Source organism: Nyctereutes procyonoides, unplaced genomic scaffold, assembly GCF_905146905.1.
Source record: "Nyctereutes procyonoides isolate TBG_1078 unplaced genomic scaffold, NYPRO_anot_genome, whole genome shotgun sequence".
In the NCBI taxonomy this organism is placed as follows: domain Eukaryota; kingdom Metazoa; phylum Chordata; class Mammalia; order Carnivora; family Canidae; genus Nyctereutes; species Nyctereutes procyonoides.
In genome coordinates this window covers 9,262,067-9,406,245 of record NW_026575151.1, presented here as the reverse complement: position 1 = coordinate 9,406,245, position 144,179 = coordinate 9,262,067, and the positions used below count along the sequence as shown (strand labels likewise).

The following is a 144,179-nucleotide window of genomic DNA, read 5'->3' as shown; positions in this document are numbered from 1 at the left end:
ATATTCATAAATGCTGATTTTAGTGTACAGTTGTATAAAATTGTTAGTGAGTCTTCACAAAATTCAAGGCATTATATTATGAAATTAAATGTATACCGTAGCGTGAAATCCATGTTATTTATGCCTTACCATTATGCCTGGAAGTACAATATAAGGCACAATTCCTAATATATGTAGATGATAATGGCATTTCTCCCCTTTGAGCATAATTACCAGAAATTAGGTTATCAGTATACTCCCAGTTTTTTGGGAAAGAGGTACAAAGAAAACCATGGGGCTCATTCATGGGAACTCTTTCTCTTGGCTTCTCTTGCCTTGCTGGCATGTTACTATGCTGCTGTCTCTCCTCCTTTTCATAGATTTCCACTATTGGATAGATACAACATTTCTTTACTTACAGCCACTGCTGAAATTCCCAGTGTGGCTTCAGGGAGATGATACTACGTTTTCCTTATATATTCTTTCTAAAATATGGTGCAGGCACATTTTAATTTCCCTATGACACAGAAGAGACGAGGCTGTAACTTTAAATAAGACTCAGGGATGATGACTTTGAAGTATAACAGAAAATTTCTTCACATATTGAAAGTGGCCACATTTAAACAACTTTTCTCTGCTGAGGAAGTACTTACTAGATAGATGTTGATACTACAGGAAAACTTTGCTACGGTCCCACAAAGTCCCACAATACACTTTTCAAAGTTTGCATTACTTATTTTTAACTAACTGCTATAAGTAGCATACCAGTACTACGCGTGACTCACCGATGATTCACTCCAGGTTGCACTGCATGGAGCCTTGTCTCGTTCCTTGCCAGAGTCTGTGGACCCTTCCGCAGTAACTTCTGTCTGAGCCTTGCACCTTGGAAAGATCTGCTCACAACACATTCCACTCTGCAATAACATCCTATTATTTATGGAGAAAGAGCAGGCTAAATTTAGATTTCAAAGAGAAATACTTCTTTAATACAGAGATTATAAATCTTGGTTCATGGACCATACCTCCTCTGTGGACGTGTTTTATTTAACTTATATAATGTTTTGTAAAAATTTGAATTACTTACCAACATTTAAACAATTGGAACTTCAAATAAAAATCTAGAATATTAGCTTCTTTTGAAAAATTAAAACACATAACCCTAAAGTTGTATTTTCTTCAGGGTCATAATCTATCAAAGCAGAGTAAAAGATACACCTTTGACATGAACATGAATTCTTGGGTTACTCCAGGCACTACTTGTCCTGTTTTACTCATTTACTTATTCACCTGCTCTCTGAAGGCATTTGAGATTATGACCCCTGCTTCAACATCTGCAATGGTGTAAGTACACTTAAATATACATAATTTATACTGTTATTGAGATCACTATGCTTATTGATCTGGAATGGTGTCTTTTGGTTACTTCAAAATTACTACTTGTAGGTCTTTTCCAAAAGCTAAGGATAAGCATTTGATTTCAGTTCACATTTAACAATTTATGACCAAGATTATTTTCTCCTAAAGTATAATTTGTTCTGAAGTTAAATTCCAGTCTCCATCCCAAAGTTTATAAATGTTTGTAAATTCTAAATGGCGTTTTTCCCAGTGTTAACAAATCTCAAGCTTAAGTCTTCAATCAGGTAACAATATGTAACCCATTGGAAGATTAAACACATATTTACTTAAAATGTGATGGTAGACAGGCCTGCGTGTGCCATATTGTCACTGATCAGGACAAGTGGAAACTGGAACAAACCATGAGACAGCCTGTATTGTGGTAAAGAAATGGGCTGACCTTAAACAAAGGAAACTTTGATGTAACAGTACAAGGAGCATCAATTTAACTCAGTTTCAGCCTCAAAAATAAGTTGTGTTATGTGTTTCAAAACAATGTTCTACACCAAATTTGTAGACACAAGTTTTGATATTCCCATACCCTCTCTTTTCTGGTTCTTTTGAAGCGGCCAGAATTCATTGAAAAGAAAGTATGTAAGAACGTTCAAAATGTTCATTCTCAATGCGGCTTCATCACTTTCAGCATTTAAAACTTATTTATTTACTTACTCAGTTACATGTTCATTCATGCAGTCAACGAGTATCTATTAAGCTGTCATCTGAGTTAGTAATTAACCCTACAAGGGTAATCTTACCTCCAGGTAAGATATACCTCCTCAATTTTTCCATTTGGAGGACTTCCCATACTAAAACTGTAATACTTAAATGTAAAAATCTTTAAAGCTAGTGGAGGAGGGAGCTATACAAAAACCTAAACTGGGATGGTTAGTTATGGGGCATAGTATTTATAGTGATAATTAAAGCATGGATGTGAACTTTCTAGTCTGACAATAGTTTTGGGGTTGAGGGTAGTGGTGAGATGGTTACCAAGCATAAGAAAATGGAAAAGCAATGAGACCTCCACCAAAAGCATAGCTGGTTCTAAGGATTACATTCAATTTTTCAGTTTTATGTACAAAGAAAGTATGGAAAATGAGGTTAGACAAGAGTTTGCTAAAATGTTCAGTAAAACTTAAAATTGGGCTGAGGGAAGGCTGTGTAAATTTCATTCAATTCCCATGCAGCTGTCCCTTTTTCACTAGTTTAAATTGCAAACAAAAACTTTCCAAATAAAGGTCTTGCTAGACAGGCAGGCTACTTTAATATACAGATAGCATCCATTACTTTATGAAAAATTAATTTCTTACATATTAAAAAGAGTTGGCTTTCCTCAATTGGTTAAGGATGCCCTCTTTAGAATGTAGGGCATAAGTTGTAGGCCAAAAGTATCAGTACAACCCAGGTCAAGTGATTACCAATCCCAAATTAATTGCAGCCTAGCTAATGAGGCTTCACTAACTTTGTAGTGGACTAGACAGGAATTCAGAAGTAAGCTGATAATAGAGAAAAGTTGGAATCCATTTAGAAAATTCTTGCAAAAGAGTTTAGAGCAGTTTTTTTCAAACTTTTGTATGCATATGAATTGCCTGAGAGTTTGTTAATACTGCAGATTTTGACACAGTACGTTTATGGTTAGTATTATGAACCTTTGGCAAGCTTCCAGGTGATGTTGATATAGTTGGTTCTTGGTCCATACTCCCTGTAAGAAGGGTAGAATGTTTCCTGACCAGAAATCCTTCTTTGTTCTATAGAAGTAAGAGAAATAAGAAAACTCCTATATCAATGCCATGTTTCCCTATGGAATCATGCTTCATCTACTTAGAATCATCTTTCATTTACTTGTAATGAGAGAGAAGTATACTTAAGTCTTTAGGAGTAAATCACAACATTTTACAAATCAGCTTCTCAATGCTTAAGTTTATTCCTAAAGCCAAATAGTTTGCACATATAGGGTAAGCAAACAAGGGATGACCTGTTTTTAGTACTGAATGACCCATGCCCCAAAAAGCCTCTTACTCTTGGCCAAACTGATGATTGGTTCCCATTCAGAAAACACACATGGCATTATGAGAATTGATATGGTCTGTTCAAAGTGTCACCTTATTATCTATGAAAATATCATTTAAAAATTTAAAATGCCTTATTTGGAAATAATTTATTTTGTAATTTGGAGAATGAAAGAAAGAAATTGAATCTCTTTTATGACAATGTGACCTAAACTTACTTGCTGTGATAAGCTGTTAACTCTGACTTTTCTTACTCTTTCGGTTCTTAAAAACTTGGGCTAAAGAGAAAATATTTGAATTTAGCAGAGAAAGTAGACTCTGTTTTTGACTCTTTATTTATCTTTGCTTTACTCTGTCTACCTTCTGAGTTTCCCACATTGTTTTCTGATATATTATTACAATTATTCAAAATATTAATGGAACAGAATATCTTCTTTTAAGTTATGAATGCAATCAATTTTGAGGCTTTAATTGTAATTTTTTTTCCATAAAATTCTTTTAATTTAGCCTAATATAATGGCACATCAACCAGTAATAGGTACATTAAATTGAATCATGATGCTCATATACACATTTTATGACACAATCAAATATCCTAATGCATTAATTCATATCAATCAGTTAATAAAATCAAATAGGAAACATTTCTCTATTGCTGCTAACTGTACTTATTCCATTTACTAGATGAGAAGTCTAAAAGATCTCGACAACTTGACTTTCAGGACTTTTTTTTTGCTTAGATGTCTGGGATTTGACTATTACTCTAGGTTTTACTAAGTTGATTGGTTGGTGGGTAAACTAAGAACATGTCCAAAATTCCACATTATGCTTTAGGTTTTCTTGAAGTGAAACCACTTTTGCCAAATTAGTAACACATGAAATCATACCAACATTGTGCCCCATCTGATGTAAAAAGTAGTAATGAGTCCCCAGAGGTACTTTATATCTTGTCTATCATTTGTACATTATTATAAGTCATTACCTTGAGTGTAACTCAAGTGGTAACTTAGAGACCTGAAAAGGTTAAAAGTGAAAGGTCAAAGGCAGGTTATTTGATCAATTAACCAGTAAATACATTTGGGGTTACTATTTTTAACCTGGAACCATAGCAGATATTGTTAGAGATGCTGGTATATACAATATATATTACCTTACCTCAAAGGGTCAGAAAGTCTTTAGAACGCACGACTAATACACCTGAAACAATTGAAAGGCAATTAAGCTTTTTCTCCCTACCTTTTTTGTTTTGAAAACCTACTGTGTGGTTAATGCTAAGCCAAGTGCATTACATTCTGCTTTGGTCAGAGACATGGTTCAAACTAGCATAAGTCAAGAAAGGAATTTGTTGGAAGAAAATTGAAGTGTGTGATGACGTTGAAAGAATAGTTGGCTAAATATATACTGCAGGTAGAGCAAGGATTCAGGTGGTTCTCAGGAACAATGAAATCAGAGACCTGAATGCCATCAAGAACTTTCTCTCTTCTCTGTGTGCCAGTTCTTTTTTGTCCTGTTGCAGACCAACTTCCATCACATGGCAGGGAACATGGCCACTGACAGATCTTAGCTTCACATGTCATGGGTACCACACCAGATGCTACTGTCTTTTCCTATTTGCATGCAAAACATTATAAAAAAGAACTCAAACAGGCCTAGCAGGGCAGGTAGTTCCCATACTTAGACTAATAAAATATGGTTAAGTTATCTGAGTCATATATGAGTATGACACTGTCCAGCAGAATTATAGTATGGAGTGGAAAGAGAACAGTTCTCATAAAAAGGGAATACCATTCTCAAAGAAGGGTAAGATCTGGGCATAGAAGTCCAACACCTACACAATTCTCACATAAAACATAAAACCTTCTTAAAAGTAAAATGTTTTTACTTTATTATAAAGTTATTTCCATTGTATATGCTGGAAAAGTGGTTATACTCTTCCCTCTACGCATTATGCTTATGCCATACAATAGGGTATATATCTGGTAATGTTATTAGTTTGGCTTTATCTTTGATGCTACTGGAGCTATGAGGTTCCCCCACCCCCTGGATGGCCAACTTCTGACATCAACTGAATAACAGACTGTTTATAGACCGTTGCCTCACCTGAATTCCAAAACCTGTCTTCTATTTGGTCCTTACTCTGTATTTGACTTTGATGTGTCCCTGAGATGTCATGCTAAACACATGTATCTGTTCTGTATAAAGTATGCCTCTCTCCCAAATTGTCATCTCTAGTTGGGTCCCGCATATGTAGCTGTGCAGGCTGTCAACTGCCCAACTCCTGGTAGTGCCATTCTCCCAGGGAGTGGAGCCTTCTGGAATTGTGTAATACAGAGGCTCTAGTTAAGATCTGTACCTTATTCTAACCATTTCTGCTTGGTCCAACTTCTGGTAGTGTCCTTTCTAGCCCACTACATTCTTTCATACTTTCAAAGGTGAGTTTTTTCTGGTCCTTCTCAGAATGATATCTTATACAATGAGGTAATTAGATTTAAAGACATAATGGAGGGATCCCTGGGTGGCGCAGCGGTTTGGCGCCTGCCTTTGGCCCAGGGCGCGATCCTGGAGACCCGGGATCGAGTCCCGCGTCGGGCTCCCGGTGCATGGAGCCTGCTTCTCCATCTGCCTGTGTCTCTGCCTCTCTCTCCTTCTCTCTCTGTGACTGTCATAAATAAAAAAAAAAAAAAAAAAAAAAAAAAAAAAAATAAAGACATAATGGATTTCTTGTCCATTATACTGTCAAGTCAGAAAGCCAAAATGGTAGCTTCTAATACAACCTTCCCAATTATTCAAATGCATCATCTAATTGCAGCCACCTGGTTAACCTGGCATCTCTTCGTGCCTTTGGACAACCATGGCTCAGCTGTGTAGACCATGTGTTATCACTCAGGGCTTCCCATAAATTCTATCCCCAAGCTCCAGCTAAGGGACTAGTGAATTATTATGTGTGTGGAAGAGCCTAGCCCATACACATTAATGACTGTAATGACATTTAGAAATGGGTCATTTTTCCCTTTCTCAATAAAGATAGGCTTTGTGGATTTAAATCACTAATACTCGTTGGGTTTTTTTTTTCCTCGGCATTATGTTACCATAAAAATATTGAAGTGTAACAAATGGTTTGCTTATCTATCATTACTAATGAAATAGTTGGAAACAGCTTAGAAACAGTTTTCTGCTTTTATTTAGCTGAAAAAATACCAGTTTCTATGGCTTCCTTTTTATGCAGATGAAGATGCTACTCTCTTTGCAGACATTATTATGGAGGGATATCATTGATCATGTCCTCAGGGTAATAAATAATTACTTTACTAACGTATTGCTCTGAAAGAAACTGACATGAAGTAGTTTCAAATTAACTACCGCTAATTGCATACATTGTTTCATACTTATTACTGCAATCTGATTAACATGCTACTGAATAGAACTGGCAGGAAAGGATCTTTCTCCTTTATTTTAACTTGTTTTAGTTAAAAACTTGACTAAATGTAGAATTTACTTTGACTTAGGCACTTAGAAATCTAGTGCTGAGGTAAGAAAGATCACTGTGGCATAATGAACTAGACTACTGCCAGAATTTTTTTCTTTTCATGAGTTTATATTTGGAAAATGGAAGGCTTTTAGATTTCTAATAGAAAAAAGTGCCCTTTATTATATTCATGATATATTTTAGATTTGAATGCTATGTTTCTGATATCATGAAGTTCAGTAATATGTTTAACATAAAAAGGAATTCCAAGACACAACCTAAAATGGAGTTTGTTTGTAGGAATAAAAACTAAATAAATTCGGGCTTTGTTACTAAATTTGCCATAAAATTCTAAGTAACTATAAAAGAACTTCAAAAACTTGTGTATGTTTGTTATTAGAATTATTATTCCCAGTTATCTTCCCAAGTTATTGGGATAATATAAACGTGCAAATGAGGTTATGTTTATGAATGTGAATTAATCAGTTTCCCCAATGAGGATTTTTTTAAAATATATCATTTATTTATTCATGAGAGAACACAGAGAGAGAGGCAGAGACATAGGCAGACGGAGAAGAAGGCTCCTCGCAGGGAGACTGATGTGGGACTCGATACCAGGACTTTGGGATCACGACCTGAGCCAAAGGCAGACATTAACCACCGAGCCACCCAGGGATCCCTTCAATGAGCATTTTTTCATGGCTATCCTGTTACTCTGTCGTAAATTGAAAGGCAAGTTATATACTGATAATGGTGTTTCAAAAAAAGTTTCAAAACTTCATTTTATGTACCTTTATTTTATAAACACTTAAACAGTATTCTTCATGCACCAGATAACAGATACTATTCTATATACTTTATGATTACTAATTTAATCTTAAATATGATCCCCATAGAATAGGTACTATTAATATCCTATCTTAAAAGATAGGGGAAACTGAGGCATAAAATGGCTAAGTTACTTTCTCAACATTGGAGAGTTGATATAAGGCATAACTAGGATTCATCTCCAAGGAGTCTGGCTCCAGAAGCCATTTACTTTACTGATACACTATGCTGCTTTAGCATATGGCTCTGGGACATTTAAACATCAAGTCAATTGAAAAGGTACAATGTATTTTTGTGAAGGAATGCACTGAAACTGATTCTCATGTTGTCATACTCCACAGTGTTGGGTTGTGCTCTGATTTATAATTGATTCTGCTGCCCATTTATAGATACCTGATTACCTGTGGACTCCTGGCCTTTCTCTGAGTCCTTGTTCCTTCCCTCTGTTCTATGCTGTTATTTACTCAGCATCCTCAACCCTAGAAGTCTGTCTACAATCAGTGGCATGCTGAAGCCTCTCATACTAGCTTGAATTGTACACACTCCTTCCCAGTTCTCAGTTTAATGGCTTCACATTGGTAACTTGCAATCAGTTGTGGCAGACATACTTACACCATATTTACAGAAAAGCAAACACCTTCTCCCCTACTCCCTGCCCCACTATTTGGAGATCTGGTTTATTTCCACAACACTGCCAGCAATCTACTACCATTATGTCCCAGTCTGAGCATATTCCAAAACACTGAGGATTTTATACATGGTCTCCAATTGAATCATGAAGTCAACATCAATGAGAATGAAACTTTAGAAGAACCCAAAATAACAAAATCTCACCAATGGAATCTAAGTGGGTCCTTTTATATAAAGGAGAGAACCATATGGCACATGTGCTCTCCCTTACAATTCCTCATTTATGGCAGACATTACCAATTGATCGTGATATGATGGAACCTGGCTCCAGCCCCCAAATCCTCCTCAACTTACTGCTTTAGAGTCTAGACAGCTACTGCCAACCATTCAGATTTGGTAAGAGATAACATTATTTACCACTCCTTTTAGAATCAGAAATTCTTATTCCTCCCATATTTCCACTCGGTATGATTTATGACTCTTCTCTAAGATATAGAATGATTTTTAAAATGATGACTATAAAGGAAAACTTGTTATTCTGAAATTTTAAATATGTATCACCAAAGATCCAGCTGCTATTCTTGCTGATATAATCAATTATATAATACTCTACACAATATTTTAACATAATTTTACTAAAGACTTCATATTCATGGATTGATATTTACCCATGATTAAATAATTATATATATATAATGTTAATATTCCCTGCTAGTCAATGGAAATGTGTTCTTTGTTAGCTTGTATCACCCCAATCTTAATGTTCTTCATCTTAATAAAAACAATTTTATCTTGCCACATATATCAAAATCTTTCTAAAACATTTTCTGAAGATAGAAAACTCAAAAAAATGTTTAAATATTACCTATTTTCTCCTCATCTTCCTCTTTTCCATCCTAAGATCGTATGTTTAGGAGAAAAAGCCCTTAACTTTTTATTTAAAAAAGAAAATGGCACGAATATATGATACATTGTTTCTAGATAAATGATTTCTAAAGCTTCAGTAGTTTTGAGTGGGAAAAAGTGATTTACCTGTCAATAAGGTGAAAACCATCTGCAAATGATGAGATATGCCACCTGTATCTAATATGAATAACCTTACTTAATAGCTACAAATATAGTAAAGACCATTAATGATCTTCAGAAATTACTATCCAGACATGTGAAAATGGCATATGCATCTGCAAAACTCTGAAACAATATGAGAGTACATATAAATGCAAAATGTGAATAGCAACATGAACTGTTCAAGGAAAATAGAGAAAGTCCAAGGTAAGCGGAGAAAGTCTTCAGGACTAATATCCTAAAGTATGGGCAAGAATGAGATGCAGGGGAGAAATGAGAATAAAGGGAACCATTGACAGGACTAGCATGAGGAAAGGTTCAGAGGAAGGGCTGGAAATGCCTATTGAGTGGACAAGCATATATCAGAATACAGGTATCTGCAGTGAGGAGTCATGAAGCATGGGTAACTCTGAATGCCAAAGGGGTTGGGCTTTGTTTAGAATGATATATTGAGACTGGCCTCATCTCAGTCTATGAAGCCATTGTCTTTTCGCCTCATGTTTTGTAGGCAGAGGTCTAATAATCTGGATATGAGCCCTTGCTATGCGAGTGTAAGCATCTTATCTAATGTCACAGGGGCTGTGAAACAAGCATGGGATTCTGGAATTGGAAGAGCTGGGTTTGAATACTGGGTCTTCACTTACTAACCAATGATTTTTTAAAAAGATTTTATTTATTTATCCATGAGAGACACAGAAAGAGGGAGAAGTAGGCTCCCCACAAGGAACATGATGTGGGCCTCGATCCCAGACCCCAGGATCATTCCCTGAGCCAAAAGCAGACACTCAATCACTGAGCCACCCAGGCATCTCACTAACTGATGATTTTTATATGTTGCTTAATCCCTCTGAACTTTAGTTTCTCCAGGAGGATAATATTGCACAGTTGCTGTGGCTGGGGAGGGGTGGTGGTTATAATTGAACGTATTTCTTCCACTCCAATTTTATAACCAATTGAGAGAATAACGCAGGATTTGGGGAAGAGATCAAAATACCAGCTTTGCTGGCAGTAGCTTTGGATTGCCAAACAAGGTTCAGACCCGTGGCGTAGACAGGCTTCCTTGTCCTGAACCAAAGGGGCGATGTATTCAATAGCTACTATCCTTAATGAAATGAGGGTAGGAAGGGTTTCACAGGTCCAATGGTTTAAGAAGTAAGGAAAAAACACAGGTTCTTCCTCTTCTATCTCTAAGAGCATCCAAATGAATTCTTGGATTTGGCTGCTGAGCAAATATCTGAGTAATAACCTAGGATCAGCTGGATATAAGTGGGTTCCATCAGTGGCCATGCAAACTGATGTTTTTAAGCTTCTGTTGGGCCACCACAACAAACAATCAGCAAGATGTTTACACAGTTGATTCTGTTGGCAGCCCAGCTAGTTTTTAACTATATCATGAAAACTGGCCTGGGGGTACAGCCTGAGATTATTCCAGCCCTGCTTTGCATGGCCAGAAATTCCCTTTCTGTTACAAATTTCTGCCCCAGTGGGGTTTTCATAGTTTTGGCATTTTCATTATGGATCAGTGAGTCAGTTAGCCCACAGGCCAAGGAGAGGGGGAAAAAAAGCCTCCCAAATAAAAGTCATCCCAGTTAGGATGTCTTCATCAATTTTTCAACAGGAGAAAAATACAGCTGGGTTCAGTGACTTTTATCAAAAGCAAACATAACTAGTTGAGATTTTTTTTTTTTTTTTTGTACTCTTAAGTTTTGGAGGGCATAAAAGACTCAGCCTCAGCCGCAGCATTTAGAAGATTTAGTTACTTTGCAAAGCTTGGGTAGTGACACTTCTGCAAAATGCACAAGCACATAAGCAAACATAGAGATGTGTGAATTCAGGAAAGCAGCCAAATGCACATCAGAGCTGAGGAATGTCACAGTGAAATGAAGGAAACTTGTAAACACCTATCAGTATTTTTAGGTAGAAAATGTTCTAACATATTGCCAGTGGGTGTTGTCTATGCATTCATTTCCCTAAGCTTTAAAATCAACTGATATTAAAGGTGATTTGAAAACAATGAAAAATGACAGCTTTATTAATCTAGAGATGGTGTGTGTAACAGAGTGTATGTGTGCATGTATGTGCACAGTGTGTGACTGGCTACATGTACAGACTCTGCATTTGTAATGTGGGTCTTGTACAGACGAGGGAGCCCTCTACTGATTAGAAATTGTACTAGATGTAAACTGTAGAGGGTTGCTTTTCGCCCATTGCTTGTGAATCCTCTAAAAGCCAGACATTTTGCTTATTTCTTTTACAAATCGTAAGAGCAGTTGTTCTTTTTTTAAGGAACTGTAGATTTCAGCTATCATATGCGTGCAAGTACATATAATTCTTTCTATTTAAGGTAAAATCCTTCCATTTATTTAAAAAGTCTACATCTACTCTTCAACCCTTTAATATAAAAGTCTATGGCTATTAACACAATTAAACCACAAATGTCTACCTGACTGTAATTAAAACCCTGACAGAAATCACAAAAGCATTTGTCTATTACGTCGGTTGACTATATATTATTTTTCCCTGATGGATGTATTTTTTAATACATTTTTCTCAAACAGAGAAAAAGGACAATTTTAAGATTCACAAATTAATTCACATGAACATATTTAAATGAATATATTTTAATATGCATATTTAAATAACTTTATTTAGCCCATATATACTAAGACCTATAGTATTTTTGTGTTTAGATAACTTTTTTATATTTAGATGCCTGAGTTTTAACAGAATAATTATAGTTCAGCCCTTCAATCATTTAAATCAGTGGAAGAAAGTAAAATATAATCAGAAATACCTTTCAGTTATTTGCAACATGGCTAGCCTAACAATGTCATGGGATAGTCTTCCTTATCCCCAAAATGTGATAACTAGATTTTTCTTTTATCGTTGGAATGCTAATCATCTGCCCTTTAACAAAGAATTGACATTTTTCTGGGAAATTGGCTTGAAATTTCATTTACTTTTTATATGAACTGAAAAAGAAGCCTGTATGAAATCAAGATTTTTCTTAGACATAAACTCTCAGCTTGGCACTATGTGTTGTTGAAGAGCTACATCTGGAGTTGACATGGCAAGAGTACGGAGTAAGTTGTAAGAGTGATACAGCTTTAGTATCTGTCACCTTTTGACCACCGGCATTGATTTTGCTTCTACAGGGATGCTCCCTTCCTCTCCCATCGATCCATCATTCCTTCCATGGTTCCAACATTAAATGGCCTTTGCCTTTCTTTCACTGAGCCTAAAATATAAAAAGATAAACCAGATAAATCTAAGACAGTCAATTTACCCTGTTAATAATGGCCACCATCTATGGATTGCCTACTGTATGCCAGTCTCTTTTCAAAAAATAACCCAAACCGTATTAGAACCTGCAAGGTAAATGCCATTATGCCAGTTTGCTAGCTGGTATTCTTTTGTTTGCAAATGACAAACCTTATTCAAACAAAGTTAAGCAGAAGAAGGGAACTTCATTAGGAATACACCAGGGGGTGGGAGGGGGGTGGTGTCGTACGGAATCCAAAGATCAGGTAGTGCTGCTTGTGTTGGTTCATTTTAAGTTAACTATGGTCTTAAAAAAAATTACACTCTTTACTTCTGGGTTTTAATCTATGAGTGGGTTCAGATACTCTTAACTTCTGACCTTGATTTTTATTTTCATTAAGACAGAAAACCTGTTCCTGCTGACTTTTTTTCTCATATTTTACACATACCTGAATATTTCACATTCCATACACCTGAATAAAAACCAATGTCAAGTCAGTTTATAAGCCAGCTAAATAATTTTCATAAACCTGCTATATAGCTTGTAATGCTTTCAACCTAGAGGAGCGCACAAGAGTCATCCCTAACAAGTGCCACAGATTTTCACATTTGGTTTCTACTTGCCCCTTGTCTGATTCCTCGGCAAAGCCCTGGCCGTGCTCCCGGGCACCCCCAGCCCCTTCCCCATGTGGCCTAGGGGTAGTCTGCATGGTGACCAGCGAAATGGCCATATATAAGCAGGATTGGCAAGGCTGCAGCAGCAGAGGCTACTGTGCCCTCCTAATTGTTGAAGCATATCTCCATCTTGCTGTTGGAGCAAATGGTGATGCTGAATTTAAATGCTTCTGATCTTGCTGAATTTGCCTTCTTCCTGGAACCTACCTTTCTATTGAGTTTGTTTACTGGACTCTGCTTTGGAATTCCACTCCAGTCTCCCACTCCATGTGGGAATTTGATATATACCAAGTCTGACCAGTGCAAGGTATTGTGCTCAGTAAGGTGGTTCTGCGTTCACTTACAACAAAGACTTACCTCAGTTAGACAGCTCTTTTATCATTAGATGAGGACAAGATCCTGTTGTACAATTTTTGGAAGTGGGCATGTTCACATAACCTATGTATACTGTGTCCCTTAGAGCACAATCACCAACATGGTGCATGTGTATAGTATCTCTTGGTACAGTTCCCTGGGAGGAAAAGAAAACTGCTGTTTCCTTGAGTTCATCAAATACTAGGGATAGATCATGCAGGGTCTGCGCTCTGTTCAATGATCAGAAATGGATACATAACATTTAGGCACAGATATAAAATTTGTACAGAGGGGCAGAGGGAATTTAATCAAGCCCGAAAAAGAAATGATTGCATATTACTTCTTAGAAGGAATCATTTAGTATGCTACATTTCCAACACATTAATTTAACTGTCTGGAGAAAAAATTCCATGGGATGTGATGCTCATGTACACTCACCAAAAGAACAGTCTTAATTTAGAAGCGGTTACTCCTCCTCATATATAACCAGTAGGTGAGCAAACTGATTCTTTCCTAAATGCAGTTGTCTACCGAATAAAAATAGATGGTTACTCTGTAACCGTTCTGTTACTCTGTACTTTTTGACTACTTTATGTCTTTAATGTTTTCTCCCTGTTCTGCATAATGGCACTGTTTTGTGATACTTTTCAAATATGGAAGATTCTTCAAGCCTTATAGCTGACTACCCTGAAAGCGCACTATCTCAGGGGTGCACTGGACTGAAAATGTAGTTCTGGTTCAAGAGCACAGCCAGCGCAGGGATAAAATGCATCCTGTCCAGGAAAGGGTTGCACTGAGCCGTTCCGCAGGCCTCTCACAGTGCTGGTCACCTTCCCCGACCAGGAGTGGTAAGAGCACATTTTCATCGTGCAGCACTCTGATTTCCGTAAGGCTCTGTTAGAAAACCCACTGAGTGCTTCTGGATAGTTCTTAGACATTTTTGTTGTTGTTGTTGTGCTTAAACATTTTATTGACACTTTGACGCTCTATTTCATTTCCTGGACATTGGGCCCCTTGAAAACTTGATATCTCTTGAAATTCAAATATATAGAATATAAACTTATAATGTAATACCAAGGGATGTTTAAGACTAAATATTGTAATATTTTTAAATAACGTAGCTCAGTGTCTGGAACATAGGAAGCACTCGGTAGACATTATCATATTGCCAACAATTTTCTAGGTTTAATATTCACGTGAGATTCTGCCAACTGTTCTTGACTTACACAGAGTCTATGTCAGTGTTCAGTTGAATTGAATGTAGATTAGAAAATTCAACAAACAACAAACGCATACAAAAAGGGACTCAAGTAAGCCAGATGTAGTGGCTGAAATTAAAATTAGCATCCTCTTATCTCTTGTCTGATCCTTACAAAGAATATTTCCTAAGAATCTATCCTTAAATCTCTTCTCTTTGCAATAACATTCTTCAAGAGATTATGTCCACTCCTTTTACTTTATGTTTTACTCTTACTGCCAGTGACTTTCCATTTTTTGCCTTTCTTTTCAAGTTCATATCTGTATTTCCACGTGTCCATAGAAAATTCTACCAGGGTGTCCTATATGACCCTACATGAACTATTTGCTCCACTCTTTTCCATATATCCATCCTATATTATTAAATGCCATATCACCTACCTAAACCTCCAGAGTAAAAACCTAAGATTATAAACTTTTCTTTTTTCACCTATATCCACATCTCAGCATCTCACAGTATTGTCTCTCCCATTGTCTAAATCACTGTTTTAGTCAAGTTTCTCCCCATTCCTTTTGTATTGCATATTATCTCTGCCTTTACTCTCCCTCTCTTTCAACGTAACCAAATTTGTCAAATTCAGGTTTCTAGAATAATCATGTACTCATGTTCCATGCTTAAAATCCTTCAGTGGGCCCCTGCCACCCTGTTAAAATCCAAATCCTTATGCCCCAAACAAGAGCTTTCAGAATCAAGCTTCACTCTGTCTTTATAGATGTGGGCTTACGATTGTCGTGTCCATTTTTATTCTATGTGATGCTTTTTTTCAGTATTTCCTTCTTACTTTTGATAATAAGGTGACAGATTCTTATTGATTCTCTAGTAATCTGTACAAATAGTTCTGGAAAGCTTTTCTTAACATCTCTTTTCTTCATTCCCCTCTGGAGTTGTACAGTGCCACAGCCCTGTTGCGTGTCCTTGTTGGGTGCATGTGTTTATAATTGTAACTGTTCCCTTATAGTTTTGTCTCTGTTACTAAATTGGCTATAAGCTCCTTGAGGAATTTTGCCACTTATGATTTGGAATTCCTATACTTGGCTGGTTACACAGTATCTGTTTTGAAGGGACAGATGTGTGAATGAAATAATGGGAGATGAATCAGGCCATTGACCTCAAGCTAGATGAATCCTCTTCTATGGTTCACTATGTCTACACTTAGAATAAACTTTTTTGAATGTTAGAGAGTACAAAAATTAAGGCAGGCATTTCTTGTCTAAACTGTTTCCTCACAAATTGCTTCTCCATGTGGTCGTTATTGTATTAAATACATCAATCAAATGTAGTCAGATTCATTGTTTTTGTAGTTGGCAGGGATAGAGTTTAAATTTTCTCCTCAGAATAGTATTTTACATCCAGGAATTATGATCTCTGAGAATAAAGTTTCTTACATCATTTAGGGTTGATTCTCTCTCATTTAAATTGTTGGCTGAGTTTGGTTTCCAAGAAAGGAACTTTTATTCAAAGCTAGAGGGAACACTCAGTTCAAACTATAAAATAAATAAAAATGTACATCCTGATGATCCACATATTAACAGGGCTCATAAAAATATCCTGTACAGCATCTTTTTTGGACCAAACAGTATTTTATTGTCTCTGCCTGAAAATTATGAAAAATTGTCTCTTTTGCACATGAATACAGGATGTGATAAATCAGTTTGGGTTACTGTTACTTAGTTACTTCTGGTAATTCCCCTATCCCTAAAATATTCAATTCAAGCCCAAAGCTATTGCTCCTGGTACTTGACTATAGATATGTATATCACAAAGACAAGAGATGTTACCCGCAAGGCTTTAAAAACATAGATTCTCAATTTTAACACTTGTCAGAAGTATTAGCACTTATCACATTGTATTTTGCTATTGAAATAAGGCACTTATGTCTGTGTCCATGGAAGACAAATGTTACTTGACCCAGAAAACTATTCCTCCTGGAAAATGTGTGCAATATCTGCCCAAAAGGCACTTGGATACTTTGTTGTGACAAGACTTATTTTTCCTCTTGGGCAAGATTTGAAACCAGAGCCATGAGCGTTTGCACTGGTCAATAATTCTCAGACACAGCTTGGGATAAGACACAGAGAATTACCTTTAACCTCAGCCCATTTCCATTTGGCTAGTTTTCCTGCACCTGTTAAAATTGTTCTGCATGCTGAACGGTCTCCCTCCTCTCCAGATACTTTGTCTCAGGCTGCAGGATCAAGTCTCTGGGCATGGCTAAATTTTTTTTTTAAGATTTTATTTATTTATTCATGAGAGACATAGAGATAGAGATAGAGAGATAGAGAGAGAGAGAGAGAGAGAGGCAGAGACACAGGCAGAGGGAGAAGCAGGCTCCATGCAGGGAGACTGATGTGGGACTCGATCCCAGGACTCCAGGGTCACACCCTGGGCTGAAGGCGGCGCTAAACTGCTGAGCCACCCAGGCGTCCCTAAAATACTGGTATGTCTCGCCAGAGTGCTTGGCTTTATTTTTCAGGGCACGTGATGCAAAAGCTATGAACTAGCCTAAATGCTTAGACGTGAAAGGTATTGTGTTATAGATGGGCATTGCTCTGATAAAACAAAACTCGGAATCTTTAGTATAACTTTCTTTTATTCTTTTAATGGTTTCTATAACACAAATGAGTTCAGCCACAAATTACAGGAAAATCTGACTAACAGTGGTTTAAAAAGAGGTTTTTATTTTTCTTACACAGTTAGAAATCTAGGGGTAGGCAGTCCAGACTGGTACAACAGGGACCCAGAGTCTTTTATCACTAAGTTATCTGAACATATTGTCCTTTGTCCTCATACTTTTCAGATCATGGTCACCAGATGGCTTCTAGTTCCTTTGTTCCTGGCATGAGGAAGGGGAAAAGGAAAAAGGCAAAATGTCTTTCTCCTACTGTAGCTTTGTGTTTTTGATTAGGAAAACAGATTTTCCCCTTAGATTTCTTCCTACATCTCATTGGTCTGAACTGGGGTACATAGCCAACGCTAGCTTTGAGGGATATTGGGAAATTTAGCAGTTTTTACTCTCGAAGTCAGGATCTGTTAGTAAGAAGGACTGGGATGATGTATTTTGGATGAGCACAGAGCAGTGTCTCCTACAGATGCCTAATATTCCAGTCTCCCATTAGCAAATCTTTGGGGTTAGTCTCCACCCTTCTTCACTCTGTTCCCTATTCCAGGGGTTGATCTTTATGGCTACATTCAACACGTCCCTGTTCTTTCTTATGTCAGGTTTCCTAGAAGCACACAGTAAGATGGGGATTGGAGCATACACGATACATCAAGAGAGTGCTCTCAAGACAAACCAGCAGGGGAGTGAGGGAGGCAGATAGTAGGTGGAAAAAAACTACAGAAGAATGTGATTTCAAGTGAAAAGTAGCTTTGGAATGATCCCATGGAGAGCTCTGGAATATAAATTGTGACAGTCTTTTCCAACTTGAGACAATGGAGCAGAGGTTTTTGTAGCATCCTCCCCATCAGTCACAGAGGATGTGTAACTCACAGCACCTCCAGGTAAGGTAACTCAATCTCCCAATGATAGTCCTCTTGAGAAGATTAAAGGCAGGTGTAAGTCTTTAACAGAAGTACCTACAGCTACTGGAGAATGGGCACACCAAAGACTTGGGAGGGACTGCAGTGCTCTGGTTTGCAACTGACAGCTTCTGTGTAGGCTTTCTGACTTCCCTTGGGTTTGGGGAATGGGAGCCAGAGCAGGTGATCAGCAAGAAGGAAGAGCGTGAGGTCAAGGTGTTTGTTCCTTTGTCTCCCTCCCTGCTGATTTCTTCATAAGAATTTTCAGGTATATAAGGGAATGTTAACTCAAGACTGAAAGCAACTAGAATCCCTTTAGAAAGGGATATGAGGTACATCAGAGAATTGAGCTAAAAAACAAAAAATCCTCACAAAGAATCATGGACTTTCACAGATAATAAAATTAATTTTGAATTTGTTTTATTCACAATTAATGGTTACAAAAAATTTTTCAATTTTAAAGAGGATTTAGTTTTTTAATTTGGAAAAAAGTTTTTCCCTAAGTTTTGGAAACTACAAATAAAATATGCAACAAGAATGACATTTCTTTAAAATGTATAGAAGGAAGAAGGGCATGGAAATCTTCATATGATTATGAAGGGAAAGATTCACATATACAAATAATACCCAAACTAATTTCTATAGGGACTGTTTTCCAGATGTTTATAGATCAAGTACAGTGTTGACTGAAGAGAGATCTGGAAAGAAAGTAACAGAATATCACATTAAAATTTTTTTAATGTCATTCCAGTACTGAAAAAAATTAAACCAGAACTTAAATAGTGTATGAACTAAGTTATTGCTTTAAGAAGATGTGAAATTGTTATATAGGGCTAATGATTTATATGCTACATTTAAAATATTTTGCAGTAATTTCTGTGGTAGTAATTTATCATATCTGACCTCATTACAATATTTTGGAATGGTTTGTAAAATTCATGGTTAATTTCCAAATATAAGAAATGCTTTAAAAATGTCATTAAAAATTCCAAGTGCTGCTTCTTCAGAAAAATGAAGATTCTCTAGATGGAAGTTAATTAAAATGAACCATCAAAGAGCTACAGTGTCCTGAGAAAGAATGGCTAATCTGTCATTGTTGTCAATAGAACCTAAATTATGTGAAAATGTTGATTATAACAACCTAATAGGTGATTTTTCTGAAATGAAGGCAATAAAAAATAAATTTCATCAAAAGACATATAATCCATAGTGAATTATGTATCTTTTTATTTATTTGTTTGAATATCACAGACCTGAAAAGAACATGCAGACAAGCACAATCATAATTTAATTAAGCTTTTTTGATATTTTGCCGATTTGCAGTCATATAAAACCATAGAAATACACATATATAACTACTGATACCATTTGTTAAAGTATACTTATCAAAATAGGACAGAACATGTTTTACTTATGAATTATTAACTTGATCCATAACTTTTAAATATTAGACATATATTATATTCTCCTCCATTTGTTCTTTTGCTCCTGGCCCACAAATTTTAGAGGCGGGCACTTGCGTCTCTCCAGCTATTCAAGACAAGTTTAAACATTTGATCTCTACCAGCACTCTATAAGCTTTATGTTTAGTTGACAGCGATTTAAGGATCTTTGATTTAGGGCTTAGTTAACAAAGTGGCTAAGTTTTCTCCATTTCAACAGTTTGTATAATTGAGGTAATACTATAAAGATTCAAAGCAAAAGGCCAATCTGAGTTTAAAATCTGACCCCATCAATTATTATCTAAGTAGATGAGGACAAGTTCATTAGCCTCTTTTGTCTTCAATTTCCACCTCTAAAATGAAGATAATTTTATTACTTCTTTGGGCTGTTGTGAAGGCTAATAGTCTTTAGCCCAGTAAATAGCTATTATACAGTAGCTGTTATTATTGTCCCTGTTGTCATGGAAACAGCGCATAGCTAGACAGCACACACACCAGACCTGCCAGAGCAGGTTTTTTTCTAGGGAAAAAACTTGGAGATGGAACAGCAGCAAGTGTGTGGGATCCTGGTTGTCCATGAATTCTTGGGCAGACCCAGAAGTCTAGCCATGCCAGACTTCTGACTCTGGAAGAGAGGCTCTGTCCCTCAAGTCATGGGGGCTCTTAAGCCATAATTATATCATAATTATGGAAGCATCCATCTATTGCTTGGCTTGAGGGCGGTGGGATGTGATAGCAGTAGGGCATGGGGGAACCGGGGCTTCAGCCTTCCTGTACCAGCAAGTAGTACACCTGTGTGGAGGCAGAGTGCCAACCCCAGCCTTGGTGACATCAGGGGACTGGGTCTCAGGTACACAGTGGAGCTGAATGACAAGGCAGGATTGCTGTAGGGAGTGCCACATCAACACTTCTGTTCGGGGAAACTCTATCCATTTTCTGATGTGTTGAAGGGTGGCCTTAAAGACAGAGCAGGAACCAGTTGCCTAGGAGATTTTTAGAGGATCACCTCCTTTTCTTGGAGACAGGCTGCTGGGACTGGTCTTAGGCAAGTCACCCTTTATCCCTCAAATGTTACTTAATACATGTATCTAATTCATTTATAATAAAATGAGTTTATATTTGTACTGGCTACCAATTCCATATTAGACTGTCCCTAAATTTGAATAATAATTCTCATAAATAGAGTTTAGTATATAAGTGTGTGAGAGAGAGACTTATTTAATATAGGGATACATTTTATTTCAGTCCTTAAGTGATCTTTGAAAGAAAAGTCCAGTTTGTGAGTGTATGTATTTTTAACGACAAGAGAAAAGAGTTCACAAATAATTATAAGAAAACCTATCATTACAGTGATGCCTGGGTGGCGCAGTGGTGAGTGACCTTTGACTCAGGGTGTGACCCTGTTCTGCGGATGGAGTCACGCATCAGCCTCCCCACAGGGAGCCTGCTTCTCCCTCTGCCTGTGTCTCTGCCTCTTTCTGTGTCTCTCATGAATAAATAATAAAAATCTTTAAGGAAAAAAAGAAAATATATCAGTATGAAGAAAGGAAGATAATAAGATCTCTAGTTATGAATTTATGCCAGGATAAAGAATTATCCTAAGATGCCATATTTTGAGATAGAAAAAATGATCTGATTATGGATTTTGCTCTTTTATTCTCTTTATGTGAGAACTCTGTACAACTAATTCACTATACATACAAACACGCACAAAATCATTTAAGGAGCTGATGTTCCATGTGCCAAAATTTCACCCCAAATTGCAGATACAAATCCTTGCCAACAAGAGTTTATTTTTAAGACTCAGATAGCGTGTTCACTATGGCAATTCTAGGAGTCACCATCAAGCCAATAATGGTATAGAAGGGAAATGAGAAAAAAATCAATTTGGAATAACTTAATGATACTACATTGCAAAATGATGACAAGCATGTGTACCCTCAGATATTAACAAATTTGGTTGAATAGTATATTTACTCAGGTTCTACAAGACTCCAGATCAGAAGTTTTGTGCTCATTTTTTCTTTAAACGTGAAATTGTTAGCATGCTTTTTTTAAAGACATAAGCTAAATTTTTATTGTAGGATCCTCAGTTATCTTTATGTGAAAAATTCTAACTTCGTTTTAGTGCTTCAGGCAATATGGGGCTAAGGTTGGACTATTTGCTCCTTAATGAAACTTGGACATGTGGTCTCAGGGTACCTTTCAGGTCGAGGGAATTCTCTTATCCCTGCTTTGAATGACTGTTTTTCCTGAAGCCAACAGTCTAATCCTTGTCCAAGGCAGAACTGATAGGATGGTGTCTGGGAGGACCTATTTTATACATCCAAGCATAGATTTGTTCCCATACTGTTGCAGAAGTTGTTTGGGGGTGCTGCCAGTCTTGGGTTGGTGAATGTAAGCAGTTTGATCTGCTGTCAGGCAGCAGAACCAGGGCTAGAACATAACCTGATCCACTTGTCCTGATTCAACATGTCCCCCTTCCAGCTTCTACACAGTAGCTCCTAACTGACTCCTGCTTGTTTCATCCTACGCTCGCTGAAGAACAGAGACTTTTTTTTTTTTTTACTGTTCTATCAATTTAGAGTATCTGATCCTGGCCAGTCCCTATCCCTGTTTCTCCTTAGGAGTTACATTTTGCCCTCCCAGTCCTCACTTCAAGTCCTGGCTCTGAACTGGACCTGATTACCCCAGTCCTGGCACTGCTTACTTGCACTGCTGTGCAACGCCTTGGGTCTGGCTCTTATTATTTCACATATTTGAGTCTCCATTCAGAGCAAAGTTTTTAAAAATTATAAAATACACGGTGCCTGGGTGGCTCAGTTGGTTAAATGTCTGCCTTTGGCTCCAGTCAGTGATCCCAGCATCCTGGGATCGAGCCCCATGTCAGCCTCTGCTCAGTGGGGAGTCTCCTTCTCTCTCTCCCTGTGTTCTCTCTCAAATAACTAAATAAAATATTTTTAAAAATTATAAAATGCTTATGAGAGTTAAATAAATATACAAGTAGGGATGAAATGAAGCCCAAGGATTTTCTTTTTCTCCACAACTGTCCTTATCCTATTTGGAATAGAATAGGTTTAAGATCCAGAAAGCAATCCTAGACACCCCTAAACATAGTATTTGGTAGAAAAATAAATATTAGGAATTTTATTTTTTTATAATTATTGTTTAATAAGAATAGAGTTTTAAAGTGTGGGCAATTATACAGTTACTTCCTCTTCATGACAATTAACCATTAAGAATACTTTGTCATTGAACAAGAGATCATTTTAAAAAGTAAATGTGAGGTGCCCGAGTAACTCAGTTGGTTAAGCGTCAACTTTTGACTTTTGGCTCAGGTCGTGATCTCAGGGCTGTGAGATCAAGCCCCACATTGGCTCTGTGCTGGAGGCAAAACTTATTTAGGATTCCCTCTCTCCCTCTCCCTCTGCTCCTCCCTTCCCTTCCCCACCCCACGACCTCCCTCACACCCTCCCCTAGTGTGTGCTCTCTCTCTCTTGAAAAAGAAAAAAAGTGTGTGAGGAAAAAATAAGTCAAAATAGCACAGGACACAGCTACTTATTTATATCTATAGGTTGGTGGAGAGTTATAGGTCCAGAGAAAGGGTTTTGAAAAAAACAACTACTGCAAACATTTAAATGAAGTTTGAGGTATTCTGGAAGGGGACACTCATATTGCATTTCTGTTTGAGATAGTTAGTGAAGGAGAAAAAATGGTTGAGGAAAATATGAAGGCTTAGGATTATATCATGAAAACAGACTAGATCACTTTAGGATGGATGAAGTTCCTAATAAAGCTCAGTTTAAAGGATACTTCTGGATGCATTACTGTACCCATCTCACATATAAGGTGCCACTATACGATGGTCAGTATATTGCAGTTTATAAAGTGTCTTTATTCTTAAATTCTCAATTAATTTTGATAGTGACTGTAAAGTGCATATTTTTGTCCTCATTTTCTTTTTTGGTTAAATAAACTGAGGCCCAGATAGGTAAATTAACCCTCAGACAGGCTTAGAGTAAAAGGCAAGACTCAAACCCATGACCACCAATTCTGTGACTTGTGATTTTAATTTTACTATTTTTACCTCACCATGACTACCTTATGAAGTAATAGCCAAAATTGGAAAGGCTCTTACAGATCTAAGTTATCTAAACTTTCACTCAACATAGGATAGCTCAGTAACTCTGCCAGTGACCCTGTCCTTGCCTGAGAATTATTTTCATCCTATTATGGAAGATCATTAATCATTAGAAAGCTCTTTCATGTATAAAACAAAAATTTGGGGCACCTGGGTGGCTTAGTCGGTTAAGTGTCTGGCTTCAGCTCATTTAATGATCTCTGGGTCCTAGGACTGAGCCCAGGATGGGGCTCTGGCTCTGTGGGGAGCCTGCTTGTCAGTCCTCCTCTGCCCCTCCCCCTCACTCATGCTTTCTCTGTTTCTCAAATAAAATCTTGGCAAAAAAAATTTTGACTTAGAGCATATACTGGTTGTCAGATAATAGGCAATGGGATCTAAAATGATGCTTCGGGGGATCCCTGGGTGGCTCAGCGGTTTCGCGCCTGCCTTTGGCCCAGGGTGCAATCCTGGAGTCCCAGGATCAAGTCCGGGTCGGGCTCTTGGCATGGAGCCTGCTTCTCCCTCTCCTCTGCCTGTGTCTCTGCCTCTCTCTCTCTCTATGTCTATCATAAATAAATAAAAATAAGTTTAAAAAAATAAAATAAAATGATGCTTCAATAACCTTAAGGTTAAATTTAAGACTCACCTAATTATATTCTAGAGCATATAGAGGTACAGCAACATTTCACACCTGGAGTGGATGGAGTAGGGACAGAATTTGCTCTTTAGAGACAGGGAGACCCAAATTCAAATCTTGGCTTTTCCATATTGGTTCTCTGAATGTATTTACTCATCTAAAATGAGAATGATAACAACAATTTTCAGGGTTCTTGTGAATGATGATTTCTAGTTTATATGCACACTTGGCATTTTGTGAAATGTAATTATTATTAGTCATGGATAAGAGCTTTTACTTGTTGGGCAGCCCGGGTGGCTCAGTGGTTTAGTGCCACCTTCAGCTCCGGGTGTGATCCTGGAGACTTGGGATTGAGTCCCACATCAGGCTCCCTGCATGGAACCTGCTTCTTCTCTCTCTGCCTCTCTCTCTCTCTGTGTGTGTGTGTCTCTCATGAATAAATAAGTAAAATCTTTTTTTTAAAAAAAAGAGCTTTTACTTGCCTCATACAAGAAAATATGAATTTTGTAAATAATACATTTCATCCTTGAAACCAGTCTTTTGATGAACTGCCTTATAACCTCTTAGAACTCCAACAATTCTTTTTTGTTTCTTAGAAAAATTCAGAAAAAATACTTAAAGTTAATGAAAAAAAAAAGAATACAGAGAAAGCTACAGATTTACTTGTCATATAAAGAGATTTTCATTTAGTATATGCAGAAATAAGTTTTTCCATCCTAAATATTGTCGTGCTGGCATCCAAGAAAGGAAACATTGGAGATTTGGTAGGGTTACCTTTTGTTTCAGACTATTCATTTCCTTATTGTCTGTTTTCCTTCTATATTCTAAGACCTCTGTACATCTCTATAAACAAGTGAAATTACTTACAAGTTAGTAAATTTTGTGCCTTGAATGATTCTAAATTGATAATCCTGGTAATTAGATCTTGTGCAGAAGAGGGCATTTACACATCACGACCATATCTTATTAGTACTACATGTTTGGTTTTATTTTGTTCCCTTAAGTCTGTTTTTTTTTCCTAAAATAATAATTTTAGTTGAGTTTCTTTATGATGTCTAATTATAATCTGTGCAAAAAAGGCACATCTATGATGACCTCACAATAAAAAAGTGTTCATTTTAAGCAAAGAAATGAATTCTAATTGCTACAGTGTGTCCCCAGTTTATTAGTGTCATTGACTACAGGACTAACCAAAATGGTCCAATTTATACATTTGCGTGGCCTCATTAAAATCATGGAAAACACTAATTTGTATAAATGGTGAATATTCCCAAATCTAAAACTATGCTAAATATCCAAATGCAGTCAAATATGTGCAGATTGGGGCTATGACATATACTTTTATGACTCTGGAGATCTAATTTATTAACCTTGTTACAAGGCTTTTAATGGAGTGAAAATGAAATCAGATTAAACTTCTTCCTGATGACATTAAAGCTCTAATCACAACACATAGACTAATAAATGTTACTTTTTAAGTAATGGATGTCCCATCAACTCTCTTTTAATTTGAATGAAATTGTATTTGGGAGTGTTGTGGACACTGAAAAAAAGCATAGTATCCCAGCACTGTATAAAACACGTAAATTTTGAGCATCTAGTTTCTGCAAGACATTGCACTGATCCCTGAAGGATATAGAGAGAGGAATGAGGCAAAATCTCTAAACTCGGGGGGCTCACAAACTACTAAGATGCTGGTAAGTTGCAAGGTGTAGCATCAATTTATATAATTCAAAGAGGTATAAAAACAAAACCCCACCGGGATCCCTGGGTGGTGCAGCGGTTTGGCGCCTGCCTTTGGCCCCGCACGCGATCCTGGAGACCCGGGATCGAATCCCACGTCGGGCTCCCGGTGCATGGAGCCTGCTTCTCCCTCCGCCTGTGTCTCTGCCTCTCTCTCTCTCTCTGTGTGACTATCATAAGTAAATAAAAATTTAAAAAAATATTAAAAAAAAACCCCACCAAGCAATTGTAAGATGTCATTGCATTGATTGTAAGATGCATGCCTATTTTAGAGATGTTTAAATGTGAACATCTATGTATCCTAGATCTGAAATATTGTAGTTTGGAAGTCTAATGCAAGCTATGCTATATAATATGAGCTGTAATAAAGGTGCCATTGCCCTGAGAACACAGAGGGAAATATTCATTTTGACCAGCAGATCAGAGATTGCTTTAGAAAGAGGAAACAGTTGTGTGAACCCCTGAAAATAGACCAGAACTTAGCCTTACGCACAAAGGTTGTATAGGGGCAGCCTGGGTGGCTCAGCAGTTTGGTGCTGCTTTCAGCGTGATCCTGGAGACCCGGGATCGAGTTCCACATCGGGCTCCCTGCGTGGAGCCTGCTTCTCTCTCTCTCTCTCTCTCTCTCTCTCTCTCTCTCTCTTTCTCTGTCTCTCATGAATAAATAAATAAAATCTTAAAAAAAAAAAAGAAAAGTTGCATACGAAAGCTTCATTAGAAGGGAGAACAGATGCTTGAGAGTTCAGAGAACACAAGCATCCTGTGAGTGAACAACAGGCCACTTGGGAAATAATGAACAAGTGAAGCAGATGACAATTTGGAAATTTTGACCAGGGCATTAAGATACCAGAGAGATGCTGAACCACATGAAAAATTTCAAACTATCTGGCTGACAGCCAGTGATTTGACTCTTGAACTTTTCAGCATATCACAGTGTAAAAAGAGTTAAGAAAATGAAAAAAGGAAGATTACGGAGGAGAATTTCTTTGGAGACACCTGCTCTGGGGGGCACTTTCTCTCTGCCATGTTCTTTTCCCACATCAAATTTAGCAAGGGGACTTTTTTTTAAAGTTCCCCCCCCAGGCAGGAAGCCCGACGTGGGGCTCAATCCCAGGACCTGGAGATCATGACCTGAGCTGAAGGCAGACACTTAACCAACGGAGCAACCTAGGTGCCCCACACAACTCACAGGGCTTGTTATGTGCCTGTTGGGGCTCTGGACTCTGCTAATAGTTTATACAGCAAAGTAGTCACATCTGGAATGAAGCTGTCCTCCTTAAGCCAGTTAGATGCTTGTAAATTTGAAGGACCAGGCATGGAAGATAAGATTGGGCTGTTACTTTAAAAAGAATCCTGCCAGATAGTGGCCCTACGAAACAAGTGGACCGGGGTTGTAAGAGCCTGTGGGGGAACACTGGAAGCTGAAAGAAATTTGGGATAGTCAGCTGAAGGAGAAACCCTGCTTACACACGGGAATATGCATTCAAAAGAAGAGGCAGTTTTAAACATTCACCAACATCAAAAGCATGAGATGTCTTATTTTATTTTATTATTTATTCTTTAATTTCTATTATTGAAGTATAGTTGACACACAGTGGTATGTTAGTTTCAGGTCCACAACTTAATGACTTGACAATTCTATACATTATTCACTGCTCACCATGATAGGTATAATAACCATCTGTTACCATACGACATTATTACTCTATTATTGATTATATTCCCTCTGGAGTACTTTTCATCTCTGTGACTTGTTTATACTATAGCTGGAAATTTGTACGTCTTAATCCCCTTCACCTATTTCACCCATCCCCCTACTAAGCCCCTGCTCCCAGCAGCCAGCAGTTTATTCTTTGTAGGTAGATATAGATAGATAGATAGATGATAGATAGATCTCACATCTTCTTCATCTATTCATCTATCAGTGGACACTGAGGTTGCATCCATATCTTGGCTATTATAAATAACACTGCAATAAATGTAGGGGTGCATATCTTTTCAAGTTAGTGTTTTCGTTTTCTTTGGATAAATACCCAGAAGTAGGATCAATGGCTCAAATGGTATTTCTAGTTTCAATTTTTTGGGAAACACCATATTGTTTTCCACAGTCACTGTACCAATTTACATCCCCATCAGCAGTGCACTAGGGTTCCTTTTTCTTTGCATCCTCACTAACATTTGTTATTTCTTGGCTTTTTGATACTAGCAATTCTGACAGGTGTGAGGTGAAATCTCATTACAGTTTGGTTTGCTTTTCCCTGATGATGTTAAGCATTTTTTCATGTGTCTGTTGGCCACCTGTGTGTCTTCTTTGGAAAAATGTCTATTTAGGTCCTCTATTTTTAAATGAGATTTTTTTTTGCTTTCTTGGTGTTGAGTTGCATAAATTCTTTATATATTTAGGCTATTAACCCCTTGTTGCATATATCATTTGTAAATACCTTCTCCCATTCGATAGGTTGCCTTTTCATTTTGTTGATGGTTTCTTTTGCTATGCAAAAAATTAAAGAATAAAACTGACCACTTTCTTACACCATACACAAAAATAAATTCAAAATGGATTTAAGACCTAAATGTGAAGCCATTGAAATCCTAAAAGAAAGCAGAGGCAGTAATCCCTTGGATGTGGCCCTTAGCAACATATTTATGGATATGTCTGCTCAGGAAATGGGGAACAAAAGCAGAGATAAACAACTGGGACTACAAGAATAAAAAGCTTTTGCACAGTGAGGGAAACCACCAACAGAGCCATCTCAAGTCAGTATTGGATAAGTTCTTTCCGTTCCCCATACCTCATTTTCTACTCCACGCTCTACCTTAGCAAGCTCATAAACAGCCGCGTAGGAGGGAGGAAATGAATGAGACAAAAGGGGAATCTTCTCTTTTCTCCCACAACCTGTAGTTTATCTCAGGACTCAGTTTAGGGGAAAGAAAGAAATTTAGCATTACTTTAACATTAGAGCTCTGATTGACATATTCACCTGGCAAATTTAGTCATTGAATTTAGATGATGTTAAAGGGAGTGTAAGAAAGGGAAAAAAAAATCTAAGAGAAAAAAAATGGTCATGAGATTGGCTAAGTTTGCATTTGAGGTAGGAGAAAGAATATTTATATTGAACTGTTTTAAAGGGATGGTGAAAGATAAAAAGCAAGTTACTTTTATAATTACAACCCATTAATTCTATTGTTTAACTTATAGGTTACACAAGGCAAAAAGAGGAGTTAGACCAGATGGTGTAGAGCCTAGCTATCAGACTAAGAATTCTGGATTTTATTCTGTAAACTGGTGGGGAGACATCAAAGGGTTTTGGGCAGGGACCACCAGAATCCCCTCTGTGTGTATAGAGTTTCCGTCCTTTGCATTAAAGTATTGTGTTTCCTTATATTGTACACTTAACAGAGCCGTGTGATTTTAACTTGTCACCTGTAACTTTGAGTACTGCAAGTGTGCATTACATTCTTTTGATAAGGTTGATATTACACCTAAGTAAAATATCTGTGCTTTCATAATAATTCAGGGTGTCTTCACACAACAGACGAGAGGACAAAGTAGTTTTGGAAAATCTGCAACAAATGAACATGTACAGCAGATAAAAAAAGGTCCATATAAACAAAATGGATGATGTAATGGTTAACTATGAGCACAAAGGCACTGCATAACTGAACTAAGTCCTCAGAGTCATGCAATGATAAGCTTTCACTTAGTTAACGAGGATGTGGGTTGGCTGAGGGCGGCTCATTCAGGCTGAGCTCACCTGGGGTAACTCTGCTTTGCTTCATGAGCTGCTCATCTTCCCATGGACTTAGCAGGATATTCCAGATGTACTACTTCAGAGTCACGGCAGAGATGCAAGAGCATGGGGGAGAAGCACCAAAAAGCTTGTTAAGCCTGAGGTCATGACGTGCCTGCTAACACTAACACTCCAAAGATCAAAGCAAGTCACATAGCCAGGGCTAAGTTGAAGACTGAGGAAATAGCACATATTTTTTGTGGGAGTAATAGCAAAGTCACGTAGTGTGATGGTTGATTTTTTTTTTTTCGGTGTCAACTTGACTGGATCACAGAGTGCTCAGACATCTAGTCAAACATTATTCTCGTGTGTCTGAGGGTGGTTTCTGGATGAGATTAATATTTTAATTGGACTTTGACATATGGCAAAGGGCTTGAAAATAGGGAGGGATGAAGAATCAGGGCCATTAATGCAGCCTACCCATGTGGTTGCCTAAACCAGTACCATTTAGAAAAGTAAATAAAGATAGAGAATGCATGTTCAAAACGTGACACACAGACACACAAGCATGCACACGTGTGTACGTACCCATATACAATCAGTTGCCACACAACAGATGCCATGGTTCTTGTCAGGAACACTAACAGTAGTATTACTACATCTGGCTCTGTGTGGACAGGTGGCTTGAAACCTGCTCAGTGAAAAACTAAGTGAAGATTGACAGGGAAACTATGCATTCTTCTTCAACAGCAGCAGAATTAAGGCACGTTCAGGCAGCTGGGGGCTGAGGCAGTAGGTTTGTTTTTTCTTCTGTATCCGCTGTACTATTGGATGGCTCCTCGGAAGCTCTGCGTGTTGATTAGATATCTTTTAGAAGTTTGGGTATCAAGCCATCTGGGTTAGGCAGAAGAGGCAGATTCCAGGGCTTTGCCTGAGGCGTCCTACAGAGGGAATGTCTCCAAAGGTCTCATGCTTCAGGGGTTGGGGAACCAGCTGGGGTTGGACCTGGCAGAAAGGCCGGGAAGGGAGAAGTGCAGGGTACTACATGGTCGTCTGCTACTGTCCTCACTCATGATACATTCCACCCCACTTGTATTCAGCTATAAACCTGTTTTGTCTAGCAGCTTTTCCCATTCATGCCATATTATTGATTTTAGCTATTTTTATTTTCTTCTCTTTTTTTGTCTGTTTGTGTTTTTGTTTTTACCATTTTATCATCTCATTCCCTTTGACCGACTTGTGATTATCTACTTTTTTAAAGTTTTAAGTTTCTTTTTTAGCCTACTCACTTTTGTAAGTGGCCACCCAGAAGCTAGCATCTCCGGGGGCAGTAGCCATGCAGGTGGGTTGTGGCCCAGCCTCCCTCCCCACTTTGCAGTGACTTCCCACAGCAGGCGCCATTTCTTCAGGAGCTCCATCTTGCTGTGAGATGCAAACATGCTGCAGCTAGGCTGAGCTGCAGAGCACGCCTGGGGAATGCAAGGTGGCTTTCTCTCTTTATCTGTAACCTGCTCTGTCTAAACAGAAGATTTCTAAGATCTGCCCTGTCACTTCCTGAAGGTAAGTGGGAGGCCAAGGAGTGGAAATCTAGATCCCTCAGTAGAACTACGAGGGGACAGCGTGCTCTGACTCTCCTGCCAGGGCTATAGGTGTTTTCTTGTCTAAGCAGACTCCATCAGTTGTTAGTGTATGTCATCTGACACTGACTATCTCTACCACGGATTAATCTTGGGGTTCTCCTAAAAGACTCTGTGAATTTTATTTTTTTAATCAAAGAATTCCTTGCCAGGAGGAAGGGACTATAATGCAACCTACCTGGAACCCAGTTCTGGGAGCTCTTTTGAACCAGCAGGATCTAGAAGCAGGTCTTCTTACGTCTGAGTCTTTTGAGCCTCATTTGTCAATGCTATCTCACTTAAGTATTTAAAAAGAATGGAGAAGTAAATACATTATAATGGGCACGGTGAGGGGAGATCAAGCTTCCAAAACAAATCCTAGTTTTCTGTCACCAACTCTGTGCCTCAGTTTCCTTGTCTATATAATGGTGATAATGATATTACCTACCTCATCAGGTTTCTGTGAAGGAGAAATGTTACTATGGTAAACAGTGCAAAAATTATTTGTTCAATAAAGATTCATGCATATATATGTAATTACATGAGCTGTTACATATTGCTTCGTGACCAGTAATGACAGGAGAAGAATGAGACTTGCCTTCTCTTTGAAGCCTAGAGTGTCATCTCAGGGAAGAGGCGGCTATTGCAGCCAAGGATAGAAGTCTTATGGGAAATTCACTGTGCTGGCACCCTTATCCTGGACTTCTGGCCTCTAGAACTATGAAAAAATAAATTCCTGTTGTTTAGCTGTCCAGTCTGCAGTGTTCTGTTATGGCGATCTGAGCACGCATGCTTCTGGTATATGTTCCTTTCCTCATAAGGACACGAGCCCTATTGGGTTAGAACCTTCTTCTTATGAGCTCATTTAAATTTAGTTACTTCCTTACAAAGCTCTACTTCCAAATACAGTTATATTGAGGGTTAGAACTTCCACACATGTATTCAGGGGACACAATTTGGTCCACAGTACCATTCAAGCACTACTTCCTTAAATACAGACAGATTAATAGAACCCCTTGCTATACACTCTCAAAATTATTAATAATTTTAAAGTCATTTGTTTAATGATTATCTCACCTAGTAGACTAAGTTTCATGAGGACACAGATAGTATATATCTTCCTGGTCAATATATACCTAATGCCCAACATAGTGCCTTACACATGGAAGGTATGCAATAAATATTTATTGAATGAATAAATGGATTCAGACTGCCATGCTTTTTTTTTTTTTTTGACTGCCATGCTTTTGTTAAAAAAAAAAAAGAGTTTGGGATGTCTCACTTTTCCATATTGATCCAGAGATCCTCTTACGTTTTGTATATTTCCTTTGAGCCAACTAGATGCTTTCAAATAGATCAGATTTTATAGCTGTTTAGGTCTCCTCAGTTCCTATCTTACATAACCCTGCTTTTCTCACTTTTCACAACATGTCAGAGGAAAGGGAGAAAAACATGCTTCTCAAAAAAAAAAATCACACACCAGTTTGTTTGGTAAAGTGGTCCATTTCATACTGCCAACTGTCCTGAGATTCTTCCTCTCACTAACTCCCTGCCTCCAGTGTCTCTGCTACCTATATAATATGTCTTGTGAACATGTGACCCTTATCCCCTCTCATTTCCTATTTCTTCTCATCACTTTTTCCTACATTTCTGTTTATTCTAAGCAGAGTTATCTCCTTTTCCCTGAAATGTCAGTCTGTTCTCCCATGTTGTAAATATGCTGTTTGGATAAAAACCAAAGTAATTAAAACAACAAGACCCCCAAATCCCTAAATGGTTGCCCTCTACCTATTTAGTAGCCCTATCTTGTGTTCTCCATTGCTCCACTGCTCTCAGGACTAAGTTCAAACTCTGTGACAGTTTATGAAGTCGTTTAAAAGCTAGACTTTTAACTCTCCAGTCTCATCTTTCACTGGCTCAGATTACTTCCTTTCTTCTCAACTCCCCTCGCTCTTTCTCATCTACAGCCTTCGCAATGTTGTTCATTTTTCCTGGAATCCTTTCTCAGTTATCCATCTGGCTAACTCCACCTTTCTTGCATGCCATTCCATAGATGGCACTTCCTCCAAAAAAAAAACTTCTATGTTCCCCAAATTTGTCTCTGGGATACAACACTCTATCCTTTTCCATCAGAGCAGGCATTATAAAATATCGTAATTTCCTATTGATAAGGCTACCATTTTTCACTCAACGTAATTTAATTTTTCAATTGTGAGGGAGGTTGTTTCATGAAAATAATGTGTGTATATGTCCTGAAATCTATGCTACAAAAGATAGCTGGATTCAGAAACAACTGGAATCAATAGGTGGAAAGCCATTGAAACCCTAAGCCAACCATTTCTTAGATACTATCTTCCTCCCCTTTGTGTCCATGCTCCTCTCTTTATGTCTTTAATATTCTCATCTCCCTGCAAAAAGAAGATTCTTTGACCTAATTATGAGGCAGATGTTGGCCTCCCAGTAGTTGTTGGCTGGTAGCTCTTAGCTTTTCTTGTCCTTAGTTTCAAGTTGATGGAGAAACAGATCAGGAGAAAATTCTGATGGCCCAGCATGGGCAAGTGTCCACTACCAACACAAACATCTCTAGCCAGTTCATATTATATGAACTTCTGTTTGAAACCTCAAATTTTGGGGTTGAAAAGCAAATATAAGAAATTTGCCTCTTGCTGTCCTTCACAGTGCCTTTGCATGAATTAGAAAAAGCTGCCCTTCCATTGCAAAAGTTTATTGTTGAATGCGATGAAAATTATAAGGAGATATATAATAAATATATCTATTTATTTATAATAAATAAAATATAAATAGTACTCCCTCAATTTATAAGCTGTGCAAACCCCGGTTGGGGTTCTCAACTAAACAGACACCTCGAATAATTTTCCACAGTAAGCATTAAAAAATGAAAGTTATTATTGGCAATAATACTTCCATTTTGCAAATTGATTCAGTTAAATGTTGCACAGAAGAAAGGTAAATTTATTGTATGAGATAGTAGAGGAAATAAATGTCTATTTACCCCAAACATATATTTGTTAGAAGCACCTCACAGAGGTCATTTGTAAAAATTCCTATGTTATATGTAATGATCAATTTAGAAGATAATGTTTTGATTGTTAATGCAAATTGTCAGTCACTGGAAGCCATACTGAATGGAATTAGAAACATTCTATCTGAATCTTATCAGCTCATAAACTATCTCCAAATCAAATGTGGTCCAATATCACATTTAACCTTTGCCATATTGCCACTGACTTTCTCCAAATCTCCAAATTATGAAGATTCCTTTCAATAATCATATTTGTTATCATCTCCCCCCCTACACACACACACACACACACACACACACACACACACACACTCCTTGTGGTTTAATCTGAAGATTACTTGCTGTTCTTTCTTGATAGTAGATGATGGGGTAAATGAGTTACGAAACATGATGTGGTATATGGAAAAAATTAAACAGTTGAGAAACCAAGGTACCATACTGGTTGGCAGGAAGGGAGATGGTAGCAGATTTGGAATATTTTAGAAAGACTGTTGAATAATGGGTAGATGTGATGATTACCAAGGGCTTATGTTGTCTTCTGTAAACATGACTCACACGTTTACACTTCCTTTAAAGAAAATAGGAGTTTGCACTATGCCAAAACAACATTCAAGTAAAAATAATGAGACCTTAGTGCTGATATGAAGGAGCAGTGTGTGAAAGCAAGAGAAGAGTAACTGATCAACTGACTTAAAGTTAGAAATGCAAGTAATCTGAAGAGGCTGATTCTGGAGCAGATGAAGTCAGAGGCCCCAGTCTCCTCTAGGTTTGCTCATTTGCTGTGTGGCAGTCGTGTTATAGACCACATTCATGTTCCTAATGCACAGACATATTTGACAATCTTCGTAACATGCCTTGTAGGTGGACTTTACCAGTAAAACATAGAGTGCTGAAAATCTCCTAGAGCAGATTGCTAGCTAAGCTGCCTCCAGTCTGAGAGGGAGAGGGTTAAGTGTTGTGATCATAAACCATACAGTAATTGCTCCCAGACCTATTAGCAGAATGTCTTGCATAGAGTGTCATCCTGCCATTCCCCATGGGTCCTGTTCACTAACCCCTTGCATTTTGACAGTTATTATCATCCAAGCACAAAACATCATTGCTACAACACGAAACTATCTGCATGGTAATGTGTCAACATCAACTTGGTTCCTAAAAATAATTGTTAAAATCCTAATTTTAATTGGAACATGGGAGAACAAAGCCAAGCTTTTACATTTGTTTTTAAAGGATGCTAACAAAATTAATTTCTACTGAGATCACAAGAAACACAACTACATGCACCCTTACTGAGGCAGTGTTGCCACATTTACAGGAATTCAGGCATCTTGGCATACTTCCTGTGCACTCACTTTGAAAATATTGCCTGCACATCGAGCTCTCTTTAGGATTTTGTGACATGTCAATCATATAGTGAGAACTTCTGAGGATGCTGATTTTTCAATAAAATGAAATGTTTTCTTTCCTAACTCTTTTGCCATGATGCTTGCATTATAAAATCATCCCTTTCATCAATACAGATTTCTTCATTTATAGACTCCGGTCAATTGGCTTGTTTTTTTTTTTTCCCTACTCTTTAGTTTAATTGGAAGAATTAACTGTTTTAAACAAACAGTTTTCTGTTTAGTGAATGTGAATCCTCATTCCTTCATTCATTAAATAAACATTTTATTCAAATTTTAAAACTGGCCAGAATTCCTTGTCTTTTTATTCATTCACTTTCTGAATGAGTTCCTAAACTAACACAAATATAGTAGGGGCTCTCCCCGGTGCTAGATACACAAAGAAAAATACACATTGTCAGTGCTCTTGAAATGCTCACTGTGTGGCTGTGGATTGTAGTCTGTGGTCATTTAATGAATCAGACAAAGATAAGATTCTATTCTAATGGTGTCTGTCATACACAATAGCTTACCTGAAACCTAACACGTAGTCCACTTACCCATCTTTGAGTAAAACAATGTCTATGGAATATTAAGAGCTACAGAAAATATAAATCGAAAGGGGAAGAGTATTTCTGACTTCAAAGTATAACTTATAGTTTAATTTGAGAAGCCAGAATAATGATATATAATATTTGAACCCAAAACTCAATGGCTTAAAATAATAATGAAATTATCACTGTTCATGGGTTAGCCGGGAGGTTCTTCTAGTCTTAGGTTGGCTCCTCATTTACTGGCACTTAATTATGGATTGGGTAGGTGGCTCTGCTCATTTTGGCCAGGCTCTCTTACAAATCTGGAGGTCAGTTGACTGATGGTTGGTGGAAAACCCTCAACTCTTCTTCAATTTCTTATGAAAAGACAGAGAGAGGTACAGGAGGGAGAAAGCTTGATTGTTGAGTGTAAGCAGGGAAAAAAACCAAAAACGAACAAACAGAAAACACATTTTTAAAAGTTTTTGCTGTCATTACATTTGAAATGTGAATGTGTGCGTCTCTATTTTCTTCTAAAGGGGTATCTAGAAACATCACAGAGTTCTGTTTCTTTTCTTTCCTCCTCCCTTCCTTTTCCTCTTAAATCCCTCTCCCTTTCTCTTTCTCTCTTTTTCTTTTCCTTCTCTTCCCTTCTTCACCTTCCTTTCCTTTTTCCTTCCCATCTATTCTTTTTCTTTTTATTCTCTGTCGTGTTGGATGGGATTTCAAAATATTGGTGTGATCTCATGTCTTTCAAGGTCTTTCAATATGTAGAGAAATAAATCTAAATCTATATTTACAAACATATATTCTATCCCTTTGTCCACCATGACAGCCTGAGAGAAGGGATACCCCAATAGCAGCACCCAGACATTGGCTTCTGGATACTGCACTACAAGAGAAAAAGTTCCTTGAAGAAATGGTTGATTCTCAGAGCTGCAGGAGAGAAAGTAAAAGACGCCAGAGTATCTTGTGGTGCTGCAGAATGATGAAGACATCTTCAAGGGATTCAGAAGTCCACTTGAAGGAGTTCCTGATGGCCAAATCTTGAACAATTTTAGCATCAAAATAAAGAATGCTAACATTGGATTATAGCACATAGAATTAAATTGTAATCCATGAGTTTATATTATATGAAAATGAAATTATCAAATTTTGATAATAAACAGAAAATATGGTTTCAAAGTACCACCCCACAAAATATGTATTAATTTAATGTGGAAGAATATATTTATAATAGAGACACCTAGCAGATACAACAGTAATCACAAGTTCTCAGTAATAGGACAGATTGAAAGTGTGTAGCATCTGATAAGCTATACAATAAGAGCACAGCATTACTTCTGTGATATTTTTGTCAAAGATGAATAACATTACTCGACTTGAGAAAATATCAGACAAACAAATTGAGGAATATTCAACAAGATAACTGGCCTGTTATCTTCAAAACTGTCAAAGTCATGAAAGACAAGGATAGACGGAGGCACTGTTGTGATCTGAAGAAGATTAAAGACACATGACTAATAAATGCCATGTATTGTTCTGAACTGGATCATTTTACTATCAAGTACATTACTGGGACAATGGTGAAACTTGAAGAGGGTCTGAGAATTTGAATACTGAAATGTATTAATATTAGCTTCTTCATTTAAGTAGTCTTGTGGTTATGTTAAAATGTCTTTGTAGGAAATAAATGTTAAAGTTGGGTTAATAGCATATCTGATCAGCAACTTTACTTTCAAATGGTTTGGCAAAATGGAGAGTTCTTCGTACTAACTAGCCAATTTTATATTAATTGTTTCAAAATTAAAAAACTCTCCTCTCCCCTCAAAACTGATTAGATCTTCAATTAATGACCTTTGATATTGCCATGAGCCCCGAGACAAACATACATGCAATATAGTTACTGAACAAATGGGCTGATAGTGGAAACATTCTTTAATTTTAACTTCAAGGAAATAAAAGTATAATAATTATTTCTTGACCTCACTATCTCCTATCAGTGAATATATATATTTTATATATAGATTATATATAATATATATATTCTAATCCTATATTCTAATTAAATATATATATATAATTTCTAATCCTTTATGAGTATTCACTACTAAAATCTAGGAAACTGTATCTAGGCAAGTTAAATCATGCTGTTAGCCAGAGACACAGCTGGGATTGAAACCTGTCTGGCTTCATAACTTAACTTCTTCCTGCTGGGTTGTACTGCCACCACTTAGTCCAGGTGTCATAGCTTTCAGAGTCCATGGTTTGATACAGATGTTCCAAATTATTTCCATTTTCCTACTTCCCACATCAGCCCAATACATAACTGAGTTACCAAATGTTATAGTAATGTCTTTGGGATGTTTGTTTGTTTGTTTGTTTGTTTGTTTTTAAGAAGACCCTAGAAAGGTAATCACAAATGAATGAGATATATTTCAATGGAGAAATGAGAACAGAGAATACGAGTATTTCGTATTTATGGGAAAACTAGAGCAAGAGGATTTTTTATCTTAGTAAGGGCTAAGAATGAGAAGAATTGGAAGAAGAATGAGGGTAATCCCCACAAGGGTAGGAACTTTTTGCTTAGACTTAGTGTCTAGTACATAATAGGTACTTCATAAATAAGCTTTGAATGTATGAATGAGTAAATTGAAAACAAGGGGATTCCAAAGATAAAATTTGGGCTTCTTTATAATTTTGCCTAAGCTATTTTGAATTCCAGCCAATATGTATTACAGAGTACTGTGAGTGCAATTAATCCACCAGTTATGCTGGTTAACTGCTCCTTAAGCAGTGCTGGTTTCAGTAGGAAACATTTAAATATATGTATATTTTTTCTCCTGATGTCTCTTAATCCAAATCTTTCTAATGCTGCATAATGAATGTTAATAATGGATAAAAAATGGATGGTGACTGTTCAAGTGCACTATAATTTTATTTGGCATATCGAAAATATTTTTGTCTTCTGATAAAGCTCTTACAATAGATGTCTAAGTGTTCCTGCCAGAAGATATCAATATGACAAATACAGGCAAACTATCCAATGTAGGTAAAAAACAACTTCCAAATGTAAAACTATCCCCAAGTGTCTCTGGATAATACAGCAGCAAAAACGACAAGGTGCTCTTTGGTGATTGGTATTCTTATGTCCAGTTGTTGATGGGAATAGAAAATAACACCATGCAAACCAACCCTCAGAATTCCCAACAGTCTCTATGGATAGAGCCCAGTTTGTAAGTCTGCCCAGAATCCAGTGGGAATTAATTCTTTCTAGACACCATGTGTCATACTAATTTGCAGAGTCCTTCCCTCCTGAGTTATTGGCAGAGGAAAATGAAGTGTCAGTTGTATTGTTTTCTTACCTGAACCACGGTTAGTTTATGTTAGCATTAATATGAGCAATGACTGACACAGAAATAGAGAAGGGATGGCTAAGATAAGTTCAAATTTTCAGAAACGTTGAGGTCCTTTATTTAAGCCCTCTGTTAATGTGATAGCACATGTTTATTCATCAGAGAAATAGCAATATCCTGTTTCTGAAATTCTTTTGGTGTATCACTAAATGTTTATCGTCCCCTAGCATATAGTAGATCAATAGCTCTGTGACCATCTTTAATGTAATACCCTATAAAATGTTGGTATTATATGTAATCCTGCATGTAAAACTATATATATATTTTTTTCCCCAGGCCTTTTATGTTGTGGTCTTGGATAAAGAGATAGGCTACTTCTAATGTTTTCTTTATCTTGACTACTGGGGCTACCATCTACCCAATTTTCCTTCCTTCATTTTCCCAACTCCCCATTACCTGACCTCTAATAATTGTGCCCTATTGATTTTACTTTCTAAATATCTCTTGGGATCCCTGGGTGGTGCAGCGGTTTAGTGCCTGCCTTTGGCCCGGGGTGCGATCCTGGAGACCCGGGATCGAATCCCACGTCGGGCTCCCGGTGCATGGAGTCTGCTTCTCCCTCTGCCTGTGTCTCTGCCTCTCTCTCTCTCTCTCTCTCTGTGTGTGTGTGTGTGTGACTATCATAAATAAATAAAAATTTAATAAATAAATAAATAATAAATAAATATTTCTTGACTTTATTTCCTCTGTCCATTGTTACTCCCACCATCTATCTATTGACTCCCCTGAGACTATCTCAGCTATCAACAGCCCCCTAACTTCTCTCCTTGCATCTAGCCTTGGCCCCATCAAATTCATTCTTCACAGAACAGCCAGAAATTTTTAAAATATTACCTAATATTCTCAAATTGTTCACTATCAATCTTTCTACAAAGAGGAGAGCTTATCTGCCTTGTTCAATATTGTATCCTCAGTGACCACAAAATTGCCTGACACAAAGGGATCACTCAACAATTATTTTTTTAAAAAGATTTTATTTATTTATTTATTAGAGAGAGAGAGAGAGAGAGAGAGAGAGAGAGACAGAGACACAGGCAGAGGGAGAAGCAGGCTCCATGCTGGGAGCCCGACATCAGACCAAGGACCAATCCCGGGTCTCCAGGATCACACCCTGGGCTGAAGGCGGCGCTAAACCGCTGAGCCATCAGGGCTGCCCAACAATTATTTGTTTTATATGATTTATATAATTATATTATCATATTTTTTAGCATCATGTGCCAGGGCCATTCTGATCTGGCTGCTGCCTGCAATCCCAGCATCAGCTCCCGCAACACATTTGAATTTTTTGCATTCAAGTGATTTCAAGTTACTTAGCACTGACACATTGCCCTAATTTCATGCCCTGTCCATCTGAAATATATTTTACCTCTTCTTAGCCCTTTACCAGAAATTCCTCCTTAATCAGCATCCACCTTCCCTTACACTCATTCCAACACACGGTTCTTAGACTAAGGAAGATACTCAGAATAATCTGTGCATTTAGCTATCATTGCCTTTATTACCTTATTTTGTAACCATCTGTTCGAGTCTCCTACATCCTCCCTGGAGTGTCATATTTGGGGGTTAGAGACCATGACTTATTTACCTTTGTGTCCTTAATACAAAGTATAGGACCTGGTACACTCAATATCAGCTTGTTGAATGGATAAATGATGCTCAAATTAGAGCTTTTACTATAAAATTATGGTAATAGTAAGGATTATGTTGTGTTTATGTTTCATTGTGTTTTGATTTTAAAATTAAGATATTCTCTTGGTTAAACCTTTTGTTCCAGTGAGCAATAACAAAAAATACATTACAATTTCAGCAGTCAGATCACACTTCAGCATTATATTTTTGCCTTTCTCAAAACAAACCCAGTCTTTTCTAACACTTTCTTTGCTGGCATCTGTAATCAAGAGATTGGTTTTCACCCATACAAATCAAATATCACCAATCATAACATAAATGTGAAGAGGTGATTACTTAAATTTGTGACTTTACTTTTCTTTGCTAAGACTATTTGATGTTCTATATTTAGTGAGCAGAGTTCATGCAAGCTCTGTCTGACCAAGTCATTAAAACCACATTTGAAATGGAATGAGAAGATTTTTGTGTGGAGCTGCTTTTATGTGGCTGTGAAGTCTGTCCTTTAATTAGCATTCCTATCTGTTTGTAAAACATGTTGTTTAATCGAATTTCTATATTAAAAAAAAAGAAATGAAAACACAGGAGCATTTCTTGCACAAAGAGTGATAGAAAAACATGTTGGAATTTTCAAATCAAAGCTATATGAGCCACTTAAGGTTGAATAGCCGTCATCTCTGCAGAAGTTCAAATGGGCATAAGAGCCAAGGGCAGTTGGACTTGGGAGACAAGCACTGAGGCTAAAGCTGAAAACCTAGCTGAATGCAGAGTGTCTCTCTGAGAAACATGGTTGTTATTTTAGTTAGAAGTAATTGCTGGTCAATAGGAACTGGCTTTGTCACTTCTTCTGTTTTGAACCAAGCCTGATGAGTCTCTTGTTATCCATGGAGATGTTACCTCCACCCCTAGAACACTTTTTAACTCACTATCTCCTTTGGACAAGTGATTGAGTTCCCCTGTAATATCTTTAATGGACACTGTGTTGTTAAACCGAGGAAGCTTGGGATGGAAGAGACAGATATTTATTTTTAATGGAGTCACCTTGTATCAGGTGAAACTTTCTGCTTATGGGTCAAATGCAAGTGTCACACTGAGTAGATGTTTCCGTAAGATGAGCTTGTTTATGCTACAGTTCCCTGATCACCTGTCTTTGAAAGTAAGCACCACTAACAGGCCTGTAAGTCATCCTTGTTGACAACTGGTGGCATGGAATAGTAAGATTCAAGGATGTAAATTGGACATTTTTTTCCAATTTATATATAATTTTTTGGTTTTTTGATATTTTAGACACTGATAATTATAGCAATTCAAGCTTCTCTTTGTCTGCTATAGGGCAAGACTTGGTAAAACGTTAGACTTTCCCTTGTCCTGCTGAATATGATTAAGCTAAATTCTGTGATAAAGAATTCTTGAACTGTGGAATTTATGCCTTGGGAACTACCCTTCTTCAAACTTTTTATCTTAAGTACTTTAGAAAATATTTCTAGTAAATTAAAGTTAAAAAGGCAATGTTATTACTCTACCTGTGATATCGGAGGCAGGCATTAGGAATCAAAAACACACTAATGCTTCATTTTCAGCTTTAGAAAACATACAGGTGTCTCATATTGTACATTGATGCATTCTTATTTTTTTTCGTTGTTCTCTTTTTAAAATTCAAAAGAAGGGTCAGCTTTAGCTCAAGCGGTTACTTTGCCATTTGTCTTCTGACTGTTACTTCGCCATTTGTCTTCAGACTAAAGTTCAAAAGAATTACTAAATTGTATATATTTCAGTGATTGTAAGTTTTGGTTATGGTTCTGCTACTAACTAGCTGGATGAAATGTGTATATGATTTAATTTACAAATAAAATAATGGGATGAGATGGTGGATTTCTCACAACTATTTTAATTTTATAAGTTATGATCTTGGGCTCTTTGGGAGGCCAGAAGATTTATTATGTTACCTATAAACTAACTTTATATGATTTTTACAAAGTCTTTGTGCAGTATTTAACTTTTTAATTTCTGTGAAATTTGAACCTGCTATATCTGGTTCCTTAATAGTTTCTTCTGATGAGTAACAAAATAATGTAACTGACAAGGTCTTAGAAAGTAGCCATGATGTTAACATTCTTGAAGGCTTATTACAACATACCTTCCTTGAGCTATCATGATGTTGCTCATACTCCTAAGTATTCAGTGAATGAACCCAGCAAGGTATTTGGCTCTAGAAACCCAGCTCAAGACATATACTAACCACCCCCTTTGCAGCAATGAGGGATTATTTTTCCCTTTTAAAAAAGACTCTTAAAAAAAAAAAGAAAAAAAGTTTGCCTATAAGACTAAAATATGGGGAGAATGCCCCTAAGCAGTAAGTTATTCAGTTCAGGCTGGACGATAAAAATCTACCCAGTAGCTACCATGTTCCAGGCTTTTGTCTAATTAGCGGGGATTAAAAATATATTAGACAACCTGCAGTAAGAATCTTATAACCTAGTTGATGTGTCAAGTTACCTGTAAAGACACTTTTAGTACAATGTGGTAAATTCAGTGTGAACTCTGCCATGCATACAGAAAAAAGGAGCCTTTTGGGAAAATCCTTGGAGGGAGGTTGGACAGAGGAATCAAAGAATGATTCCAGGAAAGATAACTTCATGCTCCCTTTTTTGGAGTCAAACCTTACTCTTGCCCTTACCAATTACAACTACTGATCTATTCTCTGTCCCCATAGTTTTACATTTCCTAGAATATCATATAAATAGAAGTGCACAGGTTGTAGCATTTTGTACCTACCTTCTTTCACTTAGCATAATACATTTGAAATTCATCCATGTGGTTGCATCAATCAATAATAATTTTTTTAATGTATTGCTGAAGACTTCACTGCACGGCTATACCACAGTTTACCATTCACCAATTTAAGTACATTTGATTGTTTCCAGTGTTTAGAGATTATATATAAAGTTGCTATAAACATGCATGTACAGATTTTTGTGTGAAAATAAGTTTTCATTTCTAGAAATGGGACTGTTGGGCCATGTGGTAAGTGTATGTTTAACTTTATAAGAAACTGAGAAACTGTTTTAAAGAGACTTTTTGCATCTTCATTAGAAATGTATGAAAGTCCTAATTACTTTGAATCCTCATCAGTACTTGATGTACTTGATGTTGTCAACTTTTTTTTTAGCTACTCTGCGGTATGTGTAGTATTTCATAGATTTTAATTTGCAGTTCCTTAATGACTAATCCTGTTGAGCATTTTTCTTGTGCAATTTGCCATCCAGATATCTTCTTTAGCCTAACCTTTTGCCTATTTTTAAACTGTGTCTGTTTTCTTAGAGTTGTTTTAAGGGTCCTTTTCATATTCCTGATAAAGTACTTTATTTGGTATTTAATTTACAAATACTTCCTCTCCTATCTTTCCATTTCTTTGAGTCTTTTGCAAAGATTTTGACTTTGGTGAAATTCTATTTCTTTTTTTTCTTTTTTTTTTAAAGATTTATTGATTGGTTGATTGATTTTAGACAGAGTGCAAATGGGGAAGGAGCAGAGGGGGAGGAAGAGGGACAAGCAGACTCTGTGCTGAGCATGGAGCCAGATGCTGGGCTCAGTCCCATGACCAAGGTCTTGTCCTGAGCTGAAACCTAGAGTCTGATTCTTAACTGAGCCATCCAGGTGTCCCTATTTTTTTTCCTATATAGATGATGCTTTGGTGTTATTTTTTTTTTCAATTTAAAATGTCTTTTTAAGAGGTTCTTGGTTGGTTCAGTTGGTTAAGAAACTGACTTTTCATTTTGGCTGAGGTCATGATCTCAGGTTTGTGGGATTGAACCCAATGTCAAGCCCTATAGAAGGTTCTGTACTGGGCATGGGGTGCGCTTAAGATTCCCTTACTCCTTCTCCTTCTGCCCTCTTCTCTGCTTATTCTCTCTCTCTCTCTGTCTCAAAAAAAAAAAAAAGAGTCTTTAAAAGTATTTGTAGCCTTAGAATGCATGCAATTTTTTATTGTCTATTTTCATTAAATATTATATCAAGAGCACCTTTTGGTGTTATTATATACTTTTTAAAAGTATATATTACTTTCATTCATTATTTAAAAGAACATATTTTCCATAAAAGATAATAATATATTCATTTGTTCAATATAAATTCATTGAATACCTATGATGTACAGAGCATCATAGTAGCAAGAAAAAAGTAGCATTCCTTTCTTCCACTCTAAACTTACATTATAGTTTAACATTCTCCAAAATTACTTGATCTAATTATTAAAAATGTAGATTATCTAGTTCTTTCCCTGAAAACTAATTTAATAGGTATGAGGTACAGCCTAATAAATTTTTTATAATTGCCTGTAAGTCAAATTTTAAAAACATTAATCACATGGATAGTAATAACATTATATAATGTTTCATAATCATTTTAACTTTATTAAATATTGAGATTGATTTTTGCTCTCTACAATAAAAAATCACGTTAACAGTGTGCTTTCATTACTTTTAACAAAGTCAACCAACACAAGGTAACAATAAAGATGAACAATAATAGACTGATAGAGAGATCCACATACATATGTACCCCTTGAAAACACAATACGTTCTGTTCACAGAAACTCTTCAGCAGCTGATCACAGCAATGTCCAGGATGCTTAAAAAGTGAGCAATATTGTCTTATCTTTGTGTGTACCTAACTCGAGTCCACATTTGTGGAAATAAAATACAGTTGACCCTTGAAAAACATGGGGATTAGAAGCACTGACTCCCAGTCAAAAACTCCCCTCAAAACCTAACTACTAACAGCCTAGAGTTGACCAGAAGCCTTAACAATAACATACACAATCAGTTACCACAAATTTTGCATGCTATATGTATTAGGTAATATTACAATAAAGTAAGCTAGTTAAAAGAAAATGTTATTTAAAAAATCATAAGAGAAAATACATTTACAGTGCTAGACCATATTTATAAACAAAAATCCATGTATAACTGGGCCCATGCAGTTCAAACCCATCTTGTTCAAGACCATAACTGTTTCTTTTCATGACTAACTCAGATGAATGGTATAAATGAAATTTTTATTGTTTTCTTGACAATGTATTAATGCACTTTCAAAATCCCAGAGCTATGTAGAAAGAGGAATAAAACTCTGAAGGGTCTATATAATTGAAAAATTTGGAAGAATTCTTAGCCAAGCAACTGATGTTCTTTTCAACAAAAGTTATAATCCAGCTGCGCTGTTTTTAGTTCTCTGAGCTTCTAACTCTACATTTAGTCTCCAGGTGGGAAAGCTGAATACCCAGGAAAGTTGGCAAAAAGCACGTGATTATTATGATTGGATCCAAATATGAGAAGTTGAAATAAAACATTAATACAAATCCACTTCCTTCATTGACCTTAACATTGCCTCCGGGTTTATCAAAATAGTACATTTATGACCTGGTTATCTGCTTCCTGAAACTTCCAATTCCTTAATTGGCTTTAAAGTATATACACCTATGGAGAAAAAGGAAAAATTTATTTGAGTTAGGGATGCTTAGTCTTTTACTTCAGACAAACATGTACAGTCAATTTTTCTAGAAAGAGATGAATAATTTCCAGAACTTTAGGATTCATGGTTTACAGTATTCAAATAATCATTGGTGAGTAAATTGCAAGTATCTTCTATTCACTATAAACTGAAAAAATATAAAAGTGAGGAGTGGTAGACATACATAAAGAACAAGTTTTATTATGAAAAATATATATTCAATACCTATTTTATATCATAATTACTGCATCCTACTTTTTAAATAATTATTCTCACCAAGTTCTAAAAATATTTCTCAAGTGCCACACTTTGGTGTTGCTCCATCTGAGAATTTCAGTGCTTGTACCCTTTTTTTCAGGAATAAAGCCTGGCCCATTCATTTAACAAATTCCTACTGCTTCTTAAAAATATAAAAACTACTCAACTCACCTGAAGGTAAAGGAGAAAGGAACTGACCTTTTCTATGCTGTAGATACAAGCAATTTTTAATGGTTCCTCTCATTTGACCCTGACAATAATTTTTCAAGGGTGGTATAAACATTTTAGGGATGATGGAAACCGAGGCAGAGAAACTTAAATAAGCCTTTTAACCTTGACATCTTGCAGCTCTCAATACTGGAAAAAGTGATCCCTTTTTCTATGGAGTGCAATCATATGATCTCACGAATATGTTATAAATTGATGTCAGAAATGAAACTATAGAACATGTCACATAATTACAGGATTCCTTACTAACCTTTGAAAGACAGTAAAATAATACTCACAATCCTTAATATATTTATAAGATGTGTGTGTCTAAATGGTTGTGTAACAGTTTAGGGAAAAGAACAATCTCTATTGAAGCATTTGTCCACAAATTAATCAATTTCTCTCTCTCTTTCAACATTTATTAAGCAAATATTATTAAACTAGTACTTTAATCCACATTGTCATTTTTTAGAATGCAAACAGAATTTTGTGATTCCTTATTTATTAAATGAGGAGACGACTCAAAAAGATGAAGGTGATTCATGTAGTTAGTGGACACAGTTGGGATCCGGTCAGATCGCCTTGAATCCAAGACCTTGACATTGTTTTGTCCCGTTTCTTATCTAGATGGTTAACGAATTGCTAAATCTGCAACATATGCTGTACTTTCCACCTTGAATTTTTACATTTCATCTTAAATGGGCATCCCGGCAATTCCACCTGAAGCTGACTTTTCTTTTCTTATGCTTGCCTTATCATTTCTCCTCTCCAGGTTGGTATCTGATAAAATCTCCCAGTTTTGCTTTAATTGGCATTGGCAACATGTGGTCTCTGATAAAAAGCATATTTTCTTTCACGATTGCAATCATCAGTTAGGCTCATTTTTCTTGGCCCCACCATCAAGCTGAACTTATTTGGAAAAAGAAACAGCAGCTTGTGGGTTACTTAAATGCCAGAGAGCTGAACTTAAAAAAAGAGAGAGAAAAAGTCATACAGGAAAACAACTTAAAAATACATTTCAAAAGCCGTGTGTGTGTGTGTGTGTGTGTGTGTGTAAGCATAGACTTGCTTCAATCACTCTGTTCACGTATAACATACATGCAGAATTAGTCTGTGTATGCAAAACTCATAAAGGGCATGATTTTTACCCATAGCCTATTTATTCCAAACACAGCTAAATGAGGAGGCCAAATATAGAAAGTGATGCTCCAGGGGTCCTACGGCCTATATAGAATTTAAACTCAAGTGATTTGCAAAATCACTACTAAGACAGCTTGCTCATACTGTCAGCATGCCAGCACCAGAAGCTTGTGGTGTATTTTTGTCTTGGCAGATGCACATTCTGTTATAAAGGTCTGTTCATCTGATGCCTTCCTTGTTTGCAGGTAATGCTCAGCGCTTTCTTGCAGGGGAAGGAGTGTTGTTGAGCCCACGTCCCTCTCCCTGTCCTGTAGGGGAGATGGTATCCACTGACTCTGGCTGGGGGACTAATGTCCTGGGTTACCGCCATCACAAGTTCATTTCTGCACCACAGAACTGCATGCTGGTCATGGGTGCTCTCATTCCTTCCTTTTTCTAGGATTCAGTTTTATTTTCAGTATTTGTCAGGGCAGAGGTAAATCAATCATTGTATTAGGGGATATTGGCAATGATTACATTTCTTTAAAAGTCACCTTAGGTTTGAGGAGGTTTTTATTTTCTTTCTTTTCTTTTTTTTTTTTTTTTGAGATTAAAACATGGTTTCCCAAACTGATTAACATAGTTTTTAAGCCACTCTGAAGTGTTTGTTAGGCTTCCATGCTGGTCTCCATATGCCTCTTTTCAATTACATGTGCCGCCACAAGTATGGCTAAATGAAACGCTTCTTTAAAAACAGAAAGCAAACTGTTAGGCTTTGTGCAGTGTAACTAGCTAGAGTGTGACATCTCAAACTGCCCTGATTTCATCACCAAACTGCTAAATGTTCTGATTGCAGAAATAGCCATGAAATGTATCTTAAAATGAGATAACTCTGTGGGAACTAAAGAAGAGGAGGAGAAATGGAAGGGATTAAAATAATATGAAATGGAATTTAAATCATAGTTGTCCTGGAAGCTATCTGTAGAGAGGATTTTCATTATTGTGTGGTTGTAAAAAAAATAGTAATAATAACCATAATAACAATAATTCTAACGTTTATTGACTACTTCTTATATATTAGGCATTATTCTAAAATCTTCACATTATGTCTATTTATTAGGCCAATTACTTAATCATCACAGTAACTCTATAAGAAAAGCATTAGAATTTTAAACATATTAAGAAACTGAGACAGAGAGATATAGTAATTTTTCTAAGGGTCAGAAGCTAGAAAGTGGTGCAGCTGAGATCAAGACTAGGTAGTGCGGCTCCAGAATTTGAATTTTATTTTAAGGTTACTTAGAGAAACAAATGCAAGGATTATATTAGGAAGCCCTTTGTTCATCTATGCTCGTATTGTTCTTCAGTGGGTTATATTACTAGATTGTAAGTTCTCTTGTATCACCCACTAGAGTGCCTGTCATATATCCAGTTCTCAGGAAATGTTTGTGGAATAAATGAATAAATGAATGAATGATATCTTACTTTCTGGGAAGTGCCATAAGTAAACCAATTAGAGTGCAAAACAAGACATCAGTTGGACAAAACAAACAAACAAACAAAATACAACTTGTGAAATATCTATTCAGCTTCTCATTTACTCTTTTCTTTTTCTAGCTTTATTGAGATGTAATTGACATATAATATCATGTAGGCTTAAGGTGTACCATGGATGATTTGATACAGGTATCTATTGCAAAATGTTTACCATGATAAAGTTACTTAAGGATGTGAAGGTGATCTGGCTGTGACACCTGTCACCCCATTGATCACTAGGGTGGATTCCACTGATCTGGCTGGCTAGGCAGGTGTTCCTTTCCTCCCTTACTGCTGCATGTTTTTCCCTCCCAAATCTGCCCACTGGCTGGAAGAGGACAAAGAAACAATAAAGCTACTTAATACATCCTTCACGTCACCTAACTACCATTTTGTTGTTATTGTTGTCATCGTTGCTGTTGTAATGGTGAGAACCTTAAAGTTCTACTTCAAAGCAACATTCAAATACATAATACAGTTTCATTAGCAACAGTTACCATGTTGTACATTAGATCCATAGAACTTATTCATCTTATAACAGAAAGTCTGTACCCATTGACCAATATGTCCCCATTTCTCCTACCCTTTAGCCCCTGGAAACCACAATTCTACTGTTTCTATGAGTACAATCTTTAGACTCCACATATAAATGAAGTCATACAGTATTTGTCTTACTCTGTCTTACTTATTTCACTCAGCATAATACCATCAAGGTCCATCTATGTTGTTGCAAATGGCAGAATTACCTTCTTTCTCATGACCAAATAATATTCATACAGATATAGATAGATATAGATATAGATATAGATATCACATTTTCTTTATCTATTCATTCATCAACAGATTCTTAGGTTGTTTCCATGTTTTGGCTATTGCGAATAGTGCTCCAGTGAATGTAGGAGTATACATATCTGAGGTAGTGATTTTATCTCCTTTAGATATATACACACAAATGAAATTCCTGAGTCAAATGTACTTCTATTTTATAATTTTTTGAGGAGCTTCCATACTATTTTCCATAGTGGCTGCACCAATTTATATTTCCACTAACAATGCACCAGAGTTTCCTTTTCTCTACATTTTCACCAGTATTTGTTATCTCTTGTCTTTGAGATAATAGCCATCCTAACAGGTGTTGGGTAATAGTTCATTGTGATTTTTATTTATATCTCCTTGATGATTAGTGATACTAAGCCCATTTTCAGGTACTATTGGCCATTTATATGTCTTCCTTGGAAAAATGTCTATTCAAGTTCATGCCCATTTGTTAATTGAATTGTTTTTTTGGCATTGAGTTTTATGAATTCCTTACATATTTTGGATTTTAACTCTTATCAGATACATGGTTTGCAAGTATTTTATCCCATTCCATAAGTTGTCTTTCATTTTATTGATAGTTTCTTTTGCTGTGCAAGAGATTTTTACTTTGATGTGTTCAGTTTTGATTTTGTTGCTTATCCTTTTGGTGTCATATCCAAAAGATATATTGCCAAGATAGACATTAAGGAGCTTTTTTTCAGTGTTTCCTTCTAGGAATTTACTTTTCAGGTCTTCTGTTTAACTCTTTAATCCATTTTGAGTTAATTTTTGTGGGTGGTGTAAGATAGGAGTCTAATATTATTTTTTGCATATTGATATCCAGTTTTCCCATACCATTTATTGAATATTATCCTTTCTCCATTGAATATTCTTGGCTCCCTTGTCAAATAAGTGTTGGTCATATATGTGTGAGTTTAGTTCTGGGCTCTCAATTCTGCTCCAGTGCTCTAGGTGTCAGTTTTTATGCCAGTACTATGCTGTTTGATGACTATGGCTTTGTAATATAGTTTGAAATCAGGAAGTGTGATACCTCTAGCTTTGTTTTTTTCTCAAGAGTACTTTGGCTGCTTAGGGTCTTTTGTAGTTCCAAATAAATTTTAGGACTTTTTTTTTTCTATTTCTGTGAAAAATTCTATCAGAATTTTCATGGGGATTACATTGAAATCTATGAATGGCTTGGGTGGTATATACATTTTAAGAGTATTAACTCTTCTGATCCATGAACATGGTATATCTTTCCATTTATTTGTGTGTGTTTTTTTTTCCAAATTCTTTCACCAATGTCTCATAATTTCTGGTATATAGATCTTTCACTTTCTTAAATTTATTTCTAAATATTTTATTGCTTTTGATGTTATTGTAAATGGGATTACTTTATTTCTTTTTCATATGGTTCATTGTTAATGTATGAAATGCAACTGATTTTTTTTTTATAAACTATTACTTGTTTATTAGGTTGAGAGGCATTGCAACATGGTAGGAAATGCTTACACACCAGTGTGAGAGCCAACACAAATTTTAGTCTTAGTTCCAAGGAAGCCACAAGCTCATCATTTGATTTTATTTGGTCATCCCAAGTTGGATTTCAGTTTTCTGTTTGTCAAATAAATTTATTTATTTAGAGAGAAACTCTTTCTAATTCTGATGTCCTATAATATTTTCAAGCAATCAAAATTAGAACTTAACATTGGTTTTGTTTTAGTTTGTGTTGCTTTGAGAAAAGTAGTTATTGATCTAATTTATCTATTTATGAGCATGGAAAATGTTACTTTCATCAATGTTATAAAAGGCACATGAGTTTTAAGAGAAGGAATGATATTTTACATTTTGTAAATAAAGTGAGGTAAGTTGCTTAGAGAACAGTGGAAGTTCCTGAATTTCATAATGGTTAGTACATACTAGAAGATCCACAGAACTGGGTACATAAAAGCTAATCGCTTTCAACAATACAGTGAAATGCTTTGGACTCACCACCCAATTCATTTGTCCTTCTTTTATACAATGGTTCTGTTCCTGAAGATCCTATGTATATTTAAGTAATTATAAAATGAGTAATATTTTAAATATACTAGAGACATTAATAATTTAATGGAATAAATATATATAGAGAAGAATCCTTTGATAAATGCATTCTCAAACTTTAAGAGTTCATTTAAGTAAATTTCTACTTAGCATATAAAATTGGGATCCAGAATAATACAAAATCTACAGGTTTCATATCTACAGAAAACATGGAAACAGCCCGGAGATGGTTTTACTCATTTCTGGAACAGGATTTTGAGTTACAGGTATATACCTGGTCACAGGAAATCCAGACACATGGCGAGCCAGATTTATACATAAGATAAATTATTTTAAGGGTTCTCTGAACACCACTGCCGTCATCCATCAACGTGAAGCTGCTTCTACAAATGTGCATGCATTTCCTGAAAGGATTTATAATCCAGCCAATACGGTACATTTTGAATGTGTTACAGAAAGGACAGATTTACAGGAGACAATCTGCCTTCATGATGATTGCATATTGTGGCATTTCTAGTCCATATGGATCAGTAAGACTTGGATAGCAGGCATTTGACCTTCAAAATCATGCAAATGTGAAACCAGACTTCTACTCTTACAGCTGGGAACGTCAGTGGGGCTTCTTTAGTTTATTCTAGAGGCACTGATTAAAACATGATTTGACTTCTAAAAACCATTGAATTTTTTTTCAATGCTTACTTCCCCCTCCCTGGAGAATGATTTGGTCTTTTGCTCCCCTCATCCACATTCCCTCTGGCTAACCTTCACTCATTAGCACCCAGAACTCATATACTGATCATTTAAGAGAGAACTTGCTAACTCAGAGCCACAGGCTAACTATAAACAAGACTTCAGACCTTTTTGTTCATGCCATAGTTAATCTCAAGTAATAACTTCTGAAAGCCTTTGAAAAGGTCTGAGAGTAGCTTTCTGTCAGAGGTCTTAGGAAACTGTACATTTTCTCACTGTGAAACCTTGATCATGCCAGATATAATCAGACTGTTTATCTGGCAATGTTAATTTTCTGGGTTTACAGTATAACAATTCTCCAAGATTATTGGAACAGAATCACAAGAAGTTATATTTGTTAATCAGCCAATTTTTTTTTGCATTTAAACATTCAGTGCAAAATGGTATCACATTTTTCTAGAGTGCAGACGAGACTGTGCTTGAATAAATGCATTTTGCCAAAGCAAAAGTATTATTAAAAAAATCTCAAGATTGAGAGAAACAATTTCAACAGTTTTCCTCTTTGTGATTTAAAGCTTTGAGGACCCTGCAGGGAGAGGCAGACTAGAAGAAGCTATAGGCATCTTTGTGACCACATTCTGCCAAGCTAAAGATAACATGAAAAACTATCATACAAGAGGAAAAAATAGATCTGAACAAAATCTCTGCCTCTAATGAGGCAAATGGGATTTTCCTTCCTATCCTAGCACCACCAACCACCACAGTTACTCTAAACTCTTCCATAAAGGGATGTTTATAAGATTCTGGTCTAGACAGCCTTTGGGCTTTTGGCTATAAGCCTCAAAGAATTCATATGTTTGGCATTTCATGTTTTCCTATCTAAATATTGTACCTAGCAACTCATTTTAAACTTGTTATGAATTCTTCATTGGTAAACAATAAATCTTCTATCACCTGGCTCTTGTCTCATAACTCAATTTTTAACCATTTCTTAAATCAAAATTTCTTTCTGTCCATCAATAATCAGCTTTAAATTTTAGCATTGCAAAGTTTAGTGTCTCCATTTGCTTATCATTAGGGCAATATCTTTCAGTTTTGCTTTTGGAAGGTGCAGGTATCCAGTGTATTCAGACTCCAAAGAACCTAATACTAGAGCAGGTTGTGTTTACTAGGGAACTTACCATGTGCCACTTACAGTTCTAAGTTCTTTCCATGCATTTCATTGATTTTTCTCACAACAACCCCATGTAGTAGGTGTTCTGATTGTCCCAATTCTACAGATAAAGAAAGTGAAGTCTAAAGAAGCTAGGCTACTGCCAACTATATATCCTTGGTCACATTTGGCCCACATGAAGGATCTTGAAACCAAGAGTTTGAAGCCAAGCCAGAAATCTTTACTATTTGTTTGTACAGACAGAAAATTGCCAATGCACATATGGATATGCATTTTCATTGTTTATGGACTTGCTCAATTGCTATCTTTAATCAAAAAGTTTATTAGAAAATCAAAAATCCATATCAATTATAAATCTACCCTAATAGACAGGTAAAATGGTAGCCCAGCCACCATTAAGGTACAGATATGAGGAACTGAAAATGTGATAGATGGAATTGACCAGTGGTAGACAGGTCATATACTTTTATGAGATATCACTTTCCCCCATGAATAAAATAAATAGTTGGAATAGAGAAATTCTAAAATCTCTTCCAGAGCTGAAATTCTATGACCTCATGATGAACCTTTAGTGGTAAAGATCACAATTATGGTTTGGAATATTGTTTTTATTTATAAAATTTGCCATAAATTAATTTTGTCAATTTATAAATTTATGCCAAATTGGCATAAGACAAGCATAACTCAGAAAAAGAAGGATATAGACTGCTTATTATGTCTCTTTGTAGAAAAAGGAGACACATCTAGAAGCTTCACTTCTAGCATATGAAGATCACTACATAATTCATTATAGAAGCCAAGACAGGTATAATTTCTACTCTTGAAGGACCAGTGTGGCAGCTTCAAAAGAGCCATAGCAAAAGGAAATTGCCCATAATTCATGTAAGACTCATTTCCCTACCTTCAGTATATTCCTACTATTTGTACATGTATACTATTTCAACCTAAGATGATTATGGTTATCACATAAAAACATTTTACATACCTTGGAGAATATCTGGAAGCTTGTCTATAAATATTTTTTTGGGGGGGGCAGTTAAACATTCCCTTAAGAAAAATACACATGCACACAGCACACAATTTCTCTAGGTTCCAGGACATGGTGTTTAAAGTGCAATCACCTTAACTCTTGCTTGGAGAACTTTTATGATGCTCAGAAGAGTTACAAAGGAGTTTAGTGAAGAGCAAAAGAAAGTCTAGTATGAATAGGACAGGTTTCTCCCCCTAGGGATACATCATGGGGTTGGGGCCATGGTGGGGCTCCCCTGAAATAATGTTCAAGATTTTTTTGCATGTGCATACAGAAAGATGCCATCATATTTGCAGGGAAGTTTCTATACAAAATCGAAAAAAAGGGAGTCTGTTAATAATGAAAGTAGTTATCAGATTGCTAAAAGGCCAGGGTCCCCAAAAAGAAACTGCTTGTTAACAGCAAAAATATTTCTTCTACTCAACTTATGTTAGCCCTTACCCTTGCTTCCAATGTCACTGGATACCCATTCCCCCAACATGGTCTTGTCTGACTTCTGCTCATAAAGAAATACAGTCCTACTGATGCACTCTTGATGGGAAGAAATCAAAAGTAAAATTAAGACCGATTTCGTTTTTATGCAAAGTAAGTTAAACAGATTTTTTGTAAACGTAGAATTTTGTGTTAAGGAGAATCCTTAAGTGAGGTAATTAGCCGACCAACTGCTCATTTTTTCTCAGATGCATCTTCTCCCTTTTTCTGTTCTACATTTTAGGAAATAGTATCTTCTAAACTCTCATGTTCTCTTGCAAACCTGGTAGAAGATCGAAGGGTAAGAAAGGGAAGTCAAGGCCTTCCCCACAACCCTTTCCAGGTGTGTCCGCTGTCCTCTGAGGTGGCGGTTCCTCCTGAACAGGGCTCTTTGTGCTTCCAGCTTCCAATGGGCAGCCATCACCGATTCTAACTCCACTGAATGGTCCTCGCTTCTGGCTTCTGGAAATACCACCTCCCCCTGTTCTTCTGGCTGTAGTGGTGGCACTTTCTGTTATTAATGATCTCTAGTTTCTCCTACCATCTCCTATTTGAACTTCAGCTATTCCATAACCCTTGTAACTCTGAATTATTATTATTATTTTATTTTAAAGATCTACAATGGCTTCTATTTTCCTGGTTGGACTCCAGTTGTTCCAGGTAAACTGGTTGTAGATGCACTGTCTCTAATGCAGGAGATAAAGGGAGTCAGGCCAAGTATTCTGGAAAGCAAACATCTGAAATATTAGACAGGATAGTGGTATATAATTTCTGATAAAAGATACACATGAAAATATTTCTTGTGCAATATGGGCAGTTTTCTATGACTTGCTTTTATCCAGACATGCAGACTACCTGGTATCATTTATTGTTATTCCCACTTTCAATCTTTTTTTGCTGCATTTTTGCCCTATGGGATCTACAGGGTTTTCTATGTCACATTATGTAATCCCAGAGTAATTGAAAAACATAAATTTCCTGGGGATGAATAAAATTATTTTTAATTGCTTTGAAGTGAAGAGCCCATGAGTGCACAGGTTCAGCCAAAGAAAATATGTAGATAAATAGATCTGCAGGTTTTATACATTTTCCTCTTTGAGATCCAGTGGATAAGCAACAGCCTGGAACTCAAAAGCCTTTGAAATATCCTCTATTTTACCCCTCATGTTCAGTGACCTTGAGTAAGTCACCTAAATTGGAGGTAACTCTGGCTCTGAAGGGAATGATCTAGTGTCCGAGACAACAATCCATTTTAAGATAAAATAGCCTATAGAAATGTTCAGTGCTAGAAAAACTTAACAAAATAGCATTTGGATGTGTCCATGTGCATGAAGCCCTCTGGAGAGTTCTCTCTATTATTATAATCAGTCAAGTTTAGTTATCTCAGCTTATGTTGATGCATGGGGATTTATATTTCTAACACCCATTCCCGTTAGCTCCATAGGTCCCCTAGAGAGAAATTCATTTTACAAATTCAAAACAATGGCTTAGCTTTCATTTGAATTAAATTTCCTATCATTTCCACTTTGCAATAAATGTCAGCTGGTTTATGCAGAAAACACTGAGACTTAGGTTAAAAGTATTTGCAAACATGCAATTAGGAATTGACGAAAACAGTTGTCTACTTCTGTGTTTGATTAAAGCATCAACTGCCATCTTCAGCACTGCATGCCAGATTTCTCGGCAAAAGGTTATCTTCCTCACTTAAGGGGGCACTATACCCCTAGGCCTGCCCTTCTTTTAAAGAGAACTGAACATCACACTACTCACTCTGGAAATCCCATAATCTGATCCCAGCTTAGTCTGATTCAAGTTGCCATTAGAAGACGGCACATGTGTTCCCTTCCCTCCCCTGTGTCCACCACAAACATTGACAATTACTTGTGGCATTTTTGTTTCACTGAACTCTTTTTAACCTAGTGTTTCAGGAAACCTTTACCAATTGATTGGAGCTATCATAGTGGCATAATTATGTTTTAGACTTGCTTTGGAAGAATAATTCAAGCTTTTTAACACAAGTTGACATCAAATATTTATCTTAATAGGAAGTTCTTAGACAATTCCAGCAAATCATGTCTTTCAGAAAGTACCATTGTGAGATTTTGAACTTGACAGATCTGGAAGAGAAAACAGTGCAATTTGTCAGGGGTAACGAGTACTCAAAACCTATGGTGTATACGTTTTCCCTGGGAAGAGGGAAAAATGAAATCTGAGGGCAATGGGAGAACTAAGAAGCTTGTTTTTATTTCACGGAGATAAGTTTCTGAGACCTGGAAGGGATGTCTCTTGAGTGTAACATCTAACTTGGAACTGTGGCCAGTATGGCTAGGGGTATGTAATGACCGTAAGGAGAGGAGAAGGTTTGGGTTTGACATACAGCAGAAACCACCTCACTTGATTTTCACTTCTATGTTTAAAGGAGTCTTTTTTGGTGACGGGTGATGCTAAAATTTAAAATTACAACCTCGCTCATTGAGAAAGTTTCAGCAATAACCTGTTTGTAAAATTCCTTCAGATAAATATTTATTGAGTAATCACTGCATATAAGACACTGTTTGGTCATTTTGCTCCTCATCTATAAAATGGGAACCACAATGCTTATTTTGTCTGCCTCACAAGATTGCTGGGAGGATTAAAGTTAGCAAATGTTTGAAAAATAATTATTGAAGTATCAAGGAGTATCTTTATTATACTCATATTGTAATAAGAATTATTATTACATGACAAGGGAAGAGCTTTAATAGGAATTAATCCTTAATAAGAAATGGGAAAGAGGAAAAAGCAATCATGGATTATATAAGATTACCAAGAATGATCTGGAATTTTAGAGGCATCACATAATATTTTTGAGACATAGCACAGTGCCTGGGGGTCATAGAGTTACTCGCTAAATTGTTGAGAAAGTGAGGAAATTAGCAGCTGGTTGAATTTTTTTTTTAAAAAATGAGACTTTGTGATTTATCTTGACAGTAATTGTGTCTCTTTTTTCATGTCACTTGGGCTTTAAGCCTGCCATGTTTTCTGGGTCTTCATAAACTAAAGTTTTATGGGAGCAAGAAAATTCTCTGCTGACTCCTTTCCTTCCATCAAGCCATCACATTCCTATGGGCATTTGCAAAGTCTCATTCTCCAGCTTCCATTCATGATATGACCATTTTCACAATGCTTTCATATGTTCCCATAGCTTTACTTCCTACTTCTATTTGAGTGACGGTTAATCTAAATTTCTAGCCCTGACTCTAACCTTCTGATCCACATTTGCAATGACCTGCTGGATATTTATTTCCTCACAAAGACAATTCTCTTCTTTCTCTCCTCTTTTCCTTATTGTATCAATCATAAAGGCAATAATCCAGCTAAGAACCTTGCAATAATCATCATTTTGTCCTCTCTTCCTTTTTCCCAACCATCCTCCCATTGTACTCAGCTCCCTACTACATAGAGCTCTACATCTCCATTCCTACAAACACAGAGCCTCCATTTTCTATGTCCGCTGCTTCTTCTTTTGAGCTATTACCTTTTGGACTTTAGTCATAACTTTCTTTTTTTTTTAATTTTTTTTTATTATTTATTTTTGATAGTCACAGAGAGAGAGAGAGAGGGAGAGAGGCAGAGACACAGGCAGAGGGAGAAGCAGGCTCCATGCACCGGGAGCCCGACGTGGGATTCGATCCCGGGTCTCCAGGATCGCGCCCTGGGCCAAAGGCAGGCACCAAACCGCTGCGCCACCCAGGGATCCCTAGTCATAACTTTCTAATTGCTTTACCGAACATCCCATTTCCAAGTTTTCCCTAGAATTGGTTCTCTGAAACATAATCTGCTCAGTAATGTCTCTTGTCACCACATGCTGTTCTATGTCCACCTTAGCCCTTCTAGAATCTTCTCAGCTCTAAGTTATCTATAAAAGAAAGAGCAAACTCCTCAATGTGTCTTTCAAAGTCCTAGCCAGTCTGACCCCTGCCTACTTTTTAGACTCATCTCTTAGTTCACTGTCAGTCCCTCCATGTTTCAATAATGCAGAACTACTGGGGAGCCTGGGTCAGTTAGGTTTCTGCCTTCAGCTCAGGTCATGATGCCAGCGGTCCTGATTCGAGCCCTGTGTCGGGCTTCCTGCTCTGCAAGGAGTCTGCCTCTCCCTCTCCCTCTGGCCCTCCCCTTGCTTATGCTCTCTCTCTCTCAGATAAAGTAATAAAATCTTAAAAAAAATAATGCAGAGCTATTTATTTTTCCCAGAACATGCCTATCTCTGTGCTTTTGTTCAGTATTTTATCCCCATGGAATGAGTCTCTTCTTTCTTGTCTTCAAAATCATTTATGCCCTTTAGAGTCCAGGCACAAATCTTTCATTGATCTTCCTTTTAGATTCTAAAAAGGACTGTCAGTAGACTGTTCATTTCCTGAAGCACTCATTTATCTTTGCTTATTCTCTATTGGAACTATCTATATCATGCTTTGTATTATTATATGGAATTATTTATATGCTACTCCCACTGGAAGCTCTTAGATAATGGACATTATGCATTGTTAATTTGTGACTCTGTTCCACCCTTAGATATCTGGCACATACATAATAATTGCTCATTAAGTTTTAGTTGAAGTTTTATAGAAAAAATATTATGTATGCTATTAACATTTAAAATTACTAATATTTGAGAAAAGCAAGCCTTGATTTATTCATTCTGGGGGTCAAAAATTAATTAGTGAAGAAAATAAACTATTGGGGCAAGGTAAAAGATTTATTACATTTTGCTATTCATTTCTTTTTCACATATATCTATATATGTATAAAGATGTATTCACTGTACACATATTCTTATGGTTTCAGGATAATTAATGCAGATCAAGTGAAGAAGATAAAATTAGTTAAATCTGAGCAATAGCTAGTTAGGAGAGAAAAGATTGTTAAATGGCAAAGATAGTCATCTTATACCAAACAGCTTAATACCAAACAAGATTTTCATAGGATTAATTATTTGGGAGGGACAGCTTAAAGATAAATTTCTGTTTATTTTAGGTACTAAAACTATTCATAATAAGATCTGAACAATCCTTTCACATTTAAGATTAAAAAGAAAAAATAATTTCCTGAATATAATTATTACTAAGGAAATTCAGCATAAAGTGTAGCAAGTGGGGTGCCTGGGTGACTCAGAACATTAAGTGTCTGACTTATGATTTCAGCTCAGGTCATGATCTCAGGTTTGAGACTGAGCTTCACATTGGGCTCTGTGCTGGGTGTGGAGCCTGCTTAAGATTCTCTCTCTCCCTCTCCTCCCCCTCCCCCCTTCTTTCTGTCTTCCCACTCTAAAAACAAAACAAAACAAAAAGTAGCAATTATATACTATTATGTTCGACTGACCCCAGAATTATATAGTATATAGTTTTTTTCTTATACTATATTACTGCAAATCAATTATTGAAAATATTTCTCAATACTCAGATCAAAATACTGGTTTCCCCAAATGTAAAAACAGAAAGTGCTCATCTAATAGGCATATATGTTTATATATAGAAAACTATCTTTTCAGTATGTAATATTAAACATACAAATGGAAACTAGCTCTACTGTTTAAAGATGATCAAAGCTACCAAAGGAAACAACTGCTCAGATGGTTAATAAAATACATTTGATCTATAAATGTATCACAGCATACTTAGTCAAAATTGAGAATTTGAGAAAGAAAAACTTTAAATTGAGAAACATCTTTAAAAGCTGTTTATACAATTTTACTACCAATCGTAATTTTTAAATATTCTTTAACTCAATATAGTCTAGAGATACTTTTTGTGGACTTTTCAAAATATTCTTTTATACCACACAAGCATCAGGAACCAATTTTCCAGAAGAGCAATTAAAACAGTAGAGTGGCTGTAATTAGTCTAAAAGAGCTAAGAAAATAATCACTGTTTAGACCTTACAGTAGAATAAGATTATTACAAAATTATATTGTTTTTAGTAAAAATCTATTTGTGAGGGCGACACTTTGTGGGACACGTTTCCTGTCCCTCTGGCTATAGCCTCCTAAATATTCTAATAACTCAAGTAAACTGGTGGCACAAACAGCGCAGCTATGAATGTGTCTGGAGATTCTGCATCTGCCTTCCTTAATCAACTTCCTTTCCTGAATATGAATTGCAATAATGAGTCAATTAACGTCCTCAAATGCCAATGAGATGCAAAAAAGATTGGTGGTGGTGGTGGTGGCAATGCGTTTCGGGAGCTGTTCCAATGTCTGGATTTTAACGAGAATCACACACTGAGCTCACAACTGATTATTTATCTCATGCAAACGTGACTGGCTGGCACTTTCCCCTGCAGCCTTCCCCATGGCTCCCCCAAGAAAGTGGGGAAGATAAATCTAACCTGATTATCTAGACAGTCTCTTTGGTTTAGAGTCATTATTCCTAAGGCTTAACTTCTCACCTCTTTGCTCAGATGAGAAGACATATTTTTGATCATTTTCCCTATCGATTTTCTGCACTGACACTTTACACATATTCTGAGATTATGATCCTTTTTGGTATATATATGCTAACAAGGCATTAGCAATCTATTTTCAAAGCACAGCTTCTTTTTTGTAAGATTTATTTATTCATGAGAATCACACAGAGAGAGGCAGAGACACAGGCAGAGGGAGAAGCAGGTTCCCTGCAGGGAGCCTGATGTGGGACTAGATATCATGACCTGATCCAAAGGCGGACATGCAACCACTGAGCCACCCAGAGGTCCCCAAAGCACAGCTTTTGTTATTCCCTTAAGGTACATTTAAATAAATAAAAAATAAATAAAATAAATTAAAAAAAATAAAAAAATAAAAAATAAATAAATAAATTTTAAAAAAAGGTACATTTAAATAGTTTATTGTAATTTATTGTCTTCTATCTGCCAAAAACTTTAAATATATTACTGTATCTCAAAACATTTTTGTTTCTTTTTTTAAAATTGAAATATAATTGATATATAACATCGTATTGGTTTTAGGTGTACAACGTAATGATTTGAAAAATGGATATATTGTGAAATGATCACCACAGTAAGTTTGGTTAGCATCCACCCCCACACATAATTATAATTATTATTATTATAAGTAGTCTTCTTCTTCCCATTTAACAGGCAATAACTGAGGCTCAGAAAGAAGTGTACACAGCTGCTGAGAGGCAGCGGCAAACTCTGCAATCAGGCCCATCAGCTTAATGCTTATATTCTTTGCACCATGAAACAATGCTCACATCTGTGTGAGATTTGACTTTCTACCTAACTGTTTACATAGAATTTAAGGGAATATTAAAACTCGACATTTAAAAACAGCAATTCTCTATCTTTAATTTCATTAAGAATCCTTCAGGTTTAATAAATTTGAAATGTTCCAATGCAATTTACCTCCCAGATATTTCAGTTTCCTCATTTTAAAAGCCTGGACAGCTGGCTGACCACTTGGCAAACACAAGACCCCCAAAGTAAAATGATAACTCTGGCCGCATGGCCACTTTTCCCTGACAGATTGGAACCCCTCACTGGCCATATTTTAATGTAAAAACTGAACTACTGAAATTCAGTCATATGCTTTCTTCCCAGGGAGTCGAGAAGTGTCTTTCTGAGAAGCACGTAGGCATCCATAATAAAATCTGCCATGCCAGAGTGACCAATTTAAAGCTTGTTCTTCTGAAAATTCATCTTTCCTAATTGTAACACTAGACAGAGTGGAAAGACATAGTGGAGTGAATTTCCATGAAAGTCAAGTTATTCCCAAGTTAACTGAGGTTTAAAAAATTATATAAAAGTAGTGGCTTTGTTTGCACAAATTATTAATGCCATTTTAGCAATGCCTTATGTGAACTTGTGACTGGCACCATGTTAATTTCTGATTATTATTTATATCTATGTCATGAAAAAATTCTTGTATTTCAGCCTGAGAATTTTTTTTTTTGTTCTAATAACCCTTTTTGCCAATGCTGACTCTTTTCCATTTAGCAGAAATTCTAGAATTATTCTCTCTCATTAAGATGCATCCTGGAAAATACAACAAACTGCATTTGAAATGCAGTTAAAAGATGTGTGTGTGTCATTATCTATACTGCCTTGACATGCTTGACTATGAAAGAGGGTAAAATACGGTGACTTTTCATTCATTAAATGTGTTCTCTATCGAATAAGGATGATGTAACAGTAAACTGGGACCTTGCCACCTTTCCTTATCAAATGTAGAGAGATATGTTAATAAATGTGCAGTGATCATTCACCCAGGCAACGTAACAGCTTAGGGGCTGAAGACACTGCTTTATGTTTTAAGTTTGGAATCATATGATATTAGCTTCTTCAAAAACAAAATATCCAGTGGGACTTCAGTATAAATGCCTTAGGAATTAAATTTTGCAGACACAAGATTGGCTTGCCATTCTTTAACTTTGGAAACCCCTGTGGAAGAATACAAAATGAGATTACATAGGAGTGGTTGTTAAGAAAAAAAATCCTTGGGATCCCTGGGTGGCGCAGCGGTTTGGCGCCTGCCTTTGGCCCAGGGCGCGATCCTGCAGACCCGGGATCGAGTCCCACGTCGGGCTCCCGGTGCATGGAGCCTGCTTCTCCCTCTGCCTGTGTCTCTGCCTCTCTCTCTCTCTCTCTCTCTGTGACTATCATAAATAAATAAAAATTAAAAAAAAAAGAAAAGAAAAAAAATCCTATGCCTTTGGAATCCAATATAAAACAAAACAATTTAGCTGTTGCCGGGTCTTGCAAAGTGATACACAGAAAAGTAAATCCACAAAGGAATTCCACAGCAAGTCATTGCTGCAGACAAATCACACTTTCCTTTGCTTCAGTTACTTTCAAGATTTATTTTAAATTACAGAGCACAAGCAGAGAGAACTGAGAAAGGATCTTCTTGTATTTCAGTGATGTGGCCTGGAGGTGGTAGCTAAATAATAAGCTCTTTACACACATTACTGAATAATCTATACACTCGAATAATTAAAAGCAACAATCCCAGTTTACTCATAAAAAGTTCATCCAGAGTCCCCTTCAGAGTAGTTACAGATGTTCCTCTGCTTCCAATCTAAATGAGCTTCAATAAAATGTATTTTACAACTCTCCTTGGTACATTTAGATTCCTAATGAATGTCAAAAAATTCCCCTTTCCTTAAACCCCATTTAAATAAATTGGAAACTAAGTTCTTTACCACTCCCAGAAATAATCGAATAGTTTCATCTAAGACAAACTTTTTATAAAAACTCTTACATCCAGCTTACTTTCCTACAGCTCTTAAAATTTGGCTCTGTAGAATATGATGATAAGCAAGGTTTTTATTTTATGAAGCCACATAAAAATCATCATTGAGGAACCTGAGGTGTGGGGTCAGGGTTGTCTGACATAATGGACTTCTAGTACTTTGTAACTTGAACCTAACACCTGTGGGAAACTCATTCTTGTCAAATTCTGAATTTCTGACATCTGAATTTCTTTGGATTTTCTGAATAAACTCAAAATGAGAATGTCTACTGCACAAACACACACACACACACACACAAAGTTTACACAGATTCACTGAAATAACCAGTTGTTGAGCTTGAACCAAGTTGCAGCAGTTAGGTACCACAGCCATCTCATTTCTGTGCTCAAAAAAAGTTCAATATGGGACCTTTTGATAATATATTCAGTAGAATCTCACATTCTGCAAACTGGCTTTTTCCCAAATTCTGCCATCTGATCTGTTTTCTGCTGGTGCCTTTCATTCTCTCATAAGGCAGGTGGTCAGAATTGAGCAGACAAGTAGTCACCTCATGGTCAAAAAGATGCTTGTATTATGATAAATTGACCCCATGACTGCTAAATGTTTTTCACTGTTCCTTGAGCACAATCACCATTTTTTAAAATGTATGCTAATTTGGCAATTAAGAGAATGATTTATTAATAAAATGTATGGCATAGATTTTGATACTAAGAAAATCATCAAAGAAAAACAAATATTTGATAAAGAATATTGCATAATTCCATCCTTCCCAGAATCTTCATTTTCCTCAGTAAGAAGAGGCCTAATACATAATGTTTTTCGAAGGACTCTGATGCTTAAATTATCAAGTGTTGGGGAGATGAAGGCAAGCAATATTATCACATTGGTGAGTTTGTAATTTGTGAATCTTCACTGTTAAAAACAAAAACCTCTCTCATAAATTAGGAAGTTAACACATCAGTCATAGATGGTCAACTTGAAATAATACTTTACTCAATATTTTTGAAGTTGTAGGAAGAATTGGCCATTGACTGTTATAAGCAGTGGAGAGCTGGAATACATCTCTAAGACTATTGAATAGTCTATAAACTACCTCCAATTTCAGTCTAAGTACTATTTTAAAACTTCTTAATGATACTATCATTTTTTCTGCCACATACAATTGAAGCATAAGGTCTCATTCACAAAATGTATAATCATTCAGGATTATTGCCTAAAATTGTGAAAATATTTAAATTACAGCATTGTAACCAAAATACAGCTATAATTGCTTGCCAATTAAGTGCCAGATAATGTCTTGGGCTGGCCAGCCTTTCATCACTAGTTCAGGTTCTGTCATGACACAGTGGTGATGGAGACAAGGCCTGGTCGGAGCAAAGATCTTCTGAAATGTCTTCACCTTTTGGATTCATTCTTTCATTTCATAAAGGGACTGACAAAATTATATATTTTAAAGCTGGTGTTTTAAAAAGGCATATTTTTAAATTCTCTCATCTTTTACTCTGTTCTAATCACTTTGGCCTTCTCACTGTGGTTTGAACACACCAAGCATGCTGCTGTCACATGGTCTTTGCTCTTGCCTTTCCCTCCACCTCTCATGTTCTTTCCCTTGATTTCAGTATGCCTCAGTCCCCGACTTTCAAGATCTTGTTCAAATATTTCCCCATAAGAAAGACTTTCCTTGTCCACACATTGAAAATATTAACTACTTTTCCAAAACTCTCTAGCCCTTTACCCATCTTTATTTGTCCTTTTGACCCTAAGAACTATGTTGCATATTATACCTTTATTGATTGATTGATTTAGTGTCTCTCCCACTAGAAATTAAGTTCCACAAGAGCAGGAATTTTGCCTATTTTGCTAATTAGTAGACCCCAGCCAGTTACTATAACAGGTATACAGTTGATGCTCAATAAACATTTGTTAAATGAATGAATAAAGTCAATATCCCATACTTGGAGAAGCTAGTATGACTCTCCTGTATGAAACTCAGGGTAGGGGTACTGCTATGCAGCCTTAATTTTTAAAACAATATATAGATAAGATAGATAGATAGATAGATAGATAGATAGATAGATAGATAGATAGTTGCCTCATACATGTTGGATGCAATTTGTGTTATTTAATTTGGAGGAATTAAGTAGTTTCTAAGTACTTTTAATTTGTAGAGGTGTGGAAAGAGAAACCATGTTTATAATTAAAATGCTAGAAGAATCTGTATTTGTAGTCTGCTGGTTGTGTGATCGTGGTATATTTTCCTAGGGTTGCTTCCCCTTACTTCCTCTTTTTTTATTTCATATTCATACAAGTTCATGAGAAAATACTTGGGATTATTCCTTCTACTTTTTAAATAATTTAAAATGTATACTCATCAGCAATATTAAATTCTTGGGTTATGTAATAAACATCAGATAATATATTTAATGCAGAAGTTGACATATCATAGTTTAGCACAGACTTGTGCTTGAATATTGTGACAGTGAGTTATCAGCTGTATGGCTTTGAGTCAATTCCATAATTTCTCTGTAAAATGAATAAATTCTTCACAAGTTGATTGTGAGAATTTAATGAGATAATATATTAAAAATTCAGTATGATATGCAGATTATACACAAAAAGTCTTTGAACATATGTTAATTTATTTATTTTCTTTTAAAGAATTATTTGGAGAACTTTCAGAAGTCCACTTTTTTATAATAATGACACTATTGAGGTTAATTTTGATTATTAATTATAGCCAACATTTACTGGATATTTATTTTGTGCAAAGTATTATCTAAGTAAAATATATATTTTGTCTCCTTTAACCCTGACAAAAACAGTATGATGTGGGTATTATCTTAATTCCTCATTTTAAAGTTGAGAAAACTATCCAAGGGCCCATAGGTCCAAAATAATAAAGCAGGTATCTGAGTCCAGGTCTTTCTGATATTAAATGACATCCTTTTAACCAATATGCTATACTACCTCTCTTATTAATATATTTGAGAATATTGTGCTTGAAGACACAAAGATGTATGAGGATTGCATATACATATACTGTATATGTAATATAAAATGTAATAATATATATTATAATATAATATAATATAATATAATATAGTATAATTCCATTCCATTAAAAAACATTTACCAATTACTTAATATAAGACAATGTTTTTTAGATGCTATCATATATGGAACTATAAATATATTATACTCTTTGACTTCAGTGAACTTTTTATGTATATATGACTGTGTATGTTTGTGTATTAATGTATTCTTTATGTGCCTTAGCATATAGCAGATAGACTTGTTGAACTAAGATTTAAAAAGATTTTAAGGGATGCCTGGGTGGCTCAGTGGTTGAGCACCTGCCTTCGGCCCCGGGCGTGATCCTGGAGTCCCTGTATTGAGTGCCGCATCCGGCTCCCTGCATAGAGCCTGCTTCTCTCCCTGCCTATGTCTCTGCTTCTGTGTGTGTGTGTCTTTCATGAATAAATAAATTTAAAAAGTTAAAAAATAACTAAAAAGATTTTAACAAATATATTAATCATACAACATTAGTCAATGAAAAATTTTCCTAGAAATCAAACTGGACACAATCAAAAAATGTTATTTCTTATAAAGCAGATGAAAGTTCATAGTAAGCACATCAGATAGAAAACGTTGATGGAATATCAGGGGCAAAATAATATATGTGACTATAACAATCTCCATACATTAGACTCTAATTCCTAGAATATTAGAGTTTATTTAAAAAAAATTTAAAGATTGTGTCTATCATTTGAGAGAGAGAGAGAGAGAGAGAGAGAGAGAGAGGGCACAAGCAGGGAGGAGGGACAGAGGAAAAGGGACAAGCAGACTCTGTGCTGAGCAAAAAGCCCTGTGTGGGGCTCAATCTCAGGACTCTAGGATTATGACCTGAGCTGAAGGCAGATGCTTAACCAACTGAGCTACCCAGGGGCCCCTAGAATATTAGAGTTTAAATGGGAGGTCTATGATCTAAGCTGCTTTATTATACTTTGACATTGTAAGTCTTTTATAAATCAACGAAATATCAATTCTAATCTTTCAATTGATAGGTTAAGGAAAGGAATACTGGAATCATGAAGGAACTTAGCTGCCTTCACACATTAAGCTATAATCAAAATGTATCTTGATTTCCTATCCTGGGGTTTTCTTATTAAATGTGTATTATTTCCATGGATATAGAAAAGATAATTTACATCTGGCTGAATTCACAGACTTTTCTGAGGTTAAATTATTCATTGTCCAAGTAGTGTTAAGCAAAAATACCTTAGATCTGTGGTTTTTAACTTGTGCTCTGGTCACTTGAAGTTTCCATAGACGAAGTTCAGAATGACCAGGGCTCCAAGGTGTTTGCATTTTTCCATTTATATGTTGGGGTTCCATGAGAGACTATGTAAGAGAGACATATTATAGTGGAGAAGAGGAAAATGGTGTCTTGGAATAAACTCGTCCCATTTTTTTTGTTCTTTTGGGCAATTAAATGACACAGAACTATCATTTTTTGGGTTCTCAATAAAGAATCCTTAGATATTTCTGGGATGACTCACTTTGAAGTTTGGTAATTTATTGTTTATTTGGGCACCTCACACTTTCCTCAACTATCCTGTTCAATACCATCCTCTCAGGTCATCATTATTGCCCCCACCTCTCATGTCCATAGCAGATATTACTAATTTATCATGGCATTCTTTGCCATTGAACCTAGAAAGAATCTCAGAGGTCTTATTAGTGTGGTACCCCAGGTAGCCAATACCAGATGACCAGCATTTTCATGTATGATGAAAGCTATTTGCTCCTCCTGGTGTACTGGGAGAAACTGAAGATACTGAATTAGAGGGTTCAGTTCTAGTATTAACTCCAATTACTGCATGATTCTGGACATTTAACCTCCCAGTGTCTCAATTTCATTACTTATATAATGGAAACAATAATTACTTTTACAATAATTACTTTTTCTAAGTTTTAGGATGGTTGTAAGGATAAATGAGATTGTATATGAATATCCTTGGAGAAAAATAAAAACCTCAGGAACACCAATACCGCTATAAGTTATAATGACCTAAGTGTGGAGAATTCCCTACCAATATTTAAGTCCAAATTTATTCCCATTTTTCACTTCTTTTTCATCTAAGGTCTCCTTTTTCCTTATCTATAAAATGTCAATATTAATACTTACAGAGTTACTATGAGGATTAAACAACAACAACAACAAAAAAAAAACATATGCAAAGGCCCTAACTTAGCTTTTGGTAGAATTCAGATTCTAAAGTGTCATTATTATCTTTCTTACTAGCCAGCTCTCTGGCCAGTGTCAGCAAAGTTATGGTTGAGTTGGCTCTGGTCCCTCAGTAAAAATTAGCATGTTCAAACCACATCAACATAAAAATCAGGAGGATCTAACAAAGAACATGGTGACTATAATTAACAATACTGTAATATAATAGTCAAAAGTTGCTAAGAGAGTAGATCTTACATGTTCTCACCACAAAAAGAAATGATAATTATGTAAGGTGATGGAGGTGTTAACAAACCCTTCTGCGTTATCATTTTACAATATATAAGTATATCAAATTATTGCTTTGTACACCTTGAACTTACACAATGCTATATATCAATTACATCTGAATTTAGCTGGGGAAAAATATAAAAAACAGGAAATAAAATCTGATGGAGGTTTGTGGTTCTCCTGATGGTGATGTATGGGACTGGTTATATAAGTTTGATAATTCATTCCAGAAAAACTAAATAAGATGAGAAAGAAAATGTATGTGTGAGAAATGTTGGGTGCTGAGAAATGTCAGATGAGATAAGCCAGTTGTAATCCAGAGGACTACAACTTTATGACAATGAAAACATGATAATTTTATCATCATCACCATGACTAGTATATATTGCAGGCTTACTAACTGGCAGGCATTACAATAATTGTTAAATATGTTACCTTATTTACTCTTGTTAGCAATCCTAAAACGGCTTGTGTTATACACAAGAAAATAGAGTCCTGGAGAAGTTAAATAATTTGAAAGCAATGAACTAGTAATGAATTCGGACATAAGCAACTCTCATTCAAAAAATTAATACAAAAGTCAAACCGTGGTTCGTGAATTCAATAAATTTCTGAATGAGAAGGAGAGGAAGATGGAAGAATGAGAAAAGCAGACCTTTAAAAGTAGAGTTGTCAGATAAAATATAGAAAGCCTAGTTAAATTTGAATTTCAGCTAAAAATAAATGTTTAGAATAAATATGTGCCAAATATTATTTACTTACATGTATATTTTGTGAAATACTTTAGAACAATAAGGTTAGTTAACACATCCTTTACTTCACATATTTACCTCTTTGTTGTTTTTATGGTGAGAATATTAAAGTTCTATTCTCGGGATCCCTGGGTGGCTCAGCAGTTTAGTGCCTGCCTTTGGCCCAGGGTGTGATCCTGGAGTCCTGGGATCGAGTCCCACATTGGATTCCCTGCATAGAGACTGCTTCTCCCTCTGCCTGTGTCTCTGCCTCTCTTTCTCTTTCTCTCTCTGTGTGTCTCTCATGAAAAATAAATAAAATCTTTAAAAACAATAACATTCGGGGCAGCCCGGGTGGTCCAGTGGTTTAGCGCCACCCTCAGCCGGGGATGTGATCCTGGAGACCTGGGATCGAGTCCCACATTGGATTCCCTGCATGGAGCCTGCTTCTCTCTCTGCCTGTGTCTCTGCCTCTCTCTCTCTCTCTGTATGTCTCTCATGAATAAATAAATTGTAAAAAGCCTTTAAAAATAAACAAATAAATAAACAAACAAACAAATAAATAAATAAATAAAATTCTACTCTCATAAAGACTTTCAAATATGCAATATAGTGTTGGGGTTTTTGTATATTTTTTTTATTGGAGTTTGATTTGCCAACATATAGTGTAACACCCAATGCTCCCATCAAGTGCCCCCTTCAGTGCCGGTCACCCAGTCACCCCCCCCCACTCACCTCCCTTTCCACTACCCCTTGTTCATTTCCCAGAGTTAGGAGTCTCTCATGTTCTGTCACCCTCTTTGGTATTTCCCACTCATTTTCTCTCCTTTCCCTTTAATCTCTTTCACTATTTTTTATATTCCCCGAATGAATGAAATTGGAGGGCATTATATAGTATTGTTATCTATTGTCACCATACTGTACACTAGATCTACAGAAATTATTCATCTTATAATTAAGTTTGTATTCTTTGACCAACATCACCTCATTTCCCCCACCACTCTGCCTCTAGAAACAATTCTGTTTCTATGAGTTTAATACTTTTAGTTTCCACACATCAATGAGATCATAAAACATTTGTCATTTCCTATCTGAATTAATTCACTTAACACAATGCCCTCAAGATCTATCCTTGTGGTTGCAAATGGCAGGATTTCCTTCTTTTTTTTTTAATGGATTGAATCAGAGTCCATTGTGTGTGTGTGTCTGTGTGTGTGTGTGTGTGTGTGTGTGTATAATCTCATATCTTTATATCTTTATTCATTCATCTGTCAACAAATACTTAGGTTATTTCCATGTCTTGGCTGTTGTAAATAATGCTACAATGAACATTGGGATGTGGATATCTCTTCATGATTGTGATTTCATTTCCTTCATATACATACTCACAAGTGAGGTTGCTGGATTGTATTATTCTATTCTATTTTTAGTTTCTTAAAAACCCTCCATAGTGCTTTCCTTAGTGGCTGCACCAATTTACATTCCCACCAATGATGCACCATTGTGCCCTTTTCTCCATATTTTCATCAGCATTTATCTCTTCTCTTGGCTCTGTTAGCCAATCTAATGGGTATGAGGCGATATTAGAGTTTTCACCTATGTTTTCTCCTAGGAGTTTTACAGTTTTAGGTCTTGCCTCTGAGTCCTTAATTTTGAGTTAACTTTGTGAATGGTATATAGTAAGGGCCCAATTTCACTCTTTTGGATGTGAATATCTGGTTTTCTCAGTACTGTTTATTGAAGAAACTATCCTTTCCCCATTGAATATCCTCCTTTATCAAATATTAGTTGACCATATATGTATGGGCTTATTTCTAGGCTCTCAATTCTGTTCAATTTGCTTATATGTCTGCTTTTGTACCAGTACCATATGGTTTTAATTATTATAGCTTTGTAAAGTAGCTTGAAATTAAAAAGTGTAATGCCTTCATCTTTGTTCTTTCTCAAGATTGCTTTGGCTGATTGCGGTTTTTTTGTGGTTCTACATGATATTTATGATTTTTTTTATTTCTGTGAAAAATTCATGGAATTTTCACAAGGATTGCATTGAATGTATAGATGGTATTGGGGAATACGGACATGTTAATATATTACTTCTTCTGATCCATAAACATGGAACGTCTTTTATTTGTTTGAGCCCTCTTCGATTTCTTTCATCAATGTCTTATTGGTTTTGGTGTATAGGTCTTTTCTGTCTTTAGTTAAATTTATTCCTAAGTATTTATTGTATTTAATACTATTGGGGCACTTTTTTGCTAAACTTTTAAAAATAAGAAACATTAAGGGAAAAGTAAGTGAAGGTTTCACTAAATAAGATATATATATATATATATATATATATATATATATATATATATATCTGGAATACACTATGAGAGGCAAAATTCTTAATCATATCTACTATAGGCTACTTGATCTCTTTATTTCAGAAAAAGAATGTTTGTTGAAAGTACAGTATTTTCCCTATAGAAATGGCTTTTTATCAATTTTAAAAAATTTCTTTTAGGTTATAGAGTCTCTGAAAATCTGATAGAAGATATAGACTATCTCTCCAGATAAAGCTTATACACATACCCAAATCCCTCTCCCAAAGCCAGCAGAGCTGGCTAAAAAACCCAGACTTCAAACTATTCAAAGATTTGAAGGAGACAGCAAAAGGGTGCCTGAGTGGCTAAGTTAAGCATCTCCCTTCAGTTCAAGTCATGACCCCAGGATCCTGGGATTGAGCCCCACACTAGGGCTTCTTCCTCTCCTCCATTCCCAACCCCTGCTCGTGCTTTCTCTTACTATTTCACTATTTTAAAAATAAATAAAAATAAGTAAAATATTTAAAAAAAAGACTGTATGACTTACTGTATAATGCGCCTTTAAGTCAGAATAACGTGTCTCATATAGTCAAAGACTAGTAATTGTTGAACAGCTGAATCTTGGGGTGGAAGAGACAATTCCATGGTATCAATAGTTTCACTGTGACTGATTTCAAGCTACCTGCATAGCAAGGCATCACTGAACACAGAGTTGGGAAGAAATGCACAGTAGCACACCACTATATAGTATTCCATTCATACATATACATGAACTATAAATGTCAAAGACCTCAAGTACATAAATAACAGTAAAACATAATGAAATATTTAGAGCATGATAAGTTTTAAATATTTATTACCTTTTTAGTATAATTTATATAACTGTAAATTTATATAATTTAATTTTTACTAATGGTCATGTTTAATAATAGCTCTCAAATTTCCTGAAAATTTCACAGGAAGCTCTCACAGGTTCAGCACAGCACTGGCTTGCCTCCTCAAGAAATCTATAAATAAGTCTCATGGTTGTCATAAAAATTGTACAGGTAATGCATGTACAATACTTAGAAGTTTCTGAATAAAACAAGTAATTATAAATGAAAATATTATTGTTATTGCTATTAATGAGTGACTTTACACATAAGAGCTATCCTTCTTATTTTAGTCAGTGACACAAGAGCAGTAATATTTTTCTGTAATTTTTGTGTTACTGTTCAGTAAATAGGGACAAAGGGATGAACTTTGTTCTTTCCAATATAAGTGATGTTGATAATAAATTCAATTTTCAAAGGTGCCTGCTATATGATAAATGAGTCCAACAATATCACATTATAAATGGAACTTGGTGATTTCAATACAATATACTTCATAAGTGGTATTATATTGGGTTAAACTTCCCATGCGATAGTATATGATTTTCTCTAAAGTATACTAAGGGTTCCCTTGGTCACTGAAGTTTTTAAATTTCTTCTTTTATCTATACTTTCTGCCAATTTTAGGTGCTTAGAGAATAACTGGATCTTAGTTCAAGTTTATATATCTTATTAAAACAATAATTTTTGCTTTTAAAAAAATCATTAAAAATACATTTTCTTATCTTGCTTTGTTTCCTTTTCTCTCCCTAAATGTGACAATATTAAAAGTAGTACTACAGTTGTTTATGCAAGCTACTTAACCATTGAGACACAAGAAGGGAACAGCAGCATCAGTGAATGTATTTCTTTTTTTAAGTTTCATAAATTGCCCCTTTGTTTCTATGATATGTCGATAGACTGCAGATACTGTGTGTTCCACTATTCACTTTCCTACAGCAGGACGAAACTGCTGGGACCCTTTCTAGAAGGTCATCATTTATGGAATAACCACAAATGTGATCAATCAAATCATTCCAATGGAGCAATAGCCGGTACGACCTCAACAGACTTTGGCTTTTGGAGCCAGATCGCTTTAGTGACAGACATAACCCTGGTGGGTCGGCAGCATCCTTCACTGCTCACTCTGCCATCTGCCACTGTGGAAACTTCATCATTAGAGGCAGAGTTGTTGCTGGACAAATTTGCAAATGGTTTTGAGGGCATTATTATTGCACAGAATGTTACCATCTGTAAGTAGGCAAATCTGAATTACAATGTATGTCTACCTAACTTTCTTTCTTTATGTATATCTTAATAGAAAATGTGCATGCATTAATCTCAAAATTGGAACATTTCAAAAAGAAACATTTCCTTTGTGTTATGGAACTATAGCTTTGCAAAGGACCTTGAGAGCTTAACTTCCTACTTTTAAACACTTGTGCATTTAAACTATCACAGATCAAAGATTATCTATGTTATTTTGTCTGTCCTTCTTCACAAAATATTTTTAATTATATAATTTAACTCACATTTTTATATTGCTTTATTATATTATTATCAAATATTCCCATTTACATATATGTGTATGTATATTTTTAAAAAATATTTCAACTATTCCTTTGAGATATCACAAGCTACCCTCTTGCAACTTTGAATGCCATGAAATAAATTATAAAGATGAGAAAGACAAATTAATAAAAACATTAAACCAGAAGTTTCAATTCATAAGCCAGGCTCTATTTTGTACATATGATATGTATAGAAATATATTATGTATATATACATATTTATATATATCATATATTTTAGGTCCTACTGCATAGGATTAGGATTAATATCATTGTAGTTATATAAGTATAATAAAATAGTATTTTATATTATGTTGTTATATTATTATTATACTTTTTTCATTGTCATTGTACAGAGAAGGTAACCAAGGAACAGAAAGGCACACTCATGCTCAGGATCATATAGTTTGCAAGCTATAGATTAGAAATTTTGAACTCAGCCAATCTAGGTCTATAATCTGTGTTATTATCCAATCTGAGTCTGAATGTCTAGAGTTTTAAAAGATATTCATAGATGATCTTTGGTAATTATGGAAGTGGAAGAAGGTATTCCATGAACACAGAAAGTAGAGAATGGCATTATAGAATTTTCAGTATCAAGTGTTAGTCTCAAATGTGCTGCCCAAATACACTCACTTTTCACTGTTGAATTTTAAAGACAGAGGGAAAATGTCAAATAAGAATCAAAGTAACTAATTTATTATAAATATAAGGTTAAGTTCCTAATACTTCCCCAGGATTTTTGCTTTGGAGAAAGACCTCAGTATTTTACTCTATCATATAATTGTTCTGGAGTTGTTATCCTGGTCATCAATTCTGAACAGTGAGATGCTTATCTATCTAGTCTCAAACAGAAGAATCTGAACAGAGAACAAGGATGTTAACCTGGCCTGCATGGACAGAGGCCAGGCACTGACAAATCAGGTGTGGAGCACAAGATTCTACTTTTAAGCCACAATAAACTTTCCCATTTGAAAACCTGGCCTAATGATTGTCTCATTCTCTGACAAATCACATGATCCCCTCTCTCTTGTGTGGAAAAAAGCTAGTAAAAAAAGCATGGAGAGAGGATAGAGGCTTAGATGGATATTTCCTCATGTGAAGAATAATGGAAAACCATGAGCAGACATTCAAAAACTACCTCTTCAATTCTCACTATAGTCTATCTTTGATATTAGAAAACATCTTAGCAAATTAAATGTTTGGAGATATCCTGTAGTAAAGGTAGATTAATAGAACTAGTGTATGAGTAACAGTAAAATTATATTAAACATGGTAAAATACTGTCAACTCCAAATTATCTGTGTCATTAAATCCTTCTGCTCATCAAAAGCTTTGAAACAGGGTATGGAAACATTTTGACAGTGAGGAAAAAAGGAACGAGTAACACTAATTTTTTTTTCCATTCATCTTATAACAAAACCAAATAGCTTTGCTTAAAAATTTATGTTCATGGGGAAGATGCAGAGTGGAATGACGTTAGGTACACCTGGTCCCACAAATACCACTACATAATATTCACATCAGTGTAGATAACCCAGAAAATTACCTGAAGACTGGCAGAGCTCCATAGCTAAATGAAAGAAGAGGCCACATTGAAGAGGTTAGGATGGGCCAAAAGACAGGAAGTAAAGAGACTCATGGGATTGTCCATGAGAGGAAAGGATTTTGCAGACACAAAGATGGGAGAGAAGCAGAACCCCAAAATAGAGAGCCTACATGGGGAAGACAAATCCCTGTAACATTTGGCTTTGAAGACAAAGGTGCCAAATTTCATGAGTTCTTACAACTTGTAGGACTTAAACCCTGGAATTTAAAAAAAAAAAATCAGTAGGCTTGGCTCTGGGAGAGTCAGGAAGACTAGAGGAAACCGATTCCCCACCTTAAAAGAGATAGCACAACTAATGATCCACAGAGAAGCAGCAGTTTGAAAAATGCTAGGGCATACAGGAGGAGGAGTTATTTGCTAATCTCAAATCAGGGGGATCCCTGGGTGGCGCAGCGGTTTGGCGCCTACCTTTGGCCCAGGGCGTGATCCTCGAGACCCGGGATCGAATCCCACGTCGGGATCCCGGTGCATGGAGCCTGCTTCTCCCTCTGCCTGTGTCTCTGCCCCTCTCTCTCTCTCTCTCTGTGACTATCATAAATAAATAAAAATTAAAAAAATCTTTAAAAAAATCTCAAATCAGGTCTCAGAGGGATAGAAATCACTAGGGGACTCCTCTAGGAACAAAGGAACTAAGAGGCACTATTTCCTTCCCCACCCCACCTCCAGTGTAAACACATGGCCACCTGGGAGACATGCTATTTAATTTATTAGCACTGCATCCTGTACCCCCTGCGTTATGTTCTTTCCAATTCACTCCGTTGGACAGCCCGCTTCAGTCCTGGCACTGCAGGGGCCCTCTCACAGAGGACCCAGGGCACTCAAAGCTTCCTAGCAGCTGTGCTCCCTACACACTGCTTCCCAGTGCTATGCTTCAGTGGATCTGCCCTCTCCAATACTCTCCTGGGGCTCATGCAGGCCTATGTCACAGCCCTAGCAGTGTGTAAGCAGACACTGCAGTAGCCAGTGCCACTCTGAAGTGACTTCTGCTTCAGAAAAAAAGAAAGATAACCACACACACCACTCAGATGTAGGTCCCAGAAGTGTATTAGAAGCAGACAAGTGGTCTGACTGCAGACTCCATCCACCAAAGAAAGCTTCTAAGGGGACAATAGGAGGAAAATGTCTGGCAGTGTAGTGCTACTACATCTCTGGCAAACACCTGGTCTGACACAACTCAAGCTCAAAGAGAGTCCCCAGACTGGCCCATTGACACCACAGGAGCCAATTACTGCCCACAACAGGCAAAACATCATTGTAGATGATTGGATTGAAGAAAAAAGTGGCTCAGCTACAACAGCAGGGTATTTGCAATACACATAGAGACACCCCTGAAGTTACACGTTTGGTGTGAACAGGGGATGCTACACACCAGGGCACTAAGGAGCTCTTCTTCATAAGGCCACTACTTTCCAGTGCAGGAGACATAGCTCTAGCTCCTAACACAGAGAAAGACATAGAGGGTTAGACAAAACAAGGAGACAGAGGAATGTGTCCCAAATGAAAGAATAAGACAAAACCATGGCCAGAGACAAAATCAAAACAGATATAAGCAATATATCTGATAAAGAATGTAAAGTAAGGATCATTAAGATACTCACTGGACTTGAAAAGAGTGGAGGACATTAGTGAGACCCTTGACAATGAGATATAAAAAAACCAATCAGAGATGAAGAACACAATAAATGAAATTAAAAATATACTACATGGAATAAATAATAGACTAGATGAAGCAGAAGAATGAATCAGTCATCTAGAGGACAGAGTAATGGAGAGTAATCAAGCTGAGCAAATGAAAGAAAAAAATTATGCAAAAGAATAGACTTAGAGAACTCAGTGACACCATCAAGCATCATAACATTCATACTATAGACATCTCAGAAGAAGACGAGAAAGAAAAGGAGGCAGAAAATGTATTTGAAGAAATAATAGCTGAAAAGTTCCTGAATCTGGGGAAGGAAACAGAAATCCAGACCAGGAAGCAGATCTCCCAAGAAAATCAACCCAAAGAGGACCACACAAAGACACATAGTAATTAAACTGACAAAAAAGTAATGATAAAGAAAGAATTTTAAAAGCAATAAAAGAAAGCAGTTACATATAAGGGAAACCTCATAATGCTATCAGCTGATTTTTCAGCAGAAACTTTGCAGGCCAGAACAGAATGATATGATATAGTTCTAAAAGGACAAATATGCAGCCAGGAATACTTTATCCAGCAAAGCTATCATTCAGAATAGGAGAAATAAAGGGTTTCTCAGAAAATCAAAAGTTAAAGCAATTTATGACCATAAATCAGCCATTTAACAAGACATGTTAAACATCCAACCAAACTTTTTGCTTTTTTTTTAAATTTTTTATTTATTTATGATAGTCACAGAGAGAGAGAGAGAGAGAGAGAGAGAGAGAGAGGCAGAGACACAGGCAGAGGGAGAAGCAGGCTCCATGCACTGGGAGCCTGACGTGGGATTCGATCCCGGGTCTCCAGGATCGCGCCCTGGGCCAAAGGCAGGCGCCAAACCGCTGCACTACCCAGGGATCCCCCAACCAAACTTTTAACAAGAAATGTTAAAAGGGACTCTGAATAGAAAGATCATAAACAAGAGTAAAGAAGGTATAAAACACAGAAGCAGTAAAAATAAGTACATCTGTAAAAATCAGTCAAGGGACTCACAAAATAAAAGGATGTAAAGCATATCACCACCAACTTAAAATGTGGGGAGGAGAGGAGTAAAGAATGGGTTCAAAATTAAGTGACCATCAACTTAATATAGACTGCTATATGCAGAAGATGTTATATACAAAGCTAATGGTAACCACAAATCTAAAACCAGTAATAGATATGAAAAAAAAAAAACCAGAAAAAGGAAACCAAGTGTATCATTAAAGAAAGGCAACTAACAATGAAAGAAGAGAACAAGAGAAGAAAGAAACAAAGAAAAACTATAAAAATGACCATTAAATGAGTAACAAAATGTTAATACATTTAACATACTTATCAATAATTACCTGTGAACTAACTAAACACTCCAATCAAAGACACAGGGTGACAGAATGGATGAAAAAGAAAGACCCATCTATATGCTGCCTACAATAGGCTTATTTCAGACCTAAAGACATATGTAGATTGAGTCAAGAGTTGAAGGAACATTTATCATGCAAATGGATGTCAAAAGAAAGTCAGGGTAGCAATACTTATACCAGACAAAACAGACTTTAAGACAAAAACTATAACAAGAGACAAAGAAGAGCACCATATAATCATCAAGGAAACAATTCAACAAGAAGTATAACAATTGGGCAGCCCCGGTGGTGCAGCAGTTTAGACCACCTGCAGCCCAGGGCATGATCCTGAAGACCCAGGATCGAGTCCGACATCAGGCTCCCTGCATGGTGCCTGCTTCTCCCTCTGCCTGTGTCTCTGCCTCTCTCTCTCTCTAGCTGTGTCTCTATGAATAAATAAATAAAATCTTAAAAAAAAGAAGTATAACAATTATAAATATGCACCCACCACAGGAGCACCCAAATATTTAAAGCAGTTAATAACAAACATAGAAAGTATTAAATAGTAATACAATAATAGTAGGGGACTTTAACACCCAACTTACATCAGTGGATATATTATCTAAATAGTGGCTTCTAATGGCACCTTGGACCAGATGGATTTAACAGATATATTCAGAACATTCCATCCTAAGATAGTGGAATACACATTCTTTTCAAATGCATAGGAAACATTCTCCAGAATAAATCATGCATTAGACCACAAAACAAATCTCAACAAACTCAAAAAGATCAAAGTAATTCTATACATCTTTTCTGACCATGGCATTATAAAACTAGAATCAATCACAAGAAAAAAACTGGAAAGAACACAAATATAAGGAGCTTAAATTGCATGCTGCTAAACAATGAATGGGCCAACCAAGAAATCAAAGAGGAAATTAAAAAAATACATGGAGACAAATGAAAAGAAAACACAATCGTCCAAAATCTTTGGGATGCAGTAAAAGTTGTTCTAAGTGGGAAGGTTATAGCAATACAGGCTTACCTCAAGAAGCAAGAAAGCAAGAAAAATCTAAAAAAACAAAAAAAAAAAACAAAAAAACAAAAAACATGTAATTTATATCTACTGGAGCTAGAGAAAGAAGAACAAATAAATAAGACCCAAATCTAGTAGAAGATTATAACATAAATACATGAATTAGAAACTAATATAACAATCAATGAAACCAGTAGCTGGTTCATCAGAAAGATCAACAAAATTGATAAACCTTTAACCAGAGTCATAAAAGAGTGAGAGAGACAGAGAGAGAGAGAATTCAAATAAACAAAATCAGAAATGAAAGAGAAGAAATAACAACCAACACTACAGAAATACAAAGAATTATGAGAATATTATGAAAAATTATATACCAACAAATTGGACAACCTAGAAGAAATGGATGAATTCTTAAAACATATAACTTTCCAAAATTGAATCAGGAAGAAATAGAAAATTTGAGCAGATTGATTACTAGCAATGAAATTGAATCAAAACCATAAAATTCCCAACAAACATAAAAGTCCAAGACTAGATGTCTTCCCAGGTGAATCCTAACAAATATTTAAAGAAAAATTAACACTGGGGTACCTGGGGGGCTCAGTTGGCTAAGAATTTGACTCTTGATTTCATTCAGGTCATAATCTTGGGATCATAAGATTGAGCCCTGTGAAGAGTCTGCTTGGGATTCTGTCTCTCCCTCTTCCTCTGTTCCTTATCCTACTCACAGTCTCTTTAAATAAGTAAGTAAATAAATAAATAAATAAATAAATAAATAAATAAATAATCTTTTAAAAATTTTTTAAAAGATAAAAAAGAGTTAATACTTATTCTTCTCAAACTATTCCCAAAAAATAGAAAAAGACAGAAAACTTTCAAATTCATTATACAAGGTATGCATTACCCTAATTCCAAAACCAAATAAGAACACTATAAAAGAAACAAAACAAAACAAAACAAAAACCAAAACTATAGGCCAATACCTCTGATGAACATAGATGCAAAAATCCTCAACAAAAATAATAGCAAACCAAATCCAACAGAACATTAAGAAAATCATTCACCACAATTAAGTGGGGTTTATTCTCTGGATTCAAGGTGGTTCAATATTCACAAACCAATCACTGTGATACATCACATCAATAAGGGAAAGGATAAAAAAAAGATCATTTCAGTATATGCAGAAAAAGCATTTGACAAAGTATAACATCCATTCATGATAAAAGTCCTCAACAAAGTAGGTTAGAGAGTACATACCTCAACATGATCAAGGCAATATATGAAAAACCCACAGCTGATATCATACTCAAAAGTGAAAGAGTTTCCCCCTTCAGCTTGGGAATAAGGCAAGGATAATCCACTCTTACCATTTTTATTCAACAAAGTATTGGAAGACCTAGCCACAGCAATCAGACAAAAAAAAAAAGGAGTAGGATTTTCATTAATTGTATATAGCATGACACTCTACACAGAAAACCCTAAAGACTCCACCAAAATACTATTAGAGGTGTTAAATTAAGTCATAACTTTGCAGGATACAAAGCCAATGTACAGAAATCCATTGCATTTTTATACACTAACACAGAAACAACAGAAAGAGAAATTAAGAAAGTAAATCCATTTATAATTGCACCAAAAATAATAAAATACCTAGGAATGAACTTAACCAAGGAGATGAAAAACCTTTACTCTGAAAACTATCAAAGATTGATGAAAAAAATTGAAGATGACACAAACAAAAATGGAGAGATATTCCATATTCCTGGATTGATAGAAAAAAAGATTGTTAAAACGTACATATTACTGAAAGCAATCTACAGATTTAATGCAATCCTTATCAAAATATCAATAGCATTTTTCACAGAACTAGAATAAATAATCCTAAAATTAATATGGCATCACAAGGACCCCAAATAGCCAAAATAATCTTGAAAAAGAAAAACAATCTGGAGGTATCACAATCCCAGATTTCAAGTTACATGACAAAGCTGTAGTAACCAAAACAGTATGGTACTGGCACAAAAATAGACACATAGACAAACGGAACAGGACAGAAAGCCTAGAAACAAACCCACAATTATATGGTCAACTAATACTCAACAGGAGAGGCAGGAATATGTGATGGGGAAAAGAGAGTCTCTTCAACAAGTGGTGCTGGGGAAATTGGGCAGCTACATGCAAAAGAATGAAACAGGACTACTTTCTTAGACCACACACACACACACACACACAAAACTAACTCAAAATGAATTAAAAACCTAAATGTGAGACCTGAAACCATAAAAATTCTAGAAGAGAGTACAAAGCAGTAATTTCTGTAACATTGGCTGTAGCAACATTTTTTAGGCATGTTTCCTGATGCAAGGGAAATAAAAGCAAAGATAAACTACAAGGACTACACCAAAATAAAAAGCTTCTGCACAACAAAGGAAACAATCAACAAAACTAAAAGCCTACTAAATGAGAGAAGATATTTGTAAATAACATATCTTATAAAAGGTTAGTACCCAAAACATATAAAGAACTTAAGTGATTCAAACCCCCCAAATAATCCATTTAAAAATGCACGAAAGACAAATTAAATCTTTAAAAGCAGGGAGGGGGGAGCACCTGGGTATCTCAGTCAGTTAAGCATCTACCTTTGGCTCAGGCTGTGATCCCAGAGTCCCAGGATGGAGCCCTACATCGGCTCTCTGCTCAGCAGAGAGTCTACTTCTCCCTCCCCCTATTCGTGCTCTCTTTCTCTCTTTCAAATAAATAAATAGAATCTTTAAAAAATAGTTTTTCCTAGCAGTTTGATTTTTATTCACCAGATTCATGATAATTTGTCCACTGATTATGACTTTACTAATCAAGCTCTTAATAATTAGAGAGATAAAAAAAGAGAATGTAGAAATCTTTTAGCATGTGGAACATTGCTACAATACTTTCTCCTCACAAAATATTATTTTAATATTTCATGAGTTTGCATGTTATTCTTGTGCAGGGGCTAATATTCTCTCTATTGTTCCAACTTTAGTATATGTACTGCCAAAGTGAGCACAGAAAACATTATTTTAAAAGTAAATAGTGGTTCTGGTAGATTAAATTAAAATTTAGAGCAGAAATATAATGGATCAGATCAATGTTTAATGTTTCAGAAATAACTGGCAGTGATCTGAAGGATCTATTGCAAATAGGAGACCAGATAGGTAATATTTTAATGACTTGAACTCAGCAGCAGAGAGTGGGTGACAATTATCTGAATTTGAGAGATGTTCCAGAAATGGAGATGGAGGCTGGAAAAGAGGAAATGTTAAACAGAAAATCAAAACATAATCCCAAGTGAATAGCTGCAGTGAACACTATCTACTAACCCTCTCTCTTACCCCAGTGCTCCCTCCAAAGGATCTAGTAAGCCAGTAGTAGAAACATGTTCGGCAGTTTTTATTTATACCATTTTCCTCCTGGGTGATATAAAATCCTTCTCTCACGTCTCTGCTGCTAAGTAAAATCGCTCTGGTTCTACAAGGCTTGACTCAAGTGTTGTGTACCTCACCTCTCAGGCAATATCAATTACTTCTTTTGCTATGTCTCTGGAAAATTTAGTTCATGACTTTATTATAACCCTCCTAACATAATTATTTTCAATGGCAGGCTTCAGTCTATTCCACTAGAATAGAAGTGCTTACAGGCTTAATTTTCTTTGTTGTGGAAATGAAAGTCTCCTTATGTAAACTGCTATGTGTTATGTAGCATTAACTAGTCAAGACATATTTACCTACTCTTGTCATTCACTGTGCTCAGTTGCTGGTGGTGCAATAGTAAGTCAGACCATTATGGTCCCTCTAAACCTAACACCTAATAGATGACACAGAGATTCAAAGAAACTAATAAAACATGGTGTCATAAGCTTAATAATTATGATGATGATCGTGATTGTTATGTTAGTTAATAGTAACTGAGTGCTTTTTTTAGATTTATTTATTTATTTATTTATTTATTTGAGACACACAGAGAGAGGCAGAGACATAGGCAGAGGGAGAAGCAGGCTCCCTGCAGGGAGCCCGATGAGGGACTCCATCCCAGCCACTGAGGCACCCAGATGCTCCTACTGAGTGCTTTTATGAGCCAAGGATGATACAAGCACTGTACATGTATTATCAACGCCAACCCTCACAACATCTCTGTGACAGTTGAGGCAAGAGTTCTTTTATAGAGGTCAAGAGAACACGTATGTGTTCTAAGACTTCGAGAGTCAGCGAAACCTTCCTTAACAGAGAGACTTCTAAATTGAGACCTGAAAGAATGACTGGATATTCAGGTAAGAGAGAGAAGGAATGAAAGAGAAAGAGTCTGAGAGAGAGAGAGGGAAAGAATGTGTGTGTGTGTGTGTGTGTGTGTGTGTGTGTGTTCCAGGTACAGTTAGAGACAGGAGAAGTGTTTCTAACAGGAAGTAAAATCCAAAGTCTAATCGGTATATATATATTTAGTGTATGGATAATAGACTTTCTACTTCCAAAGTCAGAGTAAATCATGGAGCTTAATTCCTTTGGAAACAGTCACAAGAACTAAAAACTGGACCGGATCCATTGTCCTCATTTTACAGATAGAAGCACTGAATACTACTAGTTCAAGGAAATGAGTTCCCAGTGCCATGCAGAGTCATTGGCAGGAATCAGGCTCTGGGGCCAGTCTCTTTCCAGGGCACCCTTCTGGGACCTCTATGGATTGTCACACGGTTTCCACTTCAGCCAGCTAGCAATAAATGTATGCAGACAAAAACATGTTTTATAATTCCCAACTACCACATTCCAGCTCACATTCTTCCCTTGATTATTATTTAATAAGAAAAATATAAATTATAGAATATAATAGTACATATCTGTACTTAATCTCTAAACAGATGTGGTCTAGAAATGATTCCTTTCAATCTTCCCTTCAACACATCAGTTCCATCCTGAAAATGCATCATGACTTTTCATCTTGTAGGCTCTATTTCTATCTTAATCATATCTCTGATGGACAGTCTTAGTTTACTCCTATTTGGAAGTGGTTTACATCAGTTGTAAGAGTATGGCCTTTGGGGGCCGGCAGACTGGCATCCTGGTTCTGCATCTGCCACTTACCAGCTGTGTGACCTTGGGCCAGGCACATAACATGTCTGCATTACTACCTCACCTCATAGAGTCTTTGTGGGAATTAAGAGACCACATGCGTGTAAAGTACAATGCATAGTGCTTGATAAATGGTTAATTGTGAAAATTTTTGACTTGTGAGATGTATTTTTAACACCAAATTATAGAATAATAGCTGCTTTGACTATTACACCTTTACTTATAGGGTCTATAGACTGATAACATTCTTACTTGCCAAAATGAAATACTCATTTAGCTCCCACCGCTGGACAGTAGACTTTGCAAGATCAAGAACTATGAATTTCCTTTAGATTCTGGCATCTAGTACTATGATAATCACATGGTGAACACTCATATATATTGGTTAAGTTACCTATTTGGTGTCTGAGCCAAAGTTAAACTCAGGCTTCCTGAGTGTGTGTGTGTGTGTGTGTGTGTGTGTTTGTGTTTAACTACACCAAAAATTAAGGTAAAATAAAATTTTCTGATTCATTTTGTAAAAGCATATTCTGGGGGAAATTTGGTCTTAGAAATCTCAAGTTATTCTATGATGTTCCAATATGATGCCTTTTATTCTGCCTGAACCCCAGTGGTACAAATTCACATGAATATTAATAGCTGAGAAGGGAGTGAGGACTTCAGCTGAGTAGTTAGGAAGTGAGGCAGTGCTTAGTGTAAATACCCTGCTGGGTGGTGGATATACGGCATGGCTCAGTCACTGTGTTTATGCATTTTAAATTGCTTTCTTTACAACTCCAGTCCAGAGAAAATATAATCTCCGAGCCAAACTGGATAAGGGCATTCAAACCCACTAAAGTAAAATTGAGAAATCTCAAATAGGCACCATACCCCTTGAACTTGGCCACAGCTACTTATGTAGAAATAAATCCACAAAATGAGCTCCTTCAACATACTATACTTACCCAAACCATAACCTTATAAAGAGAGTATGAACAAATGTTATTTCCAAACCCACTTAAATCACTTCAGCTGTGGAGTTCCTGGCCCTAATTTTAGTAGCAGCATTAACAGTTGAGGGACATAATACTGTGGCTTGCAGATGTAAAATATCATAGAACCTGAGCAGTTTCTCCTGATGGGATGACATCAGATTCTCCCAATAACTGAATGCATGCTTTCTGGATTCATCTACTTTTTTTTTTTTTTTTTTACAAGCCAGCCATCACTGTATGTCAAAAAAAAGTGAGCAATGATTTTCCTTCCCCCTTTTTCTCTTGGGTCAATAATAAATATACATGGAACACATTATGGTTGGATGTACAAAATTATCCTTTAAGTTAACATTTATGAAGCAATTTGTTAGGAGACTAGCGGTGATGTGGGGTACCTTAGTGGCTCAGTCAGTTGAGCTGCTGGTTCTTGATTTTTGACTCAGATCATAATCTCAGGGTCCTAGGATGGACCCTGCATCTGGCTCCACACTCAGCGGGAAGTCTGCTTTGAGGCTTCTTTCTCTCCCTCTCCTGCTGCCCCTGCCCCTGCTCTCTCTCTCTCTCTAAAATAAATAAATAAATCTTAAAAGAAATAGCAGTGACGTGATGGTTTTCAGACAATATATTGTGTTAACTGCTTGAAAATACATAAAATTTAGGAGCTGCAGTTTCCATTCCTAAGTAGAAGAGGTATATTCTGATGTTTTGGCATGCTTAAATATTCAGTCACCCCCTGCCCTGTCTGTGGGAAATATGCTAAGAGCTTTTTGTTACTGCTTGTGAACTTCCTGGGCAAGTGAAACCCAGAATTCCATAGCCCTGATGCCAGTGTGTCTCGCTGCATTTGATGGATGCAAATAACCTTGTCTTTAATATTTTGATTGATCTGGAAGGTATTGCAAGGGATTTTTTGTCACAAGAGAATCCTACGGAAGCAAATCCTACTCTATACTTCATTCAGTTTACTCTCACTAATGCCTGATGACTTTGATATAGAAATGTCTCCTGAGTTTTCATATTCCACAATAACAGTACATATTTTAGGTTGGCCACTATCCAACAAATCAAAGTGAGCCTTTAAAAATAACATGTCTCAGGGGGTCCCTGGGTGGCTCAGCGGTTTGGCGCCTGCCTTTGGCCCAGGGCGCGATCCTGGAGACCCGGAATCGAGTCCCACGTCAGGCTCCCGGCGTGGAGCCTGCTTCTTCCTCTGCCTGTGTCTCTGCCTCTCTCTCTCTCTCTCTCATAAATAAATCAATAAATCTTAAAAAAAATAACATGTCTCCGTGTATCTCATTTTTCAGCAAACAAAACAAAAACTAAGTGAAAATAATAAATCTCTTCTGTAAAAATGTTAAAAGTCCTTAACACTAGGAAAACATATTTTCAAGAAAAGGACAACCAAAGGTCTGGTATGGCACAAGGAATAAAACTGCAAGTTAAGAAATGGAAACAAATTTTTCTTCCATCTACAAAACAAAGAAAGAAAAATCATAATCTGTGGCATGTGGTAAGGTATCCCTGTTGTGAGGTTCATGAAGCTTATGAGGTTCATGACTCAAAGTAGACAGCTTACTAAGGCACAAGAAATTATTTAGTTTTACTGGATGAGCCTTCTGGATATGTTTAAATGTATACAGTGAGCAAATATTTTAAAATATTTATATTAAACTTGGAATGTTTGACAGAATTGAAATTTGTAAGTTTTACATGGGGTCCTAGTCACCGCAAAGATTTTCCTCTCCTTTTTTTTTAAGGTTTTATTTATTTATTCATGAGAGACACAGAAGAAGCAGAGACATAGGCAGAAGGAGAAGCCGGCTCTGCAGAGAGCTTGATGCAGGACATGATCCCAGGACTCTGGGATCATAACCTAAGCTGAAGGCAGACGCTCAACCACTGAGCCACCCAGGTGTCCCTCCTCTCCTGTTCTGTTTTGTGCCCATATTTCAGATTTATTTTTCTTTCTGGAGGGATGAGCTACTAAAGGAAGGGAGGGTAAAAAAATTAATTGGGACTGTGCACAAAATTTCCCTAAATATATACAAGATGTGGCCTTTGTTGTTGCATCTGTCAGATGGTGAACTTCTTGGCCACATAATCATGTTCATAGTCTCATTTTATGATAATTTTATGGTACCATTGTGTGCCAGGTATTTGCCCTTTATAGATATAGATACACTTCTCAATCAAACAACTGAGGTGAATAAATATGTACAAGTTGCTATAATGCTAGAAATCTACTCTGGCAACCCATCTCGTGTTTGGACTGCTTTTAGGTTGGTCTCCATTTGGGGATTAATACACTGAGCCAGGACACAGGCATAAACATTAACCCTGGCACTGCAACCTTGTTGGCTTGTACTGTGCTAGAATTTATGAGGTCTCTCATAGAATTAAGACTCCAGTAGTGATTTAAACCAAATTAATCACATTGGCCATATTGGTTCGGTTCAACTATGGGATGTCTTAATTTGGTCAGAGGTGCATTAACCAGCAATTAAAATAAATACAAGAATATTTATTGTTCTTTCACTAACAGGCAAAACTGCTAAGTAGAATGTAATTTAATTGTTGAATTATTCTGTTTTTATCAACCCTTCAATATTTAAAATATGTCTTGTATTAAGGATGCCAGAGCCTATTTAGAAATATTTTTTAAAGATTTTATTTATTCATGAGAGACAGAGAGAGAGAGAGAGAAAGTGAGAGAGGCAGAGACACAAGCAGAGGGAGAAGCAGGCTCCATGCAGGGAGCCCGATGTGGGACTGGATCCCAGGCCTCCAGGATCACACCCTGGGCTGGAGGCGGCGCTAAACAGCTGAGCCACCCAGGCTGCCCAGATCCTATTTAGAAATATAAACGGACAGTCCCTGATTTATGAGTGTTCAACTTATAATTTTTTTGACTCTATAGTGGTATGAAAGCAACATGCCTTCAGTTAGAAACCGTACTTCAAATTTTGAGTTTTGACCTCTTCTTGGGCTAGCAAGATGCAGTGCAATGCTCTCATGATGCTGGGCAGCAGCAGCCACAGCTCCCAGTCAGCCACAAGATCGTAAGGTTAAGAACTGATGTACTTTCAAGCATTCTGTGCCCACACAACAATTCTGCTTTTAACTTTCAGTACAGCATTCAATAAATTACATATGTATTCAATACTTTATTATGCAATAAACTTTGTGTTAGATAATTTTATCTAGTTGTAGGCTAATGTAAGTGTTCTGAGCACATTTAAAGTAGGCACAGCTAAGGTATGATGTTCCATAGATTAAACATACTAAATGAATTTTTGTCTTATGTTAGTTTCAATTTCTGATAAGCTTATCTGACTGTAACCGCATTGTAAATCAAGGAAGATCTGTAGGTAATGTAAAGCAGTTTATATTTATAAAATTATTGATATTTTTAAAGTACTAACTTCCTTTTCAATAACTATTGTATTTCAAATTACTTCATCTTAAAATAAAACCCACAAATAGCAATAATTCTGTAAGCTAAATTTTCCCTTTTCTTTTGTATTCCTCTTAACATCCAGCATAGAGATTGATCAATATTTATAGAAGAAAGAAGACCATAGGGCTGTTGGATTAAAACTAATGTAGATTTTCGGTTCTATATCTATCAACTATTGCCACCATAATGCTGTGTAACAAACTGGTCCAAAACACAGTGGCTTAAAACAATAACTATTTATACCTATTCTCCAGTAAGTTCTTCTCTGAGCTCATCTCAATATTGTAGGACCTTATCAAATGCAGCTAGTAACAATCAGCACATTTTCAACTTTTGCCTCAAAATTTATTTCCTCCAATATTGGAAATTCCATAGGCACTTCTTCTCTTTCTTAAAGATTCTCACAGTTTTAACACATGTTATCGCTATGTAGGATTTTCCCAGGCTTTCCTCAAAGTCTCTTTATTCTCCACCATCCAATCCCAAAACTGATACACATATTTCAAATATGTGTTATGGCAGCACCTCATACTTAGCTACAAACTTCTGCATTAGTCAATATTGCCACAAAACACCACTTAGAAAATCACTTCACAATCCAGTGGCTTAGAAATAGTAATCATTTATTCTCTTTTGCATGTTAATAGGTCAGCTAGGACTTGACTGACTAAGCTGGGCTCAGCTGGCTTTGGCTGCAAGCGATGGGTTGGATCTGAGTCTACTTTAGTCTTCAGTGAAGAGTAGGCTCAGGTCTCCTCCAAGTGTGATAATTTGGGGGTCCAGGTTACAGTTGTAATTAGGTATCCCAGGGGAGCTTTTCTCCTGGTAACTGCAGAATTGCAGGATGCATGGCCAAGCGCAAGTACATCTCAGTCTTCTGCTCTGTCACATATGTTAACATTTGTTTGACTGAAGCAAGTCACATGGCTGAGGGGTAGGGAAGTACACTTTATTTTGAAGTGTAGGTGTAATTATTATTAGAAGGAATTAAACAATTTTCATCAATAATTCAATCTACCATAGATTCCTCTGTTGAAATTTCACTGAAATAATCCAAGTAATGATTATTCTACCAATGACTATTGAAAGTAATACCTAAGCTTTTTCAATTCCACATTCAGCATTCTTACTATATTTCCTAAAATACCATGCCAACAGTAGGTAACATTAAGCCAGTTTAATAATCTTATAATAAGCCTGATCATATAGTTTAAAAGATTATTAAAACAAATGAAGCAACATTTATGCATTTTATAAAGCTTAACAATTTCCTTAGGAATGAAATAACAGTCCAAGAAAGTCATCAGACTTTTCTTTCTAAGTTGTTTTGAAAGATTATCTTCAAAGCGATGCAATTAGGAAATAATTTTTGTTAATTCCTTCTCTCAAAAACACCTGGCAAGTTTATATTAATGATAAGTTTCTTGTCTGAAATCTAATTCTTTGTCTTTCATAACCTGTATACATTCTGTTGGGTCCTTGATTGTGAACTGGTAGAAAGAGTAAAAAGTAGCCAACAGTCCCAGGTCACATTGTCCAGAGGGGATAAGTTTCTCAGACCAAATCCATGCTTTAGTCATTGTTCTAGGGATCTAAATGGATGGGCAAAGGTAAGACAGTGGGAACCTTTGGGCAGAATTTAACTGTGGCAATTAAAGGAAATTTTGTTCCTAAGTGCTAAAAGAGTGTGTCCATACCGGAGCTGCCAGTCACAGAGATGCAGAGTTATTTTCTAGTAACCCTGAGAGAGTAGACTTACGTGGATGTATTTGCCAGGTTTAGAGCAGCAGGAACAACCTCAGATCTCATTTACTGACATGGAAGAAGGCTCTAAGAGTCTGCCATCTTGTTAAGGATTGGCTTAAAAACTAGTCTGGTGTATTAGTTCTATTGATTTAAGAATTTGTCTGGCATTTTTACCTGGTTCCTGAGAGGTAGCTTATAAATCTCTGGAATTCCCAGAGTGATAAGAGTGTGTTTGTTATTTATGGCAGGCCCCTAAATAGTTTGTGGTAATGAGATAGACTCAAGATGGAGGCTGGCCACAACCAGAAAGACTGAACATGTAATTAGAGGGCTATAGCTTTGAGTCACAGGATATCAACCAGACCTCCAGGGAGAGGAGAGAGGCTGAAGACTGAGTTCAATCACATAGCCAATGATTCAATCAATCATGTTCATTTAGTGGAATCCCAATAAAACTCTGGACAGCAACACTTGAAGGCACTTCCCTGTTAGCAATATTCTGTGCATGTTGTTATACAATGATGTGCTGGGAGAGTGTTACATCCTGGTTTCTCAAGGAGATGACACTGGAAGCTTTATGTTGGAACCCTCTCAGGTCTCACACTATATACCTCTTCTTTTGTCTGGTTATGATTTGTATCTTTTTTTTTTTTACTATAATAAAACTGTTACCATAAGTATAGTGCCTTCCTGAGTTCTGTGAGTTCCTAGAGAGAATTACCAAAAATAAAGGGATAGTGGAAACTTCAGATTTGTCAATTGTTCAGGAGTCAGGTACCCAGGGCTGATAGTCTAACTTCAGGTAGTCACCATAAGGATTACTGCAAGTAGTCAGAACGGAGCCTATAATTGCAGTAGTTGCCTCTGGAGTGAGAATGGGCTAAGATGGCCAAAGAAGATTGGGATTTGTGTATCCAGATGACTGAGAAGTTATCTTGTCTCTCTGAGGTAACAAGAATTTTATTCAACTTTCTAATCATATGTAATTTGTATGTATATAGTCAATATTTCTTATTAAATCATGTTCAAAGCAAATGTTCAACGTATCAAATAATTATTTGTTAATAACTACTATACATATAATAATTATTTTAATTTTTATCTTTCAAATGTTTGAAAAAGAAAAAAATATTTACCAGTTGTATACTATATATACATTATTTACCTGGTCTTCTTTTTTTTGTTTGTTTTTTTTGTCCATATCCAACATTCTGTGCTCTGTTCTGTGCAATAGCGACTAGATGTCTGGAAACTACAATTACCAGCCACCCTTCCCAGCTCGCTTTCTTTTACATTCTGGCAATGAGAGGTAGTGGAAAGTGATAAAGTGAAAGGAAAAAATATATTTTCCTTTTTTTCTTTCTTTTTTTTAGGCATTAACTCTGACAGTGGCAGAAATAACAGCAAAGATACAGGCTCCTCTACGGCAGGACGGACTCAATTTCCACTCGGGTTCTTGTTGTAGAGTTGGTGGGGGCAAGGGGTGCTTCAGATTACAGAACAGTGTCCTTGGACTCTGAATCCATTGCTAGAGCTACACACTTGGGGATTTTGCAGTGTTAGCTGTGGTATAAGCTCCTGGTTTTGGGCTACCTGGGTAGCTCAGTGGTTGAGCGTCTGCCTTTGGCTCAGGTCATGATCCCCGGGTCCTGGGATAGAGTCTTACATGGGGCTCCCTGTGCTTCTTCCTCTGCCTATGTCTCTGCCTCTCTCTCTGTGTCTCTCATGAATAAATAAATAAAATCTTAAAAAAAAAAAGAACTTCAATATATGGATGGGGATGGGGACAGGGACACAAACATTCAATCCATAAAATAATGAAACTCAATTCATAGACTTTAAACCAGGGAATCATGGCTAGCTTAGTTAAATACAATAAATAAGAAAAAAATCAAGAATGATTTTAGTAGTTGTTAGAAAATAGTATTCCATACTTTTTATGATCTACTTTACAGCTTTAGCCCTCTTAAAATAATAAAATAGGAATTGTCACTTTTATGCTGATTTCAGTGTTAGTAAGTTCTGTTCCAAATTTAAGTTGTTTTAAATTATGGGAGCATCTCTTACTTCTTGCCTCTATTTTGTAGTTGATATTCAAATTGGGAACAAGGTATGTTTACATAGCATCCAGATTAAAGTATTAAAAATCTTTTCTCAAAAGAAAAGTTGTCTACTTCTATATATCCAGATGTTTGTATTATATAAATAACACAACTATTGATTATTTTTTAATCCAGCTATTTGGTAACACATGAACACAATCCTATTCCTTGCATTGCTTTACACCTCAGTTTTCTTGTTTATAATATTTGAGTCTGTTCAGTGTTTATCAGTAAAATAAGGCCAAAATATACAAATTATTTTAGAAATTTTTTGGAAAAGCTCAAATGCAAGTTGTCACTAAAATATCATCGTTAGAGGTGTAATTTTTATTTTTAATATTTTAAAAAAACTTGAACAATTAACTACAATCATATATCATATATTCATTCCTTTAATCTGGTAACCTTATTCCTGGTAACTTATATGAAGAAAAAAAAGTAAATTGAAAGATATTCTATACTTATGAAGAACTTTGTCTTCTACTTGAACAAGGAATCTAAATGTTTAAAGTAGAATGTGATCTGATAAGTTAAGCACATAACAGAATGATTACTGTATAATTATGACCATATAAAAGCACAGAAAAATAGATTTGACGTAATGTGAAATGCAAAAGCAGAACATATGTTATGCACAATCAGAAGGAACTTCAAAACAGACATATACATTTTGACAGGTTAGCATGCAAAATGAAAATAAGATTTTAGATGGCTGAATTATGTTTTTGTTTTTAAAATAATCAATTTTGTTCATACTTCACTTTAATTTAAATAAAATGCTTCCTTCAAGTTAAAATGCTTCATTTGGAAAGGCACTGAAATGATGGGTAAGGCTGTAAACCAGAGAGGACTTTAAAGTTTGTTGCTGGAGGTAGAATAAGTCTAAAAACCAAAAAATCTTTTTGACTACACTTAAATAACAAAATCTGGGGGTGGGGGGGGGGAGAATGTTGGGACTAAGGTCAAAAAGGAGCATTTTTTTCTCATTTCATGTTTATTCTAGTTAAGAATAAAGGCTGAGGAGATAGATAAATGGAGATAAAATCATCAGCTTAATTACTAAAAAATTGACTGGACAGCGTGGCTTTAGATTTGGTCCAAGAAGGCTTGCTTCTTCCTACTAGTCCAATTCCTTAGTGTAGAAACTTGAGATACAGCACTGAATGGCCAAGTTAGGAGAGATACACTTAATAGGGTGCCTGGATAGCTAAGTGGGTTAAGCATCTGCCTTTGGCTCAGGTCATGATCCCAGGGTCCTGAGACTGAGACCCGCATTGTGCTCCCTGCTCAGCAGGGAGTTTTCTTCTCCCCTTCCCTATGCTCATGCTCTTTCTCTGGCTCTGTCTCAAATAAATACACAAAAAAAAATTTTTTTAAAGGACAGATGCACTTACCAGGACTGTATACTGTCTAAAAATGGAAAAGGATGGATGAAGAGAAGAAATTCCCCAGAGAAGAGCTTGAACTTTTTTCCCAGATCTTGTCCACGCATCTCAAACACTGACTAGGGTTCATCACCCTAGTGCAGATTTCTCTTTCCTCCTGTGACACTTTCATCGGGCACAATCAGATGCAAAACAAGTACTGTACACATTTTTACTTTATTGTAAAGCTAGGAATGAAGTTGTGAAAGGAAAAAAAATGCCAGGATGAATTTTTTCTCTGGAAGCTTAATTTTACAAAATTTTTCCAGTGAGACAAAAATATCTTTAAATATGAGTGTTTGTGCAGGGTTGAATCTAGAGTGAGGTGAGTAAGCCACTTGCCTTTTGAGCTATAAATGTAAAGGGCTGCCCCCCAAAATCAATAATCAATACAAATAACATTTTTTGCAATATTCAAATCATGATGAATAATATATTAAAATGTTAAAGAAGGCAAGATCTGATTTTTCCTCTTGCCTCAGGCTCCATTATGGTTTGGCATGTCACTGACTTGTTGATTATAATTAACATATTTTAAAAGAATATTTTTCAATTTTTTTTAAATGTAAGGAACTTAAATTCTAGAGTTAAGTCTGAAAAGCCTAAAAAATGTTTTAAAAACTCTGAAAGTCTGAAGTTTTAAAAATTTGGTTGGTCATTCTTGTTAGCAAGAATTGAAAGCCAAAGGTAATACTCTTATGACTCTATAGCAAGAAATAATTTCAGGCCCAGAAATTTAGAGCACACAGTATTTTTACAAGGTCAAATCCTTCTCGAAGTTCTATAAAGCATCTTTGTTATTCACCAAAAACCCATACTGAACACCATGTGCTGCTGGTGCTGAGGGTACATTTCAATTTTTCTTAGACTTCAAAAATGCACTTTCAGTCCAGTGCTATTGCATCACAAAGAGAAACCTGGAGGATTCAGCTCCTCTAACAATGTATTTAGAAACAACCTTTTTTTTTTTTCCTACTTTATAAGATGAAAAAACTTACCAATTCTTTTCTATATGCCAAAGAAGCTCCTGGGGTCTTAAAGGCGAAGTGCTTTGAGCTCCTGAACTCTTTTGACTGTAAACCAAAGGATAAAGAGTTAATGCTGTCTTCCTCTCTGCTGTATTCCAAAACAGGTTTAGCACAGTCTGTTGTGAAGTGACCCTTGGTCAGAAGACCAGCATTTAATACCAACTCTGTTTCTTGGTGATTCTGGTGATTCTGTGACTTTGATCAGGATAATTAATCTCTTCGGGCCTCAGTTTCCTTACTGATAAAGCACAGTAAGGTGTTAGAAGAATTTGTTGAGTAAATTCAGGTTTAAACAAATAAAGTCATTGTTATAAACTGTCATTTCACATAGTACAGGAACTGGCAATTTTTTTCTGTAAAGGACAAGATAGTAAATATTTTAGGCTTTGCAAGCCATATGGCCTCTATCACAACTACTCAGCTGCAGTGCAAAATCACCACAGAGAATATGTGAATGAATAGGCATGGCTTTGTTCCAATAAAACTTTACAGAAACAGGCGGTGGTCCAGATTTGGCCCGTAGGCCATAGTTATGCCAATTCCTGACCTGGGACAATGTAGTATGGATTTAGGCACTTAGAATCTTTTCATGTTAAAGATCACTAGACTCTAAACTCTATGAGAACAAGAACTCCTCTTTATGTTCATCATTGGCTCCCTAAGAGCTTAGTTAGAGTTTTGAACTTTTTCAGGAAATGTTGGCTTCTCAGCTCAGAGCAGTGCCTGGCATTTAACAACTGATTAAAAAATAAGATAGATATCTTTTTTATCTAAAAATCTGTGATAAGCCTTTTTACCATATACCCATTCTTTCCACACCTGTTTTCACACAATAGACAACTCTTCTGGAGTGTCAACTTTTTCCTCTCAGCATAAGATCAGTGATAGAGATAGTGCTACAACTATTAAAAAAGAAAAGGTACATGATCTGGATTTCATGTTATTTATGCCCAAGACCATAAAAAATGTTAAGGCCCATGGGAATAAACATCATATATCACTGTGGTTTATTAGAAGCAAAGGGATTATGAATGACTTCTGTGATAGCTCCCTAACAAAACCATATTATAGGCATGATACTATTTGGACCTTGTGAAACATATGCTTAATATATAATTTTAATGGAAACATGCCATATGTCATCAGGCATTTCTTCTTTTCCTCGACATCCTCTGCCTTTTTATTCTTTGCATTCTTTCTTATGAATACTTTTTCTCTGGGTATGGTGTTTCTGACGTTATTAAACATATTCAGGAGAGACTGCATCTAAAACCTGGATTGAACCCAAAGGCTAGTCTTGTCACCAAGTAGAGATACCATTCACTGACAATTCTGCTTTTGGTGGATCTGTTAATCTGTAGGGAAAGATGTGAGGCTTTCTACACTATTATGTATAGAAAGCTTTTAAAAGAATAAAAATGTGTAGAAAACAATGAAAAAGTAGAGCTTAATGTAGAGTTTTTTACTTTTTCAAGAATTTTTTAAAAATACATGTAACCCTACACAAATGTATTTTAATTTCAGATTATAGAAAAATATATACTTAGGAGGTTGTGATTCTAAGAAAATGATGCAATTTTAATTTGAAAAATAAGGTAAATGTTAATCAAGCAAAATATGACATAGGTTCTATAAACCTAGCCCAAGAATCTTATAAAAATAGATGATTTTTCAGTTTTATTTATTTACATATCAAAAAATTAAAGCATGTTTATTATATCAAAGCTCTGTGCTTGGACCTGGGAAGACCACAGGTAGGTGGTCTTTACCTACAAAGATTCATTTGAAAGTATCCCAACATTGAAAGAACTTGCCATGTAGTCTAGGAAGCAGACTACATACAGATTACCCAGGGAAGTAAGTAAGGAAGCAAGGGTGAGGCAAGAAAGAAGCAGTTTTATTAAGGTGACTGGATATGGGCCAAGTGTAAAGAGGCCAAGCTTTGAGGTTTCAGTTTGGAGTGTTGTGATTACAGAGAGGAAGATAAAACTTCAAATTTCATCCTAACACATGGTTTACTGGTAAAGAGCTCCAGTAGGCCTTTGGCCAAAAGAGCAGGGTATTTAGAGACACTACTGTTAGGTATTACTGCTAAAGGAGAATATCAACAAAAATACTAATATCCAGATTGGAAATAGAATTCAAGAGGGATCACCTTTTCTTTTTCTGGTGTATTTTTATCTGCGTTGTGATAAAATCAAATGCAATATACTATTTTCTACAGGGGGCAGTGTTTAGACTGTTCATTTCTGACATACATTAACCTGTATCTTAAAATTGTATTTAGTGGCCAGACTTAGAAAGTTCTATTCAAATCTGTAAAAGGCTTAGGTATTGCCTAAGCTGCTAGTTCAAAACTTGGAAGTCCTCAATCTTAGAGATGCTCTGGAAAATTGTCCATATATCCTAATATTTACTACCAGAGGGAAAGGATGTATTTGTTATTTTTGCTCTGAGTTCAAATGGTGCATAATTAATTAAACTAGCCCGTGCTTCGAAACGCTTCAAAATTGTTGTAGTCATAAGGTTTGGTATTGCACCTTTAGCTCAAGGTCATTCCAAAACCATATTGTGTGTGAATTAGTGACCAGGTAGATGCAGAGCAAAAGTGTGCAAAGAGATTGGAAAATGGTTCTCTTCACGTGAGATTAGAATGGGGATTTTATTAGCAGAATAAAAGAAAATCCAAATATACATAGAATCTTCACATTAAGAGGACTTAGAACAGGCTGTGTGATGGTTTGCAGGGCCCTAAATGATAATGGTGCATTTTTATACAGTTTTCCATGACAATGCAAGATGATACTGATTGTAAGTTACCAGTGAAGAAACATATATATTTCTTTCTTTGGGCTATTTGCCTATCCTTTTCCTGAAATGCCAGTTTGGGGCATTTCACGCAAGTACAAGGCTAGAAAGATAATAAAAACCAAATGAGAGCTTGGCACATTTCTCAACTGTAATGAAACCAGAGTAATTGAGAGAGTCAGCAAATCACAGTTATCAATCAAATTGTGAAGGTGGTGGGTACAGATGCCAGACCTGATTCGCTGTTGTGGTCCAGAGAACCTGTTTTGTTTTGTTATTGATTATTTTTGTTTAATGTTGCATTATTCCTGAAAACAGGACAACACACATTGTCCCAACCAGGACATACTTATATTTCAACTTGAGAGGTGGGTCAAAGGTCACAGGACAGGGTCAATTTTTAAAAGGAATCTGCATAGCAAATATCTGATCCTAAAAGTGTTAAAAAAGCAGATGAGCTAATTGCAAATATAAGTAAAAAGAAAACAGGCACTTCAATTAGTGCATCAGTTAATCTGGATAGATTGAAAACTCACATCCCACTCAACTCTAAAATTAATCTTCTCTGATAATGGAAGAGATGTCATTGCAGTGATTTCAGAAATAATGAATTTACCAAGAAATTTAATAAAAGGATAAATCCCAGAACTTGGCATTTAAAAAGAAAATACTGTTGCTCTTGAATTTTCATTTACCTTCTTTTCCCCTCCTTCACTTGATCTTGCTTTTATCTAGAAAACACAATTATCTTTTCTCTTTTCTTCCTTTTTTTATCTAGATAAAAGACCGTTTCTGGTATTCAGACTGGATTCTTAACAAAAGCAGTTTTTCTCTAATTCTGAATTTTAAAAATGTAAGATTTTTTTTTTTTTGCTCCAAACATTTTACTAAATATAAATGTTGACAGCCGAGTCACCCAAGTCTTGATTCTTATCATTTAATTTCCAATGAGAAAAGGAACTGGCTTTAAAGAACGTTTAAGGGAAAGAACAGTTGCTTCTCTCCTACTGATAAAAATTTCAGCACTATAGGCAAGTTCCCTTGATGCTAATATAGATATGGTGGGCCCAACAGACAGGTGGAGTTGGCAAATAAATGTTCATTTCTTCTTTTTATGACTCAATGTTATCATGAGGGAAATCGAGAACATTTCCACAACACAGCTGTGTGGGATTCTCCGGCTCGTCTATCAAGATCACGCAAAGTCTTTTACTCCCCTGCAGTTTGGCAACCAGTGCAGATCTGAGTAGGAGATAGAAGATTACTCTCAAGTTCTGGGCTCCGCAGGAAATGCAAGTTGTGTTTTCAGAATCACCGCCTCCATATCAATTCAAGAGTCTCTGGCGCTGCTTGTAGGCTGCTCTGGCTTATAGAGGCTTACAGTGGTAAGACTGGCTAAGATAAAAGAGTCGGTGTTTGCATCCCCACTCCAGCTCCTGGACAAGTCATTTTCCAGCATGTACTCCTGTACCTCTGGTGAAAGGAAACTCACCCTTTTCCAGAGAGATTTTTCTGTTTTTAATGACCTCTAATTTTTAGATGTGCTTTCATTGCATTTATTCTTAAACCTAGCCAAAATACAATTTTTACTTACTATTCCTAAGTTTATACTTCAAGGGCATCCATAAGAAATGGGTTATTTTTTTTAATACAAAAACAGTTTTACATTTTTGAAAGTAGCCATCATGTTCTTCAGGATGGTGTTCTGATTATTCTAAGAACTTTTGAAACAGGGTCATGAGTCTTTTCTGCTTTGGACAGAGTGATTTGTCCCAACACGCAAAGTGTGATCATACCATCAAGGGGTAAAAGGGCTTATTAGCTTGGCCAACCCAATGACCAGAGTTTGTCCTCGTTGGTTCAATTCTTCCTCGGATCCCAGCGAATATCAGCAAGAGAAATCAAAGATGCTGCAGGCCATTCTTAGGAATCATACTTGCCTCTGGAAGCATCACAGTACAGACAAAGAGTAATAATTCATACTTCTAAATTCCTCCAGAAAGAAGGACTTCAGAGAGAGAGAAAAAAAAATACCCTAAATAAAAAGCCAAACGTGTCATCTTCTCTTACCAGGCAATGACCAGACTCAGATATTGTGAGCATCCTTTTACCGCCTTCACCTTGCTGTATCCAGTGAGTTGTAGTTTCTCTGCTCCCTCCATTCTTGTCCCTCAGGCCCCATGGCTAAGTTAAAGCCTTAGACTTACAATTTGGTGAGGCCTTCCTGGCATCTAGCTCAACCCCACACTGAGCTTGAATTTCCTCTAAGTTTCCTTAGCCTCCAATGCAGCCAAATCAAGAGAGCAGGAGCAACAGAGGATGGGACATTCAACGCACTGAAAATCTTATACTAAGTCCAGAGTGGACCCTACTCTGTTTCCAAATATTCTTGCACAAGGAAACAAAGACGCAATTATTGCCAGGTCCAAGTTTTCAAGAGAAGCAGAAAACCATTTTTTTTAAAGATTTTATTTATTTATTCATGAGAGGCACAGAGAGAGAGGCAGAGACACAGGCAGAGGGAGAAGCAGGCTCCATGCAGGGTGCCCAACATGGGACTCGATCCCGGGACTCCAGGATCACGCCCTGGGCCGAAGGCAGTGTTAAACTGCTAAGCCACAGGGGCTGCCCAAAACCGTATTTTTAAATAAACTTCTTTAATTTTTTAAAAGGTTTTCTTTGTGTGTTTGTTTTTTGAAGTTAGTTCGCCCTCCTAAATATGTCTTCTGGGTGGCTCTAGCCCGTGGGACCTTTGCTCCATAGCTAGATTTTCTCAATTATCTCAATAATTCTTATAATAACCATAAGAGTATTCAAGAGAATATTCTTATATACTAAAAATGGTATAATGAAATATGCAACAACCAGGATACGATGTCAAATAAAACAGTGAAATGTACGCATATCATGAGCAACAATTATAGTTTTAAAACACTGATTTGGAAAAAGAAGACAATTAGAAAACATGAAAATGATGAATTTGCATGGAAAGATGATAGTGATTTAAATCTTTCCTTCTTTTGCCTATAAAACATTTTTCTAAATCTCTCCTAGGAGCCTACATAGCTTCTAGAAAGAAAAAGAAAAATAATATGTCTCAACTATTATATTTTAGTAAGAGGGAAATCAGAACACAAGATTTTATTGAAATTAGAGGAATTTCTTGATATGTTAACTGTCCCTTGTAGCATGTCTGTACTTTTTAGTCATCTTCTTAATGCTAACACATGCTCAAATTACCCTTTCTTCATAATCAATTTTGTTAGAAAAACTAGAAATCTTGTAACATCAAAATGAAGGGAACAGAAGTGGAAAATAAAAATACAGTATTTGTTAATAAAGGTATGAAATAAGGGCAAATCATACACTAGACACAAAATTGATTGGATTCTCTTTCTGTTGGAAGCTGACCTACTCAAAGCTCACTCAAGATACTATTATTATCTCCACATTAGATGAAGAAACTAAGACCTGGCAAGATCAGCCCAATGTCACAAAGCTCTAAGTACCAGGGCCAGGGTCTGCATCCAGGCCATCATCCCTCTAAAGTTGTCATGACTACCTACTGAGTACAAGCCAAACAATTTCAAGTCAAGAATAAAAAAAGCTCTCTGCCAGCCAATAATGCAAAACAAAACAAAATTAGGATTTAGAGCTTTCCTTTTTTTCTTTTTTTTTCCAAAAGTTTGTTTATTTATTCATGAGAGACAAAGAGAGAGAGGCAGAGAAATAGGCAGAGGGAGAAGCAGGCTCCCTGAAGGGGGCCTGATGCAGGACTTGATCCCAGGATCCTGGAGATCAAAGGCAGATGCCCAACCACTGAGCCACCCAGGTGTCCCAGGATTTGGAGCTTTTCTAATATGTCCCTTCTCTCATCAGATTTGTGACATATCATATGGCCAAGCCACCATGAAGTATGGTGTTCCACTCAACACAGTTATGTTTCTGATGAAATTTCTATGCTTTCTTCTATCTCTTCTTTTCCCCCCTCTCTGCACACACTATGTGACAATAACAGTGGCAGATTGTTTTTGAATGTCACAGGTCACTGTACCCTTCCCTGCTGTACCAGAAGCAGTTGGTAAATTCGAAGGACTGTTTTATTTGAGATTTATGAAGACAATATAAAGAACAAATAAGCTACAATCCCATTGTAGTAAATTCGCTGTCACCTGATACAGTGTATGCTGGTTAACTGCATACATGAGGCATGTGTTTTTATTCCACTCTCTTGATATTTTCACATCTGGGGCCTTGCTGCCCTACTGAGGGCTGGCTAATTCCTAGAGATGACAAACAACATACCTGGGAGCAAGTCTTGCATATCAGACTAACCCATCCACAGCCTCCCAAGCCATCCAAGCCTATACATACCTCAACCCTTCTCTCCAATGGGCTCTTTCACTTGGGGTCATTGTTCCTCTGCCTAATCACCTCAGAGCCAGGTACCCTACAACCAGGAACAGTGCTTATGCCCCAGAGCCGGCAGCAATTATTTAAATTAGCCAATCCTAAACCTGCTCACCCTGTTTTGCCTGTCCCTTCTTATGGAAGACACAATAAAGACTCTTGTCCACATTTTCCCCTGATTCCCTCTGCTTCCTGACTGATCCTGGTGCTTCCCTTCATGGTGCTCTTGGCATAGAGTGCCCCCTCCTCTTGGTATCTGTGGATATATCAAGCTTTCTTTTCAATGGCAGTAGTCCCCTAAGCTATTAGCCTACCTATATCTGAATAAAAATAAAATTTACATTTTAAATCACTCCAGAAAGCTTGAGTCTCATGGCAAGGTTCACACACCCTAGAACACTAGGCTTGTTATTATGAGTCTGTTTGTGTTGGGCATTAACAGTGCAGAGTCAGCTATGACTTCAACTGGGGCTTTTACAGCCTGGTTTGGACAATAGCTCATAAATGACTCCACCCATGTTATGGGAGGACGGTTCAGTGCATTTACAATGCATGGAACCCTTTTGTTTGTCATGCAAACGATTAAATACATAAATAAGTTGTGTCAGTGCTTAAAGCACAAGGCAAGGTGAGCACCCTGATATTTCATTAGAGTCTGCCACCTGAATCCGTTGTGCCCTCAGCCAAGCTTTGACTGTTCACCTGCTAAATGGAAATATCTAAGTTCTAGGTCAGAACTTAAAAGTAACACCAATGGCATGAAGAGTTGCAAGACTAAAATATAAATGTTTAAATGCATCCCTGAGAAAAGTTTTAAGTGCCTGAAATGAATTCAGGCTGGATAGAAAATGCTCGCAGCTATCTCATAAAGCATTGTTTATTTTCTCTTATGAAGGCTCACTCCCTCGGTATCCTTTCCTTGCCAATATGTGACGTTCCTGGGGCAATTTCCAGTCACCACTGCTGCTAGCCAGCTGATCACCATAGTAGTCAACATGCTGACCCTGGAGAGCGACAAGATGCCCCACTGCCAGCCAGTTTGCGGGATGCAGCCTCAGCAATGTGAAAGCTCCAAATACCCCTGTGCTCTCTGGCTCAAACTTGGCAGTTTGGGGAGGCTGCCAGGACAACACCAGGAGGGGAGCCAGGGGAATGGTGTGCCAGAGCCAGCAGGTGGCAATGGCCAACAGCAGCTCAGAAAGTAGATCCGTACTTCCAGCAGTTAAGACAGCCAGCAGAGGTGGGAGCCAACGTTGTCCTTGTTATCCAACGTATAGGCATTGTTATAAATGACATGGGAGCCCCCGTACATTTCTCATTGGGCTTGTTAGTCAGGTGGCAGTTTTACCAGGGTCGCTAATGCTCCAAGCAAAGCATATGCTATATCATTTAACTTACATTTGAAGCCAGGGAATTAGGTTTCTTAAAATAATGTCTTGGGGACACAATAACAATGGTCTCTGGTATCCATACAGCACTATCCGCTAAGGCGGTCGATGCACCGACAGGCTTACAGCGCTGCTCACAGTACACGAGGGGACGCTATCTGCCATAAAAATCAGAAACTTAGGATCTAGATATGATGTTTTGGAATTAGGGTCATGCAAAATTTAAGATAGAACGGAGATGAAAATCGAGGAGTTTTGAATGGCATTTTCACACACAAGCCAATATACTAGTTGGTGACGTGTATGGAGACCTGAGTGTTGCCAGTATATTTGTGTCCATGCTGTATTTACTTCAAGTGACAAGACTAAAAGATGGTAAAATACAGGCTTTTATGCATCTTGATCTGGTACGAAGGTACTAGAGAAGAGAAAAACAGTCGTTATAAAATTTGTTCTAAATCCTTTCCAGGACAGCCCCGGTGGCGCAGGATTTAGCGCCGCCTTCAGCCCGGGGCCTGATCCTGGAGACCCGAGATCGAGTCCCACATCAGGCTCCCTGCATGGAGCCTGCTTCTCCCTCTGCCTGTGTCTGCCTCCCTCCCTCCCTCCCTCCCTCTCTCTCTCTCTCTCTCTCTGTGTGTGTGTTTCTCATGAACAAATAAATAAAATCTTTAAAAATAAATAAATAAAATCCTTTTCAGAACAGAGACAATATAGAAAGCAGATGTTATAAGAGATGTTTTCCAAGTCGGAATGCATTTCAGGAAGTTGTAATGTTTCTGAAATGAGCAAGGCCTGGCAATCAGCAAACATTGCTTGCCTATAATTAAGCCAGCACCGCCATCTTTGAGAAACACATACCAAAAGTCTAAGACCAAGTCTATGCTTTTAAGGACATTACAGTGTTGTTGACAAAGCAAAACCAGTGAAAGGATTACCAGCCAGTATGAAGGGAGATTATGCAGAGACTCCTCCTGCCATCAGAGTAGGAGGTAAGGAGAGGTTGGTGGAGCCTGGAGAGGCACAGGGAGCTGCCCAGGAGAGAAAGAATACAGTCTGGGTCTCAGCATATGAAACATGGGCGCCAAGTGCTGTATCATGGAGAGCCCTAGACAAGGAGCCGGAATTTTGTCTGCCAAAACATAACGATGCTTCCTAAAACAAGCTTCAATCACTGAGACCTAAGAACAGTGTTAGGATATTGATGAACAAGACCAGTTGTGACAGCCTTTACAAGTGGAGGAAGAAGTCTTGTGAATAGCCTATAAATGCTGCTAGATCAAACTCAAATCCCATCTAGCTTGCCATCTGTGCTTGGAGCCATCATGTAGGTCCAAGAAGCTAAACTCACCCAAAAAAGTGAGCAAACCATAAGAAAACCATAAGCCAAACTCACCCAAAAGCAAACCATATTGCCTCAGTTAAAACTTCCTTCCATCTCCTGTCCTTACAGAGCCAATGCTTATTATTATGGCTTTTTAAAAAGCAGAGCCAATTAGAAATGAGGTAAGGAGCTGAAAGCTCCTTCTCACCCTCTTAATCCCCTCCATCCCCACCTGAGAGAGGCATACCCTAGCTAAAATCTTAGGACTCAGGAAAATACAGCTTGAAAATCACTGGATGTACTAATTCATCAAGGACTTTTGGATCCCATGAGCCTGACAATAAAGCTAAGGTGGTAGTCTTAAGTTCAGGCAAATGCTAAAGATACGTTCTCTCTAAAACACTGTAGTGAACAACTGACATGCAAATGCCGGACCTGGATCCAGGGCCACTCCCCTTCCTAGTGCCATACTCAGGGCCTCTCCTGGACAACACATCATTTCATCTTTTCCATGTCTGTATGCTGTTTTATAATTAGGCTAACAAATCACCCCTTTCTTTTCTTTTGCTGTTATCAACATCAACTTGCTAACAGAGGGATTGCTCACATTTTTACTCAAGAGTCACAGGAAAGGTAGGCTCCAGGAACTTCTCTCTCACAAGGGCAGTGAATATTTCAAACATGAAAGACTCAGTCATTTCACACATCCCCTTGCTGTTTCTAAGCAGCATCTAGCACAACTTGCTTAGAACTGCTGCTTCCTGGCTTTGGATTTGTTTCATGTTAGTTTTTTTAAAAAATAAAAAAATAAAGAAGAAGAAGAACATTTTGAGCCGACTTCCTTTCTGGTACCATTCTCAGCTCTTTTTGTTCCATTCAGTTCTGAGGCATCTGAGCAAACTCTAGGCATTACTCAGCTTTCTCCTGACATTTGCCGAACTCCTGGTAAAGTTCCACAACTTCCTTCATATTTGAAAGCATGGGCGCTGCTGTCAAGAGGGAAGGAAGGAAGATTCTGGGACAGGACACCAGGTTTTGAGAAGCAGCCTAGAGTTTGTAGGATGATCTTGACTACAGAACAGAGCCAAATGGGCAGCTACTGTTTAAGGGATTCCCCAGGAAACTCACTGGTTTAACAGGGTCAATGTCACAGGGCTAAGTTCCTTCTGTATCCCCCTTTTCTCCCAACTCCCCACTTAAAATAATTCAAAAAGGTGAATTTACATCATAATACAGAGGCTTCCAGCACATCAACTAAAATGCCCTCTTTCAAGTTCCAAATGGGCCAAGCAAGTTTCTGCCTTAGGACTCCTGCCTTAACCCTTCCCCCCTCTCCCCCACCAGACCACTCTGTCTAAAGTAGCATGCTACCCCCTCCACACCCTGGGTACTCTTAAAAACACTTTCCTGTTTTATTGTCTTTATAGCATTTATCAAAATCTGAAATGACTTAATTTTCCTGTTCTACTGTTTTTTTCAATCAGTTGCTCTGTATTAAAATATAACTTTCACGTTATCATTGCCCTAATCAATGTGTTCCTAAATGTTTCCTTGCAATAGAGCTCAGCACATAGTATTTACCCCCCCCAACTCCCTCCCCCCAAAAAGAGAATGACTAAATAAAATGCTTGTTGCTTTCTTTTTTTGTTGTTTTTCAAGAATGGTTTTTTTTAATAATAAATTTATTTTTTATTGGTGTTCAATTTTCCAACATACAGAATAACACACAGTGCTCATCCCGTCAAGTGCCCCCCTCAGTGCCCGTCACCCATTCACCCTCACCCCCGCCCTCCACCCCTTCCACCGCCCCTAGTGCTTGTTGCTTTCTTATGTCATTTTTTTCAGTTAGGGCTCTACTGGCACTCCTTCACCTACTCCTTCTCTTTTTTCCTCTTTCCTTGTCAGAATGAAAGAGAACTTAGATGGCATAATATGCTGAAGTACAAATATGGCTAGCAAGCATTGTTCTTGAGAATCCAAAAAAATAGAATTCCATATAGCACCTCTCTCACTTCAGCTCAACTTTGAAGGAATTACCCACTTGCTGGAATCAGTATGTCAGTTTGTTAAGGCTTAATTACCCAGGTGACCAGTCTGCACAGGTAAGTGAGGTGGCAATAGAATACAGATGGGCCAGAGAGGGAGCCAACTAGAATTGTTGCCTGTTCCTTTTCTCTTTAAACTAGCATATACCGGGGATCCCTGGGTGGCGCAGCGGTTTGGCGCCTGCCTTTGGCCCAGGGCGCGATCCTGGAGACCCGGGATCGAGTCCCACATCGGGCTCCCGGTGCATGGAGCCTGCTTCTCCCTCTGCCTGTGTCTCTGCCTCTCTCTCTCTCTGTGACTATCATAAATAAATAAAAATTAAAAAAAAAATAAAAAATAGTTAAGTTTAAAAAAAAATAAATAAACTAGCATATACCAAAATAAATAAAAAAAAATTTAAAAAATAATAATAATAAACTAGCATATACCACCCATGTGGTCTCTGCAACCGCAGGAAAGCAGGAGCTTGCTGATTTTCATTATGAACAAATTATAGCTATGACCCATATTGTTTGACGCTTTTGCTTTGTAGTTCTAAATTTTACATTGTTCTATTGAACAGAAGAAAATTTTGGAAGTCCATCTGGGTTTCAGACTACCAGTTGTAGTCTTGAGACACCATAGCTAAACCCACAGTCTCAGGCAAGCAGAGATGCAAGTTTGAAGTATCAGGATCTCAACTCCTCCGATGTGTGGAAACAATCCTGTCTACATCATGTATGAACATAGAACTCAAAAAGTGAGAAAAGAGGAAGAAATAACATTGTAGCATTGGTACACTAATCAAAATCAAAACAGAATAGAATAAAATGGAATACACTAAAAGGAGTGCATACTGAAGTATTTACCTAGAAAATACCTTGACAGAACATGATCTGACCTTAGGTAAACCATTTTTGTGGGTAGATGATTTTGTATGAGAATCTTTACCTAAGATGGAGGATTGCTTCAACAGGGCAGCCCTTCTCAGAAGAGCCATCATTTGGCCCATCTGCTAAAGAACTGTGGGGAATAAAGTCTGCCCTACTGGCCTCAGCAATCCACTGCATTAATAGAACATAAGTGCTTATGCAATGGCACTGGATCTGTGGCAGCTGTTTGTTCAATGTTTCATGCTTTTAGCCACATCTGCTCCAAATGAGTGTTAATATTGCAGTGGCATCCAATAAGGATGGGCTCTGTCAGCTTCGCTGAGATCAGTCTGACCCCAACAACAATGGAAAAGCACTTTGTCCCAAAATACTGTCTTACAAAATATCCTTATCCTCTTAACCTGCAGGTTACATCATCATACCCTCTCCACCTTCAGCTTTCTCCTTTTCCATGCCCCTCCCCAAATAAAAACCCAAGTCAGTGAATCTCAAGGAGAAAAATTGCATTTATTTCTAGCACCCTGTCCAGCAATGTCAGATAACAGTTTATTCATCCCCCGGCCCCTGGATGACATTGAAGCATATCAACAGTGACAAAAGTATATTGAATAATTATCTTGAAATTAATACATTATCCCAAACTTAAATAAATGTCATCTGATCAATATATCTTGGAATGGAAAGGGAAGAGAATGTGAAGGGCATCGCTTCATTATTCATTAATTTTAGAGTAATGTAGGCAGATGAAATGGTTATTTCAGAGCACTGCTATTATACTCACTGGCATTTTAAATAACTCCCAATATTTAACAGTATATATTCCCTAGTTGGAACAGCTTATAGATGTTAACACTTTAGCTTCCAGATTCTGCCGTTCTGGAAAGTCAAGTGACAATATTCAAAGGCCATTCCCTTTATTTCTCCCCTTAAAAAATGCCTTTCCATTTTATTGGTAGCTAAAGCATATACTTGTCTTTAGTCCTTATAAAATAGCTTATTAATGTTGCAGTCTTGAGGATTCTAATCATTCCATTCATCATATTCCCCAGGATAAAATAAATAACTCAATTATATCTCTGTTCTCTACTATGCAAATGAGATGTATAGGATAATACCTCCCAGAACTTATATAAAATTGTGTGGTGAATATTTTAAAAGGAAGAAAGTATATACTATGAGGAAATCAGTATCTAGCTTCAGTAGATAAATTATGACCAAAGACAATGATTAATGCAAATATACATTATTAAATATATGTATTCCATTTTATATTTCTCTGTTCCATTGCCAAATTAGAAATCAGTGTATTTCTATATGTAGTTATTTTAATATATTATAAATCAGCATTGTGGTCATATTTAAACAGGTTGCCTCCTTCCTCCCCCCGCCCCCCACCTAAAAAAAGCACTAAAGAAATTGCCCCAAATCTCAGGAACATGTAAATGTAAAGACAGTGTTTGTTAAAAATTAAAAGATTGAACTCTTAATATTAGTTAACCCTAAGATGACTTAATAATAGAATTCTTCATTTCAGAGTAATAAGAAAGGATATCAGTAGCCACAAAATCTACTGAAGTAAAATGATTACCTGGAGGAGCTGAAGAAGGAGCCTCTTTCTATCAAACTAACAAGTTATTAATAGGTGATAAAATCTGTAGAAAATAAATTCAAAGCATTCATGACTATATTTTCTCTTTTTTTAAGATTTTATTTATTTATTCATGAAAGACACACACACAGAGACACAGGCAGAGGGAGAAGCAGGCTCCATGCAAGGAGCCCGATGTGGGACTCGATCCCAGGTCTCCAGGATCACAACTCGGGCTGTAGGCGGCGCTAAACCGCTGTGCCACGGGGGCTGCCCCATGACTACATTTTCAAGACAGTGGATGGAACATTTCTATTTAGTGGCACCTTGTCTCCCAAATGTATGTGCTAGCTAAATGGGCAAAGACTTTGTTAATTAGGCTGCTCTGTATTTTCTGCCTCATATGAAGTCTTTGACTTAGGCAGTTCTCAAGCAGATGCAGTGCGGGAGGAACTCAGTTTGTCAGTGATCACACGGATCCATGACATACCTGCTTGTTTTACAGGCTTGGGCATTTCACACAGAGAGTGGCCACCTGTGCTGGGACTCAGGGCAGTTTTATGACCTCAATACAGAGAAAGTAAGACAATTTTTAATTTTGTTAAAAATTACAACAATCCTTAGTTGTTCTCTAAACTGATGGACATGAATTCAGGGCACTGGGCTGACATTCTCCTATAGGAGCTAGTGACATGATTATGATATGTTCTGGAGTTCAGACGGACATTTTATACGATAGAATGAGGACAATTGATAATGTGTGAGTATTCTGGAAACCTTAAAACTTAAATTTTAAAAAAATTATTTGAATAGTCTTGAATTTTTTTCTGTAAAACTATTATATTATGAAAGTCTTCACTCCTATGCTTTATATTTTGAATGATTTTCCTTTTACTTCATACCTATTCATGACAAAATGAACAACTCTCTAAAGCCCATAGTATAGCATTTCTCTGTCATGAAGCATTTCCCACTCACTTCATTTCAGGTGGTCTTTCTCCTTTGAACTCCTAAAGTGATTTTTTTTTCAAAGCACTGTCTGCAATCAGAATCACCAATATTAAGATCAATTCAATTAAAATTTTAAAAATCCAGACCATCCTTCAGAACTATTGAATCAAAATTTAATAACCATTATCAATGTACTTTTTTGGTCTGTGCTTTAATTATATATTCTCTGGAAAAATATCTTGCAGGGTTGTTATCTTTTCCATTTTTATGTAACTGCCCTATTCCTGGGACTTATTTTTCCTGTTAATTCTTCTACTAGGCTATTATCTATTTTTGTTTGTATGTCTGTCTTTATATATTTATTTATGTTTATATGTTATTTATTTTGTATTATGTCTTCCACTAGGGAAGGCCTCTCTGAAATGGCGATGGCTTAAGATGGGTTTGCTCAAATGACTAAAAGAAGGCCAGCAATTCTGGGATGCAGTAAAAAGAGTCCAAATAACATAGGATTTTCTAAGTTTGAATTTTATTCTGAACATAGGGGAAGCCATTGGCTAAAGAGTGAAATTATTTCATTTGTACTTTTAATGGATCAGCAAAGCTGCTTTATCCAGTGCAGACCATGATGGACAAGAGTGCAACAGAAGCAATAGGTTGGAGGCTGATGCCAATCTAGATAAGAAAGATAAGTGGTGGCTTAGACAGCAAAGAGGTGAAAATGGAGATCAAGTTAAATGCATTCAAAATGTGCTTCATAGATAAATTAACAAATTAACAGGGCTTTTCAAATGAGTGATTGGTTGTGGGGTTGAAAAACTGGAAAAGGGTAGATAGCTGATACAGTTTTAGTTGCTAAATATGTAAATACAGTATTTCAACACAGTGCCATAATTGCTGCAGAGCTTATGTGTACAAGATTCAATGGAAATATACAGGGAGATGTACCTGAGATTACCTGAAAGAAGCAAAGAATGCTAAACAAAGGGATTTAAAAGATGAACATATTCAAGTACTGAATAAAGAAGAAAAGTTCAATTCTGAACTTGCAATGTCACCATTTATTAAACTTCCGCCCTTAACTTCCTACGTACATCTGCTCATTTCCCTATGTTTCTGATTTTAAGTAATAGTATCAGCACAGTTTCAGCTCTAAAGTTAAATCTTACATGGCAGTATCCACATACACAAAATATTTCGAGTAAATATCATCAACAATGAGAAACATTAGAAGCATTCCTTTCAAAACAAGAGATGATAAGGATGGCCACTATCACCTGTTGTATTCAATATTCTCTTGAGATTTTATCTAATACAATAAGACAAGAAAAATAAATTGAAGATACAAGGATTGGAAAGATCTTTACATTTTATTCTCTGATGAAATTGTGTTTGGCTTTTTTTACTTAGCACAATTCTCTGGAAGATTCCTCCAGGTTGTTGCATGTATCAATAATTTATTTCTTTAACTGCTAAATAGTATTCCAGGGCTAATGTACCACAGTTTGTTGAACCGTTTATTCATTGAATAACATCTGAGTTGTTTCTATTATTTTTCCATTATAAATAAGGATGCTATCAACATTTGTGTACAGGTTTTTATGTAAATATGCCTTCATTTCTCTGGGGTAAATGCCCAGGAGTACAACTGTTGGACCATATGGTATTTGCGTGTCTACTTTGGGTCTGTGTGGTTTTTGATGAAAAATTCTCTGTATTTCTATTTGTTTTTCCACCATCTCTTCATATCTTTTTTCCCATTATGTTCTCATTTTCCTTTTCTTCTAAGACTTTTGTGACATTGGGCCATGAGGGTGGCTCAGTCAGTTAAGCCTCAGAATTTTAAATTCAGCTCAGGTCATGATCTCAGCATTGTGAGATCAGTCCCATGTCGGGCTCTATGCTGGGCATGGAATCTACTTGAGATTCTCTTTCTCCCTCTACCTCTGCCCATCCCCCACTTCCCCCCATCTTAAAAACAAAAAACAGCTCTCATGACAGGCATGTTAGGTATTTTGTTATACTTCTAAAGATCTCTGACTTTCTGTTGATTTTTTTTTCCAGCATATTTTCTTTCTGTTGTTCACATCAGGTAATTTCTCTTGTTGTATCTTCTAGCAGGGGAAGTAAGTGTTTCCAAGTATAATATGAAAGTAGAATAACAGGATTTCCTGTCAAATTGGACATGGGATGATAGAGAGTTAAGAGGTAGGAGTTGAGGGCTATGCCAACAAATTTTATCTGAGCAACTGCCAAGGATGCAAATGGGGAAGGTAACAAGTAGAGTAGGATTAGATTGTGTGTGTGTCTGCCCGCATGCATGTGTATAAGTGAATAGGTAGGTTTCGGGTGGGAGGTTGGACAGTATTTAAAGCCATGAGTCCAGATGAGGTTATGAAGACAATTGAACCAAGGACATTTTAACAGAAAGAGGTTAGGGAAACAATACAGAGCTTATTAAAGAAAGATGAGAAGGGGGATCCCTGGGTGGCGCAGCGGTTTGGCGCCTGCCTTTGGCCCGGGGCGTGATCCTGGAGACCCGGGATCGAATCCCACGTCAGGCTCCTGGTGCATGGAGCCTGCTTCTCCCTCTGCCTGTGTCTCTGCCTCTCTCTCTCTCTCTCTCTGTGGCCATCATAAATAATAAATAAAAATTAAAAAAATTAAAAAAAAAAGATGAGAAGGAATGGCCAGTGAAGCAGGAGGAAGGCTGGGAAAGTGTAGGGTCTTGGAACTATTAAGATGAAACTGTTTCAAGAGTTAAATCTTGCTAAGAGATCAAAAAGATATAGCTTAAGAACTGAATATTAGGCATTGCAAGCTATGGTGATGTTGACAAAAGGACAGTCAATGATGTGGTAGGGCAAAACTTGGTTGGAGTAGGCTTAGAAGATAATAAAAAGAATTCTAGAATTCAAGTATAGGCAACTTTTACTCCTGATGTGATCTCTTTATCAGCCATGTTATGTGGCAGAAAAAATAAAAATTAATAAGATGACCAAAAATCATAAAGTAATAATCAAGCTTTAAAAAATTATTTCTGCATCTGTGATACTGTATCCTTTCTCATAGTTTTTTCTTTTGTTATGTTACCCTTGAGGTAATTCTTCCATAATCTTTTTCGGAGTATTATGTTTTGTACTTAATTATTCCTTCTCTTATTTCTTGATTTTCATTGTAAATAATTCAGGCTTTATCTTTAATAATACCACCTTTTTAACTTAACACATTTTTGTTTAAATAAGATTCCATGTCCAGAGTGGAGCCCAACACGGGGCTTGAACTCATGACCCTGAGATCAAGACATGAGCTGAGATCAAGAGTTGGAAGCTTGACCAATTGAGCCACTCAGGTGTCTCTTCTTTTAACACATTGTGCAGTTATTTTTCTAACTTCTTTCTTTTGTCCAGGCAACTATAATAACAGAAGCATAAGTATTTCTATAAGCATAATTTTTCCATTACCATATGTTCTATATTGCTTTTTTCCTTATATTTAGATTTGAGTTTTCTTTTTATTTGCCCTTTGATTTAAATATACTCCTTAATTCCTATGTAGGTAAGACTTTTTTCACTTTTTAATTTTTAATTTCTTTTTTAAAATTATATATACATTTAGGTTTATTTAATTTTTTAGTAATCTCTACCTCTAATGTGGGGGTGGAACTCACAACTGTGAGGTCAGGAGTCACAAGCTCTTCTTACTGAGCTAGATAGGCACCACTGCTTAAGTTTTAATTTCTAATTTTATTAAATTATGACCAAAGAGTGGCTTGTAGAATTTCTGTTTTTAAAATATATTGAAATTTTATTTCTAGATAACAATATGCTTTATACAAATGTCAGTAGTGACCATTTTCTCCTTTTCATGTACTGAATTTTTAGCTTAAGATTTTTTTTAAACCTAAGGAAATTATATGCATACATAGGGGTGTGTGTGTATGTGTGTGTAGGGGTGTGTGTTGCATTCAATACTCCTTGACTTCTCTTGCTATATTTTTCATTGTAAAAAAAACTCATATATTTCTCTGTGTCCCCAAACTGTCCTGTTTCACTGGACCTGACACTGATTATTTGGACTATTTTTCCTCTCTCTGACTACTAAACCTCTTAGGAAGTTTGTTATTTTTCTTTATTGGATTAATGGGGTTACTTCTACTTCTGAAGTATCTTAAAAGTCATGAATAACCCAGAAGGTCTCTAACTCGATAAACTTGTGTTGTAGAAGTTGACAGGCTGTCAGCCCCTGCTGAGCCCCCCCAAAGGGACCATGGATGCAGCACAGCAGGAAAAAGGGAAGGAGATCATCACTAGCTCCTTTATTCTTTCTGACGGGACCTCAGCAGAGCCTTCACGACCCACTTCCAGACCCCAGGTCCCAGAACCAGAGAGACAAAAGATCTGGAAGTCAGAAGAAAAGGGAAAGGGGATTTAATTTACATCACCTTTCCTAACAATCACCTTCCCATAGGTGTTGTCTGGGCTTACAGCATTTTCCAGATCCTACTTCAATACTGAAATACACAAATAACTATTTTCGTGAGTCACTGAAGAAAAACTGTGTCAGAGGAGATTTTCTTTAGCAGTAATGACATTTTAAAATAAAAATAATATATTTCCAAACATAGTATTTGATATAAGCTCAACTTTGGAAGTCCAAACTCTGAGCAGTGGCTCCAAGTAGAATTTTAAGTGGAATTCTGGGATTACATTAGTCAATAGCACCATTTATGAAATTTATTCATTATATCATTTTTAGAAAACTATTGCAGAAAAGAAGTTGAAATGTGAAATAGAGAAATCTCTTAGAGTATTTCATAAATCAATTATTATATTAGGATGACATTTAAAATAGAATATATATTATCTTGTAATAAAATAGGGAAGCATGAATCATTGTAGCCCACAGAGATTCACTGATTATTTCAAGTAAAGTTCTGATAAACTTTATCAGATAAATAGTTGCTCTATTTATCCGATAAATAGTTGAAATGCTCTGATAAATAGTTGAAATTAAAATAAGTTACATTATTCTTTTACGGAAAATAAAGTATTCCAAATTTACTAATCTTTTTTTTTTTTTTTTTGTGATGGCAAGTAGCTGACAAAAGTACGTTTCCTAACAGGTATTTGAGGAAAAATATTAGTATATCCCTCCAAGGTAAAGGTAACGCTTTAATAACAAATGAGAAAGTAACTCTAGGACTATGGATAGGGCACCTTGGGACAGATATTTGGAGATTTTTCCATTATTAAGCAGTATTTTTAGCTCCCCAAAATAAATAAACCTATGTAAGATTTTAAACCTGTGCATGCTACAAGCTTGAAAATAAAACTTTCAGTGTATCGAAGAAATGTGTTAAAATTAATGCAACGATTTATTATGACATCAGGGAAGGAGGTAAAGTATTAGTCAAATTTTAAGAATAGTTTTTGCTTAATTGGGGGGTTGAAATTTTTTAACTGAGTATCACAACTTACTAACCACAGCCAAAAATGTCTTCCGGTTTGGCTCACTATGTTTCTATAAAGTATGTTTTCAATGATGGCAGTTATAACCTAATGTGTCAATAAACTACACTTAGAACCAGATCCTTGAATTCCTATTTATAAGAGTTAAGCCAGATTTGTAAGGCATATTTAGTCACATTGATCACATGGCTGTCAGTCCTAGAATGTCTTAAGCCTAAAACAAAATGAAATGCAAGAGGGCTTTCAAATTAAGTATAAGTAAAATTAAAATTGTCTTTGAAATTTTATTCTTGCATTATCTGTTTTTATTTTTTATCTTTGATTATGCTTTACAATGTCTATATTATTCCAATAAGTCATAAAGCAATAAACAAATATACATTGGGAGTCTATATTCAAAATATTGATAAGTACATTATTAGAAAAGTGTAAAGGACATTGCAATAAAGAGAGTGTAAGGGCACACAAATACTCATGGCAAATGAAAGACAAATGGGACTCAGTCTACAGTTTTCTACCTGTCACACCTAAGGAATGATACTTAATAAAATGTAAGTCAGTGGATGATAAATGAACAAGACTCCTGGCCTTCTCAAGAGGTTGCTTATTCCCTAAAATGCCTTTCACATATTTTTTGTACAAATTGGAATATGACTGCTAGGATTGATTTCCCATTATAACCAAGACAATATTGCTGGCAGAATATAGAATGATTTTGTTGGCCTTCTAACACTCTCCCCACCCTCCATAGGATTTAGGTATATTTCAGATTAAAACTATTTCAAGACAGAAACATTCACAAAAATGTATAGTTCCAAAAATCACAACAACCCCAAATCCTAACCTTCTCTTTACAATCCTACCCTATTCTATCCTTTGCAATCACATGCCAGTATGAGGGGAAAAGGGAAACTATTTCAAGACGATATTTTGAATAGGCCGTAACTGAACGTCAGGGCAACTCTAGGCAAAATATCAGAAATCCCAAACATGTATTCTTTATCTTTTGCAAATCTATTTTTATGTCTGAGAGAAACACAATTAGAATCCGAGGAATGTTTGTTTAGCAGAGATATTCTCTTGCAATTAGCTGAGATTGAAAGGAACAAAGGGAAGTCAATTATAGTTGGTCATTTGGAACCACCCAGCGTTAACTGTCAGTTAATGGGAGAGGCTAGTAACTTTTCCTTCCTCAGACCTTCTTATAATTAATATGGTTATTAATATTATACCTTACAGACAGAAATCAATAAATCACTGACAAGAAAGGCACTGCCTAAGATGCATGTGAAATTTAGCTCTTCTCTAGCTCAAAAACAATCAAACTGACATTTGCAGACAGTATGCATATACTTCTGCATACTTACCCACACATACACACAAACTAGTTCAATGTGTTCACAGCTATAGTCAGGAAAGATAATTTTTTAAAACAGAGGAATCAGTCCTTTTAAGCAATGTTTGCAGTCTCCACCAAAGATACTGCTGTAGGGTGTATAAGGAAACATTATCTTTTACAGAGCTCTGCATCCCCCTATGCACCATCTCCTCTTAGCCAGTTGCCTGAGTGTGGAACATCTGTGTTTATTTTGCATGACGAAGTTGTTCCTTGGCTTTGCCAAAATGAGCTTTGATGTGGGACTCTGGGTTTGTAGATTTTCCATAGGGTAGTGATAAAGCTCAAGTGGCAGGACATTGTTTTTGTATATAATGCATATTAGATGAAGTCATCCATATTTAATGACAAGTGTGCTATATTTTTAATCTTTATAGCTTTAATGTGTGTAAGAGATTTTAATAATTGGTGCTTGGATGATGGTAACATCCCAGAAATGCTCAGCACAACTGCTATGGTTCTCAGCCCACAGTTTGCACAGGTTGTAAATTATAAAACTTGATTAGTGATAGACTTGGCAATATCTCTTGTCTTTTGAAGATGCCAATCTGTAGCGTCATGGGTACAAAATATTTCCATTCACACTTTTAATATTCACCTAAATAGCCTACACAAAAAACCCCAAAAGAAAAATGATGAGCTATTCGGGGAAATGAAATTGTTCTCCTCAAGAATTTCTTAAATTTCTACTCCTATTGGCACAGGTATTTAGAATTTTACATGCAAACTAAGCACTTTCACATCAGTGATGATCCATTTAGGATTATAATATTTCTGCTTATGACAGCAGAGTTTAAAATATTATAGATACAAATGCCATAATGTTTCTTTAAAAAGTCTCTGAAGAAATCATATATTCACAATGACTAATGGGCTGTAATTAAAAATTTCAGGAATCTAACAATTTTAATAATTTTCATTGTCAACATTTCTTTTCTTGCTTGAAATTTTGTACTACTGTTGTCTAAATTGTCTGCTCCTCAGTCCAGCAACCAGTCCACTAATGCTGAAAAACAAGATCAATCAACCAATGAACATTTGCTGAATCTTTACTTCAGGGCAATAAGGAATATCGCTGAAGACCCCAGACCCAATCCTCCACCACATAGCAAAGCAACTATCACCTGTCCCCAACCTCATATCCATCACAGCAGAACACTGGGAATTTACACTGTGCTGAACCAAAGTGACCATCCAGCTCAACAGAGGGTAGAGAGGCTGTAGTGAAAATATAGAGTTATGTGAAAGTTCACATATGAAAAATAAGACTTTCCCACTCCTAGAGCCCAATTTCTCAAAGAACCCCCAAATGCCAGAATAATCTGGAGAAAGAAAAGCAAACACAGAGACCTCACACATTCTGTTTTCAAAACATATTATGAAGCAGTAGTAATAAAAACAGGACAGTGCTGACATGAAGACTGACAAATAAATAATGGAACAGAGTAGATTGCCCTAAAATAAACCCTTGTCTATATGGCCAAATGATCTTTGATGAGGATGTCAAGGCTACACAATGTGTAATGGATAGTTTCCTCAACAAATGGTGCTGGGAAAACTGGATTCCTACACGCAAAAGAATAAATTTGCACCCTGACATCACACCATATTCAAAAATTAATTCAAAATGGATTGCAGCTCTAAATGTAACATCTGAAACTATGAAACTCCTAGGATAAAATATAGAGCAAAATTTCATGACATTGGTTTTGGCATTATCTTGGATATGATAACAAAAGCACAGTCAACAAAAGAGACATAGACAAATGGACTACAACAAACTTAAAAACTTCTGCACAAAGGAAACTATCAACAGAGTTAAAACAACCTATTTAATGAGAGAAAATATTTTCAAACCATGTATCTGTTAAGGGATTAATATCCAGAATATATGCACCCTTACATTTATTGCAACATTTATAATAGCCAAGATACGGAAGCAAGCTAATTGTCCACTGATGAATGGGAAGAGAAGATACAGTATATATCTATACTATATACAGTATACTATAGTGTATATACAGTATACTATAGTGTGTATATATTATATATATATAATGTGTGTATTTATACATATATATAATGTGATATTACTTAGCCATAAAAAATAAAATCTTGCCATTTGCGACAACACTGATGTACCAAGAGTATTACAATAAGTGAAGTCAGCAGAAAAAGACAAATATCATATGATTTCACTTGTATGCTGAATTAGGAAAACAAAACAAATGAAAACTCCTCCAAAACCCCAAACACTCTAAGAGAGAACAAACTGGTGGTTGCCAAAGGGGAGGTAGGTGGATGAATGCCATGATTCCTCTTGTATGAGGTATCTAATGGATTTAAACTTTTAGAAATAGTATAATGGGGGTTGCTGAGGCCCCAGAAGAGAACAAAAAGGAGAGCTGTTATTCAAAAGGTATAGAATTTCAGTATTGTAAGATGAAACACTTCTGGAAATATGTTGCATTACCATGTGCCTTAGTGAACACTACTGTACTATACACTTAAAAATTGTTATCATAATAAATTTTATTTTGTGTTTTTACCACAATTAAAAATTCAGGAAAAAAAATAGGAAGATAAACTTGAGCAAATATCCAGAAATTCAAATAAAATCCCAAGGTATAAAATATAGGAAATACTAGAAAGGTAGAAAAACTGGTCAAGAAATCCAATATCTGAGCAGATTTTCCAAAAGGAAAAATAACAGAGAAACTAAAACTAGATAACTATATTTAAAATTTCATAAAAGATCCTCAAACTGAAGAGCATAATTGTCTAAATTGAAAGTGTGTCAAAATTACCTAGCAGAGTACATAAAATAGACACACACTAGGGAATGTTATCATGAAATTTCAGATGAATGAGAATGAAAATAACTTAAAAGCATTCAAACGTGTATGTATATGAACACACAACATTCTGTTTGGATAATGTCACAGATGCCTCCATGCATGCACACTCACAAACACACACACACACACACACTCACTCATAAAAGGATCTGGACTCAAAAGTACATCAAACCTCCCAACAGAAACATGGGAAACTAAAAGAAAATAAAACAATAGTTAAAAATTCTGAGGGAAAAATGATTCTAACCTATAATTTTACATCCACTTGTAATGTCAGTTAAGGAAAAATAAAGACATTATTCAAGCACAAAATTTCTCAAAAAATTAAGCTGTTAGGCACATTTTCATAGCCAGTGGAAAATGTGTTCCATACTAAGTTTAAAAAAAGATATGGAATGCAGAAAACTGAAAATGTTAATCTAATACAGGATATAAATGAAAAGGATTCCCAGAGTTATGGAGCTAAATTCTGGGATGACAACTGTATATCAAGCTTGGAGAGAAAACATTATTATTAGAATAGGAAGTGGATAGGGTGCCAATAATACATTTGACATTTTTCAAAGAGATTTGAATTTCTGGTATAGAGTTAGGGAAGAACTGGATATAGCTATAGCTAAGGTTAAACTAATGGCAATTTAAAGCAAATACCAATCCCAGGGAAAACAAAAGTTTTACCAAAAAAAACCTTTTCTTTATAAGAAAAAAATATACATCTCTATAATTACTAAGCAATAAAGTGAATACCGATTTAACCAAAATTTTTGACAAAACCATAAGGGGTAAAGAAAAAATAATTAATCTCTCATCTTGAGAATTAAGTAGTCAATACATAATATCTAAAACAGAAATATATAAAAATAGTGGAATAAGAAACCTAGAATAGCTAAAATAACTTTGAAGAAGAAAAGGACTAGAGAGCCAACACTACATGATTTTAAGACTTACTATAAAGCTAAACAACTATTTATGCTGTAGACACTTCTATGTGTGCTGTAGAAATATTATAAAATTAATGAATCAAAAAAGAGATTCCAGAAAGAGACCTATACTTATATGGTCAATTGATTTTTAACAAAAGTATTAAAGCAGTTTGATGGAAAAGGTAGCTTTTCAAACAAATGGTGCTAGATCAATTGAATATCAGTTCAAAAAAACAAGCTGCGGGACGCCTGCATGGCTCAGCAGTTGAGCGTCTGCCTTCAGCTCAGGGAGTGATCCCAGGATCTGGGATCGAGTTCCATATCTCGCTCCTTGTGGAGAGCCTGCTTCTCCCTCTGCCTGTGTCTGCCTTTCTCTCTCTCTGTGTGTGTGTGTGTGTGTGTGTCTTTCATGAGTAAATAAAATCTTTAAACAAATTATTGACCCTACACACAAAAATTAACTTGAAATAAATCATAGTTCTCTTTTTAAAGATTTTATTCATTTATTTCAGAAAGAGAGTGTGAGTGGGGGGAGGAGGGAGGGCCAGAGAGAGAGAAACCTAATCATTTCTGAGTGTAGCCCAACATAGGGCTGGATCTCAGGACCCTGACCTCATGACCTGAGCTGAAACCAAGAGTGGACCTCTTAACCAACTGAGCCACCCAGGGGCCCCTGAATCACAGTTCTAAATAAAAAATCTAAATCCATAAAACTTCTAAATGAAAGCAGAGTAGAGAAACTTTATCCCCTTAAGATAGGCAAAGATTTCCTGAAAATATAAAGCACTCAAAATAAAATTAAAACCGATAAATTGGACTTCAACAAAATTAATAACTTCTGTTCTTCAAAAGACTTAATTAAGAAAATAATGAGGCAAATTACAATTTGGGAAAAATATTTGTAATAAATAAGTCTGACAAAATACATACAAAAACTATATTCATGACTCCTACAACTCAAAAATTAGAAGAAAGAAATACCGGCAGAATATGGGCAAGGACTTCAAGAGATATTTTCCAAAAGAAAATATATGAATGGCTAATAAGCTCATGAATAAATGCTCAAAATCATTACCTTTCAGGAAGACGTAAACCAGGTTAAAACCATAATGAGATATAACTACACATCCAAAAGAATAGCTAAAATTAAAAATACTGACAAAAATAAAGGTCAGTGGGAAAGTGGAACTAGAAGTCTCATACACTATTAATTTAGTCCTAATGGCCAAACATTAGAAATAACTTGAATATCCATCAAAGTAAAATTAATTTTAAAAATTGTGACACATCTTACAATGGAGTATTACTAAGTGCTAATACATGTAACAACATGGATGAATTTCAAAACTATTTCCCTGAGCCAAAAGCAGCCAGGCACATAAAGAAAGAATATACTATATATGATGTTCTAGAGAAGTAAAACTAATTGATGTAAATTTATGTTGATAGAAATTACATCAGTGTCTTGAGTCAGGGTGGGTGGAAAGATTGACTGAAAAATAGCACCCGGGGAACTTTCTGGCATGATGACAATGTCTATCTCCTGATTAGAGTGATTACATGGATGAACACATTTATCTAAACTCATCTTGTGATATATTAGAGCTCAGTAAACTTGATTTACAAAAATTCACCATATAACCTCTGATATTTAGAAATATTGGGATAAATAAAAGACACAGATAAAAGAATTAAGTGTATTGCATTGGGTGTGTGTGATTTCAAAAATAGGGTGGCTGATTGCTTTCTTTTTCCCATTTTATGTCTCATTAAAATATCTAAATGTTTAAATTAGGTATATATATCACTTCTAACTCATGTACGTTTGTGTGCTAACACTACCTCTTCTGCTAAACTCTTTGATCTTGGGAAAGAGGTCTCACTTCTCTAAGCCTCAGTTCTTATTCACTTGATTGAGAATTTAAAAATATTCGCTGCCTTATAAACTTGTTTGGAAAGCTGAACCCTACCCTTTAGTGGGGAAGCGCTTAAGTACAATGCTTGGCACTTAAGTATAATGCTTAGAATAAGTATAAATTCTAGCCATTGGTATCATTAACTGTCTCTATCCTTCTTGTTTCCATACATTATAAATCCTTCATCAACTGCAATAGCCCTTCCCATTTCTTCCTACTTCCTCTTTCTCTCTAGCATAGGATATTTTGGCGATTCAGACAAATCCAAAAAGTGGCCACATACCACATCAGTGTAAGAAACAGTATACCAAGTGTATCTAACTACCAATCTTGTGGTTTTTTTTAAACAGTATTTAAAAAATAGGTTACAAATTGTAAAATTTGGTAAAATTGTTATTATATGAAAATTGTTTCTACTGGGGAGGCTTTCCACGAATAAGACTGAACACCTGTTCCCTGAATATCTAGAAATCAGAATTTGCTTTCTATGTAAAATAATTCACCTGGATTTCATCTAGATTTCAGTACAAGGAGCAAAATGATAAACTATAGCTTTTCAGTGGGGAAGATAGATATTTTATTCCATAATACAGATGATATATACAATCTAAGATTTCCATAGAATTTGGAGATAATCTATAGATTCTATAACTTAAACACAGTTGTCTTTAGATTTTAAAATGACCTTGTTTATCTGCTGTTTCTAATGACTTTACATAACTGCCTTTTCTTACTATAACACAATGACTACCTGTTTCAAAGTGTTAATAAAGGTGATAGCAAGCATCTCTATTTTCTGACACTCATGATGTTTTAGCCTAATTAAAAACAGCATGGTAAATAGAATGTATAAACAATAATTGGCATATTCCTTTCTGAAATCACTTTAGAAATGTGCATTTGAGAATGATGTAACGTAGTACTGCTAGAGTGGAGAGTGGGTAGTGGGTAGACCAAATTGTCAAGTTAGGAAATGGTACCTTTGTTCCAGTCCCTCAACCTCTTCCTTTTCCAAGTCTCAAAAAAGTTGTTCACTTCCCTCATGATTTTAACTCTGTGCTCCATTCTGCCTCTCAACTTAAGGAATCCATTTGGAATTAAGGAATTTTTAAATATTTAATAGTTTAGAGTGAACGAACAACAAATAATATTAGTTTAAATGAGATTTCATTTTTGTGCATTAAAATAAAATAGATGTTGATATTTGGGAATAATAGGAATGAGATTAATATTGGGGGGACAAGGAGCCACATATTTATCTTATTCCTAGAGTTGAATCTAAGTGTAGAGACAGAATTTTTCAATAAAGCATTCTTTCTGTATGGATGTAAATGTGTTCATGTGTTCCAGTTGGTCAAGAGTCAAGTATAAAATAAAATGAGTCTCCATCACTCTCTTTATTCCTTTTGAAACTACGAAATCTCAAAGTCTTAAGCTTTGTGAGAAGCATTTTCCTAGGCAAGGCTTTCAAACTGTATTTCCTAGGACAACAATAAAACCAACAAACTCTTACTAGATGTTTTGTGGAGAAAAAAGTGATTGAAGTTTAGGAAAAGCTAGTCAATAAAAATTTTAAAAATATATAATAAATAAAATAAAACTTTATTATATTACAGAAGACATAATAGAGTTTTTCATATACTAATCACATTATGAAGTTTTCAGATACACAAAATTTTTTCTGAAGATTACATCATAGAACTCTGATTAAGAAAAAAAAAATTCTGTTGAAGGCATCTCAGGTGTCCTTCTTCCTAAAAGTCTTTGCATGTGGGCTCACCCAGATCATGATAGCTTCTTGAATTTTCAGAACAGTGATTTAAGTCTGACTGCTCTAACCTTTTCTTTCTCCTCTTTCATTTTGCAAAGGAATAAATCAGAGAAATAACTTCAGACCACCACTGAAGGGTAGAGAACTCCTGATCTATAAAGGAAACAAAATTCTACCTTTTAGAACTTCCCTGTTACTCCCTGTGACAATTTAGATACTTTTTTTTTTCTTTTTCGATCTATGTCTCAGGGATTCCTTTCTCACCAGAAACTTGGAAAGGCAACAGTCATGATTTGTGAATGGAAAGAGATCTGAAACGAAATGAGTTGAGGCATGCTTTAAAAATGCATTCCCAAGGTATTTTTTAATACACACTAACTTCCCCATAACTCTTTGGGATTCAACATAGAAAGTTTCTGTCAACTGATATAACATTAAATACATAATTAAGATTTTAAACTTTGAGGAGGTTGCATTGTCCAATTATTTCCCCTGGCATTTTAAACTCACACACCATTGAACAAGTACAGTTTCAAATGTTCAGAACAAATATGTAAGAGGGTGAATGAAGCAGACAAGATGGGAAATTTTTTACTCAGAGGTAAACTGAAGAGCTGTTTGTGAAGCCATGAGAATTAAACAGAATAAAAATTTAAAATGTCAAGAATGTACGCCCAGAAACACGAATGAAATAATGAAACTAGAGTGCCCACAGAGTTTTCTACTATCAAATGAGATAACAGTGAAAAGTAAAAGAATGAAATGAAAGAACGTTTCTTAAATGAACATTATTGAAAGTACAGGAAAAGTGAAGCAACTTTTCATTCCTCATTTGGAAATTCCGCTTACTATACTGAGAACTGCTGTCAAGGAGTTAGTGGTTTACCCTACCCATAGTTAGTGGCTACCCTACCCATTGCTGAATCCCTAGTTCCTGGCACTTTGCCCAGAATAAACTAAATTCTCGATTTACCTTGAGGCATAGATTAACCAACCATGAGGTGTGGTATGAGAGGGGTGGCAGGAATCACCGAATCTCTAAACATGGACTTAAGGCTATCATTGAGACAACCATGTAACAAATTATAATAATATGTTTGCTAAAATTGATTGGAGGAAAAAGAGCAAATTAACAAACTTGGGAAATAGGAAAAAAAGAGGGACGGAATGAAAATATCTGTAAGTGTGCTAATTTATTCATATTTGCCATTTGGTATTCATTAGATACCACCTCATTCCTAAGGTGATAGATTAGGAAATATACGTTTTATTGTTATTATATATGTTTATAATAGTAACCACTACTAGAATTAAAGATAGTGCTATACCTTTTCCTAACTATTCAAAACTACTAAGCATAAATAATAAATTAGGGAAAAAAGCCTTACACAAAAGAGTAAAATAGGATAGCAAAGTTAAATGAAAACACTATTACAATGATTAACTTAAATGTCATAAACAACTCAAAAGTTAAATGGGACTCCTGGGTTTGGTTAAAATAAAATACAATAAAATTTCATTGTAACTAAATACTACAGACTTACTTGAAAGAAGTTATTCTCAGAGGTCCCTGGGTGGCTCAGTCGGTTAAGCATCAAACTCTTGATTTCAGCTCAAGTCATGTTCTCAGGGTCCTTAGATTAAGCTTCTTTTCTGGCTCCCTGCTCAGCAGGGAGTCAGCTTGAAATTTGAGATTCTTTTTCTCCCTCTACCTCTCCCATTCTTTGTTCTCTCTCTTTCTTTCCCTCTCTCTCTCCTTCTCTCAAATAAATAAACCTTTAGGAAAAAAAAAGAAGTTAACTCACAATATTTCATGGTAATGAAATGATTGATAGTTTATAGTATAGTATAGAAAAAAATGCCAGAAAAAGAAAACAAGGGTTGCCAAAATAAATACCTGACAAAGATGACTTCATGTAAATCTGATGACGTCTTTTTTTCAATGATTAGAAGTATGATACACAATTAAAATATCAGGAAACTGTGCAACAAATTGCTCATTATTTAAATTACTTAAGATATAAGTAAAAATTAACAGAGACATTTCTTCTAATCTTTATTTCTCCCCCTTTGACTATACAGTCAAAATATAGGCTAAAGATGATCTAAATAATGTTAACTATTAATGCTGAAGAAACAAGTCTATAGCTTCTAGCATATTATCAGAATGTCCTAAAAGGTTAAAAATTATTATTCTCAGGAGTCTACTTTGTTCTATGAGAGAGTAGTAATCTAGCCTTTCCCATATAAACAATTACAAAACTGTGCTATATATGAGTAACTGCTTTTAGGTATGAAGTAATAAACTGTACAAGACTATAATCCCTGAAAGAAAGAAAACTCATAGAGTGAACTCCATCTTCATTCTGTTCTTCACATATGGTTAATTTCCTCACCTGGTGTAGGACTCTGGACCTCATAGCCTGACAAGCTGAAGAGGTGAAAACCTCACTTTGGGATTGATGAGATGATTAGATTTGGCAGAGGGAAGCGACTGTGGAAAGTTGGTTCTGCAGAGCTAGAGTGGAGAATCCCAAAGTCTGGATGGACCTGACATTTACATGGCAAGACTGCACAAGGTTTTCCAGAGAATAGGCTTAATGGGGCAGGGAATAGAAGGGGGATAATGAAGCCAAGCAATAATGATAGATTCTTGAGCCCCAGCCTAACCAGAGTAGAGAGACTTTGTTAAAATCCCCAAGTATGTAGCTAAGATATTAGAAAGGCCAGGATTTAGGATTGGGTACCAAATTCTCTCGGAAAAAGGACTATTTCAGACCTACCATAACAAATCCTAAAGTCTTGATGAGATTTGCAAGGAAGACAAAGTTTGAAGTTGGAGCCCTGCCCAGTTGTGTTTGGTTAATCTCTTGGAATTCCCACAACTCATCTCAAAAAAATCTAACAAACTCTATATAAATAACTACATTAAATGTAAATTAAATAAGCATTTCATTTAAAAAGCAGAGATTATAAGATTATATAAAAAGCAAGACCTAACTATGGTATCTACAAGATACTCACTTAAAATATAAAGACCAGATTGGTTGAAAGAAAAATAAAATACCATGCAATACAAAAGTTGAATATATATAAATATTCAAAAGGTAGAATTCATGAGGAGGTGTATTATTAGGGATAGAGAGACATTACTTAAAAATAAAAGAATAAAAGGATTAATGTATCAAGAGACAACACCATCAATAAAATATAAATTGTGAAAAAATATTTGGTATACATATATTTGACAAAGAACTTGTATTTAGGGTAAAGAACTCCTATGACACAATAAGAAGTTTGACAAACCAATTAAAACATGAATGGAAGACTTGAATAGATAATTCAAAAAAGAAAATATACAGATAATTAATAAACACATGAAAATATGCTCAGCATTATTAGTCATCAAGAAAATGCAAATTAAAACCACACTAGAATAACATTTCACCTCTACTAAAATGTCTAATTTAAAAAAACTAACCACCAAGTGGTGATGTAGAGCCACTGAAACTTTCTCTATTTTGACGATGAGAATGTAAAATGATACAATCATTTTGGAAAACAGTCTTCCAGTTTCTCATAAAGTTAGACATAGATTTAGCAGTTAGCCCAGAAACTCACTCCCATATATTTTTCTAAGAAAAATAAAATATTATGTTTAAATAAAGACTTGTATACAAATGTTTATAGTAGCTTCAGTCATAATATCCTAAACATTCACAATATCCTAAAAGTGCAACCACACAAATATTTTTATTAATTAATTAATTCTATTAAATATTTCCTCTTTAAGTAAAGAGCTGAATGAATAAACAAATTGTAGTATACACATATAATGGAATACTACCCAACCATTAAAAGGAACAAACTACAAATACACATAGGAACACCAGTAATTATTATGTTAAAGAAGAAGACAGACACAATTGTACACACTGCATGATTCCATTTATGTGACATTCTATTAAAAACATTATTTTATAGTGAGTGAAATCAGATCTCTGGTTGCCTGGGGTGAGGTGCAATGTAACTTTATAGGGGTAATACAAATGCTCTATATCTTGATTGGGATGGTTTGTACACAGCTTACGTATTTTCAAAACTCATGAGGCTATAACTAAAATATGCATATTTTATTATATGTATATTATGTCTCAATAGTTGATTTTTTTAAAGTGCTTTTTTCAATGTGTGAAACTATGTCAAAATCAACAGGAACATTGTTAAAAATATAGCTCCTTGGGTTCTTAATCTTATTTTTCCTGGGCTTAGGGGTCAGATGATACCAAGAAGCTGCATTTTAAATATGTTCTTCTTCACATAGCTATTAAAGATTAAGATCTACTGTTCTAGAGAATAAAGAGATCTAACTTTATGTATTTAAAATTATATGTAAGGAAATGATGCAGTCAAGAAAAGAACTATTGAACTTTAAAGATCACAGTATTATTTGGATATCAAAATCTTACTTCAGATGTGCAAAAAACTCATATTTTTAAGTATCTGAAGCAGGGAGATATTATTAAGCGGGAAATAAATCAGAGCTGCAGAATAAATTTCCAGATTAGTAAAGGTGGAGCTGAAAATTTTCTAATTTCTTCTTTGTATTGTGAAAGAATTTTTGAACCACATATCAATGGGCAAAGTAGAATATTTGACATTAATTGGGTAAGGGTATTTCTTATGATTATGTATATACTTTAGTTAAAATAGCTTCTTTTTCAAGTAGGTGACAACAAATACTTGGTGGAATGTAGAAATAGTTTTTTGTTTTTTGTTTTTTTAAGATTTTATTTATTTGTCCATTAGAGACACAGGCAGAGGGAGAGGCAGAGGGAGATTTTATTTATTTGTCCATTAGAGACACAGGCAGAGGCTCCCTTCATGAAGCCTGCCGTGGGACTCGATCCCGGGTCTTCAGGATCAGGCCCCGGGCTGAAGGCGACGCTAAACCGCTGAGCCACCCCGGCTGCCCGTAGAAATAGTTTTGTTTCTTGTTTTGTTTTCTAAGATATTTAAAAATAGCAAATAGCAAAAGCATAATTTTCATTTGCATTTCATTACACATATATCCTATAAAAAAATGGTGCCTTATATACCAGGGTCATTCAGTCACAGAATTGGTAGACACCCTGAGTTTATGTAAATAGATCTGATTTCACAAGACACACTGAAATTAATGTGTTTTGTATAAAGATCCCATGGATATCAGAAGATGTTCTTCTAAAAAAAAAAAAGATGTTCTTCTATTACTAAGAAATAATAAATATATGGATTTAGAATTAGGCCTCAAAGTATGAAGTCAAAAATAGTGTGCATAGGGTGGTATCATAGGCTAAGCATTCTCTGGATAATAATGATGCCTCTATTTTTCTTGATAACAGTATAGTGCTATTTAAAGAAAAGCCTTGTCTGGGAGACTGAGGTACATATCATTTTCATAAGATTATGGTAGTCAAAAACCAAGGTCTGTTTGGCAGCTAAAAGAATGATAATTAGTTAAGAAGTGAACTAATAGAATGATAATTAGTTAAGAAGTGAAAGAAATCACTAAAATCTTCCATAAATAGGCAAAGAAGAAGTCAAACTCTCCCTCTTCGCCAATGACATGATACTCTACATAGAAAACCCAAAAGCCTCCACCCCAAGATTGCTAGAACTCATACAGCAATTTGGTAGCATGGCAGGATACAAAATCAATGCCCAGAAATCAGTGGCATTTCTATACACTAACAATGAGACTGAAGAAAAGAAATTAAGGAGTCAATCCCATTTACAATTGCACCCAAAAGCATAAGATACCTAGGAATAAACCTAACCAAAGAGGTAAAGGATCTATACCCTAAAAACTATAGAACACTTCTGAAAGAAATTGAGGAAGACACAAAGAGATGGAAAAATATTCCATGCTCATGGATTGGCAGAATTAATATTGTGAAAATGTCAATGTTACCCAGGGCAATTTACACGTTTAATGCAATCCCTATCAAAATACCATGGACTTTTTTCAGAGACTTAGAACAAATTATTTTAAGATTTGTGTGGAATCAGAAAAGACCCCGAATAGCCAGGGGAATTTTAAAAAAGAAAACCATATCTGGGGGCATCATAATGCCAGATTTCAGGTTGTACTACAAAGCTGTGGTCATCAAGACAGTGTGGTACTGGCACAAAAACAGACACATAGATCAATGGAACAGAATAGAGAACCCAGAAGTGGACCCTGAACTTTATGGTCAACTAATATTCGATAAAGGAGGAAAGACGATCCACTGGAAGAAAGACAGTCTCTTCAATAAATGGTGCTGGGAAAATTGGTCATCCACATGCAGAAGAATGAAACTAGACCACTCCCTTGCACCAGACACAAAGATAAACTCAAAATGGATGAAAGATCTAAATGTGAGACAAGATTCCATCAAAATCCTAGAGAACACAGGCAACATCCTTTTTGAACTTGGCCACAGTAACTTCTTGCAAGATACATCCACGAAGGCAAAAGAAACAAAAGCAAAGATGAACTATTGGGACTTCATCAAGATAAGAAACTTTTGCACAGCAAAGGATACAGTCAACAAAACTAAAAGACAACCTACAGAATGGGAGAAGATATTTGCAAATGACATATCAGATAAAGGGCTAGTTTCCAAGATCTATAAAGAAGTTATGAAACTCAACAGCAAAGAAACAAACAATCCAATCATGAAATGGGCAAAAGACATGAACAGAAATCTCACAGAGGAAGACATAGACATGGCCAACATGCACATGAGAAAATGCTCCGCATCACTTGCCATCAGGGAAATACAAATCAAAACCACAATGAGATACCACCTCACACCAGTGAGAATGGGGAAAATTAACAAGGCAGGAAACCACAAATGTTGGAGAGGATGCGGAGAAAGGGGAACCCTCTTACACTGTGGGTGGGAATGTGAACTGGTGCAGCCACTCTGGAAAACTGTGTGGAGGTTCCTCAGAGAGTTAAAAATAGACCTGCCCTACGACCCAGCAATTGCACTGTTGGGGATTTACCCCAAGGATACAGATGCAGTGAAACACCGGGACACCTGCACCCCGATGTTTCTAGCAGCAATGGCCACAATAGCCAAACTGCGGAAGGAGCCTCGGTGCCCATCGAAAGATGAATGGATAAAGAAGATGTGGTTTATGTATACAATGGAATATTCCTCAGCCATTAGAAACGACAAATACCCACCATTTGCTTCGACGTGGATGGAACTGGAGGGTATTATGCTGAGTGAAGTAAGTCAATCAGAGAAGGACAAACGGTGTAAGTTCTCATTCATTTGGGGATATAATTAATAGTGAAAGGGAATATAAGGGAAGGGAGAAGAAATGTGTGGGAAATATCAGAAAGGGAGACAGAACATGAAGACTCCTAACACTGGGAAACGAACTAGGGGTGGTGGAAGGGCAGGAGGGCGGGGGATGGGGGTGAATGGGGGACGGGCACTGAGGGGGGCACTTGACGGGATGAGCACTGGGTGTTACTCTATATGTTGGCAAATTGAACACCAATAAAAAATAAATTTATTATTTAAAAAAATAAAATAAAATCTTCCATAAATAAATAAAGGAAACTGTTTATAAATAAAAACATATTATTTAAGTGATCAATTTTGTCTCATTCATTGTAAGTTAATTTGCTATTTCCGTTAAAATTTTTGAAATTATAGTTAAGCTTTTTATACACAGTATCCACTGAAACTAGAACTAATAAAATGTATAATTTACAAAATGATTCATATGCAAAATAGTATTTGCTTTTACAATGTATAGCTGCTTTATTCCTTTTTAAGAATTTTGTTTTTTTATTCATGAGACACACAGAGAGAGGCAGAGACACAGGCAGAGGGAGAAGCAGGCTCCATGCAGGGAACCTGATGTGGGACTCGCACTGGGACTCCGGGATCACACCCTGAGCCAAAGGCAGAAGCTCAACGGGCGTCCCTATTAAAAGGGACGCTGCGTTAAAAGCTGATTTACCTTGATAACCACCCAACTGTTCCCCTAGCTTCAACCTTTGCCCCCCAGAGTGTATGCAGTTTTTAAAGCACAGAATTCATCACTACCATTCTGACTTTACTACCTGGCTCCTTTCATCACAGGGTTGTAGCCACACTGAAGTCCTACTGTTCCAGGAATACCAGGCATACTCCCACCTGTGGGACAGGGCACTGCTGTTCCCTTTCCTTAGAACAGTCTTTCCTCAGATGTCTTCAGGGTTAACTCCCAGTTTTTGCTCAATTTCACCTCATCAGTGAGGCCTGCCCTGAAAACCTTGTTTATTGTGATAGCCTGTGCCTGTTCTACCCCTTGCCCTTTTGGTCCCTTTTACCTGCTCTAGCAGTCATCACTGTCTAATATACTCTATAATTTACTCATGTCTTACTTTTATTGATTACTGTCTCCTTCCCACCCACCCCCAAGCCTATCGTACAAGCTCCAAAAAGGTAGGCATTTTTGTTAATTAATGAATCCCCAATGCTCAGAAGTATATCTGGCACATAGTACATAAGGGCCTCAATACATATTTGTCAAATGAATAAATTTTATCAGATCTAAAATAAAAGTCCATTGCAAAATTTCTATATTCGTATAACTTTCAGGAACATAGCTATTGAATGCCATAACTCATGCTGTTTTCTGAAGCATGTAAAATCTAGCTCTCTGAAATAATCCTTTCTAACTACAGACTTGTCATAAAGAAGATCTGGAGTTCCCACTCCAGAATTGGTCCTTTGGGTTAGTTAATAAATTGGGAGAATTATTTCCCAAAAAGCCCTCACTAGATAGTAATCTCCAAAATAGACCAAAGGGCCCTTTATTATGCTTTATGACAATTCCTCTGATAAACTGCAGTAATTATCACATTACAAGGCAGACTCAAAAGAAAAATCCAAAGCTATGTATTGATATTATCTAAAGATACAATTATCCATTTCTATGGACAGAAATATTTGTTATACACGGTGACCACTTGTTTATACAGGGAGTATCTTACTACTCACACCTAGACTTGACTGTAGCCAGTTTTCTTCCTGACTCTAAGCCCCTGACACCCTTTTTAAATAGGATTTACATCAGAAAACTTTTATTGGAAATTCTTTCTCTGTCCCTTTGAAATGTAAATCTTCTCCCAATCTCTTGACAGTTTTACAATCTGGGAATATCTTTCTCAAGGACCTAGGAACCGTCTTGTTGAACTTTGATCATCAAGAAAGGCAGTGCCCCCATCTGCCAGTCTCTATGGTAGGGTAGGAGTCTAATTTATATTAACAAACACAAATGACCTCCACAATGACCAACTTCCCACCTCAGTACTCTTCCACTGGTTCACTCCAGCTCTTAAAACTTCTACCTTTTGTTTCAGGAGAATTGAGTTCACTCTCTCTTGCCTGCTGCAATAGTCCTCCCCACTGATTTAAAGTCTGGTGCAAGTTTCCTTTGACAGCTCTCTCCTTAATTTCATATACTGAAATATACATATACAATTGTATATGTACAACATATACAATTCTGTATTGAAATATTTGGTATTTATTTTTGTCAGTAATGGTTTTGCTGTCCATCAAATCACTTTATACTTAGTGTATTTGTAACGCAGATTCTAATAAACTTAAGTTGTATAAATGATCTCAAGTGGGGGGATGTGAAACTGATAACATTCACTCAGGTGCTAAGATATGGTAGTAAAATGTTCTGGATGAAAGAATCATAACTTAAAATAAATGGGAGGTCCTTAGGTCAGGGAGGTTATGCTAAGACCCTGAGAGTTAGTTTTGGGGACTGGAAAATATGTTTTCAATACGAGAGCATTTGCATCAGGCTGAATGTTGTGGGCAGGATTAAATTGAAGGTTTAGTTTTAGGTGGACTGTGGAAAATTTTGCTGTTGGATCATATAATAGAAAAAAGTATTCAATATCTTTCCATTCAGGAGGGCTCTATAGAAAGCATGGGGTTTGTGTCAAACTAAATGGGATTTAAATGCCAGCTTGCCACTTGCTAACTGAATGATTACGAGGTAATGACTTAAATTTTCTGTGTCTTAGTATCCTTACCATCAAAATGGGATAATAATAATCACCCCAGAAAGTTGTTTCAAAGACCAAGTGAGAAAATCTACATGCCTGTCTTACAACATGTCCTCAGTAATAAACTTAAATATTTACTCAGTAATTTGAACCTTACCATGGGTTAGTGGGACATACAATTTAATTTCTACTCTCAAAGATCTTCCAGGATTCCTGGAAGATAAATATAAATATCAGAAATTCATTTATCAATTCAACAAACTTTATTTGAGTGCCTAGTATTTTCCAGATATTCTTCCAAGCTTTGGGCAGATAGCAGTAACCTCTACAGACAAGATCCCTGCCTGCACACACTGTATAGCCCAGTGTGTGTGTGTGGGGGGGAGGGGCAATAATACCAAGTGTACAAAGCAATGTTTAATTTCTAGTAACAACAAATGCTATAAATAAAAATATATTAGGAAAAGGATCACCTGGGTGGGTCAGTTGGTTAGGCTGCTGACTCTTGATTTCAGCTCAGATCATGATCTCAGGGTCCTGGAATCCAGCCCAGTGCCAGGCTCCCTGCTCAACAGAGAGTCTGCTTGAGGAGTCACTCTCTGCCCCTCTCCCATACCCTGATCACACGCTTTGTCCCTCTCTATCTGTCTCTAAAATAAATAAATCTTTAAATATATGTATATATTAGGAAAAGAAGACAGAGACTAATAATAATAATTAGGGACAAGGCAGAAAAAAAAACAAACGAGGTGGTCATCTGAGGAAGGACATGAACAAAGTTAAAGAACAAGCTATATAAAGGTCAATGAGGGAAGAGAATTCCATTCAGAAAAAAATGTTCAAGGTAAGTAGGAGCAAGCTACTATGTTAAAAGAACAAGCCAGAAGCCAGCAGATAAAATTGCATGCTTTCTAATTTATTAAAGAAATAATTTTTTAATTGCAGGAAACAATATTTATGAAATCAGAACCTAAAACTTGCTTCACACACAATTTATTAGTTCAGTGTTAGCGTTTATGAGTCACTTCTCTGCTAGATTTTGAAAATACATTTGAAAATGTCTGAGATTTCCTTTGTTTTCATAAAGCTAGCCTAGTATTCTGTTTTCCCTATCATTAATCTCCACAGTGTATTTGTACTAGATTTGGACTGCAATCTACCCAAATCTCTTGGTGTAGCATGGAATGGAGTTTTATTGAATCTGTTAAAAAAAAAACAAAAAAACAAGCTGCAGACTGCAGTGCTTCAGAAGGCATACAACGATATGCAGAAGTCCGTAACAGGGTCTCAAAAATAATTATGGTTTCCGAGTTTCAAGTTTTCAAGACAAGCCTCCAGGTGAATTTTTAATATTTTACAGTAAGAAAAAATGTTAGAAGCAAATACAATTTAGTAGGCAATATAAAAATCTTGGCTGAATGAGAACTTAACTAAACGATAGCCTTCTCTGGTTGCTATACCTTTATGTTTAGTTTTATAGAGTATTCTAAATATTTTTATGTTCTTTGTATATAGTTGAAAAGTGAATGAAAAAAGATTTACAGAAAAAGAGAAATCAAGATCACTGAAAGGGGATAATCAAAATAAAACAAATTAGTATTATGGTTAGCACAATTTAATACTAATTATATGATGCACATATAATAATTTAATACATTTGTTATTTAAGATGCAGCCAATGCCACAAAAAATAAAGGGCTGTATAAAAACATACTTAAGGCCAGAAATCCTGGCAGCTATAAAATGCTTAAAGAAACAATTTTATGGAGACTGACAGATCTATAGTGGTAGAATCCAAGAATCCTTAATAGAGGTAATCATTCACTCAACAAACATTTATTGAGTAAGCCAGACAATAGATGAAAGCCTAATGTCTGAAAACCCCTTACATAACACATCTATACGTATCATTTCATTTGATAGTTGCTACCATCCTGTGAAGTGTATACAGAAATTCAAAGGCTCTAATGACCACCACCTACCTCATACTCTTAGTGAGTAGAAATGCTGGACTAGAAACCCAGGCTTTTTGGCAACATATTTCCTGCTGTTTCCAGTATACCATGCTAACCTTCCTATTCATCTGTACAAGGTTGAAGCCAGAGCATTCCTCTTCCTCAGACTTAATTTTCTTCCATTAAGAGTCATCTTTACCAAAAAGAAAATGAAGAGGCTGAGAATCTCATAAAATGCTCTTAGAACCAAGTGAGAATTGAAGCACATGCAGAGGAGGGAGAGAATGAGATGAAAGAGACAAGAAGAAAGGAAGAACTTCTTGAATGAAGAAGTTTCATGGGTTGGGGACAAAGTAAGAGGGAAGAGGAGAGGACAGATGGTAAAGGGCAGCAAAGAGGTGGGCACACTCCAGGGAAATCTCCTTCATTGTCTGTAATTTTTAAGTAGATTTGGTGCTTATTACATTAGCTTCTAAAGATATTTCTCAAGGGGGAAAATCATGTAATTTTCTAGAAAAAAAAATTGTATAGGATCTCCCATGACCTGCAAGATCAAGCCCAAATTCATTAGCATGGCTTTTAATGCTCTCAACAAACTATCTTCCACCTTTCTGCCCACCCTCTGCCCCTTTCACTCTTACCCAAACCAAATTTAGGGAGTTTTTGTTGTTGCTGCTGCTGCTGCTGTTGTTGTTGTTGTTTTGCAGGAGGTTTTTTTTTTTTTTTCAACACTTATCAAGGCTTGGAATTGTCTTATTTATGTGTATTGTTGGTCTCCTCCTCTAGAAGAAGGCAAACTCTCTATGGGTAAGCACTCTATCTGCTTGGTTCGCTGCAAAATCTACAGTGTCCATAGAGTATCTGACATATAAAAGGTGCCCAATAGGTCACTTTCTCACTTTTCACCTCACCTTGCATATAATGAGGGATAGTACATGTCAGGGTCTCAAGGACACTCAGGTTTGGATTCCAGCTCTACATTAGCTCAGTAACCTCACTTAGAAAATGGGGAAATACTTTCTTCTTTACATAGTTCTTTTAAATCCTGTGTGCTACACGATTTACACTGCAAATATTTCTTCCCTTCTTTTCTTCCTTCCACCTCCTTTTCTCTCTCTTTGATAAAGAATGTGTTTTTGCAGGATAAACCACTGGTGTGAAGGAAAAGGAGAAAGGGGGGACATTTCTACATACTATTTTTAAATTATGCCCCTTACAGATTAAAAATCACAGTGTCAGGTTTGGAAGAGGATTTTAAGGTTCATTTGGTCTCCTCTAAGATGTGGCAATTTCCTCTATAATTTCCCAACCACATGATTGTCCAGCCTATGCTTAAACAGCTCTAGCAAGAAAAAATCCACCTCCTATTACTTTCTAGACATCAAAAAAATTGTAAACCACATATCACAACCATGTAAAATTGTAGCATCAGCTAATATTAAATATAGTTTGCATAGTACAATAAATTAATTAAATTATCTTTAGTGAGTCTATCTGAATGGAAACTTCAATGTCAAGTTTCCTGGAATTTCTTTATCAGGACCTCTAAAGTTGTATTTTTATTGATATTTTTAAAATGAATTCCTATAACATCAAACCTATAAAGGGTTCATCACAGACCAAATACCTCTCTAACCTTTTAAGCTTTCACAGTAAAAACTGTCTTTTTTATTTATATAAGTTTGGGAAAGATACAAATGTAATCATAACCCCCAAGGCAAAATTTTATAGCAGTTTTCAGAACTCTTCACTATAAAAACTACTCAAACCTACAAACATAAAAGTTTCCAATAAAATTTGTTTTAGATACTGGCAATAAAACATTCTTTGCTTGCCTCTTAACTTCAAATTTGGAGCCACGGCTGTCCAAATGCCAAAGATATATTTCACATTCCCCAGCCACACATTCTCCAAACTTTTAATCTCCTCCAATTGAAAAACACTATTATTATTTATTAAATATTATTTATACTTCATATTTAGGGAATATATGTTAATGAAAATAAAAGAAAAATTAGGTCATAGTAAAAAAATCATAAAGAGAGCATCACATGAATCTTTAAGTAAGTTACTATATTTTAAAATATTGTCCTCATGTTTTCACCTAAAAATGTTTGTGTTTTTTTTAACCCAGCACATGTTTATTAATGAAAGTTTAAATAATAAGGGAGAAAAGTGTGCCTATAAGCATACATTTGATTCATACTGGAAAGTTTTCTGAGAGCATGTATATGTTCTAGTATTAAGGCATTTGGAAAGCTGATTCCTCTGCCAGCACTGGCCCTCTGGGTGCATCCGAGAGGATGCACTCAGGAAGCACCTGGAAGCATCCTAGCCCTGGGCCCTCACAGTTTTATCAAGGTATTCCTTGCAGGCCTCAGACCTTGAAGTCAGTCCATTCCATTCATGCTCTGATCTCTGTTTCTCTGAGGCATCATGTAAAATATAAACCAGGTTCATTCCTTTCACATCAGGGTATTGTTCACTGTGCAGATGACACCTGGGGGTATATTGTCAAGGCACTTACATGCCTGTTCCTCTACCTTAAGAGTATTGTGTGCAGATAGGCAAAGGCTTTGGCACCAGACCATTTATATTTGAACCTTAGCACTGCCACTTTCTAACTGCATTAGGCTGGCAAGTTAAGAAACTTTTCCAAGTGACAATTTCCTCATCTGAAGGAAAACTGGGGGTAGGGGGCCTGGTCCTTCCTTTTGCCTTCTTCCTGACTCATGGTCCCATTGCTGGCCTCCTGGCAAACTCTTTCAATTTTATACTCCATTTCTCTTAAATAAAGTCCTTGTCATAATTCATATTTCACAGAATCTAGCCCTGAGACAAAGAATCATGTGTAGGTGACTATATGATACCTGGAGACACCTATAAAGGAACGAGTGGGGCAAGAAGAGGGAAGAAGTCAAGCAGGGATCCACCTTCAAGCAAAGATTTAGCCTCACTTGATCCCACACAGGAGCTCTGGAGCCTAAATTACACCTATAAGTCTCAACTTTAAAAGGTTGCCAGATAAAATATAGGACATCCAATTAAATTTGAATTTCAGATAAACAGATTCTTTTTAGTATAAGTATGTCCCAAGTACTGCATGGAACAAACTTAAACTAAAAAAACTATTTGTTGGAATGCCTGGGTGGCTCAGCGGTTGAGCGTCTACCTTCGGCTCAGGCCGTGATCCCGGGATCCAGAATAGAGTCCCATATGGGGCTCCTTGAAGAAGTCTGCTTCTCCCTCTGCCTGTCTCTCTGCCTGTTCTTTCTCTCTCTCTTTCTGTGTCTCTCATGAATAAATAAATAAAAATCTTAAAAAAAAAAACTATTTGTTGTCTTACCTGAAATTCAAGTTTAATTGGCCATTCTATATTTTAAATTTGTAAATCCAGAAACCCTACAAAGGCCAGGCTTCTGAACTACGGCAGTGGCAGCATGGAGATGGGGATGTGGACAGGGTTGGGAGGAGCTGACATAACCAGTAAAAAGGATTAGATGGAATCCCAGTGGAACACCATCAGTGTCTGCTAGTATCTTGTGTTCTCTCATTTTCTTCACACATTCCCTCCACTTTCTTTCCGTTATGGAAATTTGGCTCATCCCTTAAGAACCTTCACTTTGTTGTAGTTTTCACAAGGGGGTCTGCTTTTTCTCTGGGGAAAAAAATAAAACTGGCTTTCTACAATTCTTGACTGTGACTTTTAGATCACATTCTGAATCCCCAGAGCTAAAGTCTCTCCTCTCTGAGCTCTAGCTATCTGGCTATTGCCTTCTACCCCCCTTGAAGTTTTGTATATGTTCAAGTGACTATTGACCAATTTACTAATAACTATGGTATCTAGATTATAGGTACCCTCTGGCGCCAAATGCTGCCACCATTTTGGTGGCTACTTTGTCAATTAGGTAGTCTCAAAGTTTTGGTATCTCTTCTCCATTTTCATAGCACATTCTCTTGATTTTTACCTGACCTAACCATTCTTGGGAACATCCCGACCCTTGAAAATGTAAGTTAATTGGCCCACTTTGACAATACTCTTACTCATTCAGTTTTCACTCTATTACTCTTATTACATTAGGCCTTAAACTTAACAGAGACACTTACCTAATCCATCAAGTCTTCCTGAATTAGTTTCCTTCTCTCTTTGGCTACACATTTCACTCTTTTATTAATATTTCTAAAAATTCTCAACGGCTTC

General features: G+C 36.3%; 1 long non-coding RNA gene and 1 other non-coding gene across 2 annotated transcripts; both read right to left on the bottom strand.

Moving 5' to 3' along the window:
* Positions 1–46,171: 46,171 nt before the first annotated feature.
* Positions 46,172–105,493, bottom strand: LOC129501844 (uncharacterized). The gene is made up of 3 exons (XR_008662830.1): positions 105,424–105,493; positions 98,212–98,286; positions 46,172–47,199 (listed from the first exon to the last, which is right to left on the bottom strand). It is a non-coding gene; the product is annotated as an uncharacterized LOC129501844 (long non-coding RNA).
* On the bottom strand, positions 85,356–85,457 carry LOC129501909 (U6 spliceosomal RNA). The gene has a single exon (XR_008662849.1). It is a non-coding gene; the product is annotated as a U6 spliceosomal RNA (small nuclear RNA).
* Positions 105,494–144,179: the final 38,686 nt, after the last annotated feature.